The following is a 140,928-nucleotide window of genomic DNA, read 5'->3' as shown; positions in this document are numbered from 1 at the left end:
TCTAAATACTTCCAGGAGGTTTTCGAGAAACTCTAGTACTAGTAGCTTCTAGCATCTGTGACCTTTCTCTAGTAGGCATTGGTGTCACATCTTCAATATGTTGTGCTGGAAAACCAGGTATGTTTGGAACCTATCTTCCCCTCATGTATTTTGGATTCATGACATCCTATTCTACTTAGAGCTATGGTGATGGTGAGGTGTATATGTTTTTTTTGTCAACCCTTTATTTATTTATTTCATTTTTCACTTAGTTTCTAGTATTTTCGACTCAAGATTGTATGATGAAGCTAATGGTTTGGCCCTGTCTCTCTTACTCTATTTAATAATGGTCAGAGGTGCACTTGGTGGCCGAGTCTATTCACTTCTTACCTCTAGTTCCTAAGTCAAATCCCATTGGGTATGATGATTTCATTACTCACCCAACTCATTGTCACTATTCCATAATTTTTACTCGCCTCTTGTGGTTGACAGGTATGTACTATATAGGAGGTGAACATACCGTTAACTGTTCTACAAATTAATGTTGGATGAAATACTATTTCCTTGTGGTACACAATTTTTTTCCACAGAAGGGAGCTCCATCCGAATGTCAACAAGAAGAAAGGGTTTCTGCCAAGTTTTGGGTAAGATTTAACTGATTTCTTTTTTACCTCCCTTTACCTCTCTCAACAAGGGTGATTAAGAGAAAGAGGTTTTCTTTGTAATTTATAGTGTACACATTTTTTATTTTTTATTCGAACAACTAGAGTGCTGGTTGTAATGAACTTATACTCTAATATACTCTTTATTTCTTTTGTGTTTTATTTAGAAAATTCCCGTGTACTAGTTTGCCTCATAATAATTCCAAGGATTTTGGTACAGAAAAGAATATTTTAGAGGTGTTCATTGTCAAGTATATCCCCTCCATATACACTAATCTTTAATTCATAACATGTTTCCCTCACCATTTCGGCTCACTGGCCCCTCTCCATGTTTTGATTTGCGGATATGTTGAACACCTCTGGGCTTTTTGTCTCCATATACTAACAGAGTTTTTCCTTTTCGAACTTGGCTTCCAACATGATAGGTTGGTCTTCATGGCACTCTTATTAACTGATTGACACCTTTTAGTGCATTAGGAATCATGGGCTAGAATTCTATTTCACATGCTCTAAAACTTTTAATGTTGAGAGGTAATACACTTTGGGTCCATAAGCTCTCACAGCATAGGATTTTTAGCTTTATTTTAATTACACATTGGTTCTCTTTATGTATTTTGTATAACAGAGCTCTAGCCACTTCGGACTGTGACTTACAACTTATTTTATAACACCACTAACATTCTTGGACAAAACCTAAAACCCCCCCAGAATTTTCTATTATTCAACACACTTGTTTTTTCTTCTTAACTATGTACTATGTATGATGCATGTTTTTTTCTTCGCATTCTCTTTCGGTTAATAGTAAGCAAGAATGTCAGTTTTACATAATTAGTTTTGTGCATTTTGTATCCCACCTAGAAATTCATTCTATGGTTCTACTGCAAGGAAAAATATTTTATATACATATGTTATTTCTTTATTATGTTCTACTAGATCTTGAATTTCTTAGATATATAGATATATTGACCTTAACTTATGGTTTGAAGTAGCACTAGATTACCAATAGCTGGATAATGAGAGATTATTTTTTTTTTCCTATCTACAATTTCAAATTTCTTTGAGTCAAGATGGTTCCATATTGTCCTTTTATGGTTAGCTGTAGTCACTATGTAAGATAATATACCATATTACCTGGAAACTGTCACGCATGGGTGGAAAGATATGGGTAACTCACACAATCTCTCCACTTCTAAAAACAAACTTATCTTTTATACTCCGAGTTGTTTTTTGTCACTAGTCCTCAATTCAGATTCCTAGGCTTCTTTTATGTGAGAAAGTAGGTTCCATATGATGGCAGACCTGGCCTTGGATGATCTCCATAGGAGCTCAGTTTTTTCTCCTTTTTTCTCATCTTCTTCTTATATCTCACATAGTTCCTAAATTACGAAGGACATGGTCATGTTTTATTTGGCTAACTGAGTGTTTCTTTATGGAATTTCTCCCCCCCATCTTGCTATGTTTTTGAGTGCCCTTATGGAGAGGATTTCATCAACTTCTCAATGAGCCATGACCATTAGTTCCTAGCTTCCCAAGTTTAAGTGTGTGTTTTTTCTTTAATAGACCAACTACACATGCCTATCTTCCAACTATAAATCTTTAGGGTGGTTGTTAGACTTATCTTTGTTTCCATAACATGCACACCCTCATCCGAAAAATGATATAGTCTCACAAGGTGACTGTGGGGTTGGGGTTTATACAAAAAACTTCCTTGGCATATTAAATCTAGTCTCTCTTAGAGACTAAACTCACAAAAAACTATCTAACGCTATCTTACCTATATATTGTTATTATATGTGAGCGTTAACTATAATAAATATTAATTTAAAATCTTTGTCATAATTTCAAATAGTCATGGATATACCTATCCTATCAACGTTGTAATTTATTTCAGAAACCATTATCTAATGCATGTATAGATAAATGTTAAAATCAAAGTAAATGATCACATAATGCAGTGTTTACTATGCATATATTATCAATAAGAATCACTAGAATTAAATACACAGTGTCATGCTTCCTGCAACTACTATTCACATTTTTCACATATTTGATCTTATCACACAATACTTATATATCAATCCGTGTATAAATAGAAATAAATCTAACAAAGGTTTTGATATAGTATATGCTCATTCTTCTACCTCGATTTCATCCCTTTAATAAATACATCAGACTACATAGACACAGAATTTGTAACTAATAGTAAACATAATTTCCAGCACCTCTAAATAATCTTTAAACTACGTACACACAAAATTTTGCAAAATAATAGAAAAAATAATTCTAACTATGTACCAATTGGAAAATCCACTTGGGAAAACCACTTTCCATCAAATATGAACCATCACCACCTGTGCCCCTCGAGCTAAGATATCGTTGCCATGGAATCAACAACGTTTCTTGATTCGAGATAATGTGTTTTTATACACTACTTCCCTAGCATATTTTTCCTTAGCGGCATTTTGCTTTTCATGGGTCCACCAACCCACTAGCCTAGGATTTCTTTACTTTTTCTTTAAAGCCTGTCTTTCTCTCATGTGACACTTTATTCCACATTTACTCACCATTTATCTACAACTGGGGTATTTAATAGATTTTCTCTCCCATCGTATTAAATCTTATTGGCCAATTTCTAGGTATTTTTAGGAGTTGTCTAAGGGAAAATTATTTTGATCTCATCTACCAACACTAGTTTCCGGATCCTAGCAAATCTCTTAATTCTAGTGTTTCTTTCCCAAGTAATTTCCAAATTTTTCTTGTTTACTAATAAATCTCATTTATTACATCATCATACTTCATTGTTTACCTTTATTCAAATCCATCATGGCTTCCTATCCATCATAACTAAAAATAGTTCAATCTAAAAGAAGAAAGATATTTACATAGGAATAGAGGGGTATTGCATCTCCCCCCTCTTTTTAAATTAACACCATCTTCGATATTTATTGTTCATTTGTACTTTTCCTTAAACAAATTTGGATAAGCTTCTTTCATTGCATCCTGTCGCTCCTAGGTAGCCTCATCAGGTGCAAAGTGCCTCCACTACACTGTAGCCTGAGTGATGACCCGATTCCAGAGCAAGATCTCTTTCTGATCTAAAATTCCAAAGTGTGTTAGGTCCTTATAATAATAATGATTCCCCCATTACTATTGTAGTTGTATCCCTTATTAATATTGTTGTGCCCCTATTGTCCCCATATTGTTATTATTGTGCCCCATAGAATAACTTTATTGTTATTTTTGTGCCTTTATATTATTATTGTTAGGTCAGCTTGGTTATATTGTGACCCCTTAGACTCCTATATATAGAAAGGAGGTTTTGTCATTTGAATCATCCAAGAATTATAAGGCGTAATGTAAAGGAGGTTTCCCCCTCGAAGAGGCTGAATTATAAGGTTTTCATCTATCTTTTCTATCTTTTTGTGAGTTGCTTTCATAACATTTGATATCAGAGCTTTGGATTCTAGGGTTTCGCTACTCCAAACAGGTTATCGTGGCATTTGCGCTATAACTTTTTTCTGCAACGTTTCAGACGATATAAAAAAAACACTTTTGGGACGAAATCATTCTGAACCTCGGGTTTGAATTTCATAGTTTTTTGTGCTATATTTGCCGAGATATGATCTGAGGAAGTTTACCTTTTTGCAGACTCCCAAATTACATTCCAAACAGGTGACCTAGGGAAAATCCTCATAACTTTTGTTCTAAGAATCAGATTAAAATTTCGTAAGAAGTTATAGAAAGAGGACAAGCTGTAGTTTCCTGTGTATATTTTTTTGATCCGAAGGTCAAAAAAGTGAAACGTGGCACTTCATACAATTTCGCTCTTCTAAAAAGGTATATAATTAGGCCATCTTGGGAGATTGTGCATAACTCTTTCTTGGAGAATCTAAATTTGATCAAACTGGTGGCACTGGAAAGAGGACGCAGAGGGATACTGTATATCAGAATTTCAGAACTGGTTTATCTGAAATTAAAGAGATACGTTAGATTCAATATCGAGCTCCTACAAAATGAAAAAAAAGTGTGTAGTTTTATTTTTTATTTTTACATAAGCTTGGTTTGAAAAATTAGTTTGAATGAATTCAAAGGGCATAGTAAAGCATTATTATCGATAATTAATGCCCCGATGAAAGAAAATTAAAACATCTAGTAAGCAACCTGAAAGCTCTAGCATGACTCATGAAGAAGAGGAAGAAATGCAACATGATATATCAAAATTACGAGACCAAGTGCAACAAATGTCACTCACACAAGAAGTAATAGAATCTAAGATGGATGGTTTAAAGAAGGATGTGGAAGCTAAGATGTATGGTGTGGAAGCTAAGATGAATGATGTGGAAGCTAAGATGGACGATTTGAAGATAGATTTGAAGACATATATGAAGATAGGAATGGAAGATTTGAAGACAGATTTGACAAAGTTTCTACAAGAAATGCTTACTAATGGTGAAAGGTAGTAAATAAAACTCATGATGAGAACAAAATAAATGTTAATCATGATTTCATAGACTCTAATATTGGATCAAAGAACCACCATATTCCAAAAATTGGTATGAAGAAGTTTGATGGCAAGGATCCCGCAACATGGATAATACAAATGGAGCAATTTTTCGATCTCCATAATGTGCAAAACACACAAAAGGTACGTATTGAAACTTTATATTTGGAACCAAATCAATTTGTATGGTATCGATGGCTTTGCTCTCTTAAGCAAATTGTTGCTTGGGCAATTTTTACGGAAGAAATGACAACACATTATGAGGATACAAAAAGTAACACCTTTTTTAGCCAATTGATAAGTCTCAAACAAAAGGGTTCAATGATGGAGCACATTGGGGACTTCCAAAAATTGAACATAAGGGTAAAAGATATTCCAGAGGAGCATAGGATTAATGTGTTCATAGGCACTTTAAAGGATAATATCCAACATGAGGTTTGCCTTTGGAAACCTGATTCATTGGAGAAGTCATTCATGTTAGTAAGAAAAATGGAAAGCAAAATTATGGCAACGAGGAAGCCTACCGCTCACAACTATAAAGATGGAAGTGTTGTTGCCCCTAGCCTTCCACAACCTATAAGGTTGACACCACAACAATTGGAAGAAAAAATAGCAAAAGGGCTTTGTTACAGTTGTGATAGAAAATACACTAAAGGTCATAAGTGTGCTAAGAAGAAATTATTCTACATAGATTGTGAAGAGGAGGAAGAAAACGAACAATAAATGTAAAAAGAAGAGGATATATTCCAAGAACAAACCCTAGATAAATAGTTAATGAATTCGACCATATCTTGTAATGCATTGGCTGGAATTACCACTCCTCAATCTATCAAGATAGAAGGACATATCGATAAGAGAAAAGTAATAGTGTTGATTGATTCAGGAAGTACCCACAATTTTATTCATTGTAAGATAGCAAAAGAATTGAATTGCTTCCTATATCCAGCACCGAAGTGTCAAGTGATGGTTGCAAGTGGAGGAACCATAAATTGTTCTGGAAAGTGCCATAATATCAAGCTACCCATGGGAGAATATGTATTGAATAGCCTAATGCTTTCCACTCCAATGGGAGGTGTTGATGTTGTATTAGGAGTCCAATGGCTACAATCCTTAGGTACAATAGCTTTTAATTTTCAAGAATTTTTCATGAAATTTTCTACGGAAGGAAAGGAATTTTAATAAGGGGTATTGCAGGGAAACCCGGAAAGAAAATCAGCCCTAACGGTATGACAAAGCTTCTAAAAAAGGAACAAAGAGGTGTAATTGCACAATTATGTTCGCTAGATGTTTCCACATCGAAATCATCTATTTCTCCAGATCTCCAAAAAGTCTTGGACAATCATTCCAAGGTATTTGAGACTCCCAAAGGTCTCCCACCTATTCCTGACCATGATCATGCTATTCATTTGATTCCAGGAAGTGCTCCTCCAAACATTAGGCCGTACAGATATCTCTATGCCCAAAAGAGTGAAATTGAATGTATGGTTGCAGAAATGCTAGAGGCTGGTATAATTCAACCTAGTCAAAGTTCTTTCTCTGCTCCAGTTGTATTGGTGCACAAGAAGGATGGATCATGGCGCATGTGTCGAGATTATAGGGAGCTCAACAAGCTCACTATCAAATATAAGTTTCCCATTCCTATCATTGATGAATTATTGGATGAATTGCATGGATCAATTTACTTCACCATGTTGGATCTTTGTTCAGGATATCATCAAATCAGAATGAAGACATAAGACATTCCAAAAACAGCATTTAGAACTCATGAGGGTCATTATGAATTTTTGGTCATGCCTTTTGGCCTTACCAATGCACCTTCTACATTTCAAGGTTTGATGAATTCCATTTTCAAACCCTTCCTTAGAAAATTTGTGTTAGTATTTTTTGATGATATACTAATCTACAGCAAGTCTTGGAAGGATCTGTTGAACATGTTGACAGGGTGCTACAACTATTGGAGGAGAAACAATTATATGTAAAAATATTCAAATGTTTCTTTGGAGTACAAGAGGTGGAATATCTGGGTCATATTGTATCTCATGAAGGAGTTAAGGTAGACCCCAGCAAAATTAAAGCCATTAAGGAATGGAAAATCCCCACAGCCATAAAGCATCTGTGAGGATTTCTCGGGTTAATAGGGTATTATCGTAGGTTTGTTAAGAATTATGGGAGAATAGCAACACCTCTAACAACATTGTTGAAGAAAAATGCATTTTCATGGACTCCAGAAACAACAAAGGCCTTCGAACATCTTAAAGAGGCAATGCGCTAAGCACCGGTCTTAGCTACACTAAACTTCACGAAAACCTTTATTGTGGAATGCGATGCTTCAGGAAATAGAATTGGTGTTGTTTTAATGCAAGATGAAATACCTATTGCTTTTGAAAGTCATCCAATCAAGGGAAAGTATTTACACAAAGCTATTTATGAAAAGGAAATGTTGGAAATACTACATGAACTTAAGAAATGGTGACCCTACATAATGGGAAGACACTTCAAGGTAAAAACGGATCATGATAGCCTTAAATACTTTTTAGAACAAAGATTATCCTCTGAAGAGCAATGAAAATGGGTCACAAAGATGTTGGGTTATGACTTTGAAATCATCTACAAAAAAGGGAAGCAAAATGTTATGGCAGATGCACTCTCAAGAAAGGATGAGGATGTGGAAGCATTGTTGTGTGCCATTTCTATTATCCAAATAGATTGGATAAACGAAGCAAAGGCGTAATGGAAGAATGACGAAGAAGTGTGGGCACTTATTCGAAAGTTACAACAAGATTCCAGTACATCTCACACATTACTTATGGTACAAAGATCGCTTATACCTCTGTAAGAATTGCCAACTCAAACAAAAAATTCTTATGGAATTGCACACTTCTCCCTTACAAGGGCCCTTAGTATTTTAAAAACTTACCACAGGGTTAAGAAGGAATTTTTTTGGGATGGCCTTAAATCGGATATTCAAAAGTTTGTGGTGGAATGTTTGGTTTGCCAACAAAATAAAGTTGAAACAATTAAGACCCCAGGTCTATTACAACCTTTATCCATTCCAAGCCAACGTTGGGAGGAGGGTTCAATGGATTTTATCACAGGTTTACCCAATTCTGAGGGAAAGAGTGTCATCATGGTGGTAGTTGATAGACTTACCAAATATGCACACTTTTATGCATTATCGCATCCATTTACAGCCAGTACAGTTTCTACTGCATTTATGGAAACAATTCAAAAGCGACGTGGAAACCCAAGATTATTGTAAGTAATAGAGATCCCATTTTCATTGGAAATTTTTGGATAGAATTATTTTCTTGTCTTGGTACTCAGTAAGCTCATAGCTTATCTTATCATCCTCAATCTGATGGGCAAATTGAGATAGTAAACAAATGTTTGGAAGGATATCTTCGTTGCTTTGTATATGATAAACAGACACAATGGGTCAAATGGTTTCCTCTGGATGAATGGTTGTATAACACTTCCTTCCATACTGCAACAAAAATGACCCCATTTATGGCACCTTATGGATATCAGCCACCATCCATCACATCATATTTAAGAGAAAATTCTAAGGTTCAAGCAATGGAATATCACATCGAGCATCAACAACAAGTTATCCAACTCTTAAAGGATAACCTCATGTTGGCGCAGAATAGAATGAAACAACAGGAAAATCAACATCACAGCGAAAGAAGTTTTGATGTAGGTGACTGGGTATTCCTACGGCTACAACCATATAAACAAATGTCCCTCAAGCAAGCTAAGAAGGATAATAAATTATCACCAAAGTATTATGGTCTGTACAAGGTGTTGCAAAAGATTGGTACTATGGCATACAAATTGGAGCTTCCTGGAGCTTCTCAAGTGCACCCATTTTTCCATGTTTCATGTTTAAAGAAGTTTATAGGTGACAAGCTCCCAGTTCAAACAATATTTCCAGAACTTGAAAAGGAAGGAAAAATTATATTGGGACCAGAAGCAGTCACAGAAATAAGAACTCAACAGCTACAAAATCGATCAATTTCAGAGTATCTCATCAAGTGGAAGAACTTATCCAGTGAATATTCCACATGGGAGGATGAGAATTTTATACAAAAGCATCTAGAACTACTCAAGCATTGAGGACAATGCTTTTGTGAAGGAGAGGGGCATGTTAGGTCCCTATAATACTAGTCATTCCCCCATTACTATTGTAGTTGTATCCCTTATTAATATTGTTATGCCCCTATTGTCCCCATGTTGTTATTACTGTGCCCCATGGAATCCCTCTATTGTTATTTTTGTACCTTTATATTATTATTGTTAGGTTGGCTTGGTTATATTGTGACCCCTTAGACTCCTATATATAGAAAGGAGGTTTTGTCATTTGTATCATCCAAGAATTGTTCATTTGTGCAATGTAAATGAGGTTTCCCCCTCGAAGAGGCTGAATTATAAGGCGTTCATCTACCTTTTCTACCTTTTTGTGAGTTGGTTTCATAATAAAGTGGTTCTCGAAGGAAGTATCCTCCAAGTTCCACCTATATCAAATTCCAATCAATTATGTGAGAATTATCGTGGACATATTGTTTTTCAATAAAGACGCATGAAAAATATTGTGCACATTAATATGGCTTGGTAAAGCCAGTTGATATGCTACTAGACCAATTATGTCTAGGATTTCAAAAGGCCCACAAAATCGTGGTGCTAACTTTGCAGAGGTCTTGGTTCTTAAGGTACTTTTCCTAGGCTTTACTCTTAAGTAAGCATGATCTCCAATCTTAAATTATTTATGAATCCACTTCTTGTACCCATAAATTTTATTCTTTTATTAAGATATTTTAACGTTCTGCCTAATATTTTATACTACCTATTCCATCTCCTCCAAGGCATCATGTCCTAATATCAACCTATCCTTCGACTGACTCCAACTGAGAGTTGTATGACACATCCTTCCATAAAAAGTTTCAAAAGGACTCATCTTTGTTGAAGTTTGATAGATTTTTTCATATGGAAATTCTTCTAAATGCAGAAAATCCTGCCATTTGGTAGGTTTGTCCATGACATACATTCTTAGAATATATTGTAAAATTTGATTGGTCCTCTTGGTCCGTCCATCGGTTTGAGGGTGATACGCAGTGCTGAAATTTAATTGAGTTCCCATTCCCCCAAACATGACTTTCCAAAAATTTTAGGTAAACTTAACATCCCTATCCAACACTACCATCTTTGGCACTCCATGTAGTCGAAAAATGTCCTTCATGAAGATATTGGCAATCTGTCTTATTTAATAAGTAGAATTTACTCGCATGAAATGTGTTGCTTTACTCAAAACGTCCACCACCACCATAATGGAGTCATGTTAAAATTTTATCTTTGTTAATCCTATAATGAAATCCAATGGAATCACTTCTCATTTCCATTCAAGAATTGGTAGTGGGTTCAACAAATCAACAGGGTGTTGGTGTTCCACCTTTACTTGCTGACACTCTAAGCATTTTTCTAAGTATTATTCCACCTCTGTTTTCATCCTTGACCAAAAAAATTCCTTTCTTACTGATGTTATCATCTTTTGATATCCTAGATGGCCTCCATATGGTTTCTTGTGACGTTCACTTAGTATCATATGTTTAGTAGCACTCACATTGGGAACTTATAATCTATTTCCATAAGTTATCATTTTTTTTGAATTTTCAACATATCCTGGAATTTTCGTTTGCTGCAATTTTTGTTGAATTTCTAGATATTTGCGATCCTTTTATATTTCATTTGAATCTCCTCCATAAAATTAGTACTAAAATTGCTCACAGTTGTCCCCATCAAAGTGTGTGCATGTCTGTTTAAGACATCTAATATTTTATTTTCCTTGGTTTTCATGTGTTTAATATCAAACTCGAACTCACTAAGGAAAGCCATCCACCATGTTTGTCTATCATTTAGATCTGGTTAGCTAAAAAAATATTTCAGGCTGATATGATTTATCACCAAAGTGAATTTTTTTCCTAACAGATAGTGTCTCCACATCTTTAGAGCATTTATTATTGTTTCCTACTCCAATTCATATACAACATAATTCCTTTCATGTGTTTTCAACTTCCAAGACTCATAGGCTACTACTGAATTTTCCTACATCAAAACTCCCCCAAGGCTCTTCCAAACAAGCATAAGTGCAAACAATGAATTCTTGGTTTGGATTTACAACTTTCAATATAGGAGATTCTATTAGTAATTGTTTTAATTTATCAAATCTTCCCTGACATTTTTTTGTCCATTCAAACATTATTCCCTTCTTTTTCAAGGATGTAATAGGATAACCCAATTTAAATAATCCTTCTATAAATATTCAATGATATCTTGTGATTCACATAAATGATCGGATGGCTAATACATTCTTAGGTATGGGCCAATTTAAAATAGATTTAACCTTCTCAGGATCAACAACCAATCCCTCCATTGAAATGACGTGACCCAAATACTGTATCATGTCTTTCTAGAACTCACATTTTCTAAGCTTTGCATATAGTTGATGTTCTCTTAAAGTTTGTAGCACTAATTTCATATGTTCCTTTTGCTCTTCCTCATTCTAAGAATACACTAAAATGTCATCTATAAACAAAAACATAAATTTATCAAGGTACTTACAGAGTACATTGTTTATTAAACACATAAAGGTTGTTGGTGCATTGGTAAGACCAAAGGGTAAAACTACAAACTCATTGTGACCATATCTAGTTCTAAACGTTGTCTTGTGAATTTCCTCCTCTTTTATTCGAAGCTAGTGGTAACTAGTTCTTAAATTGATATTTGAAAGTATGGTTTCTCCCCTCACTTGATTTAATAGATAGTCAATACAAGGTAACATATATTTATTTTCTATTGTTAACTTGTTCAATTGTCAGTAATCGATGCACATTCTAAATGTGCCATCCATTTTCTTGACCAATAATACAGGGCTCCCCACGGTGAGACACTCGGTCTAATATAACGCATATCTAACAGTCCATGTAATTTCATCTTCAATTCTAGTAACTCTCGTATACTCATTTGATAAGGACCTCTAGATACTAGGGTGGCACCTGGTACTAAATCAATGGAAAATTCTATGTCTATGCGAGGAGGTAACCTTGGAATTTCCTCTAGAAGAACATCCCGAAATTCACTAATAATTGCCAGTGTTTCTAAATTTTACTTTTATGTTTGTTGTTTATTTGTTTCCACCTGCACCATGTATAATTGACACCCTTTTATTGCACTCCTTTTCAGTTGTAAATCTGAGATTTGTTTGACTGATATTGCTTTTGGTATACCTTTAATCAACTAGGTTTGTCCATCCTGACTCACACATCTTACTGTTTTCTCCAAGCAGTTTATAATTTTTCCCTGTTTCTCCAATGATTCCATGCATATTAACACTTCATAGGATCCTAAACGAAGATTATCTAAATTTCTTTCAATGGAATAACCATTTAAGTTAATATGACACTGTCTTACTTGACTAGTTACCTTTCCTTTTGTTCTGGTTTGTAACTCTACCAACGAGGCATTTTTGAATTTTTTAGATTTTAATCGACATTTTTCCACAACTTTAGGACTAATGTAAATTAAGCTAGCCCCTCAATCAATTAAATTAGAAACACATTGGTTTGAGATGGGACCTTCCATCTCAATCATGGTAGGTTGATGCTCAACATATCTTTCTTCCAGCGCGATACTGATCTTGGGAATGTTTCTGGAGACATCATTCATTGTTGTTGCCTCATGAGCAACTTGAATCTTTTGAATGGATCTAGGATTGTGTGAAAAGCCCCTCAATAGGTGTGCTTCTCCACACCCCCAACACTTCAATGTTTCTCTATCCTTGCCCCCAATAGACTTTTTATTGTTGATGTCCATGGGTTTGGGCCTAGTTTGAGACTATGCTGGTTGATTCCCATTCCCCTTGTTGAATTTACTTCATTGATGGTCTTTTCCAAAGTTTTTAAGATATGATGATTTATGTATTTTCAACCCCATTGCATTCTTATTTCTATCCTTACCTTTCCAAGTTTTTGAACTTTCCACCCTATTCTTGAACTGTTGATAGGATAATATCACCTTTCTTACTACTTCATCCATTGTCTTAGGATTGCCGAACTCAATCCTTTCTTTATAAGGTGCTGGTAAGAAGTTCAAAAACGTTTTACTTTGGATTTCCTCTTTAATTTAAGGTACATACCATAACAAATTAGTAAATTTTTCCACAAACACATCCATTGTTAGTTGTCCCAACCTTAACACATGAAATTCTTAGGCATGATCATCATAGTCTCCTTCATTCGGATATCAACACTTAAAATGTATATGGAATTCCTCCCAAGATAATTTTTTTTCCTCCAAGGTATGCACACTTTTAGCCTCTTCCAACCAGAGAGAAGCTATGCCTTGCAGTTGATAAATGGCCAATCTAGTCGTCATATTACTACCATACTCAAAGTCTTGAAAATACTTGGTCATGTTTAGGATCCAAGCCTCTACATCCTCCTCCTTTTCCCCATCAAAATTACGAGGTTCTATTTTCTAAAACTCCCCTTGTGGTTCCATCTTCCTATTTCTCTTTTGTGCTTTGGGATAAGTCCTGCGAGAATCACCTCTTCTTTCATACTTCTCTGACTCCACCTCAACATGTGCTCTTTTTGGTGCCTTAGGTTCATTTAATCTATAACTATAATTTTATGTCAATTCTCTTATCATTCGTTCTTTCTCTTCACTAGATTTCAACAAGTGTTCATTACTGCTCCTAAGATGAGCCAAATGTTGTTGCAGATCTATAATAAAATTCGTAAACTAAGAGGTTGGTTGGATACTTCCTTTCACCAACTCTATGTATAAATCTTCCCCAACTATAACGGCTAGAGGATATTTTTTTGCCATTCTGTTCTGACCTAATTCACTCAAGTACCTGCCAAACAACACAAACTATATCATCATCTTATATAAAGATAATTCATCTTAACATGATGGTTCCTTTCAAGCCAAGTGTTGAAACTGTTGCTTTGATACCATTTCGTAATGAACCCATTCCTTGATTTTTTTTTCTTACTTTATATACGTATGGTGTAATCTATGTCCTTGTATATCATCTTAATGTTGTACAACATGTATATGAACCTTAATAATTTTAAATGAATTTGGCAATATATAGTATATATATAGTCTCCCTCTTCTTCTTCATTACCAATTAATTTCCAAAGGTCTAGTTTAATCTACACTTATCCTGGAACTAGGTTGCATGAAATATATTGTAAGAGGTTAGGAAGACCCCCCTTTCACCTATGGATGGATTTTATATGGTGACTATAATACATAGTTTCATTTTTGGAAATTACTATAACCCTAGTCTACATTTAATCCTATGTTATTTTCTCTGTAACATAGGACAAGGTCAATTTTCATTTCATGGTTATACCTATAGTATCAATCCACTCTGAACAATAATAAAACATAATTGTTTAAATGAAGGATACAACTGGAAAAAAAAAGACTTAATTCTCAATTAGGGATCCTTTCCTAAATACATGGCTCAATCCTCACCACGTAACCCCTTCCACCTAACCATCATGTGGTATTCACATGGTAGCATATGTTTCTAAATGCATGGACAGTGGGGATTAATAGAAGTGATCGAAGGGTGGAGATACCTACTCAAATGGCTAACCCTAATCGTTAGGGATTGTTTGTCTCATTTTGCTTAGTCCTTGCTCTGTGTCTTAGTTTCCCTCCCATCTGTGCTTTCTCTAAATGATGCCAGGAGGTTTTCCAGAAACTTTGGTACTGGTATCATCTGCGGTCTATGACCTTTCTCTGGTAGGTATTGGTGTCATGTATTCAATACGTTGAGCTGGAAAAATCAGGATGTTTGCCACATATCTTCCCCTAATCAATTTATGATTCATGGAATCCTACTCTACTTAGATCTATGGCAATGGTGAGATACATATATATTTTCTTCAATCCAACCTTTTCCTGTATTTTGTTTTTCGCTTAGCTTCCAGTATTTGTAACTCATATTTGTATGATGAATCTAATGGTTTACCTTGGTCTCTCATACTCTATTTATGGTTATGGTTAATTTGGTGGCCGAGTCTATTCACTTCTTACCTTTGGTTCCTAAGTCAAATCCGTTTGGGAATGATGATTTCGTTCCTCACCTGACTTGTTTTCCCTGATTTAGAATTTTTACTCGCCTCTTGTGATTTACATGTATGTGTTGTATAGGAGGTGAACATACTGTTAACTATTCTATAAACTAATGTTGGTTGAAATAGTAATTTTCTTGTGGTACACAATTTTTTTCCACACAAGGGAGCTTTATTCGTGTGCCAGCAAGAAGAAAGTGTTTCTACTAGTTTTTGGGTAAGATTTATTTGATGTCTTCTTTACCTACCTTTACCTCTCTCAACAATGATGATTAAGAGAAAGGGGTTTTCTTTGTAATTTATAGTGTAGATAAATTTTGTTTTTGATTCGAACAACTAGAGTGCTAGTTGTAATGAATTTATACTCTAGGTTTCCCTATATATCTTTTGTCTTTTATTTAGAAAATGCCCCTGTATTAGTTCACCTAATAATAATTCTGAGGATTTTGGGGCATGGAGAAAGATTCTGGAGGTGTTTACTATTATTTATATCCCCTCCATATACACTTCTCATCTTTATTTCATAACTTGTTTCCCTCACCATTTCAGCTAATTGGCCCCTCTCCATGTTTTAATTTGCAGGTATGTCGAACGCCTCTGGTTTTTATTTCTCCATATAATGATAGAGATTTTAATCTCTAATTGGGCTTCCAACAAAACAGGTTGTTCTTCATGGTGTCCTCATTCGATGATTGATACCTTTAGTGCACGAGGAATCCTAAGCTGCAATTATTACTGACTTCCTCTACAATTTTTAATGTTGAGAGCTAATACCCTTTGGGTCCATAGCCTCTCGCAGAATAGGATTTTTAGATTTATATTGAATTGCACATTGGCTATCTTTATGTATTTTGTAGAACAAAGCTCCAATCACTCCATGACTTACATCTTATTTTATAATAACAGTGGGGTTCCCGGAGGGAAACTAAAACCCCTCGGACTTTTATGTTATTCAATACACTTGGTTTTTCTTCTTAATTTTGTACTATGTATGATACATGTTGTTTTTCTTCGCATTGGCTTTTGGTTAATAGTAAGACAAAAGGTCGGTTTTACATCATTAGTTCTATATGCTTCCTATAAATTAAATGTATGATTCTAATACAAGGAAAAATATTTTATATACATATTTTATTTCTTTATTTCGATATATATATAGATACACACCTTAACTTCTGGCTTGAAGAAGCACTAGCTTACCAATAGTTGGATAATGACAAATTGTTATTTTTTCCTCTCTACAATTTAAAATTGCTTTGAGTCAAGATTGTTCCAGATTATTATTTTATGGTTAACCATACTTGCTCTATAAGATACTTACCATATTACCAGGAAACTTTCATGCATGGGTGGAGAGATCTAGGTAACTCATGCAGTCGCTCCACTTCTAAAAAAAACTTCTCTTATACTCCGAGTTGTTTTTTTCGCTATTCCTAAATTGGAAATCCTAGGCTTATTTTATGTGAGTAAGTAGGTTCCATATGATGCCATATATGGCCCTAGATGATCTCCATAGGAGCTCGGTTTTTTATTTTTTTTTGTCATCTTCTTGTTATATCTCGGATAATGCCTAAAATGTAGAGGACATGACTAAGTTTTATTTGGCTAACTGAGAGTCGCTTTATGGTAGCCCCCCCCCATCTTGATAGGTTTTCCATTACACTTACAGGGAGGATTTCATCAACTTCTCAATGATACACAACAATTAGCTTTCGGTTTCCCAAGTTTAAGTGTTTTTTCACTTTTGACAAACCAACTACACAGGCTTGTCTTCTAGATATAAATATTTAGTGTAGTTTTCATACTTATCTTGGCCTCCATAACTTTCATAGCCTCATCCGGAAAATGATACAGCCTCACAAGGTGACTGTCAGGTTGGGGTTTATATGAAAAACCTCCTCGGTATATTAAATCTGGTCTCACTTACAGACTCAACTCATAAAAATATGTCTAACTCTATCTTACCTAGATAGGGTCATTACCTGTGATCTTTAATTATAATAATTATTAATACAAAATCTCCGTTAGAATTACGAATAATCATGGATATACCTATCCTTTCACTGGTGTAAGTTATTCTAGCAACCATTATCTAATGCATGTATAGATAAATGCTAAAATTAGAGTAAATGATCACAGAATGCAATGTCTAATGTGCATATATTATCAATAAGAATGGCCAAAATTAAATATTCAATGTCATCATCCTGGAACTACTAATTCACATATTTCACATATTTGATATAATCACACAATACTTATATCAATCTGTATATAAACATAAATCAATGTAACAAGTATTTTCATATAGTATCTACTCATTCTTCTACCTCCATTTCATCCCTTTAATAAATTCATCAAGCTAGGTAGACACAGAATCTGTAACTAATAGTAAACAGATATTCTAGCACCTTTAATTAATCTCCAGACTATGTATGCACAAAATTTCTAATCATGTACTGACTATAAAATACACTTGGGAAAAGCACTTTCCACCCAATCATGAACCATCAACACCTGTTCTCCTTGAGCTCAGATATCGTTGCCATGGAATCAATATCCTCTCTTGATTCCAGATAAGCTATTTTTATGCTCTACTTCCCTACCAGATTTTTCCTTAGTGGCATCTCACTTTTCATTGGTCTTCGATCCAACGAGCCTAGTATTTCTTTACATTTTCTTTAAAGCCCACCTTTCTCTCCTGCGTCACTTTATTTCACCTTTACGTAGTGTTTTTCTACAACTAATGGATTTAATAGATATTCTCTCCCATCGTATTAAATCTTATTAGCCAACTCCCAGTGATTTTTAGGAGTTATCTAAGGGAGAATTATTTTGATTTCATCCACCAACGCTGGCTTCCAGATCCTGGGAAGAATCTCTTAACTCTAGTGTTTCTTTCCCAAATAATTTCCAGATTTTTCTTTTTTATTAATAAATCTCATTTATTACATCATCATACTTCATTGTTTACCTTTATTGAAATCCATCATGGCTTCCTAGCCATCACAACTAAAAATAGTTCAATCTAAAATCAAGAAGATATTTACATAGGAACAGAGGGGTATTATAGAAATTCCTAGGTGGGGAGCTTATTTTCCTATATGCACCACATGAATATTCTATATTTTCTTGGAAATTTTAGCCTCTGGAGAGCTTTCCACCAACCTTCTTGATTCTCTAGAGTATGAGCTGCAATAAGGAAATCATATCCTAATTTTGAGGTATATTGACCACTCACAGAATGGTGCTATATCATATCATCATTTGCCTCATTTAGTATAATATGGATTTCAACTATTTTCTTGGTGTATACATTCCAAATGTCTATATAAACTTATGGAAGGCCAAGCTAACATGAAAAAGGCCAAAACTATGGTCTCAACGAAATTCCTTCCTACCTCGCAACCTGAGCCAACATAAAAATACCCCTTCCTTGTAGACAATGAATAATATCCTCTGGTAAATGGTAAATCACATTGCATCCATATCATGGATCAATTCCTATCCTGAGTTGTAAGCCATTTCCACTCTTCCATATCAAGCTAGACTCAATTATAGAGAAAGAGGATGTAACTTCTTTCTAAATAACTAAACAATTATGGTGGGATTTCTTTCATGTTTGAATCCAATCCAAATATATTTTCCATTAGCTACTATTGACCATAGACCATGAGAGGAAATGAGTCTCCATCCTGCTTTTGCAGCAAGATATTTTGAGAAAAAGATGGTATATTATTCATTCCCCAACCTCCCTAGTCCTTTGGGAGAGCAATACGATCCCATTTTACTGAAGGAAAAGCATATCTTTCTAATGACCTAACCCAGAGGAATTTGTAGCATAATATCCTTATATTATTTAATATTCTCCTTGGAATGCATGATAATTCCATCTAGTACATCGTAATGGTTTAAAAGACCAATTTGATAAGTATAAAAATGTCAACTCTTGATGACTATTAGATGCTCCAAATGCTAATTCTTTTCTCTGGTTTGTCTAAAGGCCAGTTCTAATATTCTTCCTTATAAGAATTTGGTTTGATATGGAACCCAATATATGTAAAGCCTACATCTAGGGTAGTTAGTTCAAAAAGGAAATGATTTTGGATGTAAAGTAGCTCATCTTCACTTAGTTCATATGGTGTTAAAGTAGAATCCAAATGGTTGATAATCATACATGTAGCTGCTTCAATGGGGGATAGATCTTCCTTTATTACTAAAATGTCTCTATGTAGTCCACTATAGAAGATGATTATATCATCAATGAACAATATATGGGTAATGTTGATGGTTGGAGGCACAAGGATGCCCGATAGAAGATGTCTTATTTTGTAGTAAACCATTGATCTACTAAGGCCTTCAATGATCATGATAAAGATAAGGGGATATAGTGGACACACTTATCTGTGACCTCACTAGGCAAAGAAAAATGGGAGGCACACCCATTTATTAGCACAGAGAAAGAAATTGTAGTCATACAACTCATTATCCAATTGATGAAGAAAATATCAAACCCAAGATGTTTTAGGAGTAACTTGATGTATAAGAAATTTTCCCTATCGAAATACTTTGATAGATATATTTTTAGAACAAAAAATTTTAGATATAATTTTTGCAGGCTATGAAGACCCTCCTATGCCACACATGTAGCCTCACGTATTTGAATTCTCTTTGAAAATGTGAATTGTTCCCCTGAGATAGCATTAGAAAGTAAGGGCTTTAGTCTGTGGGCTATAACTCTTACGATGACCTTATAAACGTGATTGTAGATGAAGATAGGTCTAAAGTCATCAAATGACACAAGAGAGTCCACCTTTGGGATAATAGTGATGAATGTGGAATTGAAGGGATATTGAATCCTTCCTATCCCTCTTGACTCCACAACCACTCTAAGAATGTTGTCTCCAATGGTATCAAATAGATAGGAAGAAATAAACTAAAAAGCCATCTAGGCTTGGGATATTGTCCTTTTGAAAACTAGAAAGGAACCCCATAAGTTCTTCTTCTAAGACCACTTCCATCAAATTCTCATTATATGCTTCAAATGAAAATCTATGGAAGAGAATGGAAATTCGAACCACTTTAGCAATAGGGGCACCCTATGGGGCCTTGAACAGGCCACTGAAATGTAAATAGCCCAAATTTCCTAGATATTCAAATATGGGATATTATCTCCTTCCTAGTCTTGTATTTCTAGATAGTGTTACTCATTTTTCCACCTTTTGTGAAATTTTGAGAAAAAAATGAGTTATCATCTTTGGCCTCTAGCTAAACATCATGGCTCTTTAGGTGCCAAGTTTCTTCTTGGTCATTTAGTAGTTTCCATTTTTGACCTTCCATCACATCTACAATTTCCATAGATTCCATTGAGTCAAATCCCTTCGTATCCTCATGTATAATATATCTCAGAGCCCCTTCGATATCCTAAAGATCTTATTTTTCATGAAACCTTTTGGTAACTCACTAGGTGATTGTTTCTTTTTTAACAAATTGTAGATTGGCTAGAAACTCTGGGGCCCTAGAGAATCCAACTATGGGTTCATAGAATTTCCAAGGAAAAATTTACTAGACCAATAAAGGACTTATCGTTGATCCAAATAGCATTTATCTTGAAGGGGCTAGGGCTTTTCTTGTCTAGTCCTTTAAGTTATAGAAAAATACATGAATAATCAAGGTCCCCACCCTCACCAATCCATTAACATATAAGGGAAATGCCATCTACTAGTTGTTCAGTAAGAATAAATTTATCCATCCTTTTAGGGATCCTATCCTAACCAATCCTATTGTTCCTTTGGTTGGGTTAAATTTTTGACAATTCAACATCTATCGATTGGTGACCCTTAAGAAGGAGATGAAAAAAGTTGAATTTGGATATGCATATGTTCTCAGGCCCCATCTTTCTACATAAAAAATAGAAAAATTTGATTCTCCACCTAAAATTAAATTGTTGGACAAAAGAAATGAGTTGCTAGTAAGGTCCTCCTAGAATAGAAATTTGTCTTACTGGGGGCCATAAAAATTGAGGACCAAAAAATATGTATCCAAGTAAATTGCATGAAAGGAGATCCCCAAAGTTGAAACCATATCCTATCAACTGGTCATATTGACAAACCAGGGATTCCAACTAGTTGCCAACACTCCCGACTGATTAATATCATCCAAACAACAAAACTCTCAAACTAAGAGTAATTTTTTTAAACAAGCATGTATGGTGCTCCCTGCTTGAGGGCCTCTTAAAGGAGAAGCACTGAAACACAATTTGTAAAAATTAATATATGTAATGCGTGTTCTTTAGATAGGTTGGCGAAACCACCGTAGTTAGGGAGACATGGATAATGGGGGAACCTTTGGATGGGCATGCATCGCTCTAAGGACCAAAAAAATGGTGTGTTGTTTACTAAAATATTGTTCCATAACTACTTTATTTCGAGCTTTGGTATTATGAAACCAGCTGACAAAAAGATAGAAAATATATTTCAACGACTTCAAAATCAGCCTCTTCGAGGGGGCAACCTCCTTTAAATTACATAAACGAACAATTATTGGATGATACAAATGATAAGACCTCCTTTCTATATATAGGAGTCTAAGGGGTCATAATATATTTAGAGCCGACATAACAATAATAATGTAAGGGCACAACAATAAAAATAGTGGGCTTTTATGGGGCACAATAATAACAATATGGGGACTACATGGGTGCAACAATATAATAAGGGGGTTGCAATAATAACAATAAGGGGTTAAACCAGTAGAATAGGGACCTAACATGCCCCTCTCCTTCAAAAAGTGTTGTCCTCAATGCTTGAGTAGTTATGGGTGCTTCTATATAAAATTCTCATCCTCCCATGTGGAATCTTCAACGGGTAAGTTCTTGCACTTGATGAGATACTCTGAAATTGATCAATTTCATAGCTGTTGGGTTCTTGTTTACGTGACTGCTTCAGGTTACAATATTATTTTTCCTTCCTCGTCAACTTCTCACAATATTGTTTGAACTGGGATCTTGTCACCTGTAATGTTCTTTAAGCATGAAACTTGGAAAACTGGGGGTACTCAGGAAGATCCAGGAAGCTCCAATTTGCATTCCATAACACCAATATTTTGCAGCACCTTGTAACGACCATAATACTTTGGTGATAATTTATTATCCTTCTTAGCTTGCTTGAGGAAAATTTGTTTGTATGGTTGTAGTCGTAGAAATACCCAACCACCTACATCAAAACTTATTTCTCTGCGATGTTGATTTGCTTGTTCTTTCATTTTATTATGTGCCAAAGTGACGTTATCCTTTAAGAGTTTGAGAACTTGTTGTTGATGCTCAATGTGATCCTCCACTACTTGAACCTTAGAATTTTCATTTAAATATGATGTGATGGACGGTGGATGATATCCATAAAGTGCCATAAATGGGATCGTTTTTGCTGCAGTATGGAAGGAAGTGTTATACCATCATTCATACAAAGGAAACCACTCGACCCATTGTGTATGTTTATCAAATGCAAAGTAGTGAAGATATCCTTCCAAACATTTGTTCACTATCATAGTTTTCCCATCATATTCAGGATGATAAGATGAGCTATGAGCTAACTGAGTACCCAAATATTACACCTCTTGTACTCCAAAGAAAAAATTAGAGATTTTTTAATATAATTGTTTCTCCTCCAATAGTTTGAGCACCCTGTCAACATGTTGAACATGATCCTTCCAAGACTTGATGTAGATTAGTATATCATCAAAAAATACGAACACAAATTTTCTAAGTATGGGTTTGAAAATGGAATTCATCAAACCTTGAAATGTAGAAGGTGTATTGGTAAGGCCAAAAGGCATGAGAAAAAACTCATAATGAACCTCATGAGTTCTAAATGTTGTTTTTGGAATGTCTTCAATCTTCATCTAATTTGATGATATCCTGAATGAAGATCCAACTTGGTGAAGTAAGTTGATCCATGTAATTCATCTAATAATTCATCAATGACATGAATGGGAATTTTATCTTTAATAGTAAGCTTGTTGAGCTCCCTATAATCTGGACACATGCATCATGATCCATCCTTCTTATGTACCAATAACATTGGAGTATAGAAAGAACTTTGACTAGGTTGAATTATACCAACCTCTAGCATTTCTGCAACCATACATTCAATTTCACTCTTTTGGGCATATGGATATCTATAAGGCATGATGTTTGGGGGAACACTTCCTGGAATCAAATGAATAAAATGATTATGATCATGAACAGGTGGGATGCCTCTGGGAGTCTCAAATACCTTGGAATGATTGTCCAAAACTTTTTGGATATCTAGAGAAATAGATGATTTCGATGTGGGTACCTCTAGTCATAATTGTGCAATTTCGCCTTGTTGTTATTTATTTAGAATCTTTGTCATGTTGTTAGAGTTGATTATGTTTCTTGGTTTCCCTGCGATACCCCTTAATTCAACCTTCTTTCCTTTCCAAAAAAAATTCAAGAAACGTTCTTAAAAATTAAAAGCTTTCATACCCAAATATTGTAGCCATTGAACCCCTAGTAGAATATCAACACCACCCATTGGAATGGAAAGCATTGGACTACTCAAGGCATCTCCTCCCATGGATAGCTTGATATTATGGAACTTTCTAGAGCAATTTATGGTTCCTCCATTTATAACCATTACTTGACACTCTTGTGTTGGATATAGGAAGAAATTCAATTCCTTGGCTATCTTACAATGAATACAGTTATGGGTACTACCTGAATCAATCAACATTGTTACCTTTTTCTTCTTGATATGCCCTTCCATATTGAGTGTTTGAGGAGTGGTAATTCCTGTCGTGCATTACAAGATATGGTCAAATTCATTTCTTCTTTCTCTGGGATTGGTTACTAGTGTATATCTTCTTCTTTTAAAATTTCTTGTTACTTTTCTTTCTCCTCCTCCCCATCTATTTAAATTAATTTCTTCTCAAAACACTTATGACCTTTAGTGTATTTTCTCTCATAATTGTAACAAATCCCTTTTGATCTTTTTTCTTCCAATTGTTATGGTCTTATCCTTATAGGTGGGGAAAGGATAGGAGCAACACCACTTCCATCTTTATAGTTATGAGTGGTAGGCTTTCTTGTTGCCATAAGTCTTCTTTCAATTTTTCTTGCCAACCCCTATGCCTTCTCTAATGAATCAGGTTCCCAAAGGCGAACCTCGTGTTGAATGTTATCCTTAAAAGTCCCTATGAAGACTTCAATCATCTGCTTCTCTAGAATATCATGTATCCTTATCTTCACTTTTTGGAAGTCCTCAATGTGCTCTTCCATTGAACCCTTTTGTTTGAGATTTATCAATTGGCTAAAGAAGGTGTTGCTCTTTATAACCTCATAATGTGCTATCATTTCCTCCGTGAAAATTAACTAGGTGACAAGTGGTTTACGCTAACAAAGCCATTTATACCATAAACATTGATTCGTTTCTAAATATAAAGATGTAATGCATACCTTTTGTAATAGGTGCACATCATGTAGATCAAAATATTTCTCCATCTATAGTATCCATGTTAAGGGATCCTTTCCATCAAACTTCCTCATATCGATATTTGGAATATGGTTGGTATTCAATTCAATGTTATATTCTATGAAATCATGATTAACATTTTTTTTCCCATAATGAGTTTCCTCTACTGCCTTTTCGTCATTAGGAGGCATTTCTTCTAGAAGCTTTGTCCCACCTTGTTTCAAACCTTCCATGTATTTCTTCAGACCTTCCATGCCTTTCTTCAAATTTTCTTCTCTACCATAGATATTAGATTCCATGGCACATATAAAATAATTTATCTTAGCTTCGATCGCATTCTTCAAATCATTCATCCAATTTTGCTTACTTGGTGTTTCTATTTTCTTGATTCGAGTCATTCTTTTTTGATCTCCAAGGTTTGAACTAGCAACCTGAAGTATACCTCTACGTCCTCTTTCCAATGCCACTCAGATGATTGAAATTGGATTCTCCAAGAAAAAGTTATGCCCAATCTCCAAAGATGACATGATTATATACTTTTTTAGTAGACCGAACTTGTACAAAGTGCCACATGTCACTATTTCAACCTTTGGACTTGAAACCAATACAAAGAAAATTATATTTCATCCTCTTTCCATATCATCTTACGAAATTTCAATCTGATGCTCAGAGAGCAAGTTATGAATATTTCCCATGCTGATAGAAACACATATCTTATCAAAGTAGTACCCTTGTGCCTCTAGAGCATATTCAATTACCTCTAGTACTCGATGGATCACAAATGGCCCTAAGGTGGAGATGAGAAGGTTTTTGTAAACCTCTAGAAGACTATACAAATTATTAGGATGAGAAGTGGAGGGAATAATAACATCCACCCTAGGAGTATGTTTTAAGCCTCTATGCTTGGGAGAGGGAGGCTTTTCAAAACCAGCCTTTCTTTGAAAGCCTCGTTTGCAGTCCACAAAATTATTCCCATGAGCATGGCATCTCCTACAAAAAAACGGGTGTTCCCTCTTAATCCAAAGGCTAAGTCAATTAGAAACATTTGTGGGAAAACTTTAGTTCACTCCATAACCCCTCACAAATATCAAATATCATAAGAACCTGAGCCACTTTCATCTCATCGAACCTCATCAAACTAGAACTGAACCTTTAAGCCCAGAAGCTTGACCCTTATGGTGGCTTTGTCCATATTCTCCCTTAACGGATTTAAAAAAGGGGAGAAATTCTTTAAAAGAAGAGGAAAAGAGTTGATGCTCTATTATTTATCCATGACCCTCTTAACCTCTTCATGAGAAGAGAAGAAAATTATGAACCAACCTCTAACTAATACCTTAATGGTTGGAATTAGATTAAATTGTTCCCTTGATTCTGTTAAAACCCATGCTTTTAATGACTTTCCACTAAATTTAAGCCCTCATGCACAACCAAAAAGTGTGATATCACTTATCTGAACCACCTAATGCATCTCAATGTCATCTCCTGACACCATAGAGAGTTGAACTTTATTTTCCTTCATAAAGGGGTTTTTTCTCTTAATAGAGTTCTAGGAGTAAGGGATTTTTGAAGGACTATGGCTCAGGATCTTAAGGTGAGAAGGATCCATAAAGACTGATTATTGTGTGCCCACCAATACAAATGTAAAATTTGTTCCAAGGCCACCAAGATGTAAAACCATATTAAGAAATATTGCCAGGAGGAAACCCTCGAAGCCCTTATAACACACAAAGGAAACAATAAGTGGAGACAAGGCAGGTGACCCTTTTGAGTAGGTAAAAAACAACCCAAGGAAAGGTTGAGTAAACGTACCCACAAAAGTAAACCCCCTACTGACTAGGGAGTTAGAAGTTGTATGAGTAAGGGTTGAAAGTCAAATATTGACAAACCATGTGGAGAAACTGAAAGAGGTAAAGAAGGAAAGGAGGTAGAGAATGTTGTCTAACCTAGAAAACCCTTACTTTCAGTGAACCCTAGGCTAGCATGAACATTGGGACCAACCCGTGAGGCATGGTAAATGCCAAGTCAAAACCTTATCTTTGAGGCTTTCAATGTAATAGTTCCACACAATGATAATCTTCTTGATAAAGAGACTTGTGAGCATTGAAGTCTTAGAACACCCAAAATGAACACATGTCATTGTTGAACCTAACATTTGTCCTAAAAAATATTCTTTCACCTACCATAGGATCATCTGAGTAGTCCACTAGTATGTCCTCCATGACTGGGTTAGATGAAAAGAAATAAAAAGAACCTAGAAGGTGGGGAGTTGTGACAATTTGGGCCAGAGAGTGCCAAACCTAGATAAAGTCAAAACCCAAAAAACCCACATAATGACTACGAGAAGGGAACGATATCCTCCAATATACGACCTCCCTATAATCAAGACTGAAATGGGGGAGAGGAGAGAGAAACTTAAGTAATTGAAAACTTCCACCAATAAAACCTAGTTGTGAAGAAAGAAAGGGTGAGGGAACTAGACGAGTGCCATTACCTGTAGAAGATGTCCTCCTGACATTGCTTTTTATTTAGTAAATATTTTATTTTTATTTTTAAATTACATGTGTCAATTCAAGGTTAACCACATCTAATCAATTGACACGTCTGCCTCAATTGTGCAATGTCCCAATAATAAAACATAATGTGGACTCAATTAAAAAGTTAATAAAAAGTAAAAAGTAATTTAATTAATAAGCATATAAAAACTTAATACTTTTTTCTTTTTTGGGTTGAAGAATAATGAGGGATTTGAATTGGTGTCCTTTTCGCATGGAGTTCCTTAACAAAACACCCTTCACTATAAATCCAAAGGCCTATGGCAATACAAAATTAGTACTTATGAGATTCTTTATATATATATATATATATATATATATATATATATATATAGATATTGATATTATATTAATTTTTCTTTTATAAAAAATATGAAATTGTTGATGATGTTGAACCCGCCAACATTCATGGAATCTCCCTGGTATGAAGTCCAAACTAGACTTCACAACATTTGGTGTAGGAGTCCCATCCGGTATGATGGCTCGATTGCCATTATCTTAGAGATTTTCCTTAGCTCCTGTTTTTCAGCACATGAGAATGTTATGGTTGTAACTTCAGGAAGGTGAACTGAGTATGTTGGGTGAGTGCGCAATGTCGCTTTGTGTCTGGGTTCTCTTTGGCAACATCTAATAGAATAGTCCACAATGGATGCAACAGTCGTTAAAACCAAAGTGCAGGGGAAAACACGTGCACCGTCTAGTGGAGTAGTCCACACTAGGGTGACGGTCATTATAACCATGGAAAATAAGAATGGAACTACAAGGGGTCAAGAATACGGCTTGCTGCCTAGAACTGCACAATGCGTAGTCTAGGTAGGCTAGGTGAAGCCAAGTTGAAGGACCGAGGAGCTTCTACGGAAAAGGATAATTGCTAAACCAATGAAACTAACAAATGAAGTGATGGAGCTTAAACTGTGTCCTAACACTTAGAAAACTTGACAACTCAAAAACATTGATCATCCATGACACATGAAAAGCACTTTCGCTTGTGCATGCTTGCTTCATGACTAGTTATGACAAGTATGACACCTAAGATCGACTTTATGACGATCGTGACGACACTTGTCTGACAATGCTCAAAACTTTGTGAATGAGTGAAAAAAGTGTGTACATGGTTAGGAAAGCTCATAAACACATAGATGAACCCTGGAAACCACTAGAATGAGCTTATGCATAAAGTGTGAAAGCCAACATACAAAAGGATGCCATCTTACCTATCTTGCGAAAGGGAGCGAAACACTTAGAAAAAACTCATGGAATGACTTTTAGTGTTTGCGACCATACATTTAATTGAAGACATAATGATATGAAAATGCTAATATGTCCTTCATACTAATCTAAGAGGTGCATTTGAACTTCATGAAAGATGTGCTTTATTCTTCGTACCTACCCTCCAACGGGTTGTGAATCAGATGCAGTCTTCATGTGGTCCTGATCTCTAATATTATATCATACCCCATGGTTCCCTAGTCTTCTTATCTGATGATTATCTTTTCTCCTCATCTCCTTAAGTATCATCTAGCATCTCCTCCTTCTTCATCTTTCCATAGTGTAAGAGAGTACCTGCATCTGCAACTCACTCATGATGAGACAACATCTTTCTAAAAACCCCTAGCCTAAGATAGAGCACTTTGATTCATGAACTGGGTTGCAATTGAGTGACAAGATAGGGGAGAAGGCCAGGGCCCTGCACAATTGTGAAATCCAAGCTACTAAGGCTCAAGCTTGATCATTGAGACTGTGTATTGCACAACTCAAGTCAAATTAGGGAAATTTCTACACAATCCTCATTGATGGAAAAAATTTCATAGTGCCGATTGAGGGACAGAATTTTGTAGTTCAAGTAGGTAGTGGCTGCTACAGGATGGGGCCCTGGGTGGACAAATTGCATAGTATCAGGAGGCAAGGGGGACTGGGTAGCTGAGAGGCTTGAAGGACAGAACTACACAATTTCTGGAGGCAGTCAGGTTCGACTGAGAGAAGGACACTAGAGGAACCATTTTCGTAGTTTTGGAGGCCAATGGAGGTTGGTCTTCCTATGAATTTCATAGTTAAAATAGGGAAAGGAAAATATTGAAGATTGAAGGTGCAAAGTGCGTAGTTTGGGAACATTGCATGAGACTAGGCTGCTAAGAATCATCTGGAATTTGGCTAAGTGTAGGATCAATCCAACTGATGTGAGCAGTGATAGAACTTGACTATAACCACACACTTGGACACTTAGTGATACAACATAGATCATCTAGAACATATGAAAATATACTTCCATTAATGTAACAACCTTTATGGCAACTGATGACAAGTGTGGCTCTAACGATAGACTTTGTGAGGATAATGACGATACTTGTTTGATAGTGCGGGAAACTTTGGAAATGAGTGTGAAACATGTCTATATGATGAGAACAACTCATTTTCACAAATATTTCCTCTTGAAGAAAACCATAACTCCCCTTTTCATGATAAGTGATAATTCCCATGCACGAAGATGACACTATCTATATAAAAATAAAAGTGTGGACAACAATTGAGATCCAAGAAGGGATACTGAAATCATCAGCTGACCAATAAGTGACTAAGGAATGGCTGATCACAGGATCCACAGTAGGCTCCAAAGTTTGAGTGTAGGCCAAAATTTTGGAAGGTGTTGCAGCCATTACAACAATCACCTACAAGTATTCCTATTGATGCTGCTTGATCCCACCTTTCCCTGCTTGAGCCTTACCTCCTTTTCCTTCCTTTTCCTTCCTTTTCATTCCGTGTCCTTCCTTTTCTTTCTTGTTTTTCTTTATCCTCTTGATGCTCTTCTCCTCTCTGAAACCAATTCTAAAACTGAACTGAAAAAATGCTACAAACTGATGCTCTAACGTCTTTTTATTCTTGATGCCTCTAATTTCATAATTTTCCTTAATTTTCCTCCTCACATGCAACCTATTACATTTCACCTTCTTTTTCTCCTAAATTCCTTTATTTTCTTAAATAAAGGGCCAAAAATAACTTTTTTCCTTTTCAAATCCTTTGCCATTTTCTTTTGCAAATTTCCCCTTAGCCATAAACACAAGTGATGCCCACTAGGATAAATTTCCCAACATTCATCTTGGAATAAGTGTTCCATGACCTTGGTATTATTTTTCTTTTATTAACTTTTTTACATGAACTTTTGACCCGGGTCTATTAAAGTGTATTTCCTCTTGTGCTACTTGAATGGCCTCATGGATTTGACATTCCTCCAGAAAAGAAAATTATTCCTTTGAAATATGTTGTGATAAAATTGGCTTGATCATATTTGTTATGATATTTACCAATCTTGTATATACATTTACAAAGCGAAATAGGTCAATAATGATTAAATGTCTTTGGATCATCATATTTTGGAATGGCTATGATAAAAGTAGAGTTAAAAGCCTCATACATCCTACCAGAGGTTTCGCATTCTTCAATTACCTTAAGCAAATCCAACCCAATTAGCTCATAAAATTCTAGAAAGTATTATACATGCCATCCATCAAGCCCTAGACTTTAATCCTTTTTAAACCAACACTAGACCACCTCCACTTTGCTTATTGAGTCCAGAGCCTTCAGATCCTTATTATTATCCTCATCTACAAATCTAGGGAATAATCAAGAAGTCTGAATAATATTAGGAAAGGAGGTTTCTCTAGAGGCCAAAACAAGGGCTCGAATATATTGTGCCCCCTTCGTATCTAGATCCCTAAAGTTTGAAGCCCTGTCCCCATGATAATTTTCTAACAACCATATGGTATTCCCCTACTTCTAACCATATAAATCTAGTTTTAAGTCTCCAAGCTTCTTCACTTTACTTAAGCAACCTTCTTCTGTTTGATTCTAGTTGAAAGATATGCATTTTTGCATCCTTTAAAACTTAATCCGACCACTAGGTTGCTCCATTTGCTCCAACTCAATCTCAATCTTTTTTCAAGGCCTCATCATCTTTTTGTCTCTTTAATTTCACCTAGTCAATTGTCTTTTGGTTCAAATTGTTTAAATTTTCCACAAATTGTCTTGCAAGTAAGTGGTTGTCCACTAAACTACCAAGTCATAATGTTTCACAGAAAATAACTATAAAATCTTCTTCTTTCATATAAGATCCATTAAATTTGAAAGGGGCTTTAGGATTTCTGAAATTCCCTACCAATTCCTTTAAATAGGGGGATTGTTAGATTGCACACCTGCTAGATAACTACCATTCAATCCTTGAACAATATCAATTGTCAAAATTGTCTTGATATTTCCAATTCTATTCTCCACCACAAGGCTAAAAGTCTGGTCTAGTCATTAGTTGAATTCCCCAAACCCTATGCTTATTGAGTCTTTATTTCTTCATAGAGGTGGAAAATAACCCCTTTCACCCCTTCCCTTGGTTACCTTTCGAAGCTGAATAAAAAAATAGAGAATATCATCCAATATTGATCCTCCAATTCTAGAATTCATCGAAATCCACTCTAATTATATATGATTTGTTAAAAATTTGCTTATAATTGAAGTTGTCAGCCTGATGTGTAATTTGACCAAGTTTGAGCCTTTCCCTCTCACATGGAGTCATATCCTCAAATTCTCCAAGGCCATAACCATGAGCAAAGATTAACTCAAATAGAATCTAAGCTACTTTGGAGGCCAAGGTAGTCAGATTTGGATGGAAACCATTAAAAAATGTTTGGTTGTAGGAAAGCTAAATTGTCCAATATAGATACTTTGGAAGATTCATCTTACATCTCATGAATACTGAAGTTATTTTTCTATGCCAAGGAATTTTGAATTTCCATTGCTTGAAAAATTCTTTCCAATTCTTATGAATGTTTGATTATCTTTATTATTTTCGAAGGAAATTTTTGAGACCTCTAAAGTTAAGGAGAATTGGAAAAATAAATGAGGGATGTATTCCTCCACCTTCTCACACATGAAACATCAGGATGTCCCTTGAATGTTCCTTATTTTAAGATTTTCTACAATCAAAACCTTCTCACGAACCAATTCCTAAAATAATATATTCATTTTAGGTAGACCATCCTTATTCCAAATTCTTCCCCATAACCTTTCTAGAGGAGGGTGACAAATTTTTGGTATTGACATTTCACATCATATTATTAGTGAATAAACGCTCTTCATACTTCCCAACCATGTTTTCCAATCCAAACATGTTGTTACTATTAGAGTGAAGCCCTTTAATGAATTTACCAATGTTATATAGTGATATTGGAAATTAGGGGGGATATCAGGACATTTCCAATCAAACTAACGACCATAAGTGTCCCACTTTGAGATGTTAGCAATATTGTTGTATCCATTTGTTTCCATCAAATTAGCAATCTCCTTAACTCTTTCATTCTCATTTAACAATGTTGTTGATGGAATTCAATATTTACATATGCCAATGCGAAATCCCAAATGATCAAGGATAATAGGGTCCATCATTTTACATAATTTCCATATTTTAAATCCCCGATCTATCCAAATTTATCTTTTAGGTCTAATGAGCCCACCTTTATGGAATTATTTGTGAATGAAGGCCTACATCGACCATTCTTTAGAATCTGAGAGAAGACACTGAACTACCTTTGCTCCCAATAACAAATTTATGAGCTCAGATCATTGATCGCTAATACACCAAAGATTTTAGGTAAACACATTATGCTCCAATTAACCAAATGGAATCTATTTTCATTTTTTTTACCTTGTTTACAAATGATCTTCAATAAAATACTACCAATTTGATGGATTATTTGCTTTGGGGTGTGTATACCTCATCACGTAACCCGAAAGAGATGACAACATTGACTTAACTAATACTACCTTCCCTGGCGTGTTTAACAATTGTGTGCCACAACATTGGATTATTTTCTTGAATTTTTGCAATACTTCCTCCCAATCATCCGCATTTATTGCTCCTAATGGGGTTGTAATTCCTAAATATTTAAATGATCTTCTTTGAACTGCAACAAGATATTCTAATATCCTTGAAATCTATTCTAACCATGTAGTTGGTATTCCTTTTATTGGTCATACCTCTAGATACATAGGAGTCCAAAATCCTTTGAAAGAAATTTACAATTATTATAGAGTTTCCCTAAAAAGGATCCTTCGTGATTGTTTGATTGATTCCACAACACCTTCTTCCTTCAGATTAGACCTAGATATTCCATTTGTTACATCATCAAATAGATTGGATGGTGATCAGATTGTCCTTGAGAATTGATTGAAGAATTACAATTCAGCCCCCTTATAGGCCAACCACTATGAACTAGAAACTAATCCAATTGGATTCTATATGGCTATTCCCACTCCTATTCATCCTAGTGTGTTTACCTACATTGGGGAGAATGCCCACAAGTTCACACACATTTTTTCAATGGTGCTTCATAGGGGAGTCCCAATAAATTATGTTTAGCATAAATACTTACCTATCTTAGATCACAATATTTCCTTAAAGGGTAGAGTTGGTTAAGAAGAAAATAATTTCTATGAAATGATTGCTTTATAACCTATTATCAAAATAGTATAAGAGCCTCGCCTTACCCATTTCGGTTATATAGAGACTTAAAGTTGGTTATCAAAACGATGTAGAAACAAAATTGTATATGAACTCTCAAAACATGGAGTTGTTGCACAAAAGGAAACATATACTATTTGAGTAATTCAAAAATGGATACCCCGCAAAATATGATTAATATAATCATGAAACTTGTACCTAAACTCTATTATTTCAATGTTTATCCATTGTTTCGTATAAGGATGCACTTTCACATTTTATTAATGAAATGGTGAATGCATTACTCTATATGATTTTTGGTTTCTTTGAAGAGGCTACACATGTCATGTTAGGATTTTGAATATCAATTATGTGTGTTTGTGTATAATCCATCTCTTCTATTAAGTATTTGTATATTAAAATGCATTTCCTAATTTTCCATTGTTTTTCCTATTTAAGTTTTGATATGTTGAAATTACTATAATTTTTCTTTTTCAATAGTCATTAAAAACTCTTAGCTCAATTCTCTTTAAAATTTAAAATATTTTTTTGTTTTTTTAAGTAATGGGAGTCTTGAGATGACTAGCAAATCTAATATATGGCTTAAGTTGTTCTCACAGTGACCATCTAGGCCATCAAAATCAACCCTCTTCTTTATACTTCATCCACCTTTAAAATTTAAAATATATAAAAAAATATAAACTCCATTTATTAATATAACAAAACTTTGAAAAACCTAATTATCGAGATCTAGTCCATCCACTCATCATTAAAAGACATGATATTTAACTACGTTTAATATAATAAACATCCCATCTACTTTCGTGTAAAACAAAGTGTATATACTTTCGAATCAAGACTAAATCATTTTAAAATTCTCTACCTGCTACATAGCTTCCGAGTCGTGTAAAACAAAGTGTATGTACTTTAGAATCAAGACTAAATCATCTTAAAATTCCCTACCTGCTACACAGCTTTCCAATCATTTGAAGTTACTGTAGGATGGTATCGGTTTACTTACGATCTTGTATAACGCGGTGCATAGCTAGATGTACAAAGATGTACATCTTCATTATTGCAAGTTCAGATTTTCAATAATAACATTTGAAAAATTAAAAGCAGACCATGGTAGGTATTCATAGGCGCCATTAACATTTAACAATCTTTAGAAAAAATGATGTTCCTTTTAAGGTGCAATCTTAAGAGTATAATGCTCATTTCATACCATCCAAATCATAAAAACCTGTCATCAACTGTTATAGTGCCATTCTATCATGCGTTATTGAAACATTTGATTGAATTGATTGACTGTCTAAAATGCATGCACGATTATAACTCAAAGTCTGAAGTTCCGAATCAAAGTAGTCAACAGAATTTACATCCGGAGTAAATAACGAATACTTATTCTAAATCCAAAACGATGTACAATAACGAATATCCAATGAGTATGGTGGCCATCCACTCTGTCAGGCCAGACCAAGAGTGGAATCACAGGACAAAATACGAAAGAGAGAAACAATCAAGTCATCTAATCGAATCTACTCAAATCAATGCGGATGAAAAGAATGTTAAATACATCTTAAAGGAGGAAGACGCCTCCAGTAAGCAAGGCAGCTCCGAAGATAGCCATATTCTCCAAACTCGTTGTAGAGACAGCTCTGCTGCTGGCACTCGGTGGTGAAGCGGTGGCTGTCCGTGAGCCGAGGGGCTAAGTGCTGGAGTTTGAGCTGTGGGAGAGGAAGCTGAGTTTGATGGGGTACCGACTTTAGGAGGAGGAGAAACGGGAGAAGAAACAGGCGGTGAAGTCGCAGGAGGAGACGCTGGTGATGGCGCTGGTGCGGATTGAACCGGCGACGACTTGGGTGCTGCTGCTCTGGGGGAAGGTGCGGGTGCGGGCGCTGCCATAGAGGCTGAGATCAAAAATAGCAAAGCAAGAACAGAGCAAAAAAGCGCATCGAATCGGTCCATGTCGTCGGGAAGCTGCTGTTGTGAAATTCGTGTCACAGAGACTTTACGGAGTCGATCTCTTTCTCAAATATGAAAAAGCGAAGAAAAATGAGACAGTGAGATTGGGAAGACGTGTGAAGCTATTGTGACAGAAAGGGGAGGGGATACGACAATATATATTGTTAGTGCAACGTGGTCGGCTCCTAGGAACACGGGGTTCGTTTTCGTGATATGATATGTGGGCCACTTCAACGTTTTTTTATTTACCTAGCTAAGCACATGGCCCGTCGAGTCCTTCGTGGTATTTTTGGAATTCCACTTGTACGAGTTCCCACAAACAACGTGTTAGTTTTTGGCTGGCGTGTCATGTGTGCGCTGGATTGAGGCCGGAGCCAATGTGTGATCCGATCCACGCTGGACCCGACATGTGATCCGAATCATAAAACCCGATTTATTAGAATTGGCTAATTTCGTGGGTCCACGACATTCAAAGGAATGATTTCGCGTGAGTTCAAAGCCAGACGCGAGCAAAAAGTGGTCTTTCAAAGGTGTGTAGAAGTTAACGTAAATTGGAAGTTGTTTGTTGTTGAAGTGGCATGAAAACCTTTTCGAAAGTAAAAGGCCGCTACTGGTCGTATGATCTTGGAGGCATCGAACGGTTGGGCGACCTGGCAAACGGCTAACGCGAGACTATTCAACGGGAAATTATTGTTAATGGGTCACGAGATATACGAATCAAACGGGCTGATAGTTACGGAATCGACGTGATGGTGAGATATGAAATTTTATTTTTTAGATTATGAAAAAATTGTTTCAATAATAAATTAACAAGTGAAAGGAATTTCCTTTCGCACAGGATAAACTGAAGTTTATAGGAATTTCTTTTCATATAATGGGTTTGCTCTTACCTTTTTTAAGAGTGATTTATTAAACCAATCTTTTATATTTTCATTTCCCAACTTCTTTCAGTTTGTCATGTACAAGTTTTAATTTTCTCGTCATCACTTTGACCAGCAATCTTGCTAGCAACATGCCCTATTCAAAATAACCAAAATCTAATGAAGTAATCTTTATCATTATTGGAATTTTGGATTGATGAAATATGTGTTTTCCATGTAAAAATGAATTGAATGCCTTCACATGTCTTTATAGTAACCAGATTGTGTAATAACATCCTATGATATCCTACACTTCCATCGGTACAAAATGATTCCATTGAGTTTCAAGATAAATATATTAATTTTCTTTTTTGTTTATTGATCTAGATTTTGGGGGCTAAGGTACACGAACCATAAACGTTGAGAAAGAGGAGAGAGAGCATCAAGATATGCACTAAAAATATTCTTAGAAATACCTTGAACATAAAATACATGCAGTCAATACCTAACACCAGATGCAAAACATATAATTCCTTATTAAATGGAGAAATCATTTATACTACATTGTACTCGAGGACTCATCTGTCCTTTTACCAAGTGAGGTATGTTATTTAGAACCTTCTTGAGTTATAATATCATGGGAAGACATTACTTTCCATTTGGATCACTCCTCTCCGCCTAAGAAGCAATGGTTTCCATTACGTGAAGCTACCTCCTTAGAAGCTTTTGTTGAATATGAGCCAATGAAGAGAAGGGTTTTTTGTGGTTGACCCATAATCGCCGGTTTGTGGCTGAACCAATACCAAGTGTTGTTGACAACAAGGATTTTATGTGGTTGACCCATAACTATGGGTTTGTGGCTAACTTGAAACCAAGTGTTGTTGAAGACAAGGGTTTTGTGTGGTTGACCCATAACCATGGGTTTCTGGATGACCCATAACAATGTCACACAAAGATTCGAGGATAGAGATACCATATAATGCTTGCGGTCCAACTCTGATGCTACTAGTGTACAACCTAGCAAATGAACTTCGATGGCAAGGGTTTTATGTCGTTGACCCATAACTGTGGGTTTGTGGGTGACCCATAACCATGATGAATGAGGGTCCAAGGACGGAGACACCCTGTAGTGCTTTTGGGCCCGCTATGAGACTGATAGTGCATGTCTTAGCAAATGGACCTTGAGATAGTTTGCTTGTTGATATGCCTAGTAGAAATCTGGTGCCTTATCTTTGTAAATTCTCACCATCCCACTAGAGGTTGTAAATACTTCCTCCTAGTGCTCAAGTTTCACATTATTTATCCCCATTGTTGTGATTTGTTAGTCCCACCATAGCACTACCTTGGCATTAGGAGGGGTGTTTTGTCGAAGCCAGAAGTACATTTCAAGACAGTTAGCAAAGATATTCTATCACCATGGCCACCCCTATTATCATGAACAATAGAGGAAGACATATATGCCTCTAGGAGCATGATGTCTACATCCTTTCTCCAGAATGGTAATGGTTGATTTGTATAAACCTTGGCAAATTCCTTGAAATATCTTGAGCCTTTCTTACTGCAAACTAGTGGGCATTTCAATTGAGAAGGATCCCTTTCAAAAAATGATGTTGCTATGTTGAAACACTTTTTATACTTTTAGAACTAATAATGTTATATTTTTCTTGATGTAGCCATGGGGCAGTGTCATTTCTTGTGTGTCTAGTGTGAAGTATCTACTCAATATCAACAACAATGGGTGTGGATTCTAGAATTCTTAAGGAATGTGCAATAACATCCATTGTGCTCACACAACCCCTAAATGGCTCTTTTCACAAAATTAGAACGAAATTCCACATGTTATGCCCCTTTGTATTCTTCTCATATGGTAGAGAAATTTGGAAGGAATTGATACTGTCATGAAAAACCATGATATCCTTAATCATTTCCTTTGCATGTTGCCATGTCCCATCAATAAATAACAATATCCCACCATTTTTATTCTCACTCTGAGGAGGAGGATTGGGCATACCTGATTTTGATCAATTGGAAATCCATATCTCTAAATTCGTCACTTCTTCATCGGGGAATAACACTTGGATTTCTTTGCATCATATTGGTTGCAAATAGCATCGATGATTGGTGAGGAACCAATATGTATATGGTGACTGACTATGACTTTGAAATTGTAGAGAAAATTTTGGAGAAGAGGGATCATTGACAGTTTGTGGAAAACTTCATGTGGGTGCTACAATATGATAATGTGTCTTGAAGTTTGGAGAGCTTCAAATGGAAATACATTGTAGAGACATACACTATTGGGTCTCTCACACTCCCCTCTATATTTCCCAATTTGTTGTTGCTTCTGCATTTCATCTCCCTGACAATCCTCCCTTCATATATGAATATGCATATGGGATAGGGTCTTGGTCTTTGAGTGCCCATATATAGGCCTCATTTTGTAATTTCAAAAGGGAGGAAAATCTTGAGGTGCAGGAGAAACTTTATAAAAAAAGATCAGAATCTGTTGAGAATTTTGAAGTTGCTATGGAAGGAATTTTGAAGTGAGTCTTTAGTTGTATGTTCATATTTTACATGTAACTCTATCAACCCACCTTATATTACAAAGTTGTGCACATATCAATATAATTTCAAATATTTTCATTGAAAATTGTGTTGTGAACCTAACTTTTTATGAGACTGAAATGGAATTGTTAAATTGAAGTGAATTATGTAATGAGTATGATTGTTTGCTTCAATTTTTGCAAGATTTTCAAATTTGTTAAAGAGTATCTTGACTTCTTTGATTGGTTTTGCAAGGGTTTTAATGATATGGAAAAAATTCAAAATGTCATATTTTCTTGTGGCTAAATTCTTAATTACTCACCTACCCATCTAATTCTAACAAGTTTAAAGTAATTCTTAATTGCTATTTTAAATTTGTTAGTGTTTGTTGTCCATTTTTTCACCTCCTTCAAAAAATTTGTTCTTTATGTTAAACCCAAGGCTCATGAATGCTCCAACTAAGTCTAGTGGAAATGTTGCCATTAGAAAGATTTTAATAGTGGTTAGTTTTTCCCTTTACCTAGATTCTAAAAAACACATTTGAATTTTAAAACAAAAATCATAGATCAATTTGAATGAGATTTATCTTTTGTAATTCCTAGTTTCATGAAGAAAAAACCATGATGAACGTTGAATGCATGTCATGTTCAGATTTTCAAATGTGCAATAAATATCAATCAGATTATGAATAATTTCACTACATTTAACATAGAAACACACATACACAAGCAGAGATTTACAGACTAATTCAAATGGTTGAAATTAGTTTGTCATGTTCCTTTAATTTCTTGTGACAACTTGATGGGAAAATCAAGTGCATGATAATTAAACTTGAATTGAACACATTAAACATCAACATGATTTAAGGCAAAACTATATAGCGATTCTCACAAAAATCAACCTTGGTATACAATCTTATTTTCTATAATTCTTATTATCTTTTCTTTTCTTGCTAAAGTTCGAAACTCCAAACAAAGAAGTCAAAATGTGACACCCAAAGAACATAGAAATACATTTAGCAAGTTTTGAAAAAATACTCGATGAGTTCTCACATAGAATTTTAACAGAAAAACATAATTGTAACAACAAACTAAGATCACACTTAGATGTTCCTAGGAACTGCAGTATAGCACGTCATAGTGTGACTCTAGGGCACCAAAAACTTGTGACACCGTTTCCAGGGATCGGTTTGAATTAATTCGCTTGGAGAAAAATCATTACCTCAAATCTTTTGGGTGGACAAGATATGAATCCATTTATTGTGCACTCCACCTGTCGACTCCACTGTTCATAGTTTCACTATTTCTCAACACATCATTGTTGTCATACTCGCCACCTACTACAACAACAATGAACCATGAAATTAGTTAACACATTGTATATATTATTAATAATTTTTTTTATGTTTTGAACATGCATCCCATAACTTTCATATTTCCATTTTGGATTCTTCAAAGAGGCACACCCGGAGCAACGTAAATCCAAACCTCATGCTTCTACTCTTTAATCTTGAATATTTTGTCTACACTTGTAAAAAATGAAACAAATTCTTCCAAACTAAAACTTCAAAGACTCCAACAACTCACGCTACATCTCAATCCTGTCTAACCATAGTTTCTAAACCAACTCAGATATTGTCCATACTGATACACCTCCCAACTCACAACCAATACTTGAGTATTCTACATCACTCAGTCCTCCATACAAACCGCAAACCACACCATCATGTACACATTATGTGACTCTGCACACTATAGAAAGAACCATAACTCCCATATCATCTATTGCTATCGACGCAATCTTACAACATATCATGGTTGGACAGGGAAAACATTATAAAGAGTAGAATCAACCCAATCATCCATTAGCATGGGTAGCTACCTGTTATGCTCTCATGTATTTACCTTGGTTGCTACATGACATGCCCGAAAACTATTTGAATTTGTTGCCTATATTCAGTGGTGAGAAGAAGGGGACTAATGAAGAACATGTCAGTGCCTTCCAAGATTTTACTGAAATTTTTATGGTGGAAAATGAAGTTGTGTTTACGATATTTTCCATATAAACCCTTGAAGGGAATGTGCAAAAATGGTTTTGTACTCTTCCTGCTAATTCACTACACCAATGGTATGATTTAGAAAGAACAGTTCATGCCCAATGGGGTAAGAATAAATATTTAAAGTACTATCTTGTTGAGTTCTCAGTGATGAAAAGAAACCTTCAGAGAATGTATAGGAATTCACTAAATGGTTTAAGAAACTCTACAACAAGATAAAAGCTAATCCCATTGTTGCTATGGTAAACTATGCAATGACTTTCAAGCTCGAATTCTCTGTCATGCTAAGGGAAAGGAGACCAAAAAATTAGGTGATATGCAATCAGACAAGGTAGAAATAGAAGGAAATTTGACTACTGCACGAAAAATACAGAGAACATAAGTTGGAAATGAAACTTACGGCGTTAAGAAAGAAAAGGGAGAAATAAGGTTTGAGGCAAAAAAGATCGTAAAAGAAGAACCTCATCATCTTACTTACAAAAAGGACCCATTCTAAGAAATGATTAAAGAGATGAATATGTTAATCATAATTTTTTCCAACGACATCAATAAAATTGAATCAAAAGATCCAAGCAATATTCAAAATAAACCACCTCAAAACCCCATTGTTATCCGTAAGTCATTCAACCCTCAAAAGATAAATAGGGAGAGAAGGCATGAAGAGCAACCAATACAATCCCCCTTGAGAAAGGATCTTAGCCTGCATGCTAATGAGTTTACTGAAGAGTACATCCAAGATGAAGATACAAATTGGGTAGTATATTAGAACCCCGCCTTCTATATCATGGAAACTAATTACAAAAATTTCCTTGCATCACAAGAGAGTTATGAGTTACATGATGATTATGATATCTCACCTTCCTAATATTAAAGAATCGTTTACTCAGTAATGGAATAACTCCACGAGAATTATGACCTACATCCTAAACCAGAAAAATGATCCAAAACATGACATCATTATAGACCTCTAGTGCTTAGGCTAATTTGGAACCTGTTCACAATATCAATGACTCACCTCCTGAAATTTCGAATAAAACATAAGGGATCCCAAGTATGAAAAGGAAGATTATTCAGGATCAAAATCCAAACTCAAATCAACAAATTGGTAAGCCACGAGATCCTATGCCTTCCCAATCACCAATACATCCAATCAAGGAAACAAAAAGAATCATAGCCCCACTATTCAAATTTGAATATGAATTGAGGAAGATAAAGGTCATGGTACCATTACTAGAACTGCTCCAAAACCTAGTATATCAATAAAAAATATAGAAACTCATAACTCCCCCTGAATCAATCTCCCATAATTATACTTTGAACATCCTAGAAAATTGTCCCAAGATATAATGCGGACCACACGAGGAAGAACAAGATGATGATAGTCCTCCTTTGTACATTACTTGTCTATGCTTTATAAGAGTCCATGGGTTTCTATAGCTTGTCCAAAAACCTCGAAGACATGATGAAAGCTATTTCACTACCTACGTAAATCAAACAATCACACGAGTTGCACTCAGTGTGGAAATTGTTCTTTGATGGATCATACTATAAGGAGGGAATATGAGCACAACATGGCCTTCCATGTTGGTTTCCCACACATCACACCCACTAGCTCCACTCCATTGTCCATTGTGCCTGCCACTTGACCCATTATGTCTAATTTTTCATCCACATGGTTGGGCCCAAGTCCTGCTGACGTCAACCTAACATTACCCAAACACTACCCAATCTAACCCTGCCACGTTTCCAAGTAATTTTTTTTTATTTTTATAAAATGTCGAAGGGCTCAGTTTCCTTGTCATTCCACTTAGGTCACTCTATAGTCCCACTTGCGCACTTGGCTAAATATGTTGCTCAATTCCATGAATTTTGAGCATGAATTTGAAAATTTGAACTACCATTTCGTCTTGTATTGAAAATCTATCTTGTTGAAGTCTTCCCTTTTGTGAAAATCCCTGAATTTTGGTATTTAGGACCAAAACCCTTGTGCTCCCCTTGATACCATGTTTCAACCAGAAAACATCATTTTTTTTATAGATGAATCCTATTCCCAGGTCATATTTATCTTGTGGGTATGGTTATGAGTCGAATCTCCACTGAAATTCATTGAATTTGAGCCCATTGTGTTCGTAAAAACCTCAATTTCAGCTCATGTTCATGTTGTCTCATATTTCAAAAGATCCTCCCTCAAACTATCTTCTAATCCCCTTCCATTACACGTCACCTCCTTGGTCATCGATTAACTTTAGAGGACTTTTCCTTTCCCTCTTCCTACCCCATTTGGCTTATTATCCTTCTTCAGCGAGTCAATATAATAAACAATTTCACCCTTTTTTTATGGCTTCCTCATCAAACAAAAGTTCCAGTAATTGCCAGACCAAGGGGAAGGCCAAAGAGCTGTATTTATGAATGGGAAATAAAATGTTCAATATCCAATGTTAACCATTATTGACATGCAAAAAATTATTCAGCTTGTATTGAACACTAGTGAATTAGTAGGAGACCACAACAATATGCATAAAATGAATCTAGTATTTGTTGTCAATATGCAAGTGTTACACTTTCTAGAAATTGTGACTTGGTGTGTACAAAGATACTTTCCAAAAAAAAGACTAATTGTCTCATCCCAAGATAGCAAGGATATAATTACAAAAAATTCAAAGGCCATTTCAGATATGTTGTCATTTCCTAACAGGATAAATTTATAGAAGCTAAATAAAGAAGAAATCAAAGAAAATTGGATCAATCTCACAAAAAAATTCCAACAAAAAATGGTCAACAATTTTGTTCCAAAAGAACTGGTTTCTCCATCTAGTCAACCCCCTTACCATATCATGACTTTCAATTCTATGTAAAATCTATATTTCTCAATGGTTTCCAAAGTCTTAGATCTCAAAACCAATGCCTATGTTACTGAGGTCATCCTAGGTCTCTTAGTATCCTTGTGTCACCCTATCACCAAGGGCGAATGCATGAAAATGGGTTACACTTTTGGGCCAAATGTGGTGATGAAACTTCAAAGTTTAGTCTTTTATCGAATTGAAACCCTCAAAATTCATATAAGCATTGTGAATTTTGATTCAGAGTAAAAAGGGAATTTGTGGAGAATTATGTTGTTTTCCTAATGATATATTTTACAAAATATTTTAGTGTCGTATAGTCTATCAATTTTCCATTAAATGAAATGCTTGTCCTTGCAAATTTTCACACATATTGAGAGGTATGTGTGTGTTCACATAACTCTCTCTCTCTCTCTCTCTCTCTCTCTCTCTCTCTCTCTCTCTCTCTCTCTCTCTCTCTCTCTCTCTCTCTATATATATATATATATATATATATATATATATATATATATAGATATATAGATGAGCATGTTTTACACACAGAGAACTAAGTTATGCATATTAAAAATTTATTTTGTATGCAAAATTATAATTCTTGTTATTTTTTAGGTTCACAAAGTAATATTTCAAATGCATTTTGTAGACACATGTGTTCATGTAATATTTTCTCTACGATTTGAATAAATTAAAATCCAAGAGTAGCTTTTTGAAGAGGACTTGTAAATGAAGATATTTGTATTTTTTGTTTTATATATTTTATGTTATTGAGTTTTTATTCAACCTTTCGAAAATTTCCAAAAGAAATTAGATGAGAAATATCATGTGAATTTGAAAATACTAAACTCTTATACCATTGGATAGAGGATTCCTTCACGAATGTAACATTATCAATTCTGCCACTTAAGGACAAATTCTGCCTAAAGTCTTCTAGCATACAAAATGGTGTTGCAGAGAAATATGCAGAAGGGGAGCTAAAACCCTGTTTTTTGGGCCCTCAACAGCTCGATCGAGCACTTAAAAAGGTCAATCGAGTGCTTCAGGTAAAATTTGAAATATCTCGATCCAAGTTTTAACAAACCCTTTATCTATCTCTTGACATGGTTAAACAAGGGCTCGATCAGGCTATAGCTCAATCGATTACTTCAAACCATAAACTCCCCATTGTGTTTTCAGGGGGGATTTAAAAAAGATACCTTGATTGAGCTCCTATGTAACTATGGGCTAAATAGGAGCTCGATCGAGGGTTTATTTTTAAGCCCTCAAATATCTTGATCAAGAGCTAAATTAATTTTCGGTCAAGTTTCTTTTCTTCTCCCTTCCAACTTGTGTGCTTGCCAAAAAGTGTAACCCATCTTCATGCATTCAGCCCCAAAGCTTGCACAAATTTGATTTCCTATAGTTTCTTTCTAATGAAATACACTCCCATATGATTTAATTCGAGGAATGAAAGTCTTTAGGCTACCAAGGTTATATACTTCAGTTGTTCATTCATTAGCAATACCATTATCTAGAGCATCTGAAACCCAAAATGATTGATGAACACAATGTTGTATTACTAGTTTATGAGTGGCTACCCATGGTCCATACTCTAGAAAACAATCAGGATTTCTTTGACTATATTTCATATATTATGTAAGTAATGCACACCCTACTACAGGGTCAACCAAATCCCGAAGTCCCCTCTTTCCTTAAGGAAAATTTGTAGTTCACCCTAGATACTAGAGTCAGTGACTGCTACCTTTTCAAGCAGTATAGGGTCATTACAATTTATGGGTTTGAGGGTGAACCATATGCTTCCAATGCTAATGACTCCTCACATTTTTGCATTGGAGTACATATGACAAATATTTTCTAGTGACAATGTACACCTTACCTCAAACGAAGTGGTAGTCACGTTCCACCTTCCTCATAAGGCGGCACCTTTTTGTGTGAATTCAACGAATCTTTGGAGCTTGTAGAAAAGGTATTAAAGGGTTTCAAATTTCCACATGTCGGATCCTGGAGGTATGATCCACAAAATATCATATATGCATTGAGAAAGGATAAGGATCAAGATAACCACAAGCATAATCAAAATATCATTATAGAATATTGTGAGAATAGGTCTACTTGGGAAGAATTCAAAGCTTTCATGCATCCAACTAAATCACATTTCTGTCACCTCTCTAGCGATAAATGAATCATTTCAGAAGTAATGAAGGTTGATGATGGAGGGGAGTCCATCCCCAAGAGAGCAAGGACATGTAAAGTATAAGGAGAAGATGATAAATAGGACGAGGAGACAGAGTGACAGAGTTTAATTTTATACAATAGTCATCTGGTACCCCATCAAAACCAACATTTATTATCAAGACTATGCCCTTTTCCATGTTAGCATCAAAGGCAATAGAATTAGGAGAAGTGTCCAAGCTTGGACATGTGTCAATTGTATAAAAATTCATGGAGATATTCAAGCAAGACTCTAAAGAGAGAAAGAGAGATATTAGGATTACGGATAATCAACCTCTTGATCCAATGTGGCTCAAGAGTGCATTAGATTATTAAAGGGCATTTTTAATATGGTTATGTTATAGTCAAAAGTGGAGATGCTAATATCCATGCCCGATTACCAGGTCCACTATATGTCCCTACACGTATATAATATCCCATATACTGATATCGTGGAGTTGAACTTGCAAGTGACTCACTCGGTGCATAAAAAATGCATTTAAAAAACACCACAACTTAAAAGCAACACGATCTATATAACAAGGCCAACAATCAATTGAAAATTGAGAAGATGGTAGGTATGACTAGAAAGATGATGATTAAAAACCTAGAGGAAAAAGTCACGCATTTGGCCATATTCCCTAGGGGTTTTAAGAAATATAAGAAGTTGTTCAAGGAAAATGATAGGGAAATTTCTCCAATGAGAAAACAACTTAGGATTCCAGATACACACCAAATACAAACAGTTTAGCTAGTAGCAGTAGAGAAAGAGAGCCAAGAGTTAAGGGTTAAGCTACATGATGAAATCACAAAGAACAAAGAGCACAAGTAATCCATCACTATGATTTTATCATGATTTCACACCATCAAATATACATTAGCCATGCATTATTAAAGTTTACGACAACTTCCTTTCTATGCCACTTTCATGCCTATTATATCATTGTGTTTTTGTTCTAATGGATTTCATCCTATCTATTTTATCTATTATGTGATTTTCTTTTGTTCCCGTTCCACCATTTATTTTATGCATAAGGTTTGATTAGGGTTTTGTCTCTTGATATTCAAATCTTCTTCTAGAGCTCTTTTCCCTTGTCCTTCGTCACACCAAAAAACCATCAAGACCAAATTGCAAAAGGAAAAAAAAAAAAACAACCATAACAATACAAAGGTAAAAACAAGAAACAACATGGCCATGATCAAGGTCAACAAAAGACAACAACAAGATTTGTAACAACAAAGACATGCAAAAAAATTCCTCACCACACCTAATATATGAATTTCCCACAAAATCCCTTGTTGAATTTTCCATCTCTTTGTACATTTTGAATTGTTGGTTAAGGTGTTTGGATGTTATATGTACTTTTATCTATGCAACATCCATGGCATTCTTCCCCCTTGCACTCTTGTGCATATCAGTTGTCTCAACACACATCATGATCCAGACTTATGTAGGAACACAACAGAATATAGATATAAACATAAACACAGAGATGCAATAGGAATAAAACTTCATTTCATTAATATCAAAGAACTGAAATATGACTACATATAGAATGGGAATAAACTAGCTCGGGCGATGGTAGCTTATCTTGAGAAGAGATGTGGCAGCTACATGCCTCTAATCCATGTTACAATGAGGCTTGAAGGCCTATTTATTATTTAGAAATAATGGAAAACCCTAAACATCCAAAAACCTAACCCTAGGATATGAAGCACTAAAACTATGGGCCTCGTTTTGGTAAATTGGTACATCAACTTCCCGGGGTTGTAACTTTGGCATACTATCTCCATTTGTCTTGCAAAATACCTTGTTAGAAATATCTATATGAGGAATGCAACTTTTGATTGAAAAAAATAGTCAATTCCTCATGTTTGACAGTTTTCCAAAAAAACAGTGTTTAGGGCCTCAAAATGACTCCGGAAGTTGAAGACACGAAAAATTTCCAAAAATAGTAAACTGTGCTATGATTAAGAAAACTGAAAAAATAAAAGAAATAATGGTGGGAGTCCAAGTGGAATAGGTGCGTGGCCACCAATATCCACTAGGATCATTCCTCCCCCCTTAGGAAGAAACGTCCCCATTGTGTTGAGTGCCTCCATTAGATGGGGAAAATTTGGCTGAACTTGGTCCCTGGTGAGCCAGTGGCCTTGGCGTAGGAGTTGGCCAGCTTTGACAACCCAATAGAGTTGGATCTTATGTTTGCAAGTGTTCTTGGTCTTTGTGTCCATGATCCGATCAGTTGTGGCTTGTTCCATGCAGTCTGGGTTCAACTCTGTTGGTGTGAGCGATTCTGCAATGTCTGATGTGTCTAGTAATGGTACAAAGCATGGTCGAAGGTGGTCCACATTGAACACTTGGTGCAAGAGAAGGAATGGGTGAATTTTGAGCTCAAAATCATTGTATCCCATAACCTTCGTAATGGTTTAAGGCCCATATCAGAGTGGCATGAGCTTCCTATGTGCTGTGGTAAGGTGTTCTTTCTGTAAATGCAAGCAAACTTTGTTGTCCACCCAAAAATTATGTGGCACCTGATGTTGATCATGCCGTTAGTTGTACTTGGAATTTGAATTATCTAAGATGTCATGAACATGCTGGTAGATGTGTTGGATGTGTTCAATAAATCTAGTTTATTTATCATCCTCACACAATATATGTGTGGATTATGTCTTTGTAGTCACGTGAGGCATGAAAACATCAACCACACACAATAGTTGAAATATTGGACCCACTTGAAAGGGACTACGACCAGTCAAGCTATGGAGAGCTCTGTTATAATTGTGATGCACATAAGGAAGACTCTCATCCTAGGTTTTTGGATGCTTATATTTGTACATGCAGAATATATGCAATATCATACTATTGACAACCTCTGTCTGGCCATCACTTTGTAGATGGAATGCAGTCAAATTGTTGAGCTTGGTGTCCAATAGTGTCCATATTATTGACCAGAATGTGCTCAGGAACTGTTGTGGTCACCAACAACCCCCCTTCTTCACTTGACATTAGCAATAACGTCAAGCAAAGAGGGGACCCTGAACAAAAAATCCCAAAAAAATATTTTTCTAAAGTTTTTATATTTCTCTCCCTAAGGCTTAAATCGCATCGCAAAGAAAGGCCGAAGCTTGGCTCGAGCGTGAAAAGCAAGACCGCGAATGAGCGATGCGAAGTTCATCGCGTCACATACATCACACGTGCCCCTTTAAAAGAAGACCTTCGAAAACCGTCGACTGCCGATATGCAAAATCGCAAATCGCAAGCATCACGCTATACGGCATAACCATTAAACAAAATTTGCGATATCTGCGATTCACGATCTGCGATGGCAGCGATTCACGATCTGCGATATCTGCGATTCGCGATCTGCGATGGCAGCGATTTGCGATCTGCGATATCTACGATTTGCGATCTGCGATATTTGCGATTTGCGATCTGCGATCTGAAAAGACTTATCACACGACAAGCCCAAGATTAAGTGCGCCCCTTGAAGGAATTTAATGACCTCATGCTTGAGTATCAAGGAATGATTGCATCGCATTTATCGAAGAGTCAAGTCATGATGCATGTCAGGATTACGCATTCATTAGAGTTTAATGCTTTCATGTCAATCTTTTCATTTCCCTGCTTCTTTGCGTAGACTGCAAGACACGCAACTAATATAAATCTATATGCAGGAAACATCTGAGAGAAAGGGGAAAGCGCCAATCAAACAGTAGAGAGAAGATGCCTCCGCAAACGAATGCCGCATGCAGCAGGACCGCGGATTCTAGACTATCAGACAACCGGCACTGATGAAATTAGACTATCCAGGACTCAGAGTCAAGGGCGCACAAAAGCAGCGTGTTCAGAAAAGATCCTGAAGCTCAGACTTGGTAAAGCAGAGAAAGAAGCGCATGAGAAGGAAGACGCTTCAGGAAAACCTGGAACAAAGAACAGAAACAATTCTTAAAACAGGGGGATGTCCATACAGCACGACTCCTAACCCACTCAGTCATTCGCACAACCAGAAACCAAAACAGCAACAGCAAAATCAGTTCGAGAAGAACCTGGGTTGTGCTAAGTATACACGCGACGATTACACCCAGCTAGAGAAAGGTTTTCGAAAATATCTTCCGGTCTGTCAGAAGGAAGTGCCAGCTCCTGTTATTTCCACTTTTATCTCCCGAGCAAAAGAAGAAGGCAGTCAGCCGACTCTTCCCAGGAAAACGTTGCGCTGTTGACAGCACTAAAGAGAATATACATAAACGGTCAGAAATTAGATTTAAAGTTTTAGAAATAAATTTGCTTTTAGTAAAGGGCAGTCATTTGAAGCCGATTCCCTAGATTCGTGTAATTAATATCAATTAGCTAGTAGTATTTAACCCTTCTCATGGTTTTTGGAGAAGGGTCCGGAAATCTGTCAAAAAACTTATCCTCAGAACATGCACTTCTGCACCCTCAGAGGAGGTTTTTGATGAATAGATGGATCAAGATTTATTTATGTTTGCATTTTAATATCTGTTACTGATGTTGCACTTCTGTACTCTTAGCAGATGTTAGAACAAGTAGAAATAAATCATTATTACTTGAAGTTTATTGGTGAAATTAGTCATAAATGGTACTTTTATCTCTTGACTAGATTCTGCTAGTATCCCTAAAGTGATATGTAGCTGAGTTCTTTATATGTTATTGTATGAATGTCTGCATTACCATTTGGCACTTCTGTACGGTGGGATCATTTAATCATGCTTAACATATAGAAAACTGATTATGCGATATGTTTTTCACAACTACTCTGCCTAACTTCTTATGCAGAACGGTTTATCTTTATTGGTTTATATTCTGATATCAGTTGAATGATCTTTATTACCAGCTGCTGTTAGAAATCTTTCTAGATCGCATAAACAAAAGAAAAACACCCCAGGTTAGCATAGATTAGATGTATTTCTCTTCATTAGATTACATTAGCATAGAGTTAGTTTAGCAGTTAAAATCAAGACTAGTTTAGAAAAACCTCTAGATTAATATCATCAGACTCTACGCACACACACACACCCATCACATTGGGAAACTGGTCCCATTAACCCCAGTCGGACCCGCTACTCCAAACGGGCAAGGAGCCGCCAACCAGGTTCCGGACCGGGTGGGTATCCCCCTTGTTGTTGACCCGACTTCGGGGCCCTCAACATTTCTGGCGCTAGAAGGAGGGCCAAGCTATGAATGGCGCATAACTCAAAATCCAAATACCATTCTAAGAGCAAGTCACCCTCACCAACTTCCCCGACTTCCCCGGTACGACTAAACTCGAAACTGGAAGTCGCTCGGACATCCACCGCTGCTATACATCCTGATATATCAGAACAACTTATTGTCGATCCCCCTGAAGTTCAAACCTTGATCCGTAAACTCCAGGGATTCTCTATTTTTAACCAGAAATCTGATAAATCTAAAGGCAGCTTGACTTTGCAATACAACCCTGCTCATCCTCTGACCCGATTGAAGAGTGAAAAGTTCGGCATTCAGCCAACTGAAATCCCTCTCCCCACTAGGAAAAGAGTAAGAAAAGCACTTCAAGAGTCTGACAGAGAGACTCTTTCATCCACCTCGTCCATTTCAACTCCCTCTCTGCGAAGTCAACCACCCACATCTCCACCTCAAATCACTCATCCATCTTCCGCAACCCTTCCTCCACAATCGTCAAAGATCGTAACATCTCTATCTTCTCAACCTCGAAGATCATCTTCTACACTTTTATTAACCAGCAACTCAGCGATGGCACAATCTCCATGGAACAACCCTGGGGCGGTTTTAATGCCTCCACCCCTGAGTCCAATACCTGCCCATCCTGAGAAGTGGTTACCAAAGTTCAATCCAGAAACTGGAATGCTAGCTGAAGAACATATCAATAATTTCATGCTTTCTGTTAATCTCAACGGGGTCACCAATGAAGATTCCGTGGTCCGACTCTTCCCCTATATGATGCAAGGGACAGCCGGGTCATGGTACTTTTCGCTACCCTCCGGATCTATCACCAGCTGGGATATTTTTCAAAATCAATTTCTCACCAAATTCGGCGATGATAGATCGACAGCGACATTGATCAACGATCTGTCCAATCTTAAAGCTGAGGCTAGGGAACCCATTAAAGATTTTAACTTACGGTTCAACAAGATCCTCAATAAAATCCCCGCCGCTTCCCAGCCCAGCGAGGAAGTAAGATGCGAATGGTACATCACGGCCTTACCTTCAAACTTGGCCATCTTCGTAGATAGGGCAAGCAAGACAACCTTAGTCGAAAACTTGGCTGAGGCATTGGCAGTCGAAAGACGCGTAGTAGCCCTAGAAAAGAGATCTACAATCGAAGAGCGTAAATCTAAGAAAATCTCTTTCAAAGAAGAAACCAAGAAGAAGCAAATGAAGGATCCTTTCGACATGGAAGGATTACAAAAAGTCTTGAAAGCCATGTCTAATGAGATGATTGACATAAGAAAGCAAGTAGCAGAATCATCCCCAAGAAATCCTTTTAGGAATTTCAAAAGAAATCCCCCTATGGAGACGAAGCCACCCAACGTGGTCTCAAATGTGGAATCTGAAGAAGAAGAAGAAGAGAGCACCATTGAAACGCAGACCGACGACGAAGAAGTGGTGGAACTGCAAGGAATGTGGGATTTCATCCTCCCACAAGAAGAAGATCAAGAAGCACTTCCGGTTAGCACACGAAGCAAAAATCAACTTGATCCTCCCCAGACTACCCCGAAACAGAAGGGCGCAAGCCCTCCAGCGAAAGAAAAGGTCGCAACAAAGAAGACAACCTCTAAAGCGACCTCATTTAGTCCAGTCCAATCAGAGCAATCGCCTCCATCAAAGACACTAATAGTGTCGGATGAAATGGAGTATAACATCATCGACGACATGAAGAAGACTAGGGCTAATATCACCCTGTACGAGTTGAGCAAATTGAAACACCAACAGAAGATCATGATGAAAGAGTTACACGCCGTGCCTACTGCACCTCTACCCACAGCTATAGCTTCCCATAATATAGGAAGACCCCCAATCAACGCGATCAATAAAATCGATCCAAATGACATCGCTTTGATTGGAGGGAGGTCTAGATCTCACACTCCTCCTTTCCTCCTCACTTATGAGATCTTTAACAGAAACGTGCATAACTGCTTGGTTGATTCTGGTGCTTCAACCAATATTTTACCCAAGTCAATATGTGCCAAACTTAATGTTCAACCGCAAAAATCCGCAGTGCGCATAGTTCAACTTGATCGATCACAAGTCGAAGTGATAGGCGAACTTAATCAAGTGAACATAAGACTGTCGTCCAACCCCAAGGTATGCCAGGTCATCGATATTCTAGTTGCTGACATCCCTGAATTTTATGGTCTAATTCTTAGCAGGGATTGGTCCGAGAAGCTCCACGGATATTTTTCGACTGACTGGTCACACATGTGGTTACCCTTCAACGGGAAGCCAAATCAAATAAAGGTTGAATGAGAACTGCACCAAAAGTACATAGTGACGGATTTGGAGGGAGAGAACGAAGCCATAGCATACAACAGCAGCATCATAGGCAACTACTCAGTAGACTCTTTCCTTGGAAATTTCAATGCTCACATATCACCATATTTAGAAAATTCAGTCGTGTCCCAAGTAGAAAACTTTTCCCAGACTGATGATTCAAAATGTGTTAGTTTCTTAGATAACCCTGTAAATACTTCTTTATTTTGGAAATTATATTTTGATGGCTCTAAGTCCAATGAGGGAGCAGGAGCAGGATGCGTCTTGATTAACCCCGACGGAAATAAGACCATGCTCACATGCAGGCTGGAGTTCGATTGCACGAACAACATAGTGGAATACGAAGCCTTGGTGCAAGGCCTATACAAAGCAATCGGCTGCAACGTCAAATATCTCCAAGTCTTTGGAGATTTCGAGATCGTCGTCAAACAGGTACGTAACACCATACACTGCCTGTCTAGTCATTTAAAGCACTATCAGGCTTTAGTGCAAGATCTCACTGCGCATTTTACAGCATTCAATATTTCATCAATCCCAAGACTTCACAATGCAAGCGCAGACCTGCTAGCAAGCGTAGCCTCCAGACTCATCCCCTCCGAAGACTTTAGTCCAGATAGGTTTTCCATAGAGTTAATTTTTAAGTCGTCTATCCCTGACAACATCACCAACTGGAGAGTGTTCAACGATGACCCAGACATCGTAAGTTTCCTTACCTCTGAAGGATCCTACTCAAACCAGATAATCGACGAGGACTGTCATGACCACCAAATACAACAAAATGGCACGGATAATGCTATACCCAAATCAGTGGTCAAATTAGAAGATTTGTATGACTTAAAAAGTCGGTTCAAAAGATCAGCTAACGCCAAACTTTACAGTTCAACTCTGAACTACGAATCAGTGAACTTAGGAACCGAAGAGAAACCCCAAAACGTTAATCTAGGCCAAGGCCTAGCTCCTGAAGAAAAGTCAGCATACATCCGTCTTCTACGACAGTACAAAAACGTCTTTGCCTGGAACTACGATGAGCTGAAAACTTATAACACTTCTATCATTCAACACACTATCCCTATGATTGACAACGAGAAACCCGTCCAACAGAAGCTCAGGAAAATCCACCCCAACCTGGAAAATCAGATAAACACTGAGCTGAATAAGTTGTTGAGAGCCAGAATAATTTTCCCGGTCAGACATTCCAAATGGGTATCCAACATGGTGCCTGTTAGGAAGAAAAACGAAGATATTAGAATCTGCATCGACTTCCGGAATCTCAACAAAGCCTGTCAGAAAGACAATTTTCCCCTCCCACCTATGGAGCAAATACTACAGGCTGTAGCAGGCTCAGAATTGATGTCTTTTCTGGATGGATTTTCAGGATATAATCAAGTGCTGGTACACCCAGACGATCAGCTAAAAACCACCTTCCGAACTAAATGGGGTACCTACGCGTATCGGAAGATGTCGTTCGGTCTGATCAACACCGGCGCTACTTTTCAAAGGGCTATGGACATTGCGTTCAAAGGGTTAGTCAATAAATCAGTAGTGATTTACCTGGATGATATAACTGTGTACTCCAAGAACCGAAGCGACCATCTCAAAGATTTGAAACAAATCTTTCAAAGATGTTTAAGGTATGGAATCTCGCTTAACCCGAAGAAATCTTTTTTCGCGTTGAGTGAAGGAAAATTGCTAGGGTTCATAGTGTCCAAATCGGGCATCCACATTGAACCTGACAGAATCAGAGAAATTTCCGAGATATCCATGCCCGATAACAAAAAGACCATGCAATCTTTCCTAGGACAGATCAATTTTGTGAAAAGATTTGTCCCAGATTTTTCACGCATTATTTCTCCTTTACAAAAGATGATAAAAAAGAATTCAAGCTTTAAATGGGGTCTAGACGAGCACGAAGCGTTTAACTTAATCAAACAAGCCATCATCAACGCTCCATCCCTAGCAACCCCAAATTTTTCAGAACCATTCATCTTATACACGTTTGCCTCAGAAAATTCTTATGCTGCGATCTTGACCCAGGCAAACCAAGAAAAGGCAGAAGCCCCAATCGCATTCTTTAGCTCAAACTTACAAGGTGCTGAGCTGAAATATTCGGACGTAGAGAAACAGGCGTATGCCGTTTTCAAAGCGGTCAAATATCTCAGACCCTTCTTGCTAAAGGCCCATACCAAGGTCATAGTACCATTCCCAGCGGTAAGAAACCTCCTGATTCAGAAAGACATGGGCGAGAAGAGAGCGAATTGGATCACCGCCTTGCAAGAATACGACCTGGAAATCAAGCCGGCACACATCGTAAGAGGCCAAGGCTTCTACAAGATGTTAGCTAGAGCATCACAAATCCCCGAAGAAGCGCCTGAAGAGGTACACACGTATGAGGTAAGCCTAAACGACGCAGAATCATTTTATGCTGACATCATTTATTTCCTGAAAAACGGATATGCTCCATTTCACCTGGATCACATCAAAAAGAGAGCCCTAAGGTTAAAAGCCAAACAATATCAGCTCGTAGATGATGTCTTATTTAAAAGAAACTATGATTCTGTGCTTCTTAGATGTCTTGAGAAAACTGAAGCCGAAAAGGTTTTGCAGGAACTCCACGATGGACCAGCAGGTGGACACTATGCTGGAGAAGCCACCGCACACAAAATCTTACGTGCAGGATACTACTGGCCCACGCTGTTCAAAGACTCGTACAATCACGTAAGAAAATGCCAAGTCTGCCAAACGGTTGCAGGGAAACAAAATAAGTCATCCATGCCACTGCAGCCGGTTAACATCGAACAGCCGTTCAGCCAATGGGGCCTAGACATAATAGGTGAGATCGTTCCTCACTCCTCTAAACAGCATAGGTATATCCTCACTGTAACTGACTATTTTACTAAATGGGTAGAGGCAGTTCCTCTCAAGACAGCTAATTCTGAAAATATTATTGAATTCATAGATCAGTTTATCATTACTAGGTTTGGATTGCCAACGGCCTTAATATTCGATAACGCTTCATATTTTTCTGGAAATACCATGACTGAGTTCGCACTCAAAAGAGGGTTCAAACTAAAGTATTCTGCCAACTACTATCCGCAAGGTAATGGGTTGGCTGAATCAACGAACAAGAACCTAATTAGGATTATCAAAAAGAAAGTCGACCAAAGCCAAAAGAATTGGCATAAAGCGCTAGTAAACGCCCTATGGGCAGACAGAATTACAAAAAAAGCCTCTATCGGCACTTCTCCCTTTAATTTAGTTTACGGGAGAGAAGCAGTTCTTCCTACTCACTTAGTCATTCCCTCCTTGTCCTTAGTACAATACATTGATGAAGTATCCACTTCTCCCTTACAACTAAGGCAAACGGAAATAATCAAGCTAGAAGAACAACGAGAACAGGCCAAGAAAACCCACGCTCACCACCAAGCGCTGATAAAATCCTCTTTTGATTCGAACATAATGACCAGAAAAAACTTTCAGATGGGAGACCTAGTTTTGAAGTGGGATAAGGCTCACGAAGAGAAGGGAAAACATACGAAATTCCAGAAGCTATGGCTTGGTCCTTTTCAAATCGTAGAAGTCATAGGCCCATCGACTTTTGTGTTGCAGGACTTAACAGGCAGGAGAGATTCTCTGCCTGTAAACGAACAAATCCTCAAAATGTATTTTCCATAGAAGGTTATCCTTCTAATTTTTGTAGGATAATTTTAGTTTTATTTTAGTTTTATTTTTTAATTATAAATAAGGTTGGTTGTGAGTGATCATAAATTGTATTTATGAAGTATATACCATTTCTCTATCAGATTTTGATTTCACTTGTATAAATAGTAAAACTTTTCGAAAAATCTGACTTTTATTATTGACAGGTAGAGTTAACTTTAGCCTGAATGTGATGTTAGTTTCAACTTTACAAAGAAATCTGGGATGAAGGTAACTTTTGGCAAAAAATTGTTCTATGCCAACACAATGAAAAGTATCATCAATAGCAAAATAAGTATTCTCTGCAAAACTGCTGTTCTTAAACTCTATTATTGTCGTCCAGAGCTTTCTTAAGGAAAAACAATGATTTCCTCCCTGTTAAGGAAAATCACAGCATCCAGAGAAACAATCCAAGAAAACACTATATCTCAAAGAATAAGAGGTCTCATCACGAGCCGGCTTATCATGATCACAGATATTATAACTTGCTGACTTTGCCACTACTGTCTATCAAAACAGGGCAACGACTCAAGATTGTTGCAATCAAAAGACAAGGGGTCTCATCGCGAGCCAGCTTGTTCAGCAAAAGTGTAAATCAAGTGAATGACTGTGTCATAATTTGGCCACCAAACCAAGACATTGTTCTTTAGAGAATAAAAAAATTAAAAAGGAAAGAAAAAGTGTCAAAAGGGTTTTTCTCTGGAATGTTGTAAATAACCTCAAGCAGGAAAAAGGATCATTGCTGGATAATATGGTAACCCTGTCGAGGCTATGGACGCTTGCGGGCAGCAGAGGCTCTACCTACGACAAATGAGCATACTTTACAAAGCCAGTATGCAGAGAAGACCTGATTTTGTCTTTGAAAAGACTTAGTAATGTCTAGGTGTAAATACAAGAAATAACCCAGAGGAAGCAAACAATCGGAATGAAATAAAAAGTTGTGACGAAACATCATTGACAGGATAAGGGGTAATACTCTATCTGTCCATAACAAAATTTAGGCGTAAGAAAACTTTTCTGTTTTGGAAGTGAAAATGCAATAGAACAAGCAGAGATAACTGGTTCTTCACAGTGAATCGCCATTGTTGTGGTCACCAACAACCCCCCTTCTTCACTTGACATTAGCAATAACGTCAAGCAAAGAGGGGACCCTGAACAAAAAATCACAAAAAAATATTTTTCTAAAATTTTTATATTTCTCTCCCTAAGGCTTAAATCGCATCGCAAAGAAAGGCCGAAGCTTGGCTCGAGCGCGAAAAGCAAGACCTCGAATGAGCGATGTGAAGTTCATCGCGTCGCATACATCACACGCGCCCCTTTAAAAGAAGACCTTCGAAAACCGCCGACCGCCGATATGTGAAATCGCAAATCGCAAGCATCACGCTATACGGCATAACCATTAAACAAAATTTGCGATATCTGCGATTCGCGATCTGCGATGGCAGCGATTCGCGATCTGCGATATCTGCGATTCGCGATCTGCGATGGTAGCGATTTGCGATCTACGATATCTGCGATTTGCGATCTGCGATATCTGCGATCTGAAAAGACTTATCACACGACAAGCCCAAGATTAAGTGCGCGCCTTGAAGGAATTTAATGACCTCATGCTTGAGTATCAAGGAATGATTGCATCACATTTATCGAAGAGTCAAGTCATGATGCATGTCAGGATTACGCATTCATTAGAGTTTAATGCTTTCATGTCAATCTTTTCATTTCCCTGCTTCTTTGCGTAGACTGCAAGACACGCAACTAATATAAATCTATATGCAGGAAACATCTGAGAGAAAGGGGAAAGCGCCAATCAAACAGCAGAGAGAAGATGCCTCCACAAACGAATGCCGCATGCAGCAGGACCGCGGATTCCAGACTATCAGACAACCGGCACTGATGAAATTAAACTATCCAGGACTCAGAGTCAAGGGCGCACAAAAGCAGCGTGTTCAGAAAAGATCCTGAAGCTCAGACTTGGTAAAGCAGAGAAAGAAGCGCATGAGAAGGACGACGCTTCAGGAAAACCTGGAACAAAGAACGGAAACAATTCTTAAAACAGGGGGATGTCCATACAGCACGACTCCTAACCCACTCAGTCATTCGCACAACCGGAAACCAAAACAGCAACAACAAAATCAGTTCGAGAAGAACTTGGGTTGTGCTAAGTATACACGCGGCGAATACACCCAGCTAGAGAAAGGTTTTCGAAAATATCTTCCGGTCTGTCAGAAGGAAGTGCCAACTCCTGTTATTTCCACTTTTATCTCCCAAGCAAAAGAAGAAGGCAGTCAGCCGACTCTTCCCAGGAAAACGTTGCGCTGTTGACAGCACTAAAGAGAATATACAGAAACGGTCAAAAATTAGATTTAAAGTTTTAGAAATAAATTTGCTTTTAGTAAAGGGCGGTCATTTGAAGCCGATTCCCTAGATTCGTGTAATTAATATCAATTAGCTAGTAGTATTTAACCCTTCTCATGGTTTTTGGAGAAGGGTCCGGAAATCTGTCAAAAAACTTATCCTCAGAACATGCACTTCTGCACCCTCAGAGGAGGTTTTTGATGAATAGATGGATCAAGATTTATTTATGTTTGCATTTTAATATCTGTTACTGATGTTTCACTTCTGTACTCTTAGCAGATGTTAGAACAAGTAGAAATAAATCATTATTACTTGAAGTTTATTGGTGAAATTAGTCATAAATGGTACTTTTATCTCTTGACTAGATTCTGCTAGTATCCCTAAAGTGATATGTAGCTGAGTTCTTTATATGTTATTGTATGAATGTCTGCATTACCATTTGGCACTTCTGTACGGTGGGATCATTTAATCATGCTTAACATATAGAAAACTGATTATGCGATATGTTTTTCACAACTACTCTGCCTAACTTCTTATGCAGAACGGTTTATCTTTATTGGTTTATATTTTGATATCAGTTGAATGATCTTTATTACCAGCTGCTGTTAGAAATCTTTCTAGATCGCATAAACAAAAGAAAAACACCCCGGGTTAGCATAGATCAGATGTATTTCTCTTCATTAGATTACATTAGCATAGAGTTAGTTTAGCAGGTAAAATCAAGACTAGTTTAGAAAAACCTCTAGATTAATATCATCAGACTCTACACACACACACACACCCATCACATTGGGAAACTGGTCCCATTACCCCCAGTCAGACCCGCTACTCCAAACGGGCAAGGAGCCGCCAACCAGGTTTCGGACCAGGTGGGTATCCCCCTTGTTGTTGACCCGACTTCGGGGCCCTCAACAGGAACATGCTATCGTAATATGATATAATGGTTTGTCGAATCCCAAAATGTACCCACACTCGTTCAAAGAAGTGTTTGGAAGTTTCCTCTGCTATGATACTCTTCTCACATGCCACTAATATAGACATCTTAGAATATTTATCCATGATTGTTATACAGAATTTATGTCTACGAATAAGTATATCTTCCCTAAGTGGGTAGTTACACTTAGAACAATTGAATTAAAGATGTTTAACCCTTTCCTACAATAAACATATAAGATAAATGAACCTACTTGTGATCCTTCACTTCCTTTGATCTCCTTTGAGTTTCTCCCATCGGTCCCACTCAAACTGAATTCGCTCAATTGGTACCTACCAACATAAATAGAAGATGACAACAATCAAATGATATGATCTATTTATTGTAAACAAATGGAATCGACAACATTTGAACATACATTCATCATAGATATAGACAAAAGTATTGGAAAAGGAACAAATAACTTTATTGATTGATAGAAGGAGAAGTTACACCCAATGTGGTTCGATCTCGTGTCACTCATCCAGCTTAGTCCAAACTCTCATCACACTAATAGCAACATCAATCCAGCAGCATAACATTACTTGACAATGATTTCAAGTCTCTAAACCAACAATATTTCTCTATCATATCCAAGCTCCTCTGGCTCTATGATGGGAGGCCAATTTATAGATGAATGCAAGTGGTTTGTCATTAGTATGGCATTGAATGGTTTTCTATAATTGGATGATTAGTTTCCATATTCAAAGTGATGAGAGGATCGAGCATTAGATGATCCAAGGCTATCCTAAGTCGAGCTCATCTTGATAGGATAGGAGCTGGGTTCCTTCTATAAGGCTCTAGAAAGGAGGAATATACTCAAGATCCAATGAACATTTCGAGGATTCTCGTCCAGCACAGGCTTGAGTGGGCTTAGGTGCTCTGGAACGCAGCCTTGATTAGGGCCACCTGCTCTGTAAAGCACTTACCCCTGACCATGGATGCGCTGGTCACCCAAGGAAGCACTTCAGCAGGGTTTGAAGTTAGGAAACTCTCATGGATAAAAGCACTCAATGAGGTGGCATGTCTAGGGCATGTAGCAAATGAATTAGGGTTTGATAGACCCTATTTACATTGATCTAATCGTCGGGAGTGATGTGCCCAAATAGACCTATAATAGTTTCCCCCTAAAGCATGAAGTCAAGAATGATAATGTTGAGTGATATGCTTTATAACGTGATGATGAGGATTTGAAGCAAACAGTGACCTACATTGGTTCAATACATAATATCATGATATCTTTGAATTTTTCATGAATTTCTAAGGGAAGGCATACCCATGCTCAACACATAAACTTTTCATTACATGTACATAAATCAGATAGTCGTCTACAGATGTAGACCCATGATAAGATGACCATCTATGTAAAGCCATCGTACAGATGATTTAATACTCTCCTGAAATCACAGCCCGGATGGATGAAGCTAGATTCGAGGTCTTCTATCTCATCCAATCATTTGCTCAAGTACGAGTCTAAGCATGTGAAAATGTGATCTAAAGTTGAACATGGGAAGACACCGCATGATTACCAGCCAATGATGTAAGTTGTTAATAGACACGAGAGAAATCACCAAGAATGATAATGATTATCAATGTACTACATTACATTATACATGGTGTGAATATATTTTTTTATGTCGAACACCATACAAAGTCTTTTAGTCGAATACCTGTGATGTCAACTTGTCACCAGAAGGGAGAAAATTGCCATTGATGTATGCAAGCTTCAAGTTACTGGAAGGGTGTTTCTAAGTCAACTTCCTGGATAATGTGTTGATGTCAACAAGAAGCGACTCATCACAAGAAGGCCTTGATTTATCCCCCATCAATGACACGAAGTGAGTGTAATTTTTTTGAAGATAGAATGTGACTGATGACACAATGTTCATGAATGGCAGTCATGAAAACGAAGGTTTATGAGTATTGTAAAGGATGAAGTTTACTGAATGACTTCTCTTGAACATATCGACAACACTGAATGAATTGGAATCATTGGCCCAAAACCAAAGTGATGGATGGTGTGATAGACCATAGGTATGATAACCATTAAGCAGATAACCATCAAGCAGATAACTCAACCCAAATAGTCATAGAGATGAGGTGAAAGTGTCATGTTCAAGAGCGACCTGCTACCATAAAATGATTTTTCCCTTTTCCCATTTTCCCTAGTCATTGCTAACCAATACCTCTTTATTTTTAATAAGCTTGAGGAGGATAACATATGCTTGAAGTATAATTCTACTCTTCAGGTGAATCCATCGCTATGTGATGTTTTAACTAGTCTAGCGAAGGTGAAACTAAGTGTTGTCATGATGTACAAGTTTGTCGCTATTTGATATTTTAACGAGTTTAACGACATTGATGGGAACTCAGTCATTTTCATGTTTAGAGAGGTTAAAAAGGGACAAAAATAAAACTCCAAAAGTTTGTAGGACTTTACAGGGTAAGTTCCTCAGATAGAAAACCAAAGGACACTACTCACAAATAGATCACACATCAATACACCAGTGCTCTTGATGTGGTTAAAACCCTAAAAGAGGGAAACAGTCCACAACCTCAGCCAACGCGACCACTTCAAGAAATTTATTAATAAAAGAAAGAAAATTTACAGAAGCTTCACTCATTACGGTCACACTACAAATGACCCTCCATGCTCTTTGAATAGATACCATGGACCAATCGGGTGTTAAGCCACAGATCAAGTGTCGGTAATACTGACGAGAGAATGAACTGTCAGATCACTTCATGTCTAGAACATATCGTGACCAGGGATTGTAAGTTACAAGTACATAGTAAAGAAACACACTTTACCTAACTCTACACTAGACCAAGTTATACTTGGCTATTTTCTATACATCAGAATATCCTAACATCCACCCTTAAGAACAACTTGGGATAGGATTGAAGGATGTACAAATATGACACAATAGGGGAAGGAAGGAGGCATTAGAGCATATCCCCCCATAGTGACAACTTCTTGAACTCCAACCATAAATCGAAGTCTATTAAACTTCACCTTTGTGAGAGCCTTTGTAATGATGTTTCAAACCTGATCATCGATTGAAAAATATTTCACTTCAAGAACATGTTCATGAATGAAATTTCTGATGAAGTGCATGTGTAGTTCAATGTGTTTGTTGCGCTAATGTTTGACTAGATATTTTCATAGTTGAATGGCACTTTGATTATCAAACCAAAGTGTAGTTGGATGTTGTTGCTGAAAGCCAAACTCTGACAGGAGTTGACGAAGCCACAAGGCTTCCTTACCAGATTCTATAGTGCCATGATACTCTACTTCTACTGAAGAAAGAGAAATGGAACTTTGTTTCTTACAAGCCCATGTAATAGGTCTAGAACCAAGAGTGAAGACATAACCTACAGTAGACTTCCGATACTAGCCCAATCAGAATCAGTGAAACCAACCAATAGAGGAGATGCTTCTGCACTATAATGAATACCAAACAGAATTGTACCTCGAACATAACGAAGTATTCTATTAGTTGATTTCCAATTACTTTCATGTGGGTTTTGCATAAAATGAGAAATAAGGCCAACAACAAAGGAAAGGTCGGGACGAGTACGGGTCAGATACAGAAGTTTTCCTACAAGTTGATGGTATAAGGTAGCATCAACTTCAAGCGAAGTACAAGTGACTGAAATTTTGGCTCCAGAATGAAAGGGAGAAGGGGTTGGCTTACAGTTTTCCATGTGATAGTGGCGTAGAAGATCATAGGCATACTTGGACTAGGAAAGGGAAATACCTTCCTTGGATTGCAAGACTTGAAGACCAAGAAAATAATAAAAGTGTCCTAAGTATGTCATTTCAAACTTCTTTTTAAGGTTCGACTTCATATGGTTTATAATGTTGGGATCACTACCAGTAAGGATAAGGTCATCAACATACAGAACAAGAATGATAAGAGACTTACCCACTTTCTTGGTGTAGACAGTATTGTCAGAATGACACCTAGGAAAGCCAGTATCTAAAAGAAATCTATCCATTTTGGCATAGCAAGCCTGAGGGGCTTGCTTGAGACCATAAAGGGATTTCTTAAGCCGACATACAAGGCTAGAGTCTACCTGTATAAGGCCAAGTGTTTTTTCCATATAGATTTCTTCATGCAAGTCCCCATGCAAGAAGGTAGATTTAACATCCATCTGATGGACTTCCCTTTTGAAAGAGGTAGCAAGGGAAAGAAAAAGGCAGATAGAGTTAATTTTGGCAACATGGGAGAAGTTTTTAGTATAGTCAATGTCGTCAACTTGTGCAAAACCCTTAGCAACAAGACGAGCTTTATGTTTATCAACGTTTCTATATGGTCCAAACTTGGTTCTATAATCCCATTTGCATCTAACAAGTCTTCATCCATTTGAAAGAGGAACAAGATCCCATGTATCATTTTCCAATAATGAACAATATTCTTAATTAATAGTTGCATTGCAATTTGAATGGCCTAAAGCTTCTACAAAGGTGTCAGGATCATAAATCGCTGAAGCTCGAGCCAGTAAAGAAGAGGTTCTATCGAACTGAGAATGTGTATGTCGCTGATATTTATGATCACCTACAAGAGCACCTGCTGCATCCTGAGTAGCACAGACCCATTTTGGAAGTTGAGGAGCTGAACGAGGATCCTGAGAACGTGGGGGAGGATTGTCATCCTCACTATCATCATATAAAGAAGAAATATCTTCAAAAGTAGAAGGGATAGAGTGAGGTGGCACATCCACCGAACTAGGCTCGTAGGCCGATATATTTTTAGAAAACTTTGCATCTCTTCTAATGATAACACTTTTTGACTTAAGTGGAATAAGTCTATATCCTTTGACACCTTCAGAATATCCAACAAAAATACATTTTTCACTCTTAGGTTCTAAAGATTTATGTTTCTCATCTAGAATATGGGCCCATGCTTCACTTCAAAAGACATGAAAGTGACTTACATCTAGTTTAGTTGAGCTCCATGCTTCTTCTGGAGTGACATTCTTTAAAACCTTAGTAGGAGTGAGATTTACTATGTAATTTTCACAGTTAATTGCTTCTACCCAAAAATTAGGACTAAGTCCTTTAGGTTGAAGCATACAATTAACCATTTCCTTTAAGGTAATATTCTTCCTTTCAATGACACCATTTTATTGTGGAGTGTATGGAACAATATGTTGCATTTGAATTCCATGCTCAGTGCAAAAGTTGATGATTTTGTTGTTAACATATTCTCCACCATTATCAGATATTAGCTTAAGAATTTGATGTCCAATTGTGTTTCAACAAAGGCCTTAAAGGCCAAGAACATGTTAAATACTTCACTCTTGAGTTTTAAGAAGTATACCCAAGTGCATCTAGAGAAATCATCAATGAAAGATAAGAAATACTTGTAGCCAGAGAATGAAACAACTAGAAGTGGACCACATAAATCACTATTCACAAGTTGTAAAGGGGTTGAGGCTTGCCAAGAGGCATGTTTTTTAAAACTAGCTTGATGATGTTTTCCGAGTACACATCTGGAACAAACACCATCTCTGCAAGATACCATAGGAAGATTTGTCACCATATTGTATTTGCATATATTTTGAAGGGAGTGATAGTTTAAGTGACCAAGTCGCTCATGCGAATGTTTGCTCACTTCATAATTATGAGAAAAAAAATACCGAGGGAAGAGTTGATGACCCAAATTTGTTAAACTTATACAACCTTGTAGAATCATCAACAATTCCATTGGCTAAAATCTGTTTAGGATCTCTTAGGTACTTAATTACAACAACGTGAGGTGAAAATTCAATAGTTTTACCTTCATCTGAATGAGTTATCTGATACACAAATAGAAGGTTGCAGGATAAGGTTGGAACACATAATACATCATTAAATTGACCATTTTCTAGATAAATAGTTCAAGTCCCTACAACACTAAGAGATCTATGATCACCAATATATATATTTTTGGTGTTACAATCATTTAAAGAAGAAAACATGGCTTTGTTTTTGGCCATGTGATAAGAAGGTCCAGAATCAATGAGTCACTCATGAGAATGAGAAGAAGAAGATACATTTAGTGCACAACGAGACCGAGATGCTTGACAACCACATGCAGAAAGTGAAATTCCTAAAGATGAAGTTGAAGTTGAAGAGTGCTCCAAATGGATGTTATGCTTCTTCATTGTTGCTTCCAAGGCTTCCATTCTCTTAAAGAATTTGGATTCTAAGTGGCCATATTGATTACAAAAGTTGCGATGTCTATCAGTATTCTTCCATTTTTTTTTTTCACCTTATCATTTTGTTGATTTGATTTTTCGTTTTGAGATTGAAATTGCTTAGGACCCTTGTTTGGTTTAGGACCATTCTTTTTAGGATAATGATTCTTAGGATTCTTTGAATTTGGTTGTTGCTGGGCAGCTAAGGCTTTCTTAGAAGAGTTTCCAAGATTAATAAGACCAAGATTTAAGAGTTTTTCTTGTTCTCTTTTTAAAGAATCACAAAAGGCATCAAAAGAGGGGGATTTGTAGTCTTGTCCTTGAGAAATAAAGGCTTCTCTGGTAGAATGGAATGCAGAAACAAACATAGAGTAGGCTGGTCCCAACTTAGTAAGAATGGGATAGATAAGGCTACCATCTTCTTTCTTAACCTTAACACCTTCCAAGAGAAGTCTAAGGGTCTTGAACTTGAACAAAAAATCTTCAATGGAAGAAAAATTATTGGGGTCCAACATAACCAACTCATTTTCCAGTTGATGGGCTTTAATTTCATTTTTAATTCCAAAAACTTTAGTGAATTGTTTCATTGCTTCATTAGGGTTATCAAGTTCTGCGATATGGAATCGAAGGTATGGAGAAATAGACATCTCTATCAACCCACATGCTTGATCTTGCCTATTTTCAGATTTGGCTGTCTTATCTTCATCTTTATGTTTAGTTTCTTGGCCTGAGGCTATTCTCCAAAGGCCTTTACTTCTAAGTAAATCCAAAATATAGGACCACCATTGGAAGTAGTTGGTGCTATCAAGAATAACTTGGCATGGACTTTCCATTTTAACATAAACTGAAGCTGTAGATTCTGAAACTAAGTGTTCCAATGGAAAAATCTCGAAAAATTAGGTCGATTAAAAAAAAGTAACTCTGAAAATAGCTTCTGTATGAAAAAGTTATGGATTTTTGAAGAAAAGTTGTTAAAAGTGCCGACAAGGTGCGTGAATGTGCAGAAGTGAATGATAATGTTATATTTAAAAAAAATTCTTCCCCTTTCCCAATATTAATATAATTAGCTCACTTTAAAAGACAATTATGTGACCCACTTTTATAAATAAGTGAAAATCACTTTTACATTAGTACTTTATGAGATACCCACTCCTTTAGAATTATAAGTGACTCACTTTTTATAATGGGTAAGAACGCTTTTACATAAAGTAACTTTGAAACATAAGTTACATGTGATTTTTGAAAAAGTAACTCGACAAAAAGAAAGACTTGAACTCAAGACCTCTATTCTGATAAAATAACTTTGGACCAAGTGAGCTAGTTTAAAAGGTTAGTAATTTTTGGAAAAGATGAAGGGTTTTTTTTTTTAGTCAATGAAGCTTTGGGGTGCATGCTTACTTGAAAAATATATTTTTTTCTACAAAATAAAAAACCACACAACCCAACATGGAAATGCAAAAAAAAAGAAAACATTATGGCTTAAAGATAGCTTTCACCAGAAACTATATATTTTCCTCAATGTTTTCGATTTTCCAAGATCACACTAAGGCGTGGCAGAAAAGAGCATACGCATGAGAAAAATCCTTCATTTAGATTGCTAATTTTCCCAGATCACATAGAGTCACAGGGCAAAGAGTATATGTAGAAATGAAAGGTATAGATCCAATAATAAAAAAAATAGAGATCTAAATAAACTGAAATAAACAGAGAGATGAATAACTGAAACTGCAAATAAAGACCGTATACCTCCAAATCTTAAAAATAACGTAGCTAGGGCTACCGGAAACCTTTTCGCATGAAACGAAAGGGGTTCCTCACTGCAACAAATGATCCTAACGTAATAGAGCAGTCCTATTGGCTCGAAAGCAGTAAAAAATAGTAGATCTAGGACACGACAATTGGATGAAGTTCTACTGGATTCAGATTTGGATCACCAACATATGTGACCCTCAAATAGCTCTAATACCATGTAGGAATTTACAAGGGAAGTTCCTCAGATAGAACAACAAAGGACACCACTCACAAACAAATCATAGATCAATACACCGGTGTTCTTGACGTGGTTAAAACCCTCAAAAAGGGAAACAGTCCATGGCCTAAGCCAATGCGGCCACTTCGGGCAATTTATTAATAAAAGAAGAAAAATTTACATAAGCTTCTCTCATGAACAGTCACACTACAAATGACCCTCCATGCTCTTTAAATAGAGATCATGGACCAATCTAGTGTCAAGCCACGAATCAACTGTCGGTAATATTGAGAAGAGAATGAACCGTTGGATCACTTCATGTCTAGAACATATCGTTACCGTTGGATTCTAACTTACAAAATTACATAGTAAAGGAACACACTTTACTAGACTCTACAGTAGACCAAGTTATACTTAGCTATTTCCTATGTGTCGGAATATCCTAACAAAGTTCTTTTTCATAAATTTGTCTCTCAAGTCCGAAAAAGCATAAAATAATACAAGAGAGAACCTATTGACCATGTTCGATCAATGTATTCCTTTTTTGTAAATAATCTATCTCAGTCTCGAAAAGGGTTAAACTTATACTGAGTATATGTCATTTCCAATCTTTTTACAAGCTGAAAAGGACAAGCACCCGACAACCTTTTCATATTTGGAGAGTCTGAAAAGAGATGAAAGAAGACTCTAGGGGGGTTCCTTTTTCATTGTTTAACAGAGCTCAAAAAATAGATAAAAGTATGCTCTGTGGTCAAAAGTACATTTTACGATCATGCATGTCAAATTCACCATGTCAGTTGTAAACTTGCTCAAAGAACCACCAAACAGATTAAACATACCTGTTTCATTCGTAAAGATAGGTAAAAACTATAGTTTGTTCATTTAATGAACATGAAATAACCATAAAACAAGAATTTAACAAGTCATTTTACCATTTGACATTTACCATTCAGTTTTGTGCTCTCAACCAAATTTTACCTCAAACATCAGCAGCTAATTGCAGGAGAGTCTATGGATCATTTTGCGTGCTATCAGAACCAGGTAGGAGATTTACCTCTTCTCTTTCATTTAAGGTCATGCCTTTTCAATTTCAAGAAAAAAATTTAGGGTTTTGGGGTCCCTAGGGTAAATATACCACACCCTGGGATCAGCGCACTCTCATGCATCGAAAATTGCATTGCAGAGTATTCAAATAGAAGGGAAACTGCTCTGAAGTGCACTGTCTATAGATCAGGGGTGCTTTTGGCATAGTTTAGAATTTTGATTCATCATTCTTGCTGAAAATATCTACAATTTTTTGCATGAAATGGATCCTAACTAAGCCTATGGTGTGATTTTAGACTTTGATCGGATCAAAATGGCTATCACATGGCATGAAAGAGAACATGAAGAACATGATATGGTTTCCCTAAATGATCCTGGTACTATTGAGGCCCTTAGAGATTGTGGGTTACTCAAATATTTCGGGTTATTCGGGATGAGGCAACAATTAGAACTATTGCAGTTCTTGGTTCATTGATGGGATCTGTTGTGGTCACTAAAAACCCCCCTCTTTGTTTGATATTAGTAATAACATCAAGCAAAGGGGGACCCTTAACCAAAAATCCAAAAAAATATTTTGTTTAAAAAATCTTTTGTATTAACTCCCTAAGAGCTATATCGCGTCGCAAAGGTAGAGAGAAGCGTTTTCCCAAAGCGCATAAATACACTGAAAAAGAGCGACGCGAGAACCCATCGCATCGCTTGCATTAAAAGTGCTCAAAAAGGGAAAACCTAAGGAATCGCCGATGGCCGATATGCGACGTCGCACATCGCAATGTCGCATAAGCAGCACAGACTGATAAAGCGAAAATCTTGCAATCTTGCGATCTGCGATCATACAAAACTGCGATCTGCGATATTGGCAATTTGCAATAACACTTAATGACGTCGCAGTCCTCGATACTGCGATTCCAATCGCAGAAAGGACTCATCGCAAGAATTCTCCGACATAAACGGTAAACCCAAAATTGAGCGCGCACCTTAAGGGAAATTAATGATCGCATGCTTCAGTATCCAAGAATGATTGTATCGCGTTTTTCGAAGAGTCAAATCATGATGAGTGTCAGAATTACGCATTCATTAGAACTTAATGCTTTCATGTAAATCTTTTCGTCATTTCTCTTCTTCTTTGCGTAAACTGCAAGACATGTAACTGATATAAATCTATATGCAGGAAACATCTAAGGAAAAGAGGAAAGCGCCAATGGGGTAACAGAGAGAAGATGCCTCCGCAAATGGATGCTGCATGCAGCAAGACCGCAGATTCCAGAGTATCACCCAACAGGCACTGATGAAAATAGACTATCTAAGACTCAGAGTCAAAGGCACACAAAAGAAGCGTGTTTGCAAAAGATCTTGAAGCTCAGACTGGGTAAAGCAAAAAGAGAAATGCAAAAGAAGGAGGACGCTCCAGAAAAGCCTGGAACAAAGAACGGAAGCAATTCTCGATACAAGGGATTGTCCATACAACACGACTCCTAACTCATTGAGTCATTCGCACGACCGGAAACCGAAATAGCAACAGCAAAATCAGTTCGAAAGGAACCTGGGTTGTACTAAGTGTACGCACAGCGAATACACCCAGCTAGAGAAAGGTTTTCGAAAATATCTTCTAGTCTGTCAGAAAGAGGTGCCATCTCTTGTCATTTCTAATTTTCAAGCTCAAACAAAAGGAAAGGACAACCAGCCGACTCTTTCAGGGCAAACAGCGCATTGCTTACAACACTAAGGAGCGGATACAGAAACAGTTAGAAATTAGATTTGATTTTTAGAAATAAATTTGCTTTTAGTAAAAGGGTGGTCATTTGAAGCCGTTCCCTAAATTTGTGTAATTAAGATTAATTAGTTAGTAGTATTTAACCCTTCTCATGGCATTTGGAGAAGGGTCCAGAAATTTGTCAAAAACTGGTCCTCGGAACATGCACTTCTGCACCCTCAGAGGAGGTTTTGATGAATGGAAGGATCGAGATTTATTTATGTTTGCATTTTAATGTCTGTTACTGATGTTGCACTACTGTACTCTTAGTAGATATTAGAACAAGTAGAGATAAATTGTTATTGCTTGAAGTCTGTGAGTAAAAATCAGTCATAAATGGTACTTTTATCTCTTGACGAATTTCTGATTATATTCTTAGAGTGATATGCAGCTGATATTGTTTATATGTTAATGTATGAGCATATGGGTTATCATTTGGCACTTTTGTATGGTGGACTCATTTATTTATGCTTGATATATGAATGATTTATTTATGCGATATGTTGTTCACAACTGTTTTGTTTAACTTCTTATGCAGAATGGTTCATCTTAAATGGTTTATATTCTTGTGATAGCTGAATGATCTTTATTACCAGTTATTATGTGAAATCTTTCTAAATCGCATAATGGAAAAGATATATCCCGGGTTAGTGTAGATTACATATGTTGTTTTCATTAGATTACTGTAGCTTAGAATCAGTTTGCGAGTTAGATTTAAATTAGTTTTAGAATGCTTCCAGAATCAACATAATCAAACTCTACACACACACACATCCCATGCATCGGGAAGTTGGTCCCGTTACCCCCAGTCGGACCCGCTACATCAAACGGGCACGAAGCCGCCAACCAAGTTCCCGGCCAGGTGGGTATCCCCCTTGTTGTTGACCCGATTTCGGGGCCCTCAACATATTTGGCACTAGAAGGAGGGCCTGAGCATATTGTCTGTTGGAATGTTTTTAAATTAGAAATCTTGAAACAGGATGGCTGCTCATAGAATTCCTATTTGGAGTTGCATCCATGTTCCTGCCTCTTCCAACACTCCACCAGATGTGGTAAGGCTATTGTCTCAGGTAAAATTCAATGGTAAGAATAATTCTTCTGCATTCCACCATGCCTTGCAATTCATTCAAAGAGTTTCGATTTCTGATATTCAGAAAATTGATGAAGGTGTTTTGTGCAGGATTTTTACTCTTACATTCACAGCGGAAGCTAGAAAATGGTACAGAAACCTCCCAGTTGCATCAATCCATAGCTGGGACCAATTCGTTAGGACTTTCATCTTGGAATTTGATTGCTATGAATACGACCAGGTCTATGATGAAATCGACTATCTGTGGAAACAAGACGAACCCGTAAGGGATTTCAATATGCGATTTCATCTTAAATGTCTACAATATGACCTCGAGGACGAGCTCACAGATGAAGAATCTTCAGATTGTGACGAGTATTTCCTACCTCCTGTATCTGACCAAACATAGATTAGCCTAGGAGTCTTGCATGCTCTAGTACCAGAAGACAAAGACGAAAATACTGAAAGGGAAACTACCTTGGAACCAGAAGTTGACTTTGACATAGAGTCAGATAATATCATTTCAAATCAACAAATGCTGATGCCAAGGTTAGATCTACCAACTGTTTCTCTTTCAAAAAATATTGGCACAAAAAGGTATGATCTAAAGCCCGATGCTTATAGTGAATCTGATGAACAAAATTTATTTGGTGTTTTTAAATGCATTATTCCAGATTCACATTTTTCTCTTTACCCCAATGTTTTTAGTGATGACGATTTTCCCCCTCATAATATCAAGCATATCTCAACAGACACAGAGGGTTATTCAAACAAATCATCATTGGGTTTTCAAAATAAAGAGACCACTTTAGCACAGCCTTTGATCAATATCCAACGAGAGTTGCCTGACCTCCCTTGTCTGAAAACATATAATGAAAAAGAGGAACCTAGGGAAAACTGTAAAGTCTTTCGTGATAGTTGCTTTGACAATTGTGAGGATGTTGAGTTATTACAAGTAACTCATCTAGCGTCAGTTAATAAGGAACATCTTAGATCAGGAACTATTTCATCTGACCCTCATCTCAAAGCAAAAGCTCATTTGAATAATTCTACAGACAATACTCCGATCTATGATGCATATCAAGAGGAAAGCTCCATCCCTGTTCACAATCATGATTTAGTTCCTGATTCACAAAACCTAGCCAGTTCTTGTGAAAAGCAAAAAGTTGCAAGTAACTCCCAGTTGTGCGATAACACTATTTGTATAAATACCCAATCATTTCTCTCTCACTTGCATTCATTTTGTACAAAATCGGATTTCTTTTTAAATTTTCAAATTTTTGATAAATCATATTTTAGCAATTTATATATGAGAACTTTCATTATCGCTAAAAGTTCAACGTCAAAAAGCAACGGGTTACAAGCCATCGAAACTGAAAAACCCTTTTCACAATTTGACTCGTTATCCCTCCTATTGAAAGATCACCAATTCACATCAGAAATTCATCCTAATTTTTATGATCCAATAGGTACTCAGTTGGAAAAAACTTCTCATGAGGAAAGAAAATCAAGCAGAATTCCAATTGAGGTTGTAGGTTCTTATTCCCTAGCCAACAATTTCGATCCAAGGGAAATTTGGTACTTTTTACTAATGCTTGGAAGATTCATACGACTAGGAATAATAATGAATCGTTGGTTCCATTGGAAATATCATTTTACTTAGTTATTTCCTGTATATAGTTAGAATAGGAGTAGGAGTAATTTAGCTAGGTTGTTAGTTTTGCTTTCAATAATTGATAGGCAAAGTTATTTATATTCTCTAAATGACCCTAGGGAATGTTTGCCTCTCTCAAGTAATGTTTGTTCTGGCTAAATGACATTTGATGTTTACTAAAGACACCTTGTCTCTGTTAAAGATTTTGGACTTCGGCTCCTATGAACAGAAAATCTTTCGAGAATTTGATCTTTATTATCGATAGAACTTTGACCCAGAAATGATGATAGTTTCAACTCCAAAAAATTAAAAGAAAGCTATCTCAGTGAAAGATTTGTTTTAGGTCAGCACAATGAAAGGTATCAATATTAAAATAAAGATTCTTTGTGAAAGCAACCATTACCAAAAGCAGCCCTATCATTGTCGTCCAGAACTTTCTTAAGGAAAGAAAATTTGACTTCCTCCCTGCTGAAGGAAAACACAACATTCAGAGGAATGACCTAAAAAGATGCTATATCTCAAAAGAATAAGAGGTCTCATCACGAGCCGACTTATCATGATCACAGATATTATAACTTGCTGACTTTGCCAAGACTGTCTACCAAAATAGGGCAATGACTCAAGATTATTGCAATCAAAAGACAAGGGGTCTCATCACGAGCAAGCTTGCTCAGCAAAAGTGTAAATCAGGTGAATGACTGTGTCATAATTTGGCCACCAAACCAAGACATTGTTCTTTAGAGAATAAAAAAGGAAAAAGCATCAAGAAAGGGATTCTTTCTGAAAAAGTTGTAAATAACCTGAGGCAGGATAAAGGATCATTCCTGGATAATAGGTAACCCTGTCGAGGCTATGGACGCCTGCTGGCAGCAGTGGCTCTACCTGCGACAAAGGAGCATATTTAAGAAGGACTGATACATAGAGAACACTTTATTTTTATGTTTTACAAGACCAAGTAATGACTGATTTAAATTCGAATACAATCTGGGGATGCAAGTAATTGAGCTAGAATGGAGCTGAAACAAAACATCATTGACGCTTTGAAGTATCATTTGTTTTTATCTTTTTATAATAAAGTTCAAATTTCCTGAGAATTTTTTTTTTTAGAAGTTTGAAAACGTCAATAGAAAAAGAGCAGAGATAACTGGTTCTTCACAGTGAATCGCCATTGTTGTGGTCACCAACAACCCCCCTCTTTGTTTGATATTAGTAATAACATCAAGCAAAGGGGGACCCTTAACCAAAAATCCAAAAAAATATTTTGTTTAAAAAATCTTTTGTATTAACTCCCTAAGAGCTATATCGCGTCGCAAAGGTAGAGAGAAGCGTTTTCCCAAAGCGCATAAATACACTGAAAAAGAGCGATGCGAGAACCCATCGCATCGCGTGCATTAAAAGCGCTCAAAAAGGGAAAACCTAAGGAATCGCCGACGGCCGATATGTGACGTCGCACGTCGCAATGTCGCATAAGCAGCACAGAGTGATAAAGCGAAAATCTTGCGATCTTGCGATCTTGCGATCTGCGATCATACAAAACTGCGATCTGCGATATTGGCAATTTGCGATAACACTTAATGACGTCGCAGTCCTCGATACTGCAATTCCAATCACAGAAAGGACTCATCGCAAGAATTCTCCGACATAAACGGTAAACCCAAAATTGAGCGCGCACCTTAAGGGAAATTAATGATCGCATGCTTCAGTATCCAAGAATGATTGTGTCGCTTTTTTCGAAGAGTCAAATCATGATGAGTGTCAGAATTACGCATTCATTAGAACTTAATGCTTTCATGTCAATCTTTTCGTCATTTCTCTTCTTCTTTGCGTAAACTGCAAGACATGTAACTGATATAAATCTATATGCAGGAAACATCTAAGGAAAAGAGGAAAGCACCAATGGGGTAACAGAGAGAAGATGCCTCCGCAAATGGATGCCGCATGTAGCAAGACCGCGGATTCTAGAGTATCACCCAACAGGCGCTGATGAAAATAGACTATCTAAGACTCAGAGTCAAAGGCACACAAAAGCAACGTGTTTGCAAAAGATCTTGAAGCTCAGAATGGGTAAAGCAAAAAGAGAAACGCAAAAGAAGGAGGACGCTCCAGAAAAGCCTGGAACAAAGAACGGAAGCAATTCTCGATACAGGGGATTGTCCATACAACGCGAATCCTAACTCATTGAGTCATTCGCACGACCGGAAACCGAAATAGCAATAGCAAAATCAGTTCGAAAGGAACCTGGGTTGTACTAAGTGTACGCACAGCGAATACACCCAGCTAGAGAAAGGTTTTCGAAAATATCTTCTAGTCTGTCAGAAAGAGGTGCCAGCTCTTGTCATTTCTAATTTTCAAGCTCAAACAAAAGGAAAGGACAACCAACCGACTCTTTCAGGGCGAACAACGGATTGCTTACAGCACTAAGGAGTAGATACAGAAATGGTTAGAAATTAGATTTGATTTTTAGAAATAAATTTGCTTTTAGTAAAAGGGTGGTCATTTGAAGCTGTTCCCTAAATTTGTGTAATTAAGATTAATTAGTTAGTAGTATTTAACCCTTCTCATGGCATTTGGAGAAGGGTCTAGAAATTTGTCAAAAACTGGTCCTCGGAACATGCACTTCTGCACCCTCAGAGGAGGTTTTGATGAATGGAAGGATCGAGATTTATTTATGTTTGCATTTTAATGTCTGCTATTGATGTTGCACTACTGTACTCTTAGTAGATATTAGAACAAGTAGAGATAAATCGTTATTGCTTGAAGTCTGTGAGTAAAAATCAGTCATAAATGGTACTTTTATCTCTTGACGAATTTCTGCTTATATTCTTAGAGTGATATGCAGCTGATATTGTTTATATGTTAATGTATGAGCATATGGGTTATCATTTGGCACTTTTGTACGGTGGACTCATTTATTTATGCTTGATATATGAATGATTTATTTATGCGATATGCTGTTCACAACTGTTTTGTTTAACTTCTTATGCAGAATGGTTCATCTTAAATGGTTTATATTCTTGTGATAGCTGAATGATCTTTATTACCAGTTATTATGTGAAATCTTTCTAAATCGCATAATGGAAAAGATATATCCCGGGTTAGTGTAGATTACATATGTTGTTTTCATTAGATTACTGTAGCTTAGAATCATTTTGCGAGTTAGATTTAAATTAGTTTTAGAATGCTTCCAGAATCAACATAATCAAACTCTACACACACACACATCCCATGCATCGGGAAGATGGTCCCGTTACCCCCAGTCGGACCCGCTACATCAAACGGGCACGGAGCCGCCAACCAGGTTCCCGACCGGGTGGGTATCCCCCTTGTTGTTGACCCGATTTCGGGGCCCTCAACAGGATCCAATGGAACAGGTTTTTCACATAGGGGACAAAGTGCTCCCTATATTGATCGATGATATTTACTTTCTCACAGGATTTTTGAGACGTGGTGCTCCCATTTATATTTCAAGTTCTACCTTTGGGGATGAATCAGTGAGGGACTACATTCAACAATTCTGTCAGCTAGCTACACAACCTAGCAAAGATGGAAAGATAAACATCAGGGATGTTTGTGATTTACCCTTGCGAAAAATCCTATTTACTATAGCAAAGTTGGCGGGTAGCATGACACTTCATGTCACGAATAGTTCATACATGGAGTATGCGCTCGAGTTTCTCGAGCCAACTATGTTCAACTGGTGTGAGGCAGTACTCTCTTTGATGAAAGATCAGTTGACTAAAGTAAAAAGCGGTAAGACAAAAAATTCAAGCTATGGATCGATCTTCATTGCTTTTACTTTGGGGAGAATTCCATTGATGCAACCTCAGGATGTCACACTAAGTTTAGCTTGTCCTGGAGATCCATGGATGCAAAGATGGGTAGAGTTGATGGCTTGACATGTTGGTCAGTAATAAATCTCATTTTCTACCGCATTCTTCAGTTGGATCTATCGACAACATATTGTCATATAGGAGCATCCATATGCAGGGATGGATTTTCGTGGAGATCCATATTTGAGATTACCAGTGGGTGCTCAATGGGGTGCTATAGGTAAATTGTTTTGACCATGGATTTTTTTTTTTTTTTTTGAGTTTTTACATGTTTTCATGTTTTTTTATGTTTCCAAGACTAAAATAAAAATGCCCTCATGTATATAGATGTTGGCACCGTTCGACCAATGGGTCATCAATAGGAGGCAGGTGAATCAGTGGGGAGAAATGTTGGAAGAGAAGTTCTCCAAGATTTAGATGTGATCGAGACACTGGCGGAGTTGCAAGATCATATAGAGGCGTTAACCCTCAACATATCAGATGTTCGGATCGAGGAGTTATCGAGGAGACTACAACGCCATACTATTGGTGTACCTAGCTATTGGATGAGGCTATTGCACATGATAGCTCAGGCAATGACCTGTTATCATGAGCATCATTAGATATTCTTAGGATGATTTATTGTATGCATTTTGAGGTTTTGAGGTCAGATGAACAACATGTCTTGGACAATAATTTTTGTAAAAACTTTGAACATCTATCTATTTTACTTTCATTGTTTTTGTATGGTTATGTGTAATCCTATTCAACTGTTGATGTGAATTGAAAATTTACTCTTTACATATGTCATAAATGTCTGTTTAACACATAATTCGCTAAAGAACTAGTCAATGTGTTAAAGTTCCTAGAAATGTGTTGATATTGAATGTAATCAAAATGTATTTCCAAGAGACGAACTCTAAGGAATATATGATGAATGGTTGGATTTCAAACAATATAAACATTCATAAGTTGTAGTACGACAAGTTGTGAGTCTAGCCTAATGATGATTTGTCGAATGCCAAGTGAAATGGCATCAGAGAGGATTTCGATCAATGCGCTATACTCAGCGATAATGTTTGTAGAATGGCCGATACAAATCCCTTGAAAACTCACTAACTCACCACTTGGAGATAATATGGCCCATGCTACAGAGGATAGGTTCTACGTACTACGACTAGCACCATCAGCATAACCAACAAATGGTTCCAAAGATTTCGACATCTGCAACAAATGCAAAACTGGATTACTAACCACATAAAAGCTCTAAAAGTCACACTGTGACACACACACACAATTAAAGCATATATACATTGTTTTTACTACGCACAATCAAGCATAGTAACATTTAAGATACAACCCATTTCGGGGCTGCGACAATGGAATTCCATCATAATGAACCAACTCATAAGTGCCTTTTGCCAAAATATGCTTGACAATGTAGGGTCCCATCCATACTGGTTCAAATTTTCCTATTCCTAATTTATCAGCTTCCTAATCATAAAGTAAGACTAGGTCTCCTTCTGAGAATATGCGGGGCTTGACATTGTGTTTCTTCGTTGGCCAATGTGGCTTCACGACGTGTTTCATCTAGATGGATCAGTTTTAAGAAACGTGCTTCCTCATCAGAAGTGTCAGGTAACAAGTCAATTATTATTTTTAGTGATGAAATCTCACATTGTATTGGCAAGATTGCCTCAAGACCATACACCAATTAGAAAGGTGTGAATCCAGTTGTGTTTCTTACCGAGGTTTGGTAAGCCCACAAAGCTGAGTACATGATCAAATGCTAGTGTCATTTTTGAACTCCTATCATTCGTTGAAGAATTCTCTTAAGGAATTTGTTGATGGCTTCAACTTATCCATTAGCCTGTGGATAATAAGCAGCAGTACTATCATGTGAGAGTCCTAACATGGCAGTTAATTCAATCATCATGTGATTGCAAAAATGCGAACAATGATCTGTAACTATATCTTGTGGTACACCAAACCGTGCAACCACATGTAGGCATCGCCTCGGCCCATTTCGTAAAATAGTCAATGACAACAATAATATACCCATTCCCCCTAGCCGAGTGAGGGTTACATTTCATGAAATCAGTGCCCCATTTTGCAAATGGTTTAATAGCGATGACAGGATGCAGTGGTGTAGGTGGTAATCGAATTTTACGGTAAAAAATCTGGCATGCATGGCAACTTCTGACTGCAATAATGCAATCATTAAATATGGTAGGCCAGATGTAACTAGCACGGAGAATTTTCTGTGTGGTAGCATAACCAGATAAACTCCACCACAAGCAATAAAATGGCAATAATTTAGAACTTTCTCGAATTCCTCATGTGTGAGGCACCTACAAAGAATCTTGTTGATACCATGATAGTAAAGTGTGTCGCCAATGATCAGATAATCTTCGGCTTGATATAAAATACGTCGTTGTTACGAGCGAGAGGTATTGGACCGAAAAGTTTGGGTTTGGAGATAGATCAGTATATCTCCATACCAAGGGTCAGATGATGAGATCAGAAACAGAGACTCATCTGGAATTGATGGTTCCGTTATTGAGCCGATGGCGGTAGAGGGAAGGTCGCAAAGAAGCTTGGAAAAAACTAGATATTTATTTGACTTGGATTTAACGAATTCCAAATCAAATTCCTCCAAAATGACAATCCGTTTTGAATATTTTCTCCCCAACAATTGACGTGACAAGATGTATGTCATAGGGTTACAATCCAAAATGACAGTGGCCTTTTGGAGCAGGATATAATAGTGAAATCTCTATACAGCTTGAATGGAAGCCAAAGCTAGCTTCTCCACATAAGAATGCTTAACTTCCATATCATTGAGTTTAGGACTCAAATAATAGATCGGATGTTCAATCCCATCTTCTTCATGTACTAAAACCATAGGAATGGTTGTATATATAGTGGCAAGAAATAATCATTTTGATAATTAGGGGAATACATTAATGACACTTGGATTAGGGTATATTTGAGAGCATCAAAGGAAGCTTGCGCAACCTAGTCCTAATGGAAGGGAAATCACTTTTTCAAAAGATGCGTAAATGTTGGCTTATTGAGGCCTGACCCAGGTTTGGAGTTAATTAGCCAAACAAATCCTTGTACTATTGGCCCTTTCAGAAATAGTCCACAGAGTGCAGGCTGAGGTCTCACCCGAAGCAGTATGGGGGGATGCTGGAACTAGGTTTCCGCACCCTTGAGATGTCTGACGGGTTGATTTAGTCCAACTGTGAATACCTTTGTACAGGTTACGTTTCACACTTCCCCAGCCTATGAGGGCTTCACGGTCTTGTTATATTTGTCTTCGTGCAACCCTAACCAGGGGTTGAGGAGCTTTCGCATTGCTAGAGTAGCGATCTGCACTATTTCCCCAAGTCACCCACGGATCTTACATATCTTCTTATAATAGTTAGTTATCTTCACATAAATAGATACCTTATATTATATTCACTTATTCAGCACATTCATATAAGTTCGTGCAATAAATACACAATAAACTTCCAATTCATACCCAATATACTTCAATGCATAAAGTAGGAAAAGATACATAGAAATGTTGTAAAACTTTTGTTTATTAATGCTTCAACCGGTTACAGACTCGACCTGCCCTACACACTCAACTGCAGGGGTCCGCGCACTCAACTATGGACTACTAGGCCTCTATGCACTCAACTGTAGAGCCTTCTCCTACTCTACGACCCAAAGACACGACTCTATAGTTGGACTCACTGCTTCATCGATTCATCTCCTCTCTAATTGTTATGTCTTTTACACTTAAAGCCTCGCTCTATTTATACAATCCCATGGTCCACGAACCATGGGTAGATCTCTCAAACTAACATTACATTAAAAAAATGAGGGCGGACAACCCTCTGACTCATTTTCCATATTCACGCTCCGCGCCCACAAATTGCGGAGTCTTTACAATGGACTTAGTAAAAACTTGGGCTTTAAGCCCCAAAACTTGCCTTGGGGGGATCCCACGACCAACAGGCCCCAAACACAAACATCGTGACTCGCCCTCGAGTCACTCTTTTGGTGTGGATATCTTCGCACATAGACCTTCCAATTCTTCTCAAACAGTTGCAAGGTCAGCAGCATACTAAGTGGCTACCTGCTGAATCTCCTGGACTTATTGTTCTAAGACCGCGGTGTTAGAAATGCTTCCTTGTATCTGTTCCTACTTCCCCTACATTTGTGCAAGCTTGCCTTCAATCGTTGTTGTGATTATGAAGGCCTTTTCGATCCAAGGCTGAAAACATGCCTTCGAAACTGCTTCTCTATCTCGTATTGCATCTACTTTATCTTTAAGCGCTTTGGCCTGTTGCATTCACACAAGCCTCTGAGTGAAGGCCACTTTCTGCGTGATCCCTTTGATGTTATCATACTACTGTTGTAGCTCACGCGCCTATGTTTCTAAGTTTTGTATGTTCAGGTCCTCCTGCAAATTTGTGAGGGCCTCAAATGATTCTTCCAACATTCTGGTGCAGTCCCTTACTGCACTGCTAATCTCCTCCATCCTTGATGTAATGGCGTTGGCACGCTGTTCCCTTACCTTTAGAGAAGTTGAAGATTGCACCTTCAACAATAGCTCTGCTATCTGAAGGTTCAGCTCCAGCTCAACCTCAGCCATTTCTTCTTGCTCCTCATGCACCCCTACTGCTAATCTTTTGATGCGCACCTCTACTGGCAAGTCTACTGGGATGACCATCTTAGAGACCATCTAGCAGGCTTCTTCAATTACCTATACCATCTGCCTATTTTGAGACATGAACTTGTCGCACTCCAAGCTCAACTACTCCATGTTGATCTTCTAGTCACTTAAAAACTATAGCGAGCGACTCTCCCTAGCCCAAGCTTCTATAGTAATCCCATCCTACTGAACATAGAGTGTCTCTTGAGGGAGCGCAACAATGTTGATCCCTATCCCCTTTAATGTACTAACCGTAGGCCTGTCGGCCTCATTTTCTCTAACCAGTGCCCCTTTTGGCAGCATTATTATGTTGTTCGTACGAGCGCGCAACATTTCCTCGGCTGCAGTTGTTCCTACTGCGAGGCTGGTCGAGAGAGTACCAGCTTGAAGAGTGTGCACCTACAACTCCTAAATCTGTGCTCAGAGGCCTCGCAACACAATTTGATTCTCCTTCGTAATGTTCTAGAGGGCTTATATGGTGATGTCGTGCACCGTCTCTCCTATATCATGCAGATCCCTCTTAGTAAGGGTGATTGGGTCGATAGATATATTAGACTCTTTTACCTTCCCATCCACTCACTCGCGCATTGGCACTTTAATTGTGTTGATGTTGTTTGTCGGTCCGCACTACCCTCCTCTACCTTTGTTTCCATCTCTTTCTCCTACTCAAGTGAAGGCAACTTCTAACACTCGTGCACCTTCTCTGCTACCTTCTGTGCTGCTGCTATAGCCTTTTTCTATTCTGCTACTCTCTGCATAGCATCCTGTGCCTCTTGCACTTTTTCTTTTTAGCCAACTGTGCCACGCGCAGTTTTTCCACTTCCTTCTCTTTCTATGCAGCAGAATTTTCCAGTGAAGAGATGTCTGGAGCACGTCACTTCGATAGCCACGTCTCAAGTACATTGAAGATCACATCATCTGTGGCTATATAGGGAATTTCGTTCCACTTCATTGTAGTGTCCTTGCATGCCCTGAGGTAGATGTGATGAAAGTCCACTTTGAACTCTATGAAACTTTGCAAGTTGGTGTAGGTAGTGGGTGATAACTGTGGCTTGCGGTTTATCCCCATTCTGATGCTCATCTCCATGAAATCCCAGAATATTTTACTATCATGGATCCAGTTCATGTCTTTAGTGGCCCACAATGAAGCGTACTTCGCGGCCTCTAGGAGATCCCTTGCAATTGTGGGGAACTAGCTATCCTCAGGCAATTCCCCAGCCACCAACACTATGGATAGCAGAAGCCATGCATAGTGGAAAGTTTTTCCTTGTTCTTGTGCCTCATGGAGATTCTCCAGGAGATCCTTGCACAAGAATTTGGATCAGTTAAACTGGACCCCCTCTGCACATTGTTCGACAAGTGAAACCACCGGCATGGACACCTCATCCATGTGGAACTTCTGCATGATCTTACCTACTAGTATTTGAGTCGCAACTCTGACTGCCTTGTTTTTGATACTGGATATTGTATAGCCCCTCTTTTTCTTCTACAACTTTTATTTCTTTTTCATCGCCTCTGCGATGGCCAAATCACTGCTCTTACCCTCCGAAATGTCTATTGGGTCTTATCCTTTACACGGGAGATGGGTAACTTGATGGATTAGGTGGTTTGTGATGGGGATAGGCTCCTCCAGCCATAAACACCCACCATGCACCAAGCAGAGTAGCTTCCTGATGACGAATATTATCACTAGGTCATGATGGTAATGTGACACACAGAGCAGGTTCAACAACCCTGCCTTTTCGACTTCGTGTAACCACTTGCGTGGCTCCAACTCTATAACTCCCACCGCGGTGTGTTTCTTTGGCTTCATGAGGTGCATGGTTGCCAAGTGAGGGAATTTCTCATGGTCAGCAAGATCCCAGTCTTCTAACTTTAAGCTAGACACCTGTCCCAAGTGTGTTCCTTCAAAAATGATATCGTTCGGGAGGAGTGGAGTTTGCAGAGAGCTCTTGCTCTCATCGAGGTCCTTGGGCACCTTCGCCTTCTGCTTCTGTGGAGGGACATACACAAGCAGCTTAGTTAGAGGGACTGCGCCTTGGTTTCTTCCTCCATACCCTCGTCCTTGTCCTCTTCAATTATGATGTCCTCAAGGTCTTCTTCCTCCTCATTGATTTCCAAATTAACCGCTTTCACTTTTTCCTCCATAGTTAATCTGGTTCGCAGCGGGTTTCGGGGGGACACATGCACCGGAATCATTGGTTGTTTATCTTTCTTTGGTCTCGGTGTGTGTAGTGATTTAGGGATTTCCACAACTATCCCGATGCTCTCAGGGGAATCTTCTATGGTCATGTCTTATGCGGCTTCTTTGGTGGTCATCTCTGCGATTTCCCTGGCTTCTTCAGACGGTGCCATCTGGTTCGTCGAGAAATCTGTCAACCATTCAATCAGGGGCTCAACCAATGCTCTCCATAGGAAAAAAAGGTCTCGGTTCGGAATACTTGGGGCATAGGATAGCTCAATTCGCAAAACACCAGGTGTTGTTTGCCGGGCAGCCCTTTGTAATTTATAGTGCCTTTTGAATTTGAATTCGACTGCTCCCCCCAAATCTGGTTCATTAATGCTCCCTTGGCGGTAGATTTTCCAAAATCTTTAACATAAAGGCTATCTTAAATGCCTGCCGCCTGCTCCATTTGGTCTCATGTCAAGCATCACATCATGAATAGTGACTACAATGGTCACTTTCCAACCAACCCGCGTGGCAGTGTAGACCCCCTTGTGTGGTCGTGAACCTTGTGACACTTTGCTCCTATGTGAACCCCGACATCGTGTAGCTCTCGGGAAGAGTAGTTTATAGTCCCGTGCCTCCTTTCAATTGCCTGGAGTGCTAAGACTATACTTCCCATGGCTAGTCAGGTGGTTGAGCCACCTGTATAGGGTTTCAACCGGTCATCCATCACTTTTCCTAGAATAAATCCACTTTTTATTTTTACTGTCTACGTTGTGCACTTTACCGTTGGCATCGCGTCATCATCGGTGATCCCTCGAGTAATATACGGTCCAATCCAAGGTATCAAGCTAATCAACTTCCGGCGGTACTCCACAATTTTGTCAACGTAATCATGCGCACCCTATTTTATCACCCCAATTTTCTTATCAAGAAAATCCTTCTTTATTTCTTCCTCAAGCTTTTTCACTTCCGCTTCCATGAGAGCACTTTTCTCCCTTAATTGCACCCTTTCTTTCATGAGTTCTTGGAGTCTAAGATCACCATGTCTGATTTCTTTCTCAGGTCCCAAGCGTTCTACTTCGGTCAGCTACGCGATCCCTTCTTCCATGGCTCCACGAACCGTCATATCTACTGGCCTGCTATGTGTGGACTAGGCATACTTTGCTCTATTGGAACTACAATGTTTGCTCCATAGGCCAACGTAGAAGGGATCTTCCCCATTAGTTTCTTGCATGTTGTTATATAAGCCCATAGAATTGTTGGTATGCATGGGTCCCAATCACTCCGCTGTGTATTATATACCCTGTTTAGCGTTTCACACACTTCTTTAAAGGCTTCTATGTGGGTAGCCTTCTACACACTCATTCTTTCCAGACTTCGTCATCCCAACTGGAGGGACCATTCTTGCAATTACCTCACCAACACCAGCTTATTGACTGTGTTCTCGAACGTGAAGTCCATGTGCATCCAGATAGGTTGTTTACCATATGCCTGTACCCATCTGGACAGATGCGTGTGTTAGAGTTGTTCTGGTTAGCCCTCGGTCAGAGATCAAAGCTCTTTGTGCATTTCAAATTTTAGGTGTCCTGCTCCATCCACTCAGCTGCATTTCGCTAGGGACATGCCATGATCTGACGGAGAAAGTCATGCCACTCATCTTCCTTCATGTCTGGCCCCTGCTGGTTCAGGTCTTGGTCCATAATCACTGAAGTTCAGGATAGTCAAGGTCTGGTCATATTACAGGACAAAGTCATTTTTATTGTTGGGTCTAGGAAATCATCAATAAGGTCTTTGAAAAAACATGTCCAGAAAAGGTTATGCAGGCCAGAGGGAGATCTTATATACCTACAGTGCAGAAAGCTTCATCATCACCACAACAGACATCGAATCTTCTTCAAAACTCTGTTTTGAAAGAAAAGTCAAACAAGGTCAACTATGAAATTTTTTTCCAAAAAATTTACAGTTGACATTTTCAGATGCAGTCATGGATTTCAAAGCCAAAGGCTCAGTCACATAGTTCCCGCAAAGAAACACCGAAAATTTTATCATGAGAGCCAAAATTTCAAAGAAAAAGGAAAAACAGAGTGTTTTAAAGGTCAATGAAAAGTGCAAAACTCAAATAATAGAAAGTGGGTCTTCAAAGAGGAAAAAATTAAACCCAACTCTCTCAAAGCCTATATATATTTGTTTTGGCCCAAGACTAAGTCATTGTGTTATGCAAAAACTTGGGAGAGGCATTGTTGAAGAAAAGAGAGCTAAGGAGGAGGAATTCGAGCAAGGAGAGCAGACTTCTAGGTGGTGCGGTGCACACACCAGGGCGCGTGACGGACAAGGAGGGTGCGACGCATCGGCAGCTAGCCCACAGTGCAAAATCCACAAGGGTGCGACGCACTCAGGGCACGCAGTGCACTGGGCTTGGCACACGACACACACAGCCAGGGGCATAAAAATAGTGCCAAAACCATTTCAAATTTTCGTGAAAGCTATCAAATCACGAGGTAGGCCTTATGACACCTCTTCTCCATCAATTTGGTCAATGTTTAGCTATTTGTAAGATGTTTGAAAGGTATCCAAAAGCACAATGGCCTTCCATGGAAAAAGCAACAAGAGAAACTGTTGATGGGGTTGCCATATGGTCATGATTAGCACCAAGGTCACTTTCCTCCCCTTGTCCCCTCACTCCTCATCATTTTCACCTCCATTCCTCCTTGTCTCCCAAGCAAATCCCCTAAAATCCCCCTAAAACTCCCTCCCCTATTTTCCAAGCAAAAATTGTGTCGTTTGACCGTGCGCGACGCACACACAATGTGGCACAGCACACTCAAGGCGCGCGGCGCACTGGGAGCCCGGCCATAGTGTTAACATTACACTAGCGTGGCGCATACCCGGCGTGCGGTGCACTGGGTAAAGCGCGTGGCGCACAGGCCTGTGAGCCTAAGAATGCACCGAATCGCCCAAAATTTTTGGAATTGGCTCTTAAAATTGCAAAAGTGCCCATAAATCTTTTCACCACTGATACTAAGCTTAAAGAAAAATATGATGTTGGTGACCATGAGACCAAAAACAAATTTTTTTAAGCAAACACAAAAATGACACAAAATGTGTAAAAAATCTAAGGTTTTGCTACAATAACTTGATTGTTAAATATGCTCCTACCCTACCTCTCTCTGCTAAATTCCCCTGCAACATTTTTCCCTAATAGTTACCCTAGCTACATTGCAATCATATCCCTTTGTCCCCTTTACTCATATAGCTCAAAAGTTCCTTAACCCTACCCCATTAAAACCATACCCCAAACACTCCCAAATCCCTGATAAATTTCCCCTTTAAACCCCTATTCCCCTTTTCATCATTCCCCTCCTAACACTCCCCTGTTTTATTGTCTCCTTGGTAACAGATTTTCAAAGAATTCATCAGTGTCATTGGATTCAAAAGGCAGCACTAAACTTAGGATACAAACAATAATGACGGCATCAAAAAATTCATTAGATTATGAGGGGGATACACACAGTGACACATCTTCAGGAGAGAGGGCCCATAGGAGACATCACTGGAGTGGCAGACATCTCAGAGACGAGCCCAACACCCTCACAGAGCTACAAGCATGCCCACTTGCCATGTCTTGTTTCCAGCACTTGGCATGTTATGAATTTTGCCAAAGGGTGGCAAATGTCAGAGTACATCATGAGTTGGCCTACCTTTTTGCACTTCATCTATAGGGAGGCCAATCTGTCCTGGCTCGAGTCACTTTCACCTTGACACCAGAGGCTATATCAGTGGCAACGGGGATACCTAATGTTGGGGAGCAGTGGCATAAGAAAATGAAGGTGGAGAGGCATCACTATGAGCCTTACATTAAGAACATCTGCTTGAGCCAACTCACAAGGGTTTTTCCATTCAGATTTTTGAGGGATGAGTATGCCCCACTCGTGAGATTGATCATGAAATATTTCAGTTGGGAGGAGAAGTTTTCTCGCCTTTATGCCTACCACATCTGCCTGCTCATGCACTTCACCAGGTTGAAGATGATGAGCCTCCCATTTTTCATCTGCAACAACATTGAGAAGATAAAGAAATTCATGCAACGCAAGACCCCACGACAGCAGCTAAACAATGTTTATCATTTTGCTCTCATCCGGATTTTCGTGGACTATCAGTTGGGATTGCAGGGTATTGCTTGGGATGACTTCATCTCCCGTGATTTCTTTAGCGCTCCATCGGTGATATCAGAGGCAGAGCATGAGGTGGGAGGTCCTAACATCAGTTTGAGCCTGAGATGGGAAGCCGTCCACATTAGTTTGATAGCCATGAGACTGCCACCATGCCAGTATACATCACATATCAGAGAGGCTATCCGAAAGGCACCAGACCTCTGTTTGCAGTAGCAAAGCGAGGGTTATCTCCACCTGGGGTGGAAGGGGCCTCGCTTCCTACATCGACGACACAGGTACAGGACAAGGGCAAGAAGCCAAAGCACGAGGAGGGGCCTTTAGGTGTGCCATCAGGTGAGCAAGAGACTGAGTTTGTTCTCCTCCAGGATTATGAGACGAATGCAGAACCTATAATTGCTGTGCTGGGAGAGATCATTCAGGAGCAGCAATCCGTGATTGAAAAACTATCCCTAGACTTGGATAGGGCCAAGTGGAGCATGCAGTATCTAGAGAAGAGGAACAAGCAACTTGAGGATCGACTAGCCGAGATAGAGTTGCAAATGATCAAGGAGAACTGGTGACACATCCTAGCAGCGCAAGGCAGACCTATGGAGCAAAGAGACGAAGACCGTGAGTATGTGCTAGAGAAAGTGAATGTTCACTTGGAGCAATGGTTGGACAAATAAAATAGGAAGAAAGACATGTTGAGGCGCATGACTCATCACTACCAGGCATGCAACATGAGTTCCAAAGCGAGAATCAGGAGCCTAAAGGCAAAATTGAGCAAAGCGACAAAAGAGGCAAAAGAGGCAAAGGAGCAAGATCGGCTTTGAATCTTGGTTGAGGCTTCCTTGGCACAACAAAGCACTTCGTAGGGAACCTCCAGCCCAAATTTCAAAGAATTTGGGCAAATTTTGGTCACAGGCAAATTTTTTGGGCACAAAACAGGAAATTTCTCCCTGTGCGCCGCGCCACTGGCACGAAGCTAAAAATCTAGAACTTAGATCAAGGAACGACTTGCATATTTGGATTCAGCATCGAAAAATACGTCTATTGGTGTCCGGGCTAGAAATTTTGACAAGTTTTGGGTCTCCTAAAGGTCAAAAAACACCCAAAAATGGCCTCTCTGCCACTTTTTGGACACACAGAAAGCAGTCTTGGGAGAATAATGTTTTGGAGGGGAAAATGAGCTTCAAATTTATAAATTCTAGTTGGGTTGGAAAGTAGACAGGACAGGCTTTCCAGCAAGCCAACTTGGGCACATTTTGGACACCTACAAGTGCCCCAAAACAGGCTCCAAAGTGGCGCGATGCACAGGGAATTTGGCGCGGCACACAGGGGAAAAAACGACCAAGTTGCTCCCGTTTCGCGAAATTTCAGGTCACGACTCCTCCAAGTGGGCCCGGTCATCTACTCTTTGGACTTTTGGCACCAAGGATGCCTTTTAAAAAATTTTCTTTCCAGGTGGGCATCTATCCAAGTGGCAAAAGAATGCAAAGGGTCACCACAGCCAAATGTCATGCTTGAGAGCGCTGCACCTGTAGCTGATGGTTGGCTCTCCATGTCCTTTTCAAAATGATTTGAGTAACTTCCCAACCCCTGGGCATTCCATTTCTTCTATACAATTTCTATATATTGTAAGCAAGTTATTTGCAAAGGGTTGGCTGGCTTGTAACTTCTGAGAGACTGTGGGAAATAAACTCTATTTCTGCACTGTGTATTTTTGACAGAGAGTTTAATGAAAGGAAATGGCTCTGTTTCATGAGATTCTTGTGGTTGTGAGTGTAGCAAATGTGTTCTTTTGTTCCATATGTATCTTTTTATATTTCATAATTCATTTCATGTTTCATTTCAGTGAAATTTTCTAAGTGAGATTAGGTAGAATTCAATTTATATTGCTCTGCTTGTGGGAAAATTTCATGTGCAGTGTTGTTCTTCTATAGAAAAGGATTCATCCGACCATGCCCTTTTCACTATCTTCGGCAATCTTTCCATTCCGTGTCACCTTAAGTTGAAATTGTTGTGCTTCCTGCCTACCTTGCCTCACGGAATAATCTGTGCCTTCATTCTCAATTCTCTGTTCTTTGCTAAGCGCCAGTGCCATATACATCTCAGAAGTTCAGTCACTTAGAAAATATTTTCCAAAATCGCTTTTCACTTACTAGCCTAAGGTGAACATCGCATTGTAAGTCATCTCAGACCGTTTTTCCTATCCATTCGTTGAGTATGACTCAGAGAGAGCGCTCTCCTACTCTGGTAGGGCTAGCTACCAGACTCAGCTTGGTTTGGTGTTGCCTTGAACCTCGCCTTCATTCAGCCTGAGGCATATTTGAGCACTAACATAGTGGTGACTCCACTGGGGACGAGTTGAAAATCAAACCCCTTGTTTCATAAGAATTCTAGGCTTCCGGATGATGAGCTTAGGATTGGAAAGGCTGAGTAAGTTGGTTGTGTCCTGTAATTCCTCTCAATAGCACGCTGGCTTCAAGACGATACACCAGAGCGAATCCGGACCCAGACCCTCCTCACATTTATGAAAATCCAAATTTGATCCCAAGACTCCTTCGTCAAGAAAGCACCATAACTCCCGTGTTCAAATCCCCTTCATGTCCCGATATTTTTGAGTATCTCGAAGAGCTTGAGTTTGACGAACGATATGAGATATCACTATTTGAATCTAAATCCGAAAAGGCTGTTGATTACACCGTCCCCGACCCGCAATTTCTTGTAGACCTTGAGACGGAAAGAGCTAATAGATTAATCGATAACTACATTTCCACACAGCCCCAAACTCCAAGTGCAAGCCCCTTGCAAACTGTGCATACTCCTCCAACACCTCCAAGGCCAAATCCACCAAGAATGATGGCTGCCCATTTTGCTTCTCTTGTTCTGCCCCAAGTCCTAGATGACATGCCAAATGACTATCAAAGTAAAATCCTGTTTTTTGATGGCACTCCTAACAGTATTACAGCTCAACAACATGTGGATAAAATGGAAGATTTCTATGAACTTCATGAGATCGATGCGGAGAACGTGGCAATGAGGCTCTTTGTACAAACGTTTGTAGGAGATGTGAGGAAATGGTTTAGAGGTTTGACGACTGCAAGCATCACCACCTTGGCTGAGCTGCAAAGACAATTTTTGAACAGGTGGGAAGTCAAAAAGAATCCCCTTCAAATTCTGGCCGAGTATGAACAAATCAAGCTGAATGCTGATGAGTCAGTCCAAGATTATTGTGTTAGATTTAATGCAGTCTACAATGATATCCCAGACCATCTAAAGCCATCGGTGGGACTAGCGATGATGAAGTTTCTGGATGGTTTTGATGCTGACATGGCGTACCAATTACGAGAGAGAGAACCGACTACAATGGAAGATATGCAGAAAATTGCAGTCAGCGTTGAGGCTAACCTGCTGTCCAAAAGAGCAAGAGCGAAAGCAGAGAAGAAAACCATGGTGAAAGAAGAATCTTCTTCAATGGATCAACTGCTCAAGAAGGTAAAAGAGATGATTGAAAGGGTAAAACTTGACAAGCCAGAGCCACAAGTTAGGAATCCTAACTTTCGTGGCCAACAGCAGCCACAATATAGAATTAGACAAAGAGATCGGCGGACTCAAGAGTAGACAACACAATAGCCGATACAAACACCTTTGCAGCAGAATTTTGTACATGGACTAGAATCAGATGAGGAAGGGAATGTAATAGGCGAGGAAAACCATCCTTTTACTCTAGATGAGCTGCCTACTTACATCACCGAAGAAGAAGAATGTGCAGTGAATTTAGCTACACACCAAGACATCGATTGTATCCTAGCTAATGCAACCGTGTTGGAAGAAGAGTCAGAAGAATATCAAAGGGGGTATATGAATGCTTTTTCCACACAACAACAGTGATATTCCCTTCGAAACAGAGATGTACCGACTAAAAAAATTCAGAAAAAGAAGGAGGATGAAATAACAAAGAAAGATCCATCAGCTACATAAAGAAAGGGAAAGGAGGCAGTTGTTTCGGAGATTACCAAATCGAAATCAGCAGAACAATCACAGCAACCGGCCACCTCAAAATACAAGGAAAGGAAAGAGATCCCAGTCAAAGAGGTAGAAAGAAATCCCACTTTCAGCCTAGAGAATGAGATTTCTAAGCTAAAGGTATCCATCTCTTTGACTAAAATCATGAAGAACAACAGCTATAGAGGACATATTTCTGAAATGTTGAATTTGGACCCAATGTCCAACATGGTAAACGTGGAAGATGATCAGCCTGAAATGATTTTTGGGCTAGCGACAAATGGTGAGTCTCCCGAGAGCGAAGTGCTGCCCTTCTATATCAGTTTACGATTGCATGACTTTGTGCTACACAATGCCATGTTCGATTCTAGAGCCTCTCATAATCTCATGCCCAAGGCTATCATGGATAAGATTGGTTTGGACATCACCCGCCAATATCATGATCTCTATTCTTTCAATTCCAGCAGAGTAAGATGCATAGCGCTCATCAAAGACTTAGTGGTGAGTCTAGATCAGCTTCCTATGAAAAATGTTCTGATAGACGTAGTGGTAGCAGACATTCCTCTAAGGTTTGGTATGCTTCTTTCTAGGTCTTGGGTGGCAAAATTTAAGGGGACACTACAGCTGGATTTCTCCTATGCGACAATCCTAGTATTTGGACAAATGAGGAAAGTATATCGGGAACAAAAGATGAAGTATATGATCACAAGCAAGGAGAAACCGATAAATCATCCTATAAACTATGTACATACATATTTAGAGTCTTTTGTTTCATTTTCAGATAGTTTAAATGAAATAGATAGTCAGATGGTAGAAGTAGATGACATTCCAGAGATAACAGAAAATTTTAGAGAGATTTTGAAGAAAGAAAGACAAGAAAAGCAACAAAATATTGGGCAATCAGTTGAAAACGATGGACAACAAATAAATAATGGACAACAAACAAACGATGGACAAAAAACAAACAATGGACAACAAAAAGATTTTTAGCACTTGCAAGAGGAAGAAGAAGGCTTATGGACCATGGATTTTGATGGAGCAGTAGGGAATGATGGAGCTGGTATTGGTATTTGGGTATGTAGTCCTTTCTCCGCCCCAAACAAAGTACCTAGCAGCGTGAGAGTTTGCTCCTACAAGCTGGCCTTCGAATGTTCCAACAATGAAGCCAAATATGAAGCTCTGATTGCTGGCCTCAAGATTCTTAGGAAGCTGAATGCAAAGAGCATTTCAGTATATGGTGACTCTGAGTTGGTGATAAAACATGTCAGAGGTGAGTACCAAGCAAAACATCCTAGGATGCGGGCCTATCGTAATGCAGTTTTGGACATTTTGAAGCTATTTTCCGAATACACCTTGACATGTGTGCCACGAATACAAAATAGTATTGTTGATGCTCTTGCCAAGGCAACGAGTAGCTTGAAGATCCCCATGAACTCCAGCAATAAATTTGAAATCCATGTCAAGCACTGTCCAACCATTCCAGACAATCAACAACATTGGCAAGTGTTCCAAAACGATGAGGAGATAAAGGATTTTCTGCTCAACAAAGGTAAGTTCAAAGAAACCTTAATCGATGTGGAAAACGATGAGAACAAAGGGAATGGTACAGAAGAAGTTCAAATCAATCAAATGGACGTATTGCAACTAAAGAAAAACGTCATTCCTAAAGGCTTGATACCCCTAGAAGAACTTTTCGATTAGGATAATGTAGCCCGCAAGCCAACTTTGTAGCCCACAGAGAAAGGTGTAGAAGAAGTCAACATCGGTACAACAGCAAATCCAAAATTGGTAAAATTGTCCAAGACACTACCGCCAAAGATCAAGGACAAATATATCAGTTTGATGGCTTCATTTGCAGATGTATTTGCTTGGGATTATTTAGATTTAAAGACCTATGATACGAATATCATTCAGCACACCATACCTATCAAGCCCAATCAGAAACCATTTAGACAAAAGCTGAGAAGGATCAATCCAAAGTTGCTGCCATCCATTGAAAAAGAGGTAAATAGGTTGTACAAGTCAGGTATCATTGTGCCTATCAGATTTTCAGATTGGATATCTAACTTAGTGCCTGTACGAAAGAAGACCGGTGAGATCCGCCTATGTATTGATTTCAGAAATCTAAACAAGGTCTCATTGAAGGACAACTATCTGCTGCCCAAGATGGACAATATACTTCAGCGAGTAGTGGGGGCATCTCATATGTCTTTGCTTGATGGTTATTCCGGATATAACCAAATTTCAGTCCATGAACATGATATGGATAAGACAACATTCACAACTCCATGGGGAACATTTCACTATGCCAAAATGCCATTCGGTTTGAAGAATGCAGGTGCCACATTTTAGTGTGCAATGGACTTGGCATTTTCAAATGAGAAGGATGTGTTTTTGGTGGTGTATTTGGATGACTTGACAGTGTTTTCAAAATCTGATGAAGAGCATATGCATCACCTAAAAATTGTCTTTCAAAAATGCAGGAAATATGGCCTATCGCTGAATCCTAAGAAGAGCTTGTTCGCCATGGAGGAAGGAAAACTACTTGGCCATATCATTTCAAAAGATGGCATCCGCATAGACCCAACACGTGTCCAAGCAATTCAACAAATCGATCTGCCTAGGAACAAAAAGAAGATACAGTCATTCAATGGTAAGATGAATTTTCTGCGTCACTTTGTGCCTAATCTTGCGGAACATTTGAAAGAAATGACCAACACGCTTAAGAAGGACAGCCAGGTGAAATGGACGGATGAGGTTGTAAAATCTTTCAACTTGGTCAAATTGGCCCTCTCTTCAGCTCCAGTTCTAGTCAGCCCGGATTACACTCAAGATTTCATATTGTTTTCATTTGCTTTTGAGTACACTATGGCAGCGATACTATTGCAGAAGAGGGAAGATCATGAAAGACTTATTGCATTCTTCAACAGGGCTATAAGGGATGCAACTTTGAAGTACAACATCATTGAGAAGCAAGCACTGGCATTGGTGAAGGCACTGAAAGATTTCCGATGTATGTCTTACATTCTCACATTCTGGCCTATGTTCCTAATACTGCTGTGAAAGATGTTTTAGTGCAGACCGATCTGGAAGGGAGAAGAGGCAAATGGATCACAACCTTGCTATAATATGATGTGGAGATAAAGCCTACAAAGCTAGTCAAAGGACAGGGATTGGCGAAGCTAATGGCTGAGTCAAATTTGCATGCATTGGACATAAATCTGATCGCTGCCATGGTCGATGAGAATGATGAAGGAAATTCAGTTCAGGTATCCAAAATGTTTGCTTTGTCCCCATGGTATTCTGATATAATCTATGTGCTGAAAAATCTATCACCACTGCCCGGCATGGTTAGAAACAAAGTGAGAACACTTAAATTGTGGGCTGCCAAATTTTGTATATTGGATTTTGCACTGTATTGGAAAGATCTGGGTGGCATTTTACTAAATTGTCTGGTGGAAGAGGAGGCAAAGAAAGTCATGGAATACTTCCACGGAGGAGAGTGTGGTGGACATCTTTTTTGGAAGTCAACAGCGAACAAAATCTTGAGAGCGGGGTACTACTGGCCTACTTTCTTTGCTGATGTGCATAAGATGGTAAAGCGTTGTCATAAGTGTCAAATTTTCGAAGGAAAATAGAAACTACAACCTTTTCCACTCAAACCTATCGAAGTGAGCACTCCATTCCAGCAGTGGGGGTTGGATTTCATTGGGGAAATTCATCCCGCATCTTCCGGATAGCATAGGTGGATCCTTACAGCGACGGACTACTTCACAAAGTGGATTGAGGCAACACCTACTAGACAAGCAACGGACACGGTAGTCATCTCATTTCTCAAAAATAACATCTTGTCTCGCTTTGGTTGTCCAAACAAAATAATCCTGGATAATGCAACAACTTTTAAATCGAAAAGGATGGTAGAATTTTGTCACAAATATCACATAATTTTGGGTCATTCAAATTCCTATCATCCGCAAGGCAATGGATTGGCAGAATCTTCGAATAAATATTTGGTCAACATCATCAAGAAGCTTTTGGAAATTAATAAGAAGAGCTAGAACAAGAGGCTTGTTCATGCACTTTGGGCAGATCGAATCAGTCAGAAAAAGTCTATTGGTATGTCACCGTTTGAGCTGGTTTATGGTGTGGACACAGTATTTCCCGCTTCCCTTGCTGCCCCGGTGGTCAAACTTCTTCAGGAGGTCAACAGTGAGAAAGATCCCATGCAGAGAAGGCTGAATCAAATGATCCACTTGTAGCAAACAAGGGAAGAAGTTTTCAGAAACACATCCAAGTTGCAGGAGAAGATAAAGAAAATTTATGATAGAAAAGCTAAAGCGGACAAATTTCAGTTGGATGATGTGGTGCTAAAGTGGGATGCAAGGAATGAAGAGAAAGGCAAGCACGGAAAGTTCGAAAATCTGTGGAAAGGTCCTTTCAAGAACACAGCATACAGGGGTCAGAATGCCTTTCTTTTGAAAGAAATGAATGAGGAAGACTGTCCTAGAGGGCCGATCAATGGTTGGCTGCTCAAGCGGTATCATTACTGATCCATTAACGCTACTTCCACTGTCATTGTAAATACCATTTTTATTTTAGTTTGGTTTCAGTATGTATAGTCAGTTTTGAGTTATTCCAATTGTCAAGTTTGAGTCAATTTCTTGGTTACTTCAGTTTTGTAAATAAGTCAGTGTCTTGTACTGTATATCAAAATGATGACTCCATAGCCCAATGGACCCAGAGGCACTGTCTAGCTCCTCTAGAGATCTGTTGTTCTTGGCACCTCCAAGGAGCTACCATCCCCCATTGGAACCAATGTTAGAGTCGGTCTGGTCATCCCTCTGTCAGAGATCAAAGCTCTTTGTGCATTTAAAATTTTAGGTGTCTCGCTCCATCCACTCAACTGCATTTCGCTAGGGACATGCCATGATCTGACGGAGAAAGTCATGCCACTCATCTTCCCTCATGTCTGGCCCCTGCTGGTTCAGGTCTTGGTCCATAATCACTGAAGTTCATGATAGTCAAGGTTTGGTCATATTACAGGAAAAAGTCATTTTTATTGTTGGGTCTAGGAAATCATCAATAAGGTCTTTGAAAAAACATGTCCAGAACAAGTTATGCAGGCCAGACGGAGATCTTATATAACTATAGTGCAGAAAGCTTCATCATCACTGCAACAGACATCGACTCTTCTTCAAAACTCTGTTTTGAAAGAAAAGTCAAACAAGGTCAACTATGACAAAATTTTCCAAAAAATCGACAGTTGACTTTTTCAGATGCAGTCATGGATTTCAAAGCCAGAGGCTCAGTCACACAGTCCCCGCAAAGAAACGCTGAAAATTTTATCATGAGAGCCAAAATTTCAAAGAAAAAGGAAAAACAAAGTGTTTTAAAGGTCAATGAAAAGTGCAAAACTCAAACATCAGAAAGTGGGTCTTCAAAGAGGAAAAAATTAAACCCAACTCTCTCAAAGCCTATATATATTTGTTTTGGCCCAAGACTAAGTCATTGTGTTATGAAAAAGCTTGAGAGAGGCATTGTTGAAGAAAAGATATCTAAGGAGGAGGAATTCGATCAGGGAGAGTAGACTTCTAGGTGGCGTGTCGCACACGGAGGGCGCGACGCATCGGCAGCCAACCCATAGTGCAAAATCCACAAGGGCGCGACGCACTCAGGGCACGCACACAGCTAGGGGCATAAAAACAGTGCCAAAACCGTTTTAAATTTTTGTGAAAGCTATCAAATCACGAGGTAGGCCTTATGACACGTCTTCTCCATCAATTTGGTCAACGTTTAGCTGTTTGTAAGATGTTTGAAAGGTATCCAAAAGCACAATGGCCTTCAATGGAAAAAGAAACAAGAAAAACGGTTGATGGGGTTGCCATAAGGTCATGATTAGCACCAAGGTCACTTTCCTCCCCTTGTCCCCTCACTCCTCATCATTTTCACCTCCATTCCTCCTTGTCTCCCAAGAAAATCCCCTAAAATCCCCCTAAAACTCCCTCCCCTGTTTTCCAAGAAAAAATTGTGTCGTTTGACCACACGCGACACACACACAATGTGGCGCGGCACACTGGGAGCCCAGCCACAGTGTTAACATTACACTGGAGTGGCGCATACCTGGCATGTGGTGCATTGGGTGAAGCGCGCGACGCACAGGCCTATGAGCCTAAGAATGCACTGAATCGGCCAAAAATTTTGGAATTGGCTCTTAAAATTGCAAAAGTGCCCATAAATCTTTTCACCACTGATACTAAGCTTAAAGAAAAATATGATGTTGGTGACCATGAGACCAAAAACAAATTTTTTTAAGCAAACACAAAAATGACACAAAAAGGGTAAAAAAGCTAGGGTTTTGCTACAGTAACTTGATTGTTAAATATGCTCCTACCCTACCTCTCTCTACTAAATTCCCCTGCAGCATTTTTCCCTAATAGTTACCCTAGCTACATTTCAATCATATCCCTTTGTCCCCTTTACTCATATAGATCAAAAGTTCCTTAACCCTACCCCATCAAAACCATACCCCAAACACTCCCAAATCCCTGATAAAGTTCCCCTTTAAACCCCTATTCCCCTTTTCATCATTCCCCTCCTAACACTCCCCTATTTTATTGTCCCCTTGGTAACCGATTTTCAGAGCATTCATCAGTGTCATTGGATTCAAAAGGTAGCACTAAACTCAGGATGCAAACAACAGTGATGGCATCAGAAAATTCATCAGATTATGAGGGGGATACACACAGTGACACATCTTCAGGAGAGAGGGCCCATAGGAGACATCACCGGAGTGGAAGACATCGCAGAGACGAGCCCAACACCCTCATAGAGGTACAGGCATGCCCACTTGCCATGTCTTGTTCCCAGCATTTGGTATGTTATGAATTTAGCCAAAGGGCGGAAAATGTCAGAGTACATCATGAGTTGGCCCGCCTTTTTGCACTTCATCTATAGGGAGGCCAATCTGTCCTGTCTGGGGTCACTTTCACCTTGACACCGGAGGCTATATCAGTGGTAACGGGGATACCTAATGTTGGGGAGCAGTGGCATAAGAAAAAGAAGGTGGAGAGGCATCACTATGAGCCTTACATCAAGAACAACTACTTGAGCCAACTCACCAGGGTTTTTCTTCTCAGATTTTTGAGGGATGAGTATGCCCCACTCATCAGATTGATCATGAAATATTTCAGTTGCGAGGGGAGGTTTTCTCTCCTTTATGCCTACCACATCCGCCTACTCATGCACTTCACCAGGGTGAAGATAATGAGCCTCCCATTTTTCATCTGCAACAACATTGAGAAGATGAAGAAATTCATACAGCGCAAGACCCCACGATAGCAGCTAAACAGTGTCTATCATTTTTCTCTCATCTGGATTTTGGTGGACTATCAGTTGGGATTGCAGGGTATTGCTTGGGATGACTTCATCTCCCGTGATTTATTCAGCGCTCCATCGGTGATATCAGAGGCAGAGCATGAGGTGGGAGGTCCTTCACATCAGTTTGAGCCTGAGATGGGAATCCGTCCACATCAGTTTGATAGCCATGAGACTGCCACCATGCCAGTATACATCACATATTAGAGAGGCTATCTGAAAGGCACCAGACCTATGTTTGCAGTAGCAAAGCGAGTGTTATCTCCACCCGGGGTGGAAGGGGCATCGCTTCCTACATCGACAACACAGGTACAGGACAAGGGAAAGAAGCCGAAGCACGAGGAGGGGCCTTCAGGTGTGCCATCATGTGAGCAAGAGACTGAGTTTGTTCTCCTCCAGGATTATGAGATGGATGCAGAACCTACAAATGCTGAGCTGGGAGAGATCATTTAGGAGCAGCAATCCGTGATTGAGAAACTATCCCTAGAATTGGATAGGGCCAAGTGGAATTTGCAGTATCTAGAGCAGAGGAAGAAGCAACTTGAGGATTGGCTAGCCGAGATAGAGTTGCAAATGACCAAGGAAAACCGGCGACACATCCTAGCAGCGCAAGGCAGACCTATGGAGCAAAGAGACGAAGACTATGAGTATGTGCTAGAGAAGTGAATGTTCACTTAGAGTAGCAGTTGGAAAAAGAAAATAGGGAGAAAGACATGCTGAGGTGCATGACTCATCACTACGAGGCACGCAACATGAGTTCCAAAGCGAGAATAAGGAGCCTAAAGGCAAAATTGAGCAAAGCGACAAAAGAGGCAAAGGAGTGAGATCAACTTCAAATCTTGGCTGAGGCTTCCTTAGCACAGCAAAGCACTTCATATGGAACATCCAGCCCAAATTTCAAAGAATTTGGGCAAATTTTCGTCACAGGTAAATTTTTTGGGCACAAAATAGGAAATTTCTCCCTGTGTGCCGCGCCACTGGCGCGACGCTAGAAATATAGAACTCAGATCGAGGAAAGGCTTGCATATTTGGATTCAACATTGAGAAATACATCTACTGGTGTCAGGGCTAGAAATTTTGACAAGTTTTGGGTCTCCTAAAGGTCAAAAAACACCCAAAAATGGCATCTCTGCCACTTTTTGGACACACAGAAAGCAGTCTTGGGAGAATAAATTTTTGGAGAGGCAAATGAGCTTCAAATTTAGAAATTCTAGCTGGTTTGGAAATTAGATAGGACAGGCTTTCCAACAAGCCCACTTGGGCACATTTTGGACACCTGCAAGTACCCCAAAATAGGATCCAAAGTGGCACGATGCACAGGGAATTTGGCGCCGCGCACAGGGGAAAAAACGACCAAATTGCTCCCGTTCCGTGAAATTTCGGGTCGCGACTCCTCCAAGTGGGCTCGGTCATCTACTCTTTGGTTTTTTGGCACCAAGGGTTCCTTTTAAAGAATTTCCTCTCCAGGTGGGCATCTATCCAAGTGGCAAAATAATGCAAAGGGTCACCACAGCCAAATGTCATGCTTGAGAGCGCTGCACCTGTAGCTGATGGTTGGCTCTCCATCTCCTTTTCGAAATGATTTGTGTAACTTCCCAACCCCTGGGCATTCCATCTCTTCTCTACACTTTCTATATATTGTAAGCAAGTTATTTGCAAAGGGTTGGCTGGCTTGTAACTTCTGAGAGACTGTGGGAAATAAACTCTATTTCTGCACTGTGTATTTTTGACAGAGAGTTTAATGAAAGGTAGCGGCTCTATTTCATGAGATTCTTATGGTTGTGAGTGTAGAAAATGTGTTCTTATGTTCCATATGTATCTTGTTATATTTCATATTTCATTTCATGTTTCATTTTAGTGAAATTTTCTAAGTGAGATTAGGTAGAATTCAATTTATATTGCTCTGCCTGTGGCAAAATTTCATGTGCAGTGTTATTCTTCTGTTGAAAAGGATTCATGCGACCATGCCCTTTTCACTATCTTTGGCAATATTTCCATTCCGCGTCACCTTAAGTTGAAATCGCTGTGCTTCCCGCCTACCTTGCCTCACGGAAAAATCTATGCCTTCATTCTCAATTCTATGTTCTTTGCTAAGTGCCAGTCCCATATACATCTCAGAAGTTCAGTCACTTCGAAAATATTTTCCAAAATCGCTTTTCACTTACTAGCATAAGGTAAACATCGCATTGTAAGTCATCTCAGACCGTTTTTCCTATCCATTCGCTGAGTGTGACTCGGAGAGAGCCCTCTCTTGCTCTAGTAGGGCTAGCTACTAGACTAAGCTTGGTTTGATGTTGCCTTGAACCTCGCCTTCATTCAACGTGAGGTAGATTCGAGCACTAACAGCGTGCACGGATCATCCCGTCCATCATTCTTGTCTGCCAGTCACATCTGAGGCTTCCCAAAATGCATGCGCATCATTCTCCTACATTCGCGCCAATCCTCAAAGCTTCCTTGGTGCGTACCCCACCACCTTGCGGGCGTACCGTGTAGTACCCATTTCAAAGCCCCGAAACGTTGTTGTTCCATAATCTCTCTTCCAAATCTATTCATGAAACATCTACCTCACTTAATCCATCATAAGTAGGCAGATCCCTCAACTTTTGTCAATATGCATGTTGAGTCTTGAAAATGTCATTCATTTCCATTACACTTTCACTATTATGTCCATTATATCACCTCCATTTCACCTCCATTTCACTACTATGTCACCACATTCATCCCACTTTCATTATCATTGGGCCACCTTTATGTTTTTCCAATATTTGTTATTTCTAAACCTTTTAAGTGAATTTGTGGTTAAACATTAGAAAATAATGTGCATATGCTTATACCTAACAAATGGGTTGAGATTGTTGACATGTGTAGGTTGAAAGGAGGCTTCTAGAAGACCCTTATGTGGCACTCTAAGGCCAAATTCGAATTTGGTTGGAAAGAATCATGGGATCATGAGGATATGTGTCACATCTCCTAATTGTATTGTAACTCTAAAAAGACATGTGTCTTATCAGTTCCTATTTTGATTAGGACTCTAGAGGTAGAGGGAGAGATTCATGGACTATCATTAATGAGATGGCTCTCATCTTTTTGTATAAATAGGAGATCTCTCTCCTTCATTTGTTAGTCTTTTTTAGTCCCTAGTTCTTAAATTTGTAGTTCTTCCTTGATGGCTTTTGAAAGCTTTGGAGAACTTTGTTGTACTTTGTACTTTTGAAGAAATTGAATAAAGCTTTGATGTTCTCAACATGGAAGGAGATGTGAAGTAGATGTCATGGAGCATATTAGGATGTAAGGTAGAGTAGATTTCATTTTGTAAATATTGCTTTGTAGAATGTAAGGTAGATTAGATTTTTCATTCATGCAATTTTAATTCATGCAAGTGTGTTTAATTTTGCTTTGATTTCATAGGTGGTAGAGGGCCCCTGCCTTGTATAGTTGTCATTTAATTTTGCATTTTATTTCACCATGTATATTAGCTGTACATAACAAAGCTTTTTGATTACTGTTGTTTTATATTTTTCTCACGTATATTAGCTGTACATAACAAGTTGTTTTGATTACTGTTGTTTTATATTTTTCTCATGTATATTAGTTGTACATAAATTACTTTCAAGTTGATTGTAGATTAGTGATGCACATAGCCTTTTAATGAACTAATGACGTGATAGAATCATCTTGTCCTTTTGCTGAAGCAGCAAGGATACTGGGTCTCATAGTCATTAGCTTATTATTTGGTTATTGCATTTTATTTTGATTGAACTAATTGTATATTTACACTTTTGTTTAAATACTAATTCCATTAATAACATGTTTTAAGTTCTTTTGAAGTGCTAAGTTTTGGAAGTTACCATTAGGGACATAGACCTTGTCTTGAAATCTTTATCCATACTTGTCCTTTAAAAGTATTCTTAAGACCTTAGAATAGGATTTCCATTTGCATTAAACACTTTAGAAAACTAACAAGAACAAAACCCCAAAAACAACATAAACTATAAAACAACGAAGTAAGAGAAAGGTTAACTAAGCACATATGGTGCACCACACTTCATCAGTTTACGATACCCGAATTGATAATTTATGTAGAGCAATTTAAGACATTAAATTGACTAGACATTTTGGCGCCGTTGCCGAGGAAGTGTAATTAGGAGACCTTACTTCTTACATCTAAAAAAAAATTAACAATTATTGAGTATGCTCTCCTCCTGCACTTTGTGTGATCTGGAGGATCAGAAAAATGATTGTTATGTAAAAAAAAAAGAAGTTAATGATTCTTGAGTATGCTCTCATCTTGCACTTTGTGTGATCTGGAGGATCAGAAAAAAAATTATTATGTAAAAGAAAAAGAAAAAATAGGAGACAAAATAAACTTCATCACTTCAATTGATTCAAGGAAAAAAAAAAAAAAAGAGACAAAATAAACTTCATTTCATTTCCATTTTCACTCCATACCATCCATTTCATCAATAAAAGTTATTTCCCCATGATCATTTCCATTAAGATTGCCTAACTATCTCTATTTAGCTAAGTGGTTGCTGTGCCATGTTTCCGCAACTGGAATCAGTTTCCGCAGCTGGAATCAGTTTCCGCAGCCAGAAACAGTTTCCGCAGCCACCACTCTGTTTTTCAAATTTACAGTCAAGATGTTAGTGCAATAAAATGAAAATTCAGGTATGACTAAGCATATGCTATGAAGACATGTACATGGAGCATCTACAGACATCAATAAGGAGCAATTGAGTAAGGGCTAATGGACAAACAAAGACAAGGATTCTAAAGGTATGGGCAGAAATTCTTTCAAATAATTGGCACAATTTTGCATAGTTATTAAACCATTAAAGCTCACCATATGCAATGATTATTTCGACGGCCTTACTCCATAAACCTTACATCTACTCCTTAAACAGTCTCATGATTATTTTTGAAGTTCAACTTATAAATGTCTGCACTCCCACTTTTCTTTATGAAATGGCTTCATGATTCTTCAAATAATGTATCCTTCATTAGTGTGTGTTTCCTATGGTTGGATTGGAAATTTCTGTAGCTACCCTCCCTCTTCAATGAATGCCTTCAAATCAACAACTACATTCATCTCAGAAGGATTTCATTATTCATATACCAATTGTGAGGGTAAGTGATCGGGTGACCTGTGACGGTTGCAGAGATAAAGCCTGTTCCTGCTCCTCCTATCAGTCGCCCCAATTCTTCAACTCTATCCCTCTGTCTAAAGATTACAAGCCTAACAGGGTTAATGAACGGGAACGTATTGAGCAAGCCGGGGGCAATGTTATGTGGGCTGGAACATGGAGAGTAGGAGGTGTTCTTGCTGTATCTTGGGCATCTGGCAATCGGTTATTGAAACAATATGTTGTGGCTGAACCTGAGATTCAGGAAGCAATAATTGATGATGATTCTTGTAATTGTTGAACCTGTGTAATACACCTGCAGAACAGTAGATCAAACAAGAAAAACAAATGCAGCAATAAAAACATCAACTCAGAAAGAATGCAGAACAGAGAATTGTTAACTCAGAAAAACGTAAACACAGAAAAACGTCATATTTTAAACGTTTGATTTGTCCAAATGGAGACGAATTTTAAAAAACTAAAACATGGGTTGTTTTTCCAGGTGGGTTAATTAGATAACCCAAAAACCGTTTGAAGAAATTTGTGGCGGTCTGGGAGAAATCTTCGGTTCTTTGGAGCCCATTTTTGACTGCCGCGCGTGAAAAAAAATAGAACTTTCAATTAAATGAGCGGACAGTGATTTAATTCGGCTCTGTGCTGGCACCTACTCTACCTCTCCCATGTCTTCCACCCTTTGCCACCACGTCTTCTACCCTTATGCCACCCGTTTGCAAATCATTAACACCTGTTTAGCAACAGTCTGAATTGAACACAGCAATGACGTGTCCATAAAACTCCGCCAAGCAAGAGGTGTTTAAAACTCATACGGCTCCTCTCCACCGTATTTTGTGCAACCATTTCATCAACGTGTAAACGTTTCTCACACAGCCGTTCAGTTCAAAAAAATCCAACTCCACTTCCCTACCATACCATTGTGTTAAAGCTCCACCTTGTTCGCTACGTCTCCATTTCATTATGTGAATTCATCTCAGTTGTTCATCCTCTGTTTCTGCTTACAACTCCTGAACATTCCCGTACCGCTATCCATATTCCATTTTCAGTCATTATTCTTCCATAAACCTTGCAACATAGTCATCTTACCTCTATTAAACCATCACACACAGTTGAATTCCAGGTTGAATTTTAAACAGAGGAAAGGATGGGTCAGTTATTAAGGGCAGAACCGAAAGGGCCAAATAGTTATGATCATGGTTATAGGCTGTTTGTCAAATTATAAGTCCATCAATAAAACTGTTTTGCTCCATTCACAGAGTTCCTAAATGCATATAATAAAAAAATTTCGCTTGACTGTTTTAGCCACTTTCCGCAGCTAGCCCAACTTTCCGCAGCTGTTTTGTTAAACTTTAGGATGCAGGTGTCATCAAGCAAAACAAGTCACATGGGTAGCTGGGGGAATGTTGGTACATGGATGGTGTCCTATTCATTCGGTCAAATTTGATGAAAAGACCCCGGTCAAAGGGAAGTCAAATTGTGTGTTATCACTAAGTCGCCACACTGAGTCGCTGCATGTCAAGAAAAAATAATAATTTTGAATCAATGAAATGAACAAGTTATTTTCTCACTTTTCTGAAAGTATTGATTAATTTTGGATTGATGATGAAAGATGAATGGCTAACTTTGTATCCAATATTTTTAGCTACAGAACTGTGCACATTCCGCAGCTGTTCTCCAATTCCGCAGCCAGAAAAATCTCATTGTTCAAATCAGTCTATCTTTCTCATACAAAATCAGATTTTGATGATTTAACTAGCATTGGAAAGATCTCAACAAGATCTATACAATGAGAAATATATCATTAGAGTTTGAAATGGCAAATAATGAAATAAATTGCTGAAAAGAAGCAACATCAACTTGAGGCACTAATTCCAAAGTAGGTATAAATTCTTTTGATTTTTCCTTTGAGAACTTGTTTCATTAATACAAATTATTAGTTTTGTGTGTAAATATCATAACTAGAGAGATTGATCACCTCTCTCCTTTGATAATATTACATTCCATTGCAGAAGAAGTATTAGTTTTTTTTGCAGGTTCTAGGAGGAAGGACAAATGACTACAAGAGAATGGTGTCTCTCTAAGAGACCAATTTGTTTCATAAGAGGATGATCAACAACAAAGAGGAAATATGCTGATGCAAAATCAGATCCAAACACTTGAAAAACTTTCAGATACTATTGTCTCCATCACATCCATCCATCACATCCATACTTCATAATAAACCATTCACCTTATTCCACTCCATACTTTCCACTTACATTCACATACACTTTCTATCTCTTTTTGTCCATTCATAACCCACAAATAAAAGCAAGAGGCTCATTCATATGCTTATTGCCCATTGCCATTTCTACTCTCCATTTCCATCTTCCATTTTCGTCTTCCATTTCCTGTCATTTTCATTCAGCAAATAAGCCCTGCTTCAATCCAAAGTATTGAGTCCATAGTTCTTTGAGTCTAAGTTCTTTGTAAAAACACCTTGAGGCTTGCATGCCTTAATGGCAAGTCCTCATGCTGACAAACAATGGGAATACATTAATGTCCCTTGTTCGTTAGATCTTCTAGGTGACTCGACATCAACAAATTCATTCGTACCTAGCAAGATGTGTTTGGGCATCTTGACTCTCATTGTCATCAATGGTGAGAGTTCTCGTGTTGACTAGTGGCATCCATTAATGGCCACTAAGCCAACAATTTCCTACTATGTTCGACATCAGAACATCTTTTCACATAGTAGGAATTGTGCCAAGGAGTTTTGAAGACATGAAGACTATTATTTTCAGCATTTTGGAGCAGATTCAGCAAGTTTTAGTAAAAGCAATAAAAAGTCATCTTATCTCTCTATCCATGACTCCTCTTGTTCAGCCACTTGAAGAAGAATATGATCAGAAATTTTCAGCCACTAAACATACAACTCATCCATTCCAAAGGGTAAGTGAAGGTACGGCATTTTCTAACTTTTGACCATAGAATTCCATAAAAAGCTAGAATGATAATTGTTAGAAAAACTTTTCTCTTCCTCATTTCATAAAATTGCCAATACCATCAGTTGGGGGGGAATACATTCATATTCATATCTTGCCATGTCCATATCATATTCAAGAGCTCACATACTTCCAACATATATTAATTATTACATTGCTATTATGAGCATACAATGGCTTTTGAAAAAGTGCTTAAAGGATAAATTGGATACAAACAAAATCATGGTTGTCACACAAGAACCAACCATCATGCAATCCAATAAAGATATACTTTGCAACAATAATAAAAATATCATTATGCAAAGTTCAAAGATCAAAATAGAAGGCAACAAAGAAAAAAAAATGGTTGTAACACAAGAACCAACCATGTTGCAATTCAAGTAAAACACTTTGCAGAAATATGAAGTTATCAAATGATATCATGCAAAGTTAAACCAAAGCTCAAAGATCAAAAGAGTTAATGTAATATATATTGCATGAGGACATGCAATAACTTCAGTTGGGGGGTATGTTGAGTCTTGAAAATGTCATTCATTTCCATTATACTTTCACTATTATGTCCATTATATCACCTCCATTTCACCTCCATTTCACTACTATGTCACCACATTCATCCCACTTTCATTATCATTGGGCCACCTTTATGTTTTCCCAATATTTGTTATTTCTAAGCCTTTTAAGTGAATTTGTGGTTAAACATTAGAAAATAATGTGCATATGCTTATACCTAACAAATGAGTTGAGATTGTTGACATGTGTAGGTTGAAAGGAGGCTTCTAGAAGACCCTTATGTGGCACTCTAAGGCCAAATTCGAATTTGGTTGGAAAGAATCATGGGATCATGAGGATATGTGTCACATCTCCTAATTGTATTGTAACTCTAAAAAGACATGTGTCTTATCAGTTCCTATTTTGATTAGGACTCTAGAGGTAGAGGGAGAGATTCATGGACTATCATTAATGAGATGGCTCTCATCTTTTTGTATAAATAGGAGATCTCTCTCCTTCATTTGTTAGTCTTTTTTAGTCCCTAGTTCTTAAGTTTGTAGTTCTTCCTTGATGTCTTTTGAAAGCTTTGGAGAACTTTGTTGTACTTTGTACTTTTGAAGAAATTGAATAAAGCTTTGATGTTCTCAACATGGAAGGAGATGTGAAGTAGATGTCATGGAGCATATTAGGATGTAAGGTAGAGTAGATTTCATTTTGTAAATATTGCTTTGTAGAATGTAAGGTAGATTAGATTTTTCATTCATGCAATTTTAATTCATGCAAGTGTGTTTAATTTTGCTTTGATTTCATAGGTGGTAGAGGGCCCCTGCCTTGTATAGTTGTCATTTAATTTTGCATTTTATTTCACCATGTATATTAGCTGTACATAACAAAGCTTTTTTATTACTGTTGTTTTACATTTTTCTCATGTATATTAGCTGTACATAACAAGTTGTTTTGATTACTGTTGTTTTACATTTTTCTCATGTATATTAGCTGTACATAAATTGCTTTCAAGTTAATTGTAGATTAGTGATGCACATAGCCTTTTAATGAACTAATGACGTGATAAAATCATCTTGTCCTTTTGCTGAAGCAGCAAGGATACTGGGTCTCATAGTCATTAGCTCATTATTTGGTTATTGCATTTTATTTTGATTGAAATAGTTGTATATTTACACTTTTGTTTAAATACTGATTCCATCAATAACATGTTTTAAGTTCTTTTGAAGTGCTAAGTTTGGGAAGTTACCATTAGGGACATAGGCCTTGTCTTGAAATCTTTATCCATACTTGTCCTTTAAAAGTATTCTTAAGACCTTAGAATAGGATTTCCATTTGCATTAAACACTTTAGAAAACCAACAAGAACAAAAGCCCAAAAACAACATAAACTATAAAACAACGAAGTAAGAGAAAGGTTAACTGAGCACATATGGTGCACCACACTTCATCAGTTTACGATACCCGGATTGATAATTTATGTAGAGCAATTTAAGATGTTAAATTGACTAGACATTTTGGCGCCGTTGCCAGGGAAGTGTAATTAGGAGACCTTACTTCTTACATCTAAAAAAAATTAACAATTATTGAGTATGCTCTCCTCCTGCACTTTGTGTGATCTGGAGGATCAGAAAAATGATTGTTATGTAAAAAAAAAAAGAAGTTAATGATTCTTGAGTATGCTCTCCTCTTGCACTTTGTATGATCTGGAGGATCAGAAAAAGAATTATTATGTAAAAGAAAAAGAAAAAATAGGAGACAAAATAAACTTCATCACTTCAATTGATTCAAGAAAAAAAAAAAAAAGAGACAAAATAAACTTCATTTCATTTCCATTTTCACTCCATACCATCCATTTCATCAATAAAAGTTATTTCCCCATGATCATTTCTATTAAGATTGCCTAACTATCTCTATTTAGATAAGTGGTTGCTGTGCCATGTTTCCGCAGTTGGAATCAGTTTCCGCGGCTGGAATCTGTTTCTGTAGCCAGAAACAGTTTCCGCAGCCACCACTCTGTTTTTCAAATTTACAGTCAAGATGTTAGTGCAATAAAATGAAAATTCAGGTATGACTAAGCATATGCTATGAAGACATGTACATGGAGCATCTACAAACATCAATAAGGAGCAATTGAGTAAGGGCTAATGGACAAACAAAGACAAGGATTCTAAAGGTATGGGCAGAAATTCTTTCAAATAACTGGCACAATTTTGCATAGTTATTAAACCATTAAAGCTCACCATATGCAATGATTATTTCGACGACCTTACTCCATAAACCTTACATCTACTCCTTAAACGGTCTCATGATTATTTTTCAGGTTCAACTTATAAATGTCTGCACTCCCACTTTTCTTTATGAAATGGCTTCACGATTCTTCAAATAATGTATCCTTCATTAGTGTGTGTTTCCTATGGTTGGATTGGAAATTTCTGTAGCTACCCTCCCTCTTCAATGAATGCCTTCAAATCAGCAACTACATTCATCTCAGAAGGATTTCATTATTCATATACCAATTGTGAGGGTAAGTGATCGGGTGACCTGTGACGGTTGTAGAGATAAAGCCTGTTCCTGCTCCTCCTATCAGTCGCCCCAATTCTTCAACTCTATCCCTCTGTCTAAAGATCACAAGCCTAACAGGGTTGATGAACGGGAACGTATTGAGCAAGCCGGGGGCAATGTTATGTGGGCTGGAACATGGAGAGTAGGAGGTGTTCTTGCTGTATCTTGGGCATCTGGCAATTGGTTATTGAAACAATATGTTGTGGCTGAACCTGAGATTCAGGAAGCAATAATTGATGATGATTCTTGTAATTGTTGAACCTGTGTAATACACCTGCAGAACAGTAGATCAAACAAGAAAAACAAATGCAGCAATAAAAACATCAACTCAGAAAGAATGTAGAACAAAGAATTGTTAACTCAGAAAAACGAAAACACAGAAAAATGTCATATTTTAAACGTTCTATTTGCCCAAATGGAGACGAATTTTAAAAAACTAAAACATGGGTTTTGTTTCCAAGTGCATTAGTTAGATAACCCAGAAACCGTTTGAAGAAATTTGTGGTGGTCTAGGAGAAATATTCGGTTCTTTGGAGCCCATTTTTGACTGCCGGGGGTGAAAAAAACAGAACTTTCAATTAAATGAGCGGACAGTGATTTAATTCGGCTCTGTGCTGGCACCTACTCTACCTCTCCCATGTCTTCCACCATTTTCCACCACGTCTTCTGCCCTTATGCCACCCGTTTGCAAATCATTAACACCTGTTTAGCAACAGTCTGAATTGAACACAGCAATGACGTGTCCATAAAACTCCGCCAAGCAAGAGGTGTTTAAAACTCATACGGCTCCTCTCCACCGTATTTTGTGCAACCATTTCATCAACGTGTAAACGTTTCTCACACAGCCGTTCAGTTCAAAAAAATCCAACTCCACTTCCCTACCATACCATTGTGTTAAAGTTGCACCTTGTTCGCTACGTCTCCATTTCATTATGTGAATTCATCTCAGCTGTTCATCCTCTGTTTCTGCTTACAGCTCCTGAACATTCCCGTACCCCTATCCATATTCCATTTTCAGTCATTATTCTTCCATAAACCTTGCAACATAGTCATCTTACCGTTGTTAAACCATCACACGCAATTGAATTCTAGGTTGAATTTTAAACAGAGGAAAGGATGGGTCAGTTATTAAGGGCAGAACCGAAAGGGCCAAATAGTTATGATCATGGTTATACGTTGTTTGTCAAATTATAAGTCCATCAATAAAACTGTTTTTCTCCATTCACAGAGTTCCTAAATGCAGATAATAAAAAAAATTCGGTTGACTGTTTTAGCCACTTTCCGCAGCTAGCCCAACTTTCCGCAGCTGTTTTGTTAAACTCTAGGATGCAGGTGTCATCAAGCAAAACAAGTCACATGGGTAGTGGGGGGAATGTTGGTACATGGATGGTGTCCTATTCATTCGGTCAAATTTGATGAAAAAGACCTCGGTCAAAGGGAAGTCAAATTGTGTGTTATCACTAAGTCGCCACACTGAGTCGCTGCATGTCAAGAAAAAATAATAATTTTGAATCAATGAAATGAACAAGTTATTTTCTCACTTTTCTGAAGGTATTGATTAATTTTGGATTGATGATGAAAGATGAATGGCTAACTTTGTATCCAAGATTTTTAGCTACAGAACTGTGCACATTCCGCAACTGTTCTCCAATTCCGCAACCAGAAAAACCTCATTGTTCAAATCAGCCTATCTTTCTCATACAAAATCAGATTTTGATGATTTAACTAGCATTGGAAAGATCTCAACAAGATCTATACAATGAGAAATCTATCATTAGAGTTTGAAATGGCAAATAATGAAATAAATTGCCACATCCTCAGTGATAGATGGCAACAAGGATTTAATAAACCTCTCCACTAAAAGCTGATCAGGAACAAAGGTTTTGACCATTCAACAACAACGATGCCACTCATGAATATGATTAGAAATGTGAGTAGCAGTGGTCTGTTTAAAGTTGGTCAACAGTTCTGTTCTAGTTTCATATCTGATGGGTAAAATATAGTGGCTAAGGATGTGAAGTTGTCAAATGAAGCTCGTGGTAATTCAATATACCACTTTGCAGCTGGGCAAGTGAGCGTTCTCTAGAAAAGACGTAGTCTTACTGAATCATCGTTTAGGGAATTGGATGAACACCATAAATGAAAAGTCATAACGTGATTGGATGGATCTTCTCCAGGGTTTCCATTGAACTTAGGAATATTAGAAGGCAATTTGTGTGGAATCACCAGCCATCAAGCTGCATAAAGAATGTGATCATTGGTAAGTCGATTTAAATCCGGTAATTCAAGTGTTGTGACAAAAGGCAACTATCAGTTTGGGTCGGGTTGAGTGTAGCCAGGGTAAGATGGAGTTGCCTAGGAAATAGGCCTTTGTATACCAGCATAAGGAATTTGTTGTTGGTAACCTAGATAAGGGTAGGTTTGTTGAGCATATCCAATATAAGGTTGTTGTTGGGAACTAGGATAAATTTGTTATTGACCAAAACCAACATAGGCTTGTTGACTAGAACCTGGGTAAGCTTGATGTTGTCCAAACCCAGAATAGGCTTGTTGACTAAGTCAAATATAAGTTTAGTATTGCTGGAATTTTTTTTGTTGGTATTGTGGCTGCCACGATTATTGATACAACAGTTGTTGCCCACCAGTATAAGTTTGACTAGGTTGTGGCTAAATTGGACCAATATGAGTCTGATTCATCCCAGTTAATGGTAAAATAGCCTGAGGTTGTTGGATTCCAGACACAAATGGTTGTTGTAAAATGGCTTGAGAAGACTGAGTCTGTAGACCTAAAACTTTAGGGTAAGAGGTTGAAGGATCAACTTGCAATGGTTGAGATACAATCAAGTGAGCTTGCGACTGTGGTAAAGTTGTAACAACAGGTGTAGTAGGTATGGATGAAACATGTTGTATTGGTTGTGATGGATACACAAGCCTTGGTTGAACATGCACTGTAGGCTTCCATTGACAAACAATCATTCTAGAATAAGTTTGATCTAAAGATGACAGTATACTACCATATGGTGGCCCCCCAGAGTATGGAGAATAAGCAGATTGGGCATATTGTTCTCCATACAGAGGTAGTGCAGTGTTAAGTGGATACATTGGATGACAACCAGATGGAAAAGCTTGATATTAACTTGATGGATGAAACTGTTCAGTATCCATAAGTGAAGAACCAGGTAAAATTCTTGTAGACAACATGGGTGAAGAGCATGGACTAGAAGAAAAACCAGAGTGAGTTCCAGATAATTATTGGTAACCCAGTGGGATGGATGGACCACCATACAAATGTGACTTAGGTGTTGTGGTAAACATTAAAGAAGTAGTGACAGTAGATGTTGCGCAACTGTAACAAATGATACAGTCTGGGATGTTGTTTTAGCCATAGTCAAATGACCAATAAATATCCTAATGAATCCACGGGAGTTTGAAAGTAAACAAGATCAAGAGGAGCAATATAAGTTAACTGAGGAAGAGAAGGATAAAGATAAAGCCCTAGTTCAAAACGAGTTCGAGTTCTAGGTGAATTTTCTTCTTCAAATTCCTCTTCAATAGCAATCAAATTGGGTGGAAGGATTTCACCGTCAGGTCCGTAATAAATTTCTAGTGTTTGACTCTATGCTAAAGGAGAAGTCTCAATAGTTACAGATGTCTGAGGATAAACCGGTTGATCATCTTCCAGTATGTGTTATAGGTCTATTTTGGCACATCAATCCCGATGATCGGATAAGTGTAAATAGGGTCTATCAAACACTAATTCAGTTTCTACATGCCGTAGACATGCCATCTCATTGAGTGCTTTCATCCATGAGAATTTCTTGACTTCAAACCCTGCTAAAATGATTCCTTGGGTCACCAAAACACCCCTGGTTACGTGTAAGTGCTCTGCAGAGAAGGTAGCCCCATTCAAGGTTGTGTTACAGAGCACCTAAGCCCACTCAAGCCTCCGTTGGGTGAGAATCCTCGAAATGTTCATTAGATCCCGAGTATATTCCTCCTTTCTAGAGCCTTGTAGAAGGAACCAAACTCTTGTCCTATCAAGATGAGCTTGACTTAGGATAGCCTTGGATCATCTAATCCTCTATCCTCTCATCCGTTTGAGCATGGAAACTAATCATCCAATTATGGAAAATCATTCAATGTCATATTAATGACAAAACCACTTGCATTCATCTATATATTGTCCTCCCATCATAGATCCAAGGGGCTTGGATATTATAGAGAAACATTGTTGGTTTAGAGATTTGAAATCATTCTCTAAGTGTAACTACCCACATAGGGAAGATATACTTATGCGTAGGTATAAATTCCATATAACAAATTGGCAACCATACTAGGGAATGACCATCATTCATTGTAGTTATCCCTTGTCTTAGCAGCACCAGTAGACTTTGCTTGAGTTCATTTACCTGTATTTAGTCATTTTGAAGCTTGTTTGGTAAAAATGTGTCCTTATTTGTGTGTTGATAATATAAGTATATCTTCCCTAAGTGGGTAGTTACACTTAGAAAAACTGAAGTAAATATGTTTAACCTTTTCCTATAATAAACAGATAAGATAAAGGAACCTACTTGTGATCCTTCACTTCCTTTGATCTCCTTTGAGTTTCTCCCATCGCTCCCACTCAAACTGAATTCACTCAATTGGTACTTGCCAACATAAACAAAAGACGAAAACAATCAAAGCATATGATCTATTTATTATAAACAAATGGAATAGACAACATCTGAACATACATTCATCATATATATAGACAAAAGTATTGGAAAAGGAACAAACAACTTTATTGATTGATAGAAGGAGAAGCTACATCCAATGTGGTTCGATCTCGTGTCACTCATCCAGCTTAGTCCAAACCCTGATCACAACAATAGCAACATCAATCCAACATCATAACATTACTTGAAAATGATTTCAAGTCTCTAAACCAACAATATTTTTCTATCATATCCAAGCTCCTTTGGCTCTATGATGGGAGGCCAATTTATAGATGAATGCAAGTGGTTTTGTCATTAATATGGCATTGAATGGTTTTCCATAATTGGATGATTAGTTTACATGTTCAAAGGGATGAGAGGATAGAGGATTAGATGATCCAAGGCTATCCTAAGTCGAGCTCATCTTGATAGGATAGGAGCTGGGTTCCTTCTAGAAGGATCTATAAAGGAGGAATAGACTCGGGAAGAACAACGGGTGCAGGATGAATTTCTTGAACAATTTCTGGTTGAGAAGTAACTTCTTGTTGAACTATGATAGGTTCGGGATCAACTTCTGATTGAAAATTTTCAATTTCAGAAGTAATTTCTTGTTGAAAAACTTTGGGTTGAGGATCAACTTCTTGTTGGACAACTTCGGTTACCATTTCACTAAGTTCACTTTGAGTGTCCTTAGGTAATCGTAAAGGTTCCACATCAGTAGCAAACAAACTAGTAATAGTAGGAGTAATTGGAATCGTAATACGTACTGGTATAGGTGACTCTGGAAAACGATATGAAGAACCACAAGTTTGCGATGCACTAGACCCAGTTAAAAAAGGCCGCTTTCACTGACTAGGTGTAGCTTCAGGTGGTAAAGGCAGTTTACTCGGTGTCCTACGTGAACAACGGGGTAAAGGTTGATTTTCTTCCATGATTAATAATTGAATTTATTATAAAAAGAAATAAACAAAAAGAGGGTAATATAGGCAAACAAATTACCAAGAAACTGTGAACTGTAATATACCATTTTGGAGGAGCCAAGGACTTAACATACGTGTAGGTAATCTCCTGAAATGTTGTTTTCGGTGTATCATAGTATACAAGGCGATTGACTTGGTTACCTATGGATGGATAGCAACCTAATGTAGTCCTCCCAAATATACTTGAAAGTACGTGGAGGCCCAATCTATGTTAGCATTGTCTAATGCGAAACCGCACAGTGAGAGCATTCCCTTATACTTTTCGTACTATAACACCGCCCAATATACCCGAAAGTACGTGGATGAGCTACGATATACTTACGTACGTGGAATGAGGTATAACACTTGGAATGTATCACAAACCATTAGTGACAGATGCTATGTTTAATGATTCCAGAACATGTATCTAGCCTAGACCTCTAAATGTTATGCATTAAGTTACAATGCTTCATTAGGTTAATTGAGATAAATTTTAGTTGATCTTGTTTAAAAGTTTGCCTTTCAGGTTCACAACTTGATGTTTCTGAAACTTCTAGAATGAAACTATGATGAGAAACATTCTTTTCATTTGATTTAAACAATGAAAGCCATAACTAAAAGGGATAGATCAATTAGAACCTTTAAACAGAGAGCATAGAGCACATCTAATGCAACTTTCCCTATACATTCCTACAAGAAAAAACAATCTTCTAAATGCATTATGCATGTTTTTATTTTCATTCCTTTAATTTTTAGATGAAGATAAAGAAACTAAATGCACAAATGATCAATCAATTCTTTTCACAAGAAACAAAGACTTTACAACAGTTTCTTTTTCAAAGAAATGAAGACTTTACGACAATTATTTTTCAGAAAAGTAAAGACTAATCAATGTAAGCTAAATTTGGGATTGATTCAACACTGATAAAGAAAAAATAATGAAACATTGAACAAACAAAGCCAAAGTGGGCATGGAAGAGAGATGCTAATTTTGACTTCAGAGATAGAGAAACATTGACCATTCAACAAACAATATGTGAAACAGTTTGGAAAAATCAAGCAAGAAGATGGATTTTGGTTTGATAGGGACCGACGCAGCCCTGAGTTGGAGACAATGCATTGCAAAGCACCGTCTCTAGGCTAAGGCTGCTCTGCAAAACACTATGTCAAGAACTATAGTGTGTTGATTCTAGAGAGCACTATCAACACACAAATAAGGACACATGTTGACCAAACAAGCTTAAAAATGAATGAATATGGGTAAATGAACTCAAAAAAAGTCTACTGGTGCTACTAAGACAAGGGATAACTACCAGGAACGCTGGTCATTTTGTACTATGGTCGCCAATTTGTTACGCATAATTTATACCTACGGATAAGTATATCTTCCCTAAGTTGGTAGTTATGCTTAGAACAACTAAAGTAAATATGTTTAACATTTTCCTACAATAAAAAGATAAGATAAAGGAACCTACTTGTGATCCCTTGCTTCCTTTGATCTCCTTTGAGTTTCTCCCGTCGCTTCCGCTCAAACTGAATTCACTCAATTGGTACCTACCAACATAAACATAAGGCAACAACAATCAAAGAATATGATCTATTTATTGTAAACAAATGGAATCGACAACATTTGAATATCTATTCACCATAGATATAGACAAAAGTATTGGAAAAGGAACAAACAACTTTATTGATTGATAGAAGGAGAAGTTACACCAAATGTGGTTTGATCTCATGTCACTCATCTAGCTTAGTCCCAACCCTCATCACATGAATAGAAACATCAATCCAGTAGCATAACATTACTTGAAAATTATTTCAAGTCTCTAAACCAACAATATTTCTCTATCATATTCAAGATCCTTTGGCTCTACGATGGTAGGCCAATTTATAGATGAATGCAAGTTGTTTTGTCATTAATATGGCATTGAATGGTTTTCCATAATTGGCTGATTAGTTTGCATGTTCAAAGGGATGAGATGATAGAGGATTAGATGATCCAAGGCTATCCTAAGTCGAGCTCATCTTGATAGGAAAGGAGTTGGTTTCCTTCTAGAAAGCTCTAGAAAGGAGGAATATACTCAGGATCCAATGAGAATTTCAAGGATTCTCACCTAGTGCAGGCTTGAGTGGGCTTAGGTGCTTTGCAACACAGCCTTGAATGGGGCTACCTGTTCTCTAGAGCACTTACCCCTCACCAGGGGTGTGCTAGTGACCTAAGGAAGCACTTCAACAGGGTTTGAAGTCAGGAAACTCTCATGGATGAAAGCACTCAATGAGGTGGCATGTCTAGGGCATGTAGCAACTGAATTAGGGTTTGATAGACCCTATTTACAGTGATCTGATGGTCAGGATTGATGTGCCCAAATAGACATGTAACAATGACCACAAATACGCAGTCATTACAATTCTTGGTAGAAGGGAGGCCAAACATATAGTCCATAAATATATTTTCCCAAGGCTGGTTGGGAGTAGACAGAAGAGTGTGTGGGCCTTGCTTCTTGATGGTTGGCTTGGAAACAGTGCAGGCAATGTAGGATTTGATATATTTCCTAATATCCATTCATAGTTTTGGCCAATAAAAGTACTTTTGTAGTACAACCACAGTTTGCTCCACACCCAAGTGTCCTACGAACCAACTATAGTGCACCTCCAAAATCAGTTTGGCACGCTCGCTTGAAGGAACACAAAGGTGGTTTAGGTAGCATAATAATGCATCGTGGAGGTGGAAATCAAGAAATTTCTTGCCATGAACTAACATTTTGTATGTCAACGTAAACTTTGAATCATTTTTGTATAGTTGCAAGCATCCAGAGGTCTCGTGGCCACAAGAGTTGAGAACAATAGCCAATGCTGCAACTGAGGGCCAGCTAAGGCAGTCTACAACATGATTGGTGCTGCCCTTTTTGTATTTAATGTTCAAGTGGAATTGTTGTAGATATGTATACCATTTTTCATGGTGATCATTATGCAACTTCCCTTACGTCTGTATAAACGTAAGAAGTCAGTGATCAGTGTGGATGACCGTCTCCTTCCCCAGAATGTAATGCTTTCATTATCGAAAAGACTAAATGATGGAATACATCCCTTCATCATAGGTTGGGTACTTCCAAATTATATCGGAGAGTGTCTCACTATGATAGGCCATTGGATACCTGTGTTGGGTGAGGACTGCACCAATAACATAGTTAAAGGCATCTATCTCAATTTCAAATGGTTGTTGGTAGGTCTGGAAATGTGAGTATTGACATAGAGAAGTGGCAACACTTAAACTCAATGAATTCCTTCTATTTGGACTCAGACTAGGAAAAATTTTCTTTCACTCCACCATTGGTAATCTGACTCAAATACCAAGCGATATGGGAGAATCCCAACATGAACCTCTCATAAAATTTGCAAGGCCCAAAAAGCTGCGAAGCTCTCTTAGATTGGTCGTGGATGGACAATCTCGAATGAATTGGATCTTATTCGAATCCATATGCGCGCCACAATGATCTATGATAAAATCCATACATTGGACCTAGCTCATGCCAAAGGTTCATTTCTCCAAGGTCTCACACAGTTTGTGCTTCCAAAATGTTTAAAGGACCTTTCAAATGTGTTGCAAGTGTTCTTCCCAAATCTTTCTAAAGATGAGGATGTCGTCCAGATAAATAACCATGAATGATTTGGTGAAGAGCTACAAGAAGTTATCCATTAGCCTCATAAAAGTAGCAGGGGAATTTGTCAACCTGGAGTGCATAACCAACCATTCAAAAACTCCTTCCTTGTATTTGAAGGTAGTCTTACATACATATGTGGGATCTAGCCAGACTTCATATCGATCTTGCTAAAATATTTGGCCCCCTTGAGTTGGTCTAGAAGGTCATCAATCCATCAAGTTAGATACATGTTCTTGATTATGATTTTTTTAGTGCTCGATAATCAATCTAGATCCTCTAAGTCCCATCCTTCTTCTGTACAAGTACAATTGAGCTCCCATAAGGTGAGGAACTTGGTTGGATGTGCCCTTTTTGTAGCAACTCCTAGATTTTCCTCTTGATCTTTTCATTTTCCAGAATGGGGCTGTGATATATCAAATCGTTGGGTAAAGGTGCTCCAGGAGTCGGATCGATCAAAATTTTGACGTAACAGTGCAAGGGTACCACTGTGCGTGAGGAGAATATGTCCCTATATTCTTCCATGACCATATCCACTTGCTTCTGTTGCATGGAGGAACTCTTCCCGAGGGCCATGGATGTGGCCACGATCTTCCCCTTACTTTGAGAGTGAATTAGAAAGAAAACAAATTTCCTAGTCTAGGAGATGATCTTACTACGTTTCTTAGAAGAGATCAAAGAGATGGTGGTAGGTGGGGATATCTTCAGTATCCTCTATAAATTATTGCCCAAAGAAATAATAATAGTGCGGGGCCTTGAATCATATACAACATGACGCTTCCATAAGTATGGTTGGCCTAATAATACATCACAAACCTCAAGAGGAGTGACATCACATAATACCTCATCCATGAAGGGATTGATTCTGTATGAAAGGTGGCAATACTGGCTAATGCGGTGATCTCATCCTTTCTAAAGCCACTCCATGGTGTACAGATTTGGGTGTGGTGTGGTTGATAAGCTCAACGACTTCACGATATCGGTTCAATTTAGCTTCTTTTAGATCCTGCTATTAACAATGAAGTGCAGCAAGGAACCCTTCACCCACATCGATGAGTGGAAGAGATGCTACCCCTCCTATGGATCTTTGGGCTCAAGCTTTTGGATCTTGGTGGTGGCAACAATTTCACTGGGATCTACATCAATAATTTTCTTCCCTTTGTCATTCCCCTTATCAAGTTCTGACTTAGAGTCAAAACATGCATCTGACTCTGAAGCCTTCATCTCATCCACCAATGACTTCCTGGGCCGACACTCACTTTTTTTATGAGTAGGATTCTTATGGAACGCACACCATTTTCCTCTATCCTTCTTCATATTCGTGGTACTTTCCTTCACTTGCATCTTTGATGGTTTTTCCTGGGTCACTCCACCTTGGCTTTGTCCTTCATTCTAAGGTTTGGGGGCACCTTTCCCTTTCTTCAGATTCGCAGATCCAAATTCTTGCTTCTTTTGTTTAAACTTCTACTCGATCTTGATAGTGTATCGGTAGGCAGTGCCAAGTGAGGAGATGTCTAGGAACTCCATCTCGTTGTTGATGTATTTGTGCAGATAAATATGGTACTTGAGTAGTAGATGCTGCTCAGAATCCTTGATGTCCAGCTTCATGTGAAGGGTATGAAAAATATTTGTGAACTGCAACACATCTTGGTCCCTTCTTTGTCGTAGTGTGGTCCACTTTATGTACTTATATTATTAGCTCACGACAGGGTAATACTGCTCCTTGACAGCGTCTCGGAAAGAGTTTGAAATGGGTGTGGCTGAAAATAGTGAGGGTTCCCTCTCGTTCTTCTACTCACAGTAGGTTTTGTTAGCGCTTGAAATTTCACCTCAGGCTGAGAAAGGTAAACCTCAAGGCTACCTCAAACCATTTAGCCTCGTAGCTAGCCCTACGGGGCAGGAGAAGGCTCTCTCCGGTCAATCTCGGTAGATCTTCAATGGGATGAGATGACCAACAAGGTAACACTGATATTAGGCTAGTAAACTGATTAAAAAGGTTGATTTGGGGTTTTTTGGGTTTTTGGTGGCAATTTGAGGAATTGCAATTTTGGGTGCGAGGATTTGACACAATTTCTGCAGGGGGTTCTTTGGGGTGAGGTAGGAGACCGTATTGATGCCTTTAACTGAGGTGGATGGTCAGGAATGAAAGATAAAGAGCTAAAGAGAGCAAACACTAACTTTGAATTCTCTTTAGACAGAAGAAAACATTGAAATTAAACAAACTTAAAAGCAGAGCATGGCAAGCATGAATTCTTACTTTAACACTTCATTTGTTTAATATGCAGAAGGAAAGAAAGGAGATGAATCACATAAAAAAGCTTACAAGAACATTGAGAAACACACCATCAACACATGAGTCCACAAGAATCCCAAAGATGACTGCAAAACCCTGGTCTTCCTTAGCCAAAAATTGCAGAGATACAGTGAAAATATACAATGATAGCTTCTCCCTCAAGAGTCCAACCATGAAAATGAGCAAGAAAGTACATAATATAGATGATCTAACCTATTTCCCTGCCTCCAAGGGTCGAGCTCACTATCCTAGGAGCTGTTTGAACCACTTCTAAACTAAGCACTACAAAATAGGCAGTCAAAACAACTTGCCTCTATAAACTTGGAAACCAGTTCATACATTCAATTTTTACCCTTTACATGAAAAAATCTTCTAGAAGTGTTAAACAAGAGTGAAAGTATCCAAAAAGTGTCACAATTACATCCAAGAGGACCATCATTAACCTCAGAAAGTCGAAAAGAGTCAAATCTGCATTTTCTGGGCTAAACTGGTCAAATCTGGCAAAACCTGCTCAACGGGTCGCGCCCCTTTTCTCAACGGGTCGCACACTTTGGAGCTCTGTTTGGGGCACTCCCAGGTGTCAGAATTGGGTGAAGGATAGCTTGTTGGAAAGTTCTGCGAGTCTACTTTCCAATCCAACTGGAATTTTTGAATTTGGAGTTCATTTGCCCAGTCAAAACTCAATTCTCCCAAGACTGCTTCTGCAACTCAAAAAAGGGGCAGAAAGTCAAATTTTGCATGTATTTTGACCTTCTGGAGGCCCAAAACCCCATAAAAACTCAATTCCATCCATGGGCATATGTAACTTTGCATGAAAAATCTAGAAATGCTGAGTTTTTGCAAAAAGGAGCTGCCATGACAAAGGGTCTCACCGGGGGTGAGACCCGTTGAGGAGCCAAAACCTGTAAATTTCCAAAATATGCCAAAATTACCCAAAATTCTCAAAATATTTTGGGATTTGTGCTGTGGCTGGGCTAATTAGTGCCATGATCTTTGAGGGATGCTTCTGCCAAGATACGGAGTTGATTGGTCCTTTTCTTCCGCCTAAGAGCCTCAGACAACGTCCTTTGGAACATTTTCATTTTGGCCTTGCATACATGCATCCTTGCACAAAAGTGATTCTTCATGTTTCTCAGCAGCTTTTTCTCTTGGTTGGCCTTAGCCAACAGCCTCTCCAAGTGGGCATTCTCCTGAATGAGCATTGACTCTCGGTCAGCAGGCAATGGATCACCGGGTCTTCTACGGTTCAAGACTCGGTCGCTACGAATCCTCCAAAGCTCATCAAGTGCTTTCTCCTCCTCTAACTGTTTGTTCCACTGCTCCAGGTAAGTAATAGTCCATTGGGCACCCTCAAGTCTCCTCTGTAAAACATCATTTTCAGCCCTGAGATGCTGAATGATCTCGTTCGCCTCTTGGCTAGGAGAACTGGCCTCAAGATCAATCACCGGACCCTCATGAATCATGGGCTCTTTGCCCCTCTGTAGTACCTGTGCTAGTGAAGAAAGTGAGGCCCCTTCCACCTGATGTGGAGATAACACTCGCTGAGCTGAAGATGAAGGCGAGACCCCTTCCACCTGCTGTGGAGATAGTACTCGCCTAGCTGCTGCAAATAAGGCCCTCGGGCCTTTCTGATATGTGAGCTGAGGTGAAGAAACAACATGTCTAGTGACCGGAATATCAGGCTGCTGAGACGGTCCACCCTCCTCATGAATGACCTCGGGATGTGGCTGGGGTGGTGCTGTGAAAAACTCACGGGAGATGAACTCCTCCCATGAGATGCCCTGCTGAGTCAACTGATGTGAGACTATGAGCTAAATCAAACCATAATGACATAAGCTCCTGTACTGCTGGGCCGGGGTCTTCTTCTGCAACATAGGCACCATCCTCTAAATGTTATGAAACAAGAAGACCGGGATGTTCATCATCCTCCCTCGGGTGAAATGCATCAAAAGGCGAATGTGATATGAGTACACCTGTGAAAATCTGCCCTCACAGGTAAAATAATGCATAATAAGCCTCATGATGGGAGCATACACGCTCCGGAGAAATCTGAATGGAAAAACACCCGTCAAAAGTCTCACGAATGGTGGCCGGACATAGGGCTCAAAGTGAACAAAATCTAGCAACCTGCGCTTAGGCCACACCTCACCCACATTCGGTATCCCTGTAGCCTGTGAGATCACCTCGGGTGTCAATGTAAAGTTCACCCCTGCCAGAGTGACATGTCCATCATGGAGGTGTAAATCAAACAAGCGGGCCAACTCTCTATGGTGCTGAATCCGGGAAATCCTCTCACAAAAATCATAACAAGACATATACTGAAAACAAGTCACTGCCATGGGACAAGCCTGTAATTCTGCCAAAGAGGTGGGCTCCTCTCGCTTATGATGTCCACCCTTACCACCCTTACGAGGCCTCCTCTATACCTCAACCTCTGTAGATGATGAATTGTCATCACTTTTCTCATAAGTTTCGGTTTCTGACATGGTTTAGGAGCAAAATGGACAAATTGAACTGCTGTCTCTGCGTGCAAAAAGTGCTGAAATCTATGATGTTTCAAGGGGAAAAAGACATGAGGGAAATGTTAGGGGAGGGATCTTTTAACAAGGAATGGGAATATATAAAGATAATAGGGAATTTCAAGGGAAATTTTGCAAATCATTATGCATATTAGAACACATATTTGTAATAGGGAAATCATTTGCAAAGATTATTGCATATGGGAAAAACATGCATGAAAGTAAACATGGGAATATATGTATACATGTTTAATAGGGGAAAAAGGGAAACCATGCACAAAACATGCTGACATGTTTACCAACAGTTTTTGTTATTTTGCACATGCATATGGTAGAGGGGAATTAGGGTTTTGAATTTTTGTTTTTTGATGCTTTGGGAAAGGGGTAGGGTTTTCAGTTTTAATGGTTAGGGATGGGGAAATATTTGTATTTCATTTATAGGATAAAATGGGAAAAGAGATGAACATATAAATGTGAGTGATAGGGAAAGGAGGGAAGCCAACCCAAGGGAAAAGTAACTTGAAACTACACAAACCCTAGCACAATTTGGTCATGAACATTGCAGCCATATAATGTCCTTTTACTTGCAAAATTTTGATCATAAAAGCATGCCCATGACATCCACCATTCATAACAGCAATTAATCCATGTTTAGAGCACCTACCTCGAGCAAATTCGGTGATTTGGAAGAAGATTAGGGAAATTTCCTTGAAGTTTGCAGCCAAGCGGTTCAACAGGTCGCGCAGGCCGCTCAACGGGTCGCGCCCCTCCCAACGGGTCGCGCACGTTGATTTTTTGAACTGCAGAAAGGCTCTGGACGGGTCGCGCACCACCCAACAGGTCGCGCACCTCCCTCGACGGGTCGCGCCCCTCTCAGCTGCCCGAAATCACTGTAATTTTGCTCCTTTCTCTCAATCACTCTCTCTATCTCTCTTGCAAGCGTTAGAATGCACAATGAGAGTGAAAGGAGGGAATTTAGGCTTTTATAAGTCTCATTTGAAAAAATTTCATTTACAAACCCACTTTCTAATGTTTTTCTTTTGACACTTTATAACACTAATTTTTGGTTTCCTTTATCCTGAATTTGGCTCATTGAGTGCTTTGACTTGATTTTTTTTTTTTTGTAGGTAGATCATCTGAGGGACTTTGGCAAGGGGACCAGGGTTACTACTGCCCTTTTGAAGACTTTTTGGAATTTCATTCTTTTTACAAAAATTTAACATGACCTTGGCTTTAAAAAATAGAGTTTTTAAATCCAAGGTTAAAAATGAACTGTACATGATGAAAATATCAAAGAAACATGTTTACAATCCTCCCTCTGGCTTGCTGGGCACTCAAGGACTTTCAAAGACATGACCTTGCAGGGATAAATGACCAAAACCCTAGACCTAGGACCTTTGACCTTAAGACAAAACAAGACAAGCTTGAAAGAGCTTGATGACTGATATGACCTGATCCAGCAAAACCAAGAGGGGTGCAAATAAACCAGCTCCTCCATCAGGGTTATGGCATGCCTAACGGGATCCAAAATTTGACACTGATGAGACACCTACTAATGCAAATGCAAAGAGCTTTGATCACTGATGGAGGGCTTTCAAGACCGACACTAACAGGTTTCCCACTAGTCCTTGACGTGGGACTGACTTTGAGGAGTGGAAAAGTAAGTGTTTCCCTAATAGAAAAATCATGAACCGAAAAATACCCTTTCAGTATATTTAACCATTAATCTATAGTGTCTGCATCTATCTATCCTTCAAATATGGGAATATAAAATTTTACTTGTACTTTGAAGGGAGTGGTTCCTCTAGAGTGGCTGTCGGATGAAGATGCATCACCTATGGTCATCCACTAAAGAATCTGGGAAAAGTTGTCCATCATCGCGTTCCTTTTTTGCTCGAGGGATTCTTCAAGAAATATTTTGAAGGTATCTCCTACTCCCTCATATTTCATTTCTTCCGCCATGGGAGGTCGTCAGGGTTTACAAGGCTGGTCTTGCAAAGGTTCAACTAGTTCAAGCCATAACTCCTTATACCCTGCCCTCGTTGGGGACATGCAAAGAAAAACAGAGAAAGAGAAGAATGTTATGATGCCATTGATCAAAACTTATGTAGGAATGAAAAGAAATATAGATATAAACATAAATACAAATATGCAGAAGGAATAAAACTTCATTTCATTAAGATCAAAGAACAAAAATATGCTTACATACAAAATGGGAATAAACTAGCTCGGGCGATGGTAGCTTATCTCTGAGAAGAGATGTGGTAAATACATGCCTATTAACTATGTTACAATGAGGATTGAAGGCCTATTTATTATTAAGAAACAATGGAAAACCATAAACATCCAAAAACCTAACCCTAGGAGATGAAGCATCAGAACTATGGGCCTCGTTTAGGCAAATTGGTACATCGACTTCTTGGGCTAATAACTTTGGCATACGATCTCTGTTTGATGTGCACAATACCTTTTTAGAAATATCTATTCGAGGACTACAACTTTCAGTTGAAAAATTCAATCAAAGCCTCATTTTTTCCCATTTTCCAAAAAAAAAAAAAACGCCTTTTAGGGCCTCAAAATGACTTCGAAATTTTAGGACCTGAAAAACTAGCAAAAATAGTAAAATGTGCTATAATTAAGGAAAATAGAAAACTAAATGAAATAGTGGTGGATTTCCAAGTGGAATAGGTGGGTGGCCATCAATATCCACCTGGATCACATCATGTTATTATAATTGTCTTAAGCATAATCATTCCTTCCTAAAATATCATAAGCACGTCTTCATATCATGCAATTAATCAAACATTCAAAAATACTTCATATGCGCTCAAAGTTGAGGATTCATAATCAATGTTTCTAGAACACTAATTTAGAGAACTGATGGCTACTAGAAAACTATTTCCTGGTGCACTTACAATGTTAGTGCAACATTCATGTCAACAGTCATAGGTTCAATTGTGCTAATGTTCCATAAGCATTACATACACTAATTTCATTGACTCCCCAACTAGTTGTCAACCTATTCCTAGTCACATGTTTACCATTACCCACTATTAGTCAATTGAATCATGTTAGGACAATAGAATCCTCAGAGTCTTCATGCATGCACATCCATTACTATATCTACCTAGCATCTCATTCTTTACTATCTACTCAGTGAACATGCATCTCTACACTAGTTCATATTTGACATTTTCATCATGCCTATATTGTCATTCATTAGCTTATGGCATATTTTCAAATATTTTAAAGAAAATACATGAAGCTAGTAAAATACAGGTTAAGAAATTCCCCCCCTCATAGTTATGGCTGCATCACTCAGCCATAAAATTTTGTAATCCAATTATGCTACTCCAGGGAATATAGTAGACATGATTCTTGTTCATCATGCCACATCAACTCAAATTAATCTATATGTGTAGGAGTTATAGTTAGAAACCATAGCCACCAATCAAAACTCACTTGTCATGTTTGGTTCTAGACAAACTTAACTCTTTTCTATTGTGAAGATGCTATAAAATATGTCAATATCACTTTGACATTTTCAAGGTCCATCACAATTCCTTCCTAAGAAATTAAATTTTCTCAAGATTGACTTTGGTCTTGATTAAATTCACACTTACTAAATTTGGTGTAAAACTGATATTTCTCGGAATTTCTACAACACTACTCCTAAGTTCTTTCATGCTTATATGGTGTATGGGAGTAACCAACATACCATCATTACTGTCATTTTAATTTTAGATTCTCAAAAATGCTATTGTTCTTTTTTTCAATTTTTTTTTTTTTAGACTAATTTTTCTCTCAATTATTAACTATTGTGATATTCTATCCTAGATTTTGATCATTCTAATGCTTTGAATCAAAAATTTTAAACTAGTAATTCCTCTACAACCTATAATTTCATGTCTTCTCATTTTACCTTTTCTTTTAAAATCTCATTAGCCATGATCTATGCCACACTTCTTATCTTATTTAGAGGTGGTTTTAGTAGGAAATCTGCAACACACAATCATGTACTTTGAAACCTAAGAAATTTAAGCTACAATAAAATCAATCTTTGTTATTCCTTCATCAAGGAGTTAAAAATGATTTCTCTTTAAATTCCCAAAATATGTAAAATGCAAGAAGAATTTCACTGCACAAAAGAGATGTTACAACTTTCAAATGATTTCAAACAACATTAGTTCTTGTTACAATATCATTTCTAATGGTTCTTACTATTATTCTCAATTATCCTACAACTATAACAAGTTTCCTATGAATTCTCTTGCAAGGATACTCTCTGGTTTTTTTTTTTTTCTAGTTCATTAATTCTCTCACAGGTCCTATCAATCCTGAAACCTAGACCTACTCATGACAACCATGCAAGTTTATTTATGTGCATATGTTATAACATTTGAAATATTCATACTTGAGTTACATTATATATATATATATATATATATATATATATATATATATATATATATATATATATATATATATATATATATATATATATATATATATAGATATATATATCTATAGATATATAAACAATAGAACACATATATATAGATATATGTATTATATATGTTTTGTACATCTAAATAGTTTTAATAAACATTATCATTGAGTATGCCCAAAAAGACTCTTTTGAGTAAATAATATATTTTATTATGTGTAATACATGGTTTTCAACTCTTTTTCTAATACATAGCTTAACAATGTCTTGTATTGACATTATTATGTGTATATACTCCATATTTTCCTACAATTCAATCATAAATATAAGAACAAATTATTTATAGTGAAGGTTTCTAGACCTTCTTAATATATATTGTTGGAATTTACAGGGTAAGTTCCTCAAATAGAACACCAAGGGACATTGCTCACAAACAGATCACAGATCAATACACCAATATTTTGGACATGGTTAAAACCATCAAAGAGGGAAACAGCCCATGGCCTGAGCCAACACGACCACTTCAAGCAATTTATTAATGTAAAAGAAAGAAAATTTACATAAGCTTCTCTCATGAACGGTCACCTTACAAATGACCATTCATGCTCTTTAAATAGAGATCATGGACCAATCGGCTGTTAAGCCATGGATCAAGTGTCGTTAATACTGAGGAGAGAATGAACCGTCAGATCACTTCATGTCTAGAACATATCGTGACCGTCGGATGTAAGTTACAAAAGTACATAGTAAAGAAACACACTTTACCTAACTCTACAATAGACCAAATTATACTTAACTATTTCCTATGTGTCGGAATATCCTAACATCCCCCCCTTAAGATTAACTTGGGATAGGATTGAAGGATGTAAAAATATGACACAATAGGATAAGGAAGGAGGAATTAGAGCCTATCCCCCCTTAGTGACAACTTCTTGAACTCCAACCATAAATCAAAGTTTAGTAAACTTCGCCTCTGTGAGAGCCTTTGTAAAGATGTCTGCAACTTGATCATCAGTTGAACAATATTGCACTTCAAGAACATGGTCATGAATGAGAGTTTTGATGAAGTGCATGTGTAGTTTGATGTGTTTTACGCGCTAATTTTGGATTGGATCTTTGCATAGTTGAATGGCACTTTTATTATCACACCAAAGTGTAGTCGGATGTTTCTACTAAAAACCAAACTTTGACAGGATATGACGAAGCCACAGGGCTTCCTTACTAGATTCTATGGCACCACGATACTCTGCTTCTACTGAAGAAAGAGAAATGGAATTTTTTTTCTTACAATCCCATGTAATAGGTCTAGAAATAGGAGTGAATACATAACCTACAGTAGACTTTTGATCATCAGGGTCACCAGCCGAATCAGAATCAATGAAACCAACTAATAGAGGAGATGCTTCTACAATCTAATGAATCCCAAACTAAATTGTACCTCAAACATAACAAAGTATTCTTTTAGCTGCTTTCCAATGTCTTTGATGTGGGTTTCGCATAAGCTGAGCAATATGTCCAACAACAAATGAAAGGTCACGACGAGTATGGGTCATATACAAGTTTTCCTACAAGATGACAGTATAAGGTAGCATCAACTTCTAGGGAAGTACAAGTGACTAAAAGTTTGGCTTGAGGCTGAACGGGAGAAGGGGTTGTCTTACAATCTTCCATGTAAAAATGGCGTATAAGATCACATGCATACTTGCACTGGGAAAGGGATATACCTTCCTTGGTTTACAAGACTTGGAGACCAAGAAAATAATGCAAGTGTCCTAAGTCTGTCATTTCAAATTTCTTTTTAAGGGTTGAATTCACATGGTTTATAAGGCCAAGATCACTACCAGTAAGGATAACATCATCAACATAAAGAACAAGAAGATAAGATACTTACCCACTTTATTGGTGTAGACAATATTATCAGAATGACACCTAGAAAATCCAGTATCTAAAAGAAAGCTATCCATTTTGGCATACCAAGCCCGCGGGGCATTCCTGAGACCATAAAGGTATTTCGTAAGCTGACATACAAGCCTGGAGTCTATTTTTATAAATCCAAGAGGTTATTCCATATAGATTTCTTCATGTAAGTCCCCATGCAAGAAGGCGATTTCACATCCATCTAAGGACTTCCCATTTGAAAGAGGCAGCAAGGGAAAGAACAAGGTGGATAGAGTTCATTTTGGCAACAGGGGAGAAGGTTTCAGTATAGTCAATGCCTTCAACTTGTGAAAAACCCTTAGTAACAAGACAAGCTTTATGTTTATTAAATTTTCCATCTGGTCCAAACTTGGTTCTGTAAACCCATTTACATTTAACAAGTCTTTGTCCGTTTGGAAGAGGAACAAGATCCCATGGCTCATTTTCCAATAATGAATGATATTCTTCATTAATAGATGCATCCCAATATGGATGGCCTAAAGCTTCTGCAAATGTTTCAGGATCACAATTCGCTAAAGCTTGAACCAGTAAAGAAGTGGCTCTATTGAACTGAGAACATGTACATTTCTAATCTGTAGGATCACCTGCAAGAACACTTGCTGCATCTTGAGCAGCATAGACCCATTTTGGAAGTTGAGGAGCTAAAGGAGGATCTTGAGAAGGTGGGGGAGGATTATCATCCTCACTGTCATCATTTGAAGAAGAAATATTTTCAGAAGTAGAAGGGACAGAGAGAGGTGGCACATTCGCCGAACTACACTCTTAGGCTGATATATTTTCAACAAACTTTACATCTCTTCTAATGATAAAAATTTTCGACTTAGGTGAAAAAAATCTATATCCTTTGACATCTTTAGAATATCCAACAAAAATACATTTTTCACTCTTAGGTTCTAAGGCTTTGTGTTTCTCATCAGGAATATGGACCCATGCTTCACTTCCAAAAACACAAAAGTGACTTACATCTGGTTTAATTGAGCTCCATTCTTCTTCTGGAGTGATATTCTTTAAAACCGTAGTAGGAGTGCAATTTAATATGTAATTTTCACAATTAATTGCTTCTGTCCAAAAATTTAGACTAAGTCCTTTAGATTGAAGCATACAATTAGTCATTTCCTTTAAGGTTTGATTCTTCCTTTCAGCTACACCATTTTTTATGGAATATATGGAACAATATGTTGCATTTGAATTCCATGCTCAGTGCAAAAGTTGACGAATTTGTTGTTAACATATTCTCCTCCATTATCAGATCTTGGCATAAGAATTTGATGCCCAGATTGTTTTTCAACAAAGGAATTAAAGGCCAAGAACATTTTAAATACTTTACTCTTGAGTTTTAAGAAGTATACCCAAGTGCGTCTGGAGAAATCATCAATGAAAGTTAAGAAATACTTGTAGCCAGAGAATGAAACAACTAGAAGTGGACCACATAAATCACTATGCAAAAGCTGTAAAGGGATTGAGGCATGCCAAGAGGCACATTTTTCAAAACTATCTTGATGATGTTTTCCAAGTACACATCCAGAACAAACACCATCCTTGTAAGATACCATAAGAAGACCTGTCACCATATTTTCTTTACATAGATTTTGAAGGGAGTGATAGTTTAAGTGACCAAATTGCTCATGCCAAAGTTTTCTCACTTCATCATTATGAGCAAAAAATGCCGAGGGAAGAGTTGATGACCCAAAGTTGTTAAATGTATACAACCTTTTAGAATCATTAGCAATTCTAGTAGCTAAAACATGTTTAGGATCTCTTGGGTCCTTGACTACAAATCGTGAGGTGAAAATTCAATGGTTTTACCTTAACATGAATGAGTTATCTAATATACAGATAGAAGGTTGCAGGATAGGGTTGGAACACATAATACATCATTAAATTGACCATTGTCTATATGAAAATTTCCAGTCCATACAACACTAGGAGATCTATCATCACCAACATATATATTTTTGGTATTACAATCATTTAAAGAAGAAAACATGGCTTTTTTTTGGCCATTTGATAAGAAGCTCCAGAATCAATGAGCCACTCATGAGAATGAGAAGAAGACGATACATTTAGTGCATAAAGAGATCGAGATGCTTGACAACCACATGCAGAAAGTGTTATTCCTAAAGATGAAGTTGAAGTTGAATAGTGCTCCAAATGGATGTTATGCTTCCTCATTGCTGCTCCCAAGGCTTCCATCTTCTTAAGGCATTTGGATTCTAAGTGGCCATCTCGAATACAAAAGTGGCAATGTGTATCGGTGTTCTTCCCTTTTTTTATTTGCCTTATCATTTTGTTGAATTGATTTTTCATTTTACGACTGAAATTTCTTAGAACCCTTGTTTGGTTTAGGACCATTCTTTTTAAGATACGGTTTCTTAGGGTTCTTTGAATTTAGTTGTTGTTGGATGGATAAGGCTTTCTTAGAAGAGTTTCCAAGATTAAGAAGACCAAGATGTAAGATTTTTTATTGTTCTCTTATTAAAGAATTACAAAAGGCATCAAAAGAGGGGGACTTGTAGTCTTGTCCTTGAGAAATAAAGGCTTCTCTAATATAATGGAAGGTGGAAACAAGCATAGAGTAGGCTAGTCCCAACTTAGTAAGAATGGAATAGATAAGGCTACCATATTCTTTCCTAACCTTAACACCTTCCAAGACAAGTCTAAGTCTCTTGAACTTGGAAAAAAAAATTTCAATGGAAGAAAAATTATTGGGGTCCAACGTAAGCAACTCATATTCAAATTGATGGGCTCTAATTTCATTTTTAATTCCAAAAACTTTAGTGAGTTGTTTCATTACTGTTAGTGTCGATATCTTCATCCCTCCATCAGTGATCAAAATTCTCTTTTTGCATGAATTTTAGGTGTCTCATCTGAACAACTCTATTCCATTAGGTCATGGATCATCTGATGGTAGTGGTTCTTTGTCAATTTCCCTCATGCTTTTCATCTACTGGCCTATTTGCACATGTATAGATCATTTGCTGTAATTTTTATTTCATTTTAGTTGCAGAAGTAATTTTAGGGTTTTCAAGTCTCATTAGGTCTAGGGTTTACCACCATGATCTTCAAAAGCTCAATAACAAGCCAGTAGTCACATGAGGATGTTCAATAAGTTCATAAAATCACAAATTTTACTCATGATTTGCTCCATAAATGGTTTTTACCTTAAAACTCTGTTTTGAGGTAAAAACAATGTTTTTCCATTTATTATACAAATTTTATGTAATTTTATTGTTTTCATATGTAATAAAACATCATCTGCAGCCCTAGGTCACCTTGCCAAACTCCTACACTCCAACTCCTGCAAAAAAGACAAGAAAATCCAATCATTAGTCCATCAAATGACAAAAAAGAGAGCCAAACTGCAAAACAAAGCTTTTAAAAGCAAAGTGAAAAGCAAATTTAGAAAGTGGGATTTTCCTAAATGAAAAATTAGAGTCCAAATGTATATAAAGGGTTCATTTGTGTTGAAGACATCATTTTTGTGCTAAAGTGAGAGAAAACAAGAGACAACATTGCATTTGAGGTGAAAAGAGGGAAAGTTGCAGCAAGTTTCAAGATTTTTCTTGGCATGGCACACCTGCAAGGTGCAGCTCACCAGGCATAGGATTTACAAAGGATTTCTAATGGGCGTGGCGCACTTTCCAGGTGCTACACACTTGGGCGTTGGCACGGCGCACCAACCAACCAAGTTCAAAACTCATTCAATCGACTTTCTAAAGCTCCAAATTTTTCAAATACCATCCCTTCAAGTAAGTAAACCCTCCCATTTTTCATAAAAAGATATTTAGTCATCCTTGATGGTGTTTTGAAAGGTGAAAATTCAAACCCTAAATTGTTGCATAGTTGTCTTGCAAAGTTGTCTAGGGTTTTATATGGTTTTTGTCATTCTTGATGTTTATAATCCTTTGCATAATTTTCCCATATCCCATTCCTCTCCACTAAATTTCCCTAATTTTATTTCTCTTTACCTCTCTCATTTACACTCATCTTACCCCCTTATTGCCAAACCGTAAGCCCTACACCTAATTACCACTAGTCCCCAAACCCTAAAGTTCATTCCCAAAACCCTATCATCCCCTAGTAACCCTACAACTAGCATCAAAACCTTCCTCTCCATTTATATTATTAGTCCACTCATCAAATCCCAAAGAAGAAAACAACATTCACCTATTCTTGGGAAAATCTTTTCATACTCATCATTTTACACCATACATTGGCAAACATGGAAACAAATTCAGCTTATGAAAGAGATGAGGAAACTGTGAGTGATTCCTCCCAAGAGATTCATGCACCAAGAAAACCACATAAGGGAGGAAAACACATGCGGGAGGAGCCCACCACACTCACAGAGTTATTAGCTTGTCCTCTTGCAGTAACATGTTTTAAACATTAGTCTTGCTACCAGTTTTGTGAGATGGTGGAGAGGGTGAAATATCACCATGAACTTGCTAGGCTATTTGTTCTTCATCTTCACAATGGCCAAGTGAACTTAGCAAGTGTTTCCTTCACTTTGACACCTGAAACTACAGTTGCAGCAATAGGTATTCCAAATGTGGGTGAACAGTGGAACAAAGGACAACTTGTGGGCAGAGAGCATTATGAGCCTTATGTCAAGGCTAGTTATCAAAAGAAAATCAGTAGGATCTTTCCTTTCAGATACCTATAGGACACTTATGCTCCATTCATGAAGCACATTATCAAATACTTCACCTGCAAAGGGAGGTTTTCTCGCTTGTACACTTATCATGTTAGATTATTGATGCATTTCACTAGAGTGAGGATGATGAATCTCTCCTATTTCATATGCAGAAATATTGAGAAAATGGCTACATTGGTGCAAAGAAAACCACTTCATCAATATTTCAATAACATTTATCATTTTTCATTGATCAAAATTGTTGTGTTGCATCAACTGAGCTTGTTCAATGTTTCATGGGATATTTTCATTTCACATGAGGTTTTCAAAAGCCCTCAAGTGACCCCATCAGTGTTTCAAGAGGAAGGAGGGCCTTCAAATCAGCAAGAGGTTCATGAGACTCAAAGTATAGGTGTGTCAGTATTTATCACTTATGAAAAGGGCACAAGGAGATTATTTGCAGCTGCCAAATGAGTACTATCTCCACCTGGGGTGGAAGGGGTCTCATTTCCTTCATCAAACCACAGGCAAATGCTATTTTCACTCAGGGTGAAAGGGGCTTTTCCTTCTTCTTCAGTAGAGCAGGTACAAGATAGAGGGAAACAACCATTGCATAAGGAAGGGTATTCAGAAGGCCAAGAGAGAGATTTTATTTTGATTCAGGAGGAGGATACTGATTTGGGCTCCCAAAGATCAAGACTCAAGGAGATCATCAAAGAACAAGAAGTTGACATCCATGCCTTATCTCTTAACCTTGAAAGGGCTAAGTGGATCATTAATTACCTTGAGCAACGAAACAAGCAGTTGGAGGATAAACAAACAATCATGGAGCTGCAAACCATAAGGGAAAACAGGAAAGCAACAAGAAGAAAGAAAGTCAAATTGACACCCCTTAAGCAAGAGATTGATGCTAACTGGGAAACATGGCTAGAGAGGGAAAATATGCACTTGGAGAAGCTACTTGAGAAAGCCAACAAGGAGAAAAAGATGTTGCAACACATGGCCTATCATTATTTGGCATGGAACAAGATTTGCCAAACAAGGATAAGGAACCTAAAAGCCAAGTTGAGAAAGACTTTGAGGAGCAAGAAAGAACAAGATAAGCTCAAGATTTTGGCTAAAGCTTCATTGGCCCAACATAGCACTTGATGTAGATCACTCATACCAAATTTCAAGAAATTTGGTTAACTTTTTGGAAATTTTGAAATTTTCATGGAAAAAATAGTTTTTTCCGGCAGGTGCGTAGCACCACCTGGCGCTCGCTTTTGATGGGGACCTCCTTTTGAAGAAAACTTTGCATTTTTGGATTCCTTATGAAAAGTTATGCATGTCTAGAAATTACTAGGAAATTTTGACAAGTTTTGGAAATCCAAAAGGGCATAAAACACCTCAAAATTCCCCTTTTTGCCACTTTTTGGACCCACAGGAAGCAGTGTTGGGAGAACTAATTTTTGGAGGGGAAAATGGACACCAAATTCAAAAATTCCACTTGTCCTAGAAATTAGACAGACAGATATTTCCAATAAGCTAATGTGGAAGAAATTTTGTGAAGTGGTAGGCCTCAAAATTTAGTTGGTAAAAAGTGCTACGCATAGAAAAAGTGGTGCTATGCACTGGATGAAAATGTGCCAATTTTGCTCAAAAACTCTATTTTTTGCCTAGTTTTCTTCTAGTTTGACTTTTTCTCTCTTATGGTCAAATTCATGATATGACATGATTTAAATTGATGTATTATGATGTAAAAATGATAAAAATTTACTTGATAAGGTAGATACATCATTTTTAGGTGGTTTGGAGTTGAATGAATCAGTTTCCTAGGTTTAAGAGGCAAGTTGTTCCACTGCCTACTTTTGTGTTCCTAGTATAGATATGGTTGAAACCACCCCTCTTCTCATGGATTCGACCCCTGATGGATATCACAGGTGGTTTGGAGATCTATATCATGTGCTTTTTCAATCATTTGTAAAGGTTGGACTCCTATGAATACTTTGAGGACTATTGTACATCATCTCTACAATTTGGCAAGGAAATAGACCAAGGTTTGCATCATTTTGTGGGATTCTTGTGGCAAGATGACATAGTATTTTTTTTCCTTCTGTGATTAAAGTTATCATGTATTTATGTGTGCCATTATCTCTCTCTTTTCAGCTTAACTAAATGAATCAAGTATAAAGGTGGAAATCATTGAAGTTGCAGTGCTCTACCTTAGGGTTTGTTTAGCTTTACATGTTTTCTACAATTTGAAGAGGACTCATGACACTTCCATGCCCTCTCCAACTCCTCACCAATATTAAGACTCTCAATTTCACTTAATTCAAAGTATTAAAGCATTTTCCTACCTCGCCCCATAGAAACCTCTGTAAGACTGAGCTCATTCCCCAGACCCAAAACTGCCTTTCACATTTGATCCAACAAATCAACCATAAAACTCAATCAAACTCCTTTGAGCATATAGCCAACCTAAAATTAGTCTTTACATCAGTCGTCTCAAGCCCCACTTGCTATATATTCCTAAGATTGACAAGGAGAGAGCCTTCTCCTGACCTAATAGGGCTAGCTACCAGGTTAAGAATGGTTTGATGTTACCCTAGACCTGCCTTTCTCAGCCTGAGGTAGATTTAGGCACTAACATATTGGCGACCGTACTAGGGAAAGAAAAGTTTGTTTGTTATTGTTGTTTGCTTTATAGATTATATAAGGAGCCTGAAGTGAGCCAGGTAGCCTTCAAACTACTCTTGCTTTGCAAGTGCACAAGTAGATGAATGTTGCTTCAGTTAATCTCCAGTTTAGTTTATGAACTGAACATCTGCACTAAAAACTATTACCCCAGTATCTTAAAGCAATTCTAGACTTTGGATGATTAGTTTAGAATTTGATAGGCTAACTAATTGATAATGTCCATTTGATTTTTGGGAATAATTCAACACACTGGCTTCCAGACGATACACCAGGGCCAATCTTGATCCTGATCCTCCTCCCGTATATGAAAATCCAAATCTCATTCCAAGAATTCTTCAACAAGAAAGTTCTATGATTCCCATTTTCAGATCTCATTCATGTCCAGTTGTTTTCGAATACCTGGAAGATCTTGAGTTTGATGAACATTTTGATCTATCGTTGTTTGAAACTAAATCTGAAAGTGCAGTTGGTTCTACTGTTCTAAATCCGGAGTTTGTCAAAGATATTTAAACTGAAAAGGCTAATAGATCAATTGATGATTATATATTGAATCTTCAAACTTCCATTGTGGCTACAAACATTCCCGAGTTCTTAGAATCTGCATTTGCAACTCTTGGTTCATCTACTATTGTATTTGGTTTAGAGATTCCTAGTGAAACTCCTTTTCTCCCCACCATTCCCGTGCAGCCCACCATATCTGATCAGAGACCCCCTATCTCTTCTCCCCCATCAACCCCTTGAACACCTCAAGCATCTCATATTTCCTACCCTCCTTCTACACTTCATACACCCATTACGTCAACTGCTATTGTTGTTCCGACTCCTCCTACATCCCCAAGGCCAATTTCAAATCCACCTAGAGCAATGGCTGCCCGATATGCACCTCTCATTTTGCCACAAAACTTGGATGCTATGCCTGCTGATTACCAAAGAAAAATTCCATTATTTGATGGTACCCAAGGTATCACAGCATAGTAACATCTGGATAAGATGAACGATTTCTTTGACCTTCATGAGATAGATGAAGAAAATGTGACCATGAGATTATTTGTACAAACTTTTGGAGGTGAAGTGCAAAAGTGGTTCAGAGCATTGCCAGCTAGGACTATCAATACATTGGCGGTTCTTCATAGACAATTTTTGGATCGTTGGGAGGTAAAGAAAATTCCACTTCAAATTCTTTCCGAATATGAAAACCTAA

General features: G+C 37.9%; 1 pseudogene; it reads right to left on the bottom strand.

The window, feature by feature from the left end:
• Positions 1–38,357: 38,357 nt before the first annotated feature.
• Positions 38,358–85,167, bottom strand: LOC149266752 (tRNA-uridine aminocarboxypropyltransferase A-like; annotated as a pseudogene).
• Between the last annotated feature and the right edge of the window lie 55,761 nt (positions 85,168–140,928).

Source organism: Pinus tabuliformis, chromosome 6 (genome assembly GCF_031772625.1).
Source record: "Pinus tabuliformis cultivar Carrire ecotype Pingquan chromosome 6, CPIR1, whole genome shotgun sequence".
In the NCBI taxonomy this organism is placed as follows: Eukaryota; Viridiplantae; Streptophyta; class Pinopsida; order Pinales; family Pinaceae; genus Pinus; species Pinus tabuliformis.
Note: the sequence above shows the minus strand (reverse complement) of the source record. Positions and strands in the feature narration are given on the sequence as shown.